Source organism: Anabrus simplex, chromosome 6 (genome assembly GCF_040414725.1).
Source record: "Anabrus simplex isolate iqAnaSimp1 chromosome 6, ASM4041472v1, whole genome shotgun sequence".
Lineage (NCBI taxonomy): Eukaryota > Metazoa > Arthropoda > Insecta > Orthoptera > Tettigoniidae > Anabrus > Anabrus simplex.
Window position 1 is genome coordinate 47235731 of NC_090270.1, and position 144179 is coordinate 47379909.

A 144179-nucleotide genomic window follows, 5' to 3' on the forward strand; every position below is an offset into this window, starting at 1 on the left:
CCCTAGCAAAAAAGAAAATTAGCCACACACACAAAAAAAAACAATATTTTTTCTTAAACGACCGTAAATCGTTTAAAGGGTACGCCTACCTCCATGTTCTCCCTGAAAAAATCCCTGGTATGCAATATTAAAGAAACATTTTATCATCATCATCATCATCATCATCATCATTTCCCTTTATCCAGCTGTAGCCGGGTAGGGGCAAATATGGTTCCTCTCCACTTTCTTCGGTCTTTCCACCACTCCTCCTCCAACACTGTGTCCCAGTCCAGGTTTCTTTCTATAATGCTATATAATTCTATAATACATTTTATATGCCATAATACTGTGTAGTCATATATATTGATCTTTCATTTTAGATTGTGTTAGCCCAGCTAACATTGCAAACATAGTCTTACTGTGCCTGCTCCACTCACATATTTTCCATGTATTATACTTATGTTTTCTTGATCCTGATTGGCAAATTAGATCCATATATATTGCCACAAATATGGAGAGTGGAAGTAAGTCTTGAGGTCTTGGTTCTAACTCTCTGCTTCTGCAATCCTGAACAACATTATTAAGCAGACTGTATGCTCAGTTCAGGGAGTCAACATATCTGAGAGGGTCAACTCAAGTTTACTCGTGTAAGCTCAATACTTTCAAATAGTGTATACCATAGTGACGCCATTAGAACATGGCAATGTTATTGTGATATACAAAATGCTGAAGATATGCCTTGTTGGGGTAGCCCAAAGTCAACATGGACGTTTAAATTAGGGACCAAGTGGAGAATGTTATGGAACTGCACAATGCTGTCCTAGAGGCAACTGGGAGGGCTGTTTCAACCCAGACTGTAAGAAAATGCCTCAAGACGTCCAACATGATTACCCCTTTCAGACCTGAAAGAAAACTGGAGGTGTGAATTTTTGTTTGTATGTCAAAAACTGACTAAAATGCTCCTCAATACACATACTGATAGTTTATTTTACAAAATAAAAACTATCATCCAAGAAAAAGGACCCACATATTTGTGCGTGTCAGGACTTAATTCACTCATTACACACACAAAAAAATCAGCTCAGTACATGTTCAAATGTTCTATTTCATAATGTGGAACAACTTAAAACAGTTAAAATCCTTGTTCAAACACAAGTATACATTACACTTCGTACATCATGTACGAGTTCGGCTCTTGCAGTCCTTCTGGCGGCAGTACCTTACCGAATTTAATTCATCAACTACAAGCCAGTGGTCATAGCCATTGAGTCTTTTGTCCAGAGCAGGGATTTTCGCGACTCCAGTTCTCGATGCGTCAGTGCTGGAGCAGTCATCTTCTGTTGAATGTCTACGCTTTTTGGATGGTGCAGCAATTAGGGCTTCTGAGACAGCTGTTCGAAACACAAGCAAGTCCAAATTATCCTTGGCTGGAATATGAGCCTTTCTGCAATCCTCCCGACGTTCCATCCATGCATTTACCAAGGCGAGGTCCAAAATATGCCGGGATACCTTGAGGGTCCATTTCTTGGTTTTTATCCATGTGTGATAGCACTCCATTTGCTGGTTACAAATATCAACACTACCCATACATGGATTGTAGCAGCGTACAACAAAGGGACATGGTACCTCGTTATATTTTCCCTCTTTCTTAGACCATCTTTTCACATTTGCCACTCATTCTGCTCCACTACATGTTGACAGAATGGTAACACACTTGCTATTTTGCCATTTCACAGCTACCATCTTCCCATCGTTTCTATAAAATTCTTCACAGTCACCCTGTCTAAGCACTGAATCATGACTGAAATTTACCCCTTTCAACCTATCAACCATGATGGTGCCTGTACCCTTCAGATTAAGTTCTATCAACTTATCCATCAGTGCTACAGTGGTGAAGAAGCAATCAAAATATACATAACTACCAGGTGGAAGAGTCTGTATTAGTCGCAGAACTACTGAAGGCCCTAGTCCCATTTGCCTCTCTGGTAATAGTGTGATTGTGCCCTGGTAAATTTTGAAGTCTACTACTAATCCAAATGAGGTAGTAATAACAAAATTCTTTAGTCCTACTGGGCTTGGTTTATTCTTCACATAATGTCTGAGCTTACACCGCCCAGTAACTGATATCATTTGTTCATCAACCGAGTAGGACTTGGATTCACGTGAGATGGCAAGACATTTCTTACGAACAGTGCTAATAATTGGTTGCACCTTCCACAGTCTGTTAGTTGAAACTTTTTCAGAATTCACCGCAACAGTTCCACAAAATGTAAACACTGTCGAAGATCAAAAATACCTGTCCCTAGCTATTGCAGATGCCACAAGGTCCAATCATATATCATCACACCAATACATTCTCATTCACGGATATGGAATATTCCTCATAACTATATTTACTCCAAATAATTTTTTAATTTTGGATACACTAGTTTTCAATTCTTTTCCATTCTTAGACAATGAATAATTGTTGGTGTAGTAGGCAGTAGTTTCAAAAAAATCATCGGGGAAGTATTCTGAGAAATATTCCAATGGCCTCTTGACTGTGTGGGCCTGAAAAAATGAAAAAAAACATCTGAGGCCATTGAATAATTTCTGTTAATCTACAAAATACAATTGAAAATACAACTAGTGCTTTCTATTGTGTCCACATAATTAATTGAGGATGGTAGAGGTTACAAGTAACTAATCTCATTTTGTTCCATATTGAAGATACAATAAGTAAAACTCTTTCAAGATTAAAATTATTGAAAAGGTGGACACAATAATTTTAATCTTGAAAGAGTTTTATTTGATGGTAGAGGTATTGATAAAAAAGGCTCCCATCTCCTGAGGAAAGGTCTACAATTTGGAGTGGATGCTGGTAATTTTGGCGAACCTGCATCAGGTTCATTTCCTTCACTATCACTTTCAGAGTTATATAGAACTTCTGGACTTTCAAAAAGACCAGCAGAATCATCATCATCATCATCATCCTAATCATCATCCAAAGACCTTCAATTTCAGAGTCACTTCTTTCTAACCATTCCAAAATTTTTCCTTTGTCATTTTCCAGTGAATCTAACTCTGAAATATAAAATAAATGAGGCATGTAAATGAGTACCTTTGGCCTAGTTCTGTTTGCTCGTATAAGCAATATCATGACATACAGGATTTATTATGAAAAATTACATTATATTAAAGCCATATAGCAAGAACTCAAGTGTGACAACACAGCACTCCATTATGCACTGTCTGTGAGGAGACCTAGCCCGCACAATTGTGCGTATCAACATTCAAAACCTTGTGGTATTACATACGATGATGTATCTTCAAAATTTACGTTCACTAACCAATTTACATACTTCACTGATTACATTCTGATATTCAGTAAAGCTTCTAGATTAATATCAATGAAATAAATACTTTCTTTTGGCACTACTGCTTCCCGCTGTCTCGCCGATCAACTGAGTTTTTAAACTCTTCTTCCTTCACCCTGGCGGTCAGGCGCTAACTAAAAACAATTGAAATATACGCCACGTGTCCCGCACAATCAATGCAGTCCGGTCTAGCGCCAAGAAAACATCAAATCGGTCAGGCATAAATAAAATATGAACCCGCACAATTGTGCATACAACAGTCTGAAAGTGTTACCAGTGCTAAGATCAAAACATCATTGCATCAGAAACAGATGTGCAAGAGATCACTTGGAATAGAACCTTCATGACTGCATCAATGGCTTAAAGTCCTCCTTACCAACAAGAGCAGGATTTGTCTATTTGTCTGATGCCAAAAATGATCAGAGAAGTGGAGGAAACAGGTAACAATATACGACTCAGGAACACAACCCATCGGGGAGGTGGAACAGACAACATATACAAATGATGGATGGTACTCATCGTCATCGAGGGCGATATTTGAGGGTTGTGTGTACCAGGAAAGTATCCTCCAGCCAATTGTAAGCCCTACCACCAACATGTAGGCAATGGCTTTCTCATGCAAGATTACAATTCGTGATCAACTATCTCATCAGCACCTTCCTCCAGAAAGCTGAAATTTACAGAATGGAATGACCTGTAATGTCTCCAAACTCAAACCGTTTTATGCATGTTTGGGATCTTGATATGAGTTCTTAAAAACTTATCTTTAAACTGACCATTTTTATCTACTTCTACAATAAAAATAGTCTGCACGTGTATTTTCATTTCCTGGTATAACATACCACTTCCTCTTCCACATAACCAAGCACTCTATAAAATGTCTTCATAATTTAGGTCAATTATTTGGCCACGTACTGATGTACCAGTTCATTGACTGATTGTAATTATTTGGCCACGAGCTGATGTACCAGTTCACTGACTGACTGTTACACACAGTACTGCTTTTTTTTTTTTTTTTTGCTAGTGGTTTAATGTCGCACCATCACATTGAAAGTTTTTGACGATGCAAGGATAGAAAAGGGTAACGATTGGAAAGGAAGCATCCATGGTCTTATTATTAATTAAAGTACAGTCTCAGCATTTGTCCGATGTGAAAATAGAAAATCCCAGAAAATCATCTTCAGGGCTGTTGATGGTGGGATTCAAACTCATCATCTCCTGAATGGAAGCTCAGAGCTACGTGACTCTAACCACATGGCTTTGCTGATTGCTACAAACCATGAAACTGTAGTCACTCAGAATGCTACAAAATGTAACTACTCCACACCATGTCCACACTGATGCAAATGCCAATAAGATGAACATTACAAAAAATGAACTTCATAATGAATCCGTATTGTCAACCTTGAGCAGGTTTAAGAATGTTTGAGTAAACTCCACCTTTCTTCTTCTTCTTCTTCTTCTTCTTCTTTTATGACCACATAGGATCACTTTAGTCAGTCCGTCGTTCAGGTCTCTTTGAAGGGATTGTTCGGGCTTTGCGGTCCTCCCAGTACTTCTTCAGACGCTCCGATCTTCGTGCCCTTTCCTCAGTTGAAAATGTGCGTGTTGTTGGTTTGTTTTGTGTAAGGGTAAAGCGGAGGTTTGTATTCTTGAGTTTTGTATTCAATTTTATCTTATTTTTGGTGTCTTCTGTTGTAAGGCCTATTTCCTTCAGATCCTCTCTTACTTCTCTGATCCATTTACATCCTGTTGTGGTATTTTTTGAGACGAGATTGTGTTGTACTAGTTGTTTCAGAAGTCTCGAGTCCTGCATCCTCATGATATGTCCAAAGAATCCCAGTCTCCTCTTAGGCATAGTATCTGTAATGGGTTCTAGCTCTTTGTACACGACTTTGTTAGGTATTAACCGCCACTGTCCATCTTTCTGATATTTTTTGTTGATACAGGTTCTTCCAATCCTCCTTTCAATTTTCTGAAGTCTGTCAGTCTTTGATTGTTTATTCAGGTAAAAGAGTGTTTCTGCTGCATATGTAGCTTCCGGTTTTATAACTGTGTTGTAGTGTTTTATTTTTGTATTTATTGATAGACATTTCTTTTTGTAGATATCCCATGTTAATTTTTGTGCTTTAGCTAATCTATTTGTTCTTACTTGGATTGAGATTTTTTCATTTAAGTTATGTGTTATTACTTCTCCAAGATATTTAAACTGAGTTACTATTTTGATTTTATTACCATTTATGGTGACTTCTTTTAGCTGTGTTGGTTTTTGGGGCATAATTTCTGTTTTTTCAAATGATATTTTGAGGCCAATTTTATTTGCAATGTTTTGAAGTTCTGATATCTGGGTTTTTGCTTCTTTTATGTCCACTGCTAGTAATGCTAAATCGTCAGCAAAACCCAGGCAATTTGTTTTGATTTTTCGGCCAATCTTTATTTTGGGGGGACATTTTCTAAACCATTCCCTCATTACCATTTCTAGAGCACAGTTAAATAATAGTGGTGAGAGCCCATCTCCCTGCCGTAGTCCAGTTTTAATTTCAAATGTCTCTGATGTTTCCCCCCTAAACTTCACTTTTGACTTGGTATTGGTGAGAGTCAATTTTATCATGTTTATTAATTTGGGGTGTAGTCCAAGGTGCCTTAAAATTTTAAACAGAGATTCTCTATGGATGCAATCATAAGCTTTCTTGAAATCTACAAATGTTATCACCATATCTCTGTTTCTTCTCCTGTTATAGTCCATTATCAACTTAAGACTCATGATCTGATCAGGACAGCTCCTCCAGGGTCTGAAACCTCCTTGATATTCTCCTAGTTCTTTCTCAAGTTGTAAACTTATCCTATTAAGGATGATTATTGAAAATATTTTGTATGTTATGTCTAGGAGAGAGATTCCCCTGTAGTTATTAGGGTCGGTTTTGTCCCCTTTTTTGTGCAGAGGATGAATGAGGGCTGTTGTCCAGTGTTCTGGTAGTTCTTCTTTAATCCAGATAGAGACAAATTGTTGATGGAGGGCAACTTTTGCTGAGGTTCCTGCATATTTCCAGATTTCCGCAAAGGTCTGATCTTCTCCTGGCGCTTTGTAGTTTTTTAATTTGTTCAGAGCTTGGTAGACTTCCTTTATTGTGGGGGGATTGATGTTTTCTGGTGATGTTTTTATCGGGGTGTTGGTGTCCAAATGAAGGAGTTCTGTAGGTTCCTCACAATTTAAAAGCTTGTTGAAATGTTTAGCCAGAATTTCTGCATTGTCTTTATTGTTATGGGCCAGCTTACCATCTTCATCCTTCATCAGTAGGGTCGGGGGTTCATATTTTTGGAGCTGCTTTCTGAAGGTTTTGTAGTAGTCCCTTGATTTAGTTTTACTGAACTGTTCTTCAATTAACTGCAGGGTGTCCTTATGATGTTGTCTTTTTATTCTTCTTAAGACTTGGGTAGTTTCTTTTCTCTGTTTTACTAGCTTTTGATAGGATATTTCTGTCTTTTGGGACTGATGTAATAGCCATGCCTGATGTCTTTTCTCCACTGTTTCATCACATTCACTGTTCCACCATTGGTGTTTTTTACGTGGTTTAATTGGAGCTAGGTCTTCTGCAATTTGTTTAAGGTTGTGTACTAAGTCTTCAAGTTTGTCTGTGATTTTTATTTTTTCAGTTGCTTTCTGGTAATTTTTGTTGTTGATTAGCTGGGTAGGATCTATTTTTCTTTTAGTTTTAAGGGCTTGCTTTTGTTGTCTCCTCTGGGGAGTGAGTTTAATTTTAATTTTAACTACGTAGTGATCTGAACCTGTGTCTATTCCTCGGAGGACTTTGACGTTATAGATCTCTTTGTGGTGGTATTTGTCCATGCAGACGTGGTCCAGTTGCCATTCTCCTTTAGTGTAGTCAGGGTGTTTCCATGTTTTGAGTTTTTGAGGTTTCCTCTTAAAACATGTAGATTTTGAGATTAAATTATGGTTTCTACACAGGTCAACTAGTCTCTCTCCATTTTTAATTGTTTTCTTGTGTGCTGGCCATTTTCCGATGATGTCACGGTATTTTCTTTCTCTGCCTAGTTGAGCGTTGAAGTCGCCTATTAATAATTTTATATGGTGTTTGGGGATGTTATCTATGGTCTGGTCCAATAGGTCCCAAAATTCTCCTGTTTCCTCCTGGTCTTTTGAGGAGTTGTTTTTATCATTAGTGGGAGCATGGGCATTTATTATAGTATAGATTTTATTAGATGCCTTTAAGGTGAGCGTTGAGAGTCGTGGAGACTGTGATCTGAATTCTTGAACTGAGTTTATTATTTTAAGGCTGACCAAAAATCCTGTTCCAAATTGTGGGACATTCTTCATCACTCTCTTCCCGGGTATACCTTTATAAAGTCTGTACCCTTGAGATTCCAAGGCATCCTGGTCAGTGTTTCTAATTTCCTGTAATCCCATGATAAGAATTTTGTGTTGGTCCATTATGTCGGTGATCACTTTTAGTTTACCGGTTTGCATGAGTGAGTTTATGTTGTGTGTAGAGAAGTATGTTATCTGCTTTGGTTTGATTCTTGATTTTGTCTCATTCGTGTATGTAGTACTGGGGTATTTCCGCGCCTCCGACTTCACGGTATCTTTCAGGTGGCAGCCCACCGTATCCGAATGCTGCCTTCTCTGAACTCTTGGTTCAGCCGGTGGAGTATTCCTTAAAAGACCTTCCATGGTTGACTGTCAAGGTGTCACCTGTGTGGGACTAGGTCCCGAATTACAACTCTGGATGTGATCCAGTGAGGTGATAATGAGGCCGCTCCTCTGGAGTACAGACGCCTTGTGCAGCCGCCCCTAACCTGGAGAACAGACGCTGCATAATGGATTCCAGTGGCATTTCCTCCACTGTGGGGACCATCACCCCACCCAAAGGGGCTCATTCGCCCGAAGCCGTTGGCCCCCTTAGGGAGTCAGGTTATTTCCCGCCGCCCAACACTCGGCGTTGGCAATTTTACAGCTGGGTGCCAGACCAGCAAACCCTCCTCCTTTCTCATTCCGGACTTGGGACCGGACAATACTTTACAATACTTAAAAAACTCTTTATAACTTTTTTTAGGAAAGGGACATGTTTCATCTCTGTTTAAGAGATATCTTCAGCCTAATGACAAAAGTTTGTGAAATTAATAACTGGTTCGATAGAAGGCAATTCAGTTTTAGGAAAGGTTATTCCACTGAAGCTCAACTTGTAAGATTCCAGCAAGATATAGCAGATATCTTGGATTCTGGAGGTCAAATGGACTGTATCACGATTGACCTGTCTAAAGCATTTGATAGGGTGGATCATGGGAGACTACTGGCAAAAATGAGTGCAATTGGACTAGACAAAAGAGTGACTGAATGGGTTGCTATATTTCTAGAAAATAGATCTCAGAGAATTAGAGTAGGTGAAGCTTTACCTGACCCTGTAATAATTAAGAGGGGAATTCCTCAAGGCAGTATTATCGGACCTTTATGTTTTCTTATATATATAAATGATATGAGTAAAGGAGTGGAATCGGAGGTAAGGCTTTTTGCGGATGATGTTATTCTCTATAGGGTGATAAATAAGTTACAAGATTGTGAGCAACTGCAACGTGACCTCGAAAATGTTGTGAGATGGACAGCAGGCAATGGTATGTTGATAAACGGGGTTAAAAGTCAGGTTGTGAGTTTCACAAATAGGAAAAGTCCTCTCAGTTTTAATTACTGCGTTGATGGGGTGAAAGTTCCTTTTGGGATCATTGTAAGTATCTAGGTGTTAATATAAGGAAAGATCTTCATTAGGGTAATCACATAAATGCGATTGTAAATAAAGGGTACAGATCTCTGCACATGGTTATGAGGGTGTTTAGGGGTTGTAGTAAGGATGTAAAGGAGAGTGCATATAAGTCTCTGGTAAGACCCCAACTAGAGTATGGTTCCAGTGTATGGGACCCTCACCAGGATTACCTGATTCAAGAACTGGAAAAAATCCAAAGAAAAGCAGCTCGATTTGTTGCAGTGTTTGGGTTGGGAAGAATTGAGAGAAAGAAGAAGAGCTGCTCGACTAAGTGGTATGTTCTGAGCTGTCAGCGGAGAGATGGCATGGAATGACATTAGTAGACGGATAAGTTTGAATGACGTTTGTAAAGGTAGGAAAGATCACAATATGAAGATAAAGTTGGAATTCAAGAGGACAGACTGGGGCAAATATTCATTTATAGGAAGGGGAGTTAGGGATTGGAATAACTTACCAGGGGAGATGTTCAATAAGTTTCCAATTTCTTTGAAATCATTTAGGAAAAGGCTAGGAAAGCAACAGATAGGGAATCTGCCACCTGGGCAACTGCCCTAAATGCAGATCAGTATTGATTGATTGATTGATTGATTGATTGATTGATTGATTGATTGATTGATTGATTGATTGATTGATTGATTGATTGATTGATTGATTGATTGATTGATTGATTGATTGATTGATTGATTGATTGATTGATTGAAGTATGGTAAGATTCATGGTATTCCTAAAGAACTGCTACAACAAATAACACATCCAAAATGTCTAGAGGTATACATAACTCTGTCAAATGCACATTAAAAAATACCCATAAAAAGACCTACTTATGTTTTTATAGAAAAGCATATTTGTGGTTAAAATATCATGTCTTCAGAGATGGTATGGTGTTAAAATTTAAGGATTTTTAATAGACCCTGTAAATGTCCAGTAAAAAAACCTTTTATGATAGTCCTAAACTTAGCTTAGTGAATGTTATAATGGACTAATATTTGACTTAAATTAATGATCTTCAATTCGGGTGAAACTTCCTCAAGATGCAGGTTGAGTTGCCTGATGGGTTCTATGACTCCGTGTATTATGAAGAAAATTTAGAGTAAGAAGTGCCTTCGCCTGTCCCTCTCTCTCTCTCTCTCTCTCTCTCTCTCTCTAGCTCGGCTGACCTGCATGCTGCCTTCTGTTAGACTACAAGTAAATAATTTTTTAAGTATTGTAAAGGTGGAGTTTGCTCAAACACTCTTCAACCTTGCTCAAGATGAACATTGGCTTTAGACCTCATTAAGCCAGAAAGTTATTATAAACTAGGGAAGTCTGAGAGGGATAAGTGAGGAAAAGTCTAGGTAATTCTTCTACCATGATCACACAAGGTTGGTTAAAGGCTGAGTTCTGATATATTGTAGAAATTCTTGGTGGAAATCAATGTTGGAATGAATTGGGTGGGAATAATAAATGATTTACATTTGTGATATTTATTGTTAATGAAATATGGTAGAGTTGGTCATACTAGTAATAACTTGTAATAACTTTTATTAAATAATATGATCTTGATGGAGAAATCATTCTGGATGTGAAAAATTTCTAAAATCATTCAGTAAACCCAGACTCAGAATGAACAATAGGTGTAGTGCTGTTTAAGAGATATCTTCAGCCTAATGACAAAAGTATGGTAAGATTCATGGCATTCCTAATGAACTGCTACAACAAATAACACATCCAAAATGTCTAGAGGTATAGGCCTACATAACTCTGTCAAATGCACATTAAAAAATACCCTTAAAAAGACCTACTTATGTTTTTATAGAAAAGCGTATTTGTGGTTAAAATATCATGTCTTCAGAGATGGTATGGTGTTAAAATTTAAGGATTTTTAATAGACCCTGTAAATGTCCAACAAAAAAAACCTTGATTGATAGTCCAAAAGTTGACTGAGTCAATGTTATAATGGACTAAACTACAACCTGTTCATGTATAGACTTATGCTGAGACTGTGAGGATGCACCAGTAGGTAGTCAGGTGAAATCCTCCTGAGAATTCCTAATATGAAGGTCTTGTTAGATGGCTTCTACTATTACTAGCAATACACCTAATCCTAACTCTACACTTTGAGATAAGTAAAGCTGGTAATTTTTTCCATTTTCTTGTCATTAATTTTGATACCCATGTGTATCTGTAAAAGATATTTGCTAACTACTGATAAATTTGTTTCCTTCACATTTATCTTCAGCTGTGGGCCAGTTAGAGTACAGTATAATACTTAGGGAATTTTTAATAATTTCTTTCTCTGAGACTTCGGTCATTATCACATTGAATGCATTTTATTGAGCTTAATTCACATTCTGCATGACTTAAAAATATAACTTTAAGGTTTTCAGTCTGTCAAAACTTGAAATATAACCTTTAGAATACTAGTACTTTACTATGACTGTGATTGTGAATGTGTGAAATTATGTACAAGTGTGACAAATTATAGGAATGTAGAAGTCCATTATTGACACTTAAGTAAATTTATAATGCTATTAATGTTACTGATTTTTAAGTTCTACTACTACCAACTACGTTTACAGTTTTTGGAGATGCTAAGTTGCTGGGATTTTGTCCTGCAGGATTTATTTTACATGCCAGTTAGTCTACAACATGATGTTGCAATCCACCTTCACATCAGTTGCTCCATGGTGTTTAAGAGGAGGTTTTGTCACAGGCCTCTTTGATATATGTCCTTCATCGTGCAGCTGATTTTGCACGTTCAATGATGCATTCACTCTAGTGTCCTCCAAAGATCCTGGTAGAACAAGGTGACAGTAACAATGTACATACGATGTGCTGAAAGCAACAAATACCAATCCTCTCTGCAAGTTTCCCTGCATGAGCGTTCCTTTTGTTGTCAATTAGCAACTGTTTGTGTTTCCCTTTGAAACATCACTCTGACTCTCTCCAAAACAAGAAGTGACATTCACTTGCTGCCATCCTTCTTGCAGCAATGTCACAATTTGAATCTGTCAGTATCAGAAATGGGTACTCTTGCCATCCGAGCTACTCAGCCTGGCCTTAAGTAAATTTCAAGAAGTTTTCTGGACTTATCTTAAAATTCAGCTCTGGCTTTATGTCCATTATCCCCATCTGCAGCACACCATAGTCTCTTCAACAAATACACTAAATAGTTATGGTAATAATGAGTAGCTCTGCATTACACCCTTCCTTATTTTTGCTGGACTGGATTGCTGCTTCATATAACCTCTTTGTAGCCTGTGCCAGATTATCAGCCTTCAGTCTTTCCAATGCAATCAAACATCATTATAAGTTCAGAAAAACTTTTCTGTGTTTATATTAAATACCCTTCTAAAAAGTAACATTGGTGTTACCTCCAGTATCCTTTCTAAAATTGAGTTCAGTTGCAAAACTCATCACATTATTATTTAATGTCAGAGCATTGACGAGTTTCAACACACAGTCAATGATCACACAGTATCTGTCCAGGAGTGAGGAACATCAATTCCCTGTTCAGTGACTTGAGTAAGGTCATGTTGTGCACAGTTGGCAGAACAGAGCCAATACTTATGCTTTACACCCTTCCTTATTTTTGCTGGACTCAGCAAGGCCTGCTACACCCCTTTATATAACATACGGCTGAAGTTTACTAGATCAGAGACATTACAGTCAACCAACCAGAGGATCCATTGCTCGGCATGACCCAATCGGTCGTGCACTCCGAGATCCAATCAGGCGACAGACTGCTCTGAGCGACCCAGTCAGAATCCATGCCCTCATATATTCAACCTGGTGACATACTGCACGGTGCGAAGCAATCAGAGGTCGTGGGCTCAGAGACCCAACCAAACATTAGGCTGCTCGGTACGACCCAATCGGAGGTCGTGCCTTCAGATAGTCAATCAGATGTTGGATTGCACGGTGCGAACCAATTGGAGGCCGCACTCTTACATATAAATACAGTGCTTCCCAAAGAACTTTCGCAGTTGCCAGCGGGATACAGTAGAGTGTATCTACACGACGCCACAGAAGATGACTACTGCAGCAGTAGTCAAAACATCTGGAAGAAGTGAGAGGAATGGACCACGGCATAATAGCCCGGAAGATTTTTATTATATTGACACCAGCCGTGAAAGCCTTCATACTTGAATGACCCACCTCTATGGGAAGGATATTTATCGTTTAAGTCGTCAATTTGAAATGCTCCGCAAGAAGAAATCCCATCTACTGTGCTCTCTTACATTCTTACTCCGCTGCCGCGACACCTGTGTTATTCCACAATTTCTACGACAGAAGAGACTTTTTTCAACCCCTTCGGTGCACAGAATTTATAACAGGATGGAACAAGCTCTTCTTAGGGAACGTATTCATTTTACTCGTAAAGAACTAGCCCTTAATGACGAACGGCTTTTATCACTACATTTGACGACAGGCAACTCGATGCACTGGAGTGACTGGGACCGATTTGACAGGATTACTTACAACACCATGGAACATCAGGAGAAGAAGGATACGCTGCAGCAGAAGAAAAAGTACGAACATGTAACTGGCAATATGAGGACAAGGAATCCGATCAACAGAGTGGATCCTGCCCGGACTGTCGTTAATTTATCTAACCATTGTTTAACAGAAGATGAAACTACTGTGCTTGCAAAAGGAGGCAATTTTGCTGTTACACTGGTGACCATCCCAATAGAAGATATAATTTCCAACATAGAATCAGGAATACGTCAGCTGCCACCAGAGGTTTCCAAGGAAATATGTCACGTCTGTTCCAAGATACTCTGCAAGGCCAAGTTACCAAAACGTAATCTTAGCAAGAAGGAGGGGCTTGTGCTAAGGAATTTAAAAGCCAATGAAATTATTATCATATTAGCAACTGACAAAGGTAATGCTACTGTTATCTTGAACACCGTGGATTATGAACGTAAGATCAAAGAACTTCTTGATCCTGCGATCTACAAGAAACTTCCCGCGATCCGACTATGAGTATCCTGTGTAAGATCAATACTCTGATTAAGAAATGTTCTTTTTCAGCAGAAGAACAGAAGAAGCTGAAGAAATCAGAAGCCTTATGTCCAAGACTATACAGTCTTCCTAAGATCCATAAGTCAGACGTTCCTCTTCATCCCACCATTAGTATCATTGGCTCTCCTACTTATGAAGTCACAAAATATTTAAGCAATTTACTGCAACCTTATGTAGGGACTAAGGACACACACATCAGAGACTCGGCCCATTTCATAAACAGATTGCGACACTTGCGAGTACAACCGGGGGATATACTCGTTAGTTTTGACATCGTCTCGCTGTTCACTCTGGTACCAATCAAGGATACTCTAGAACATATTCAACATCTCTTTTCAGAGTAAACAATAGTTTTATTTGAACATGTACTTACGATGACATTTTTCCAATGGAAACATGAATTTTATGAACAGACAGACGGTGTTGCCATGGGAAGCCCACTTAGCCCTGTTATTGATAATTTTTATATGGAGTTCTTTGAAGAGGAAGCCCTGCAGACTGCTGTAAATAAACCCAGCTGTTGGTTCCGCTATGTGGATGACACTTTTGTGATATGGGGACATGGAGAGGAGGCACTTGACGGCTTTCTTACACATCTGAACATTATTTATCCTCGTATACAATTCACTGTGGAGAAGGAAAAGGATGGGGAATTAGCTTTCCTGGACATGCTGGTGAAGAGGAAGAATGATGGATCCCTAGGGCATCAAGTATACCAAAAACCAACACACACAGGCTGATACTTAAACAAAAATTCCAATCACCATCCTGGCCAGAAGCGCGCCATGATGAAGACCTTGGTGGATCCTGCCCTTCATGTCTGGGAACCAGAGTACATCGAGAAGGAACTGCAGCATCTTGATCTAGCCTTACAAACCAATGGCTACACGGTACAAGAGGTCAGGAGAGCACTCCACCCCAGAAGACAGCCAGCGAATAGTAAGTGAGAAGAACCCAGGAAGAAAGGCATCGCTTATTTGCCGTATATACAGGACGTCACGGATCGTATTGGAAGGATCCTTGACCGTCACGATGTTAAGACTATTTTTCAGCCGATCCAACAGCTATGAAACATGTTACGTTCTGCCAAAGATCCACGTGACCCACTAACATCTACTGGGGTCTATAGGATACCGTGCAGCTGTGGAGCTGTTTATATTGGCACGACTGCCAGAAGTGTCAATACTTGCTTGACGGAGCACAAAAGGAACTGTCGCTTGGGGCAATACGATGAATCAGCAGTAGCGGAGCATGCACTGCTTGACCAAAAGCATGAGATCCGTTACGAGGATACCGACATACTGGCCACAACATCCCACTTTCATGCCCGTCTCTACAGGGAAGCAATCAAAATACATAAACATCCGGATAAATTTAATAGAAAGGAGGAAGGACTGAAACTCAGCAAGGCTTTTTTTCCTTTTTTCTATTGAGATCAAGTATATGGGAGCCCCAGGGCAAAAAAATATGCCCCTCTTACTCATCTGTTTCCGTGATTACCTGATGAGTCAGAAAAAGTCGCGTGTTACCTACACTGGCGGGGGAAAAATCACTCGTTCCTACCGGAGAAGGTAGGTCAGAATTGAAACCCCCTCATCGCTGGGCCATAACATGATTTCAACTAGGAAGTGGGTCAGTCTTATAGAAACAGAATTTTGTACCTTTTAGTGATTAACCTGAAATGTTGTCAAATTTGGAAGAGCCCAAAACTACAATTTAGAATACAGGAGCCAAGGGCCACGTATTCGGTAACGTGTTGTTGGCTTCTTGGTCCTGATGACCCATTTAAGGAAGGAAATACCCTCATCATTCAATTGCACCAGGGTGATCCGAGATCTTGTTATCCCAACCTTTTTGAAAATCTGCTGCTGAACAGTGGGGATTTGAAGATTCTGACGAATCTTTAAATTGGTTGTGTACCATGGTGAACCGGTCATACACCGCAGCACCTTGTTCTGGAACATCTGGAGTCGCCGAATGTGTGTCTTGGCAATGTAGCACCAGGCCTCACAGCCGTAAAGAAAGATGGGTCGAATGCACGCAAGGTACAAAGACCTCTTGATGCGTTCGCCGAGATGCCTATTCAGTAGCAGAGGGCGCAATGCTACTGTTCTGGTGGTGGCTCGCTGTAATGCCTGGTCCACATTCCATCTCCAGGTTAGTGCTTTGTCCAGGATCATACCAAGGTACCTGACACGGATCAACCATGGAAGCTCGGTGCGTTGGATTTTAAGATGACAAAACCTCGGTCGCCGCTTTGAAAAGAGGATCGCCTGGGTTTTGTCCAAGTTAATTTTGACCTTATTCTTGGTACACCAGGATAGAAATTGGTTAATCCAGGCTTGCATTTTTGCTGTGGCATCACAAAATCTTCACTGTGTAGTATAAACTGCTATGTCATCAGCATATTGCTGAACTTCTATTCCTGCTACCTTGGGGAGATCATTCACATATAGGGCGTACAAGGTGGGCGATAATGCTCCTCCCTGAGGCACTCCTGCCAATAAGCGCCGAGAGGTGGAGTTCTCACCATTGCCGGTGACAAAAAACTGTCGATCTCGAAGTTAGGACTGAATAATTTTGACAAGGTAGAGGGGTACTTTGTATAATTCCCCCAGTTTCACGATTAGATTTTTGTGCCAGATGGTATCGAAAGCTTTATCGACATCAGAAAAGACCGCTGGCATGCTACGCCGTAATGCGAACGATCTCATAGCATATTGGATCAGGCGCAATACCGCCAATGGAGCTGAGCATTTGGCCCAGAAACCAAACTGCTCCGGTCTCAATATCCTGCTGGATACAAGGCAACAACTGAGGCGTTTGAGAATAAGTCTCTCGAAAATTTTTGACAAGTGGGAGAGAAGGCTAATGGGGCGGTAATTCTGTGGAAAAAGAGTGTCTTTCCCCAGCTTAGGAATCAGGCAGACCTTTGCCGTCTTCCAGGCCGTTGGGTAGTAACCCAGGGAAAGGCAGGCTGTAAAGAGGGCAGCTAGGAATACCACAGCCCTGTAGGGGAGGGACTTGATTTCCTTAACGATGACCCTATCAGCCCCAGGAGACTTATTCTCACGAAGTCCTTTGATACACCTGCGGAAGTCCGCAGGTGTTATGTCAGTCACTGTGTCCCTTGCAGTCCTACTACGCCTGAAAGCTGAAGCTTTTGGTTCTATCTGTCGGTCTGTATGGTCGTCATTGTGGCGGGTGTAATGTACTACACACTGACTCTCAATTGAGTCAGCAAAAGCTTCAGCTTTCTCCAGAGAGGGAGAACACGAAACCCCGTTGGCCGTAAAGTGCACAACGGGGTTCTCGTGTTCGAGTCAGACTACGAGTAACCCTCCAAAACTCGTGGTCTGAGTCGTTTTCTGTGAGAGTGCGACAGAGTTCTTCCCATTTTTCAATCTTGTGTTCCAGCAACCGTTGGCGACGACGCAGGCAAGTTCCTGGTATTCTGCCTTGTCATCTGGGTCGTGGTAGAGTTGCCATCTCTTCTGATGTTGATTTTTAAGCTTGATCAAATCCTTGAGGAGATTTGAAAGACCCTCCTCAACTTGTGGACCGCGGGCCGAATGAGAATTTCGAGCAACTTCCTGGATGTGTTTCCTTGCATTGAGAATCTTACGAGTAAGATGCTCAACTGTCCGGTCAACATCATCCTGGGTGCGTATTTCAAAAGTTTTAAAATTTCTATCCACATGTTTCCTGAACTTGTGTTAGTCCAAGTTGACGTGAGGGATTGAACGAGTTGGCCCCTCCAGGCGCCCCCAGAGAAGATTGAAAACGATGGGATTGTGATCAGAGTTCAACTCATGGGGAACAACAAAATCGATTGTTCGGTGATAATACTTAGATACTGTCACATCAATGATGTCAGGTAACCCATTAACCGAGTATATTGTGGGCTCCATGGCAGCACACACCTTGACGTCACTGTCTCTCATGTAAGCACTTAATATTCTCCCCCTAGGATAGGCCATCCTAGAGTTCCAGTCTTGATGCTTGCAATTGAGGTCACCAGCCACTATGGTGGATACATGGGCAGGGTTTTCCAAAAGAGCATTTAGTTCCACCAAATTAAAGGGTGCATTAGGTGACAGATATGCTGTAAAAATACAATAATGGTAGTCCCGATGTCGGATTTCAATCCCGAGGGATTCCAGTACGGAGGGGGGAGGCGGTTGAGGACGTGATGGGTAAGGCTGGACTTAACCAGCACGGCAACACCACCACCCTTCATCCCGACTCTGTCTTTCCGGTAGACTACCATATTTTTAATTTTGAAAGGCATATGCTCCTTCAGAAACATCTCACCCAGTAGCATGATGTCTAGGTTATGGTCAGAGATAAAAGCCTCAAGCTCACGCCTCTCACCGATAACACTTTGACAATTCCAAGCACCAACCTTTAAGTCCATAGTCCGTGGTGTAAGTCGCGTCATCTAAGGGGCTGAGAAATACCGCATAGCAGCATCAATCAGCACCATGATTTTGTCGAATGTGCTAGTGCACGTGCTCAAGTTAGTCAGAGTCTCCCGCAGGAGAGGGATGAGTCTAGAGAAGATGATTTGCCGTAGCAAAGCAACGATGTCTGCTAAACCACCGAGGTCGGGGAAGGAGCTTCTGGTACTATTAGGGGAGGAAGTGGGAGATGATGAAGGGGCAGCTGCGCCTCCGAAGAGGCTCGCAAACGAGACCCCTTCAGTCACAGGTTTCGAGGGTGGCAGTGCACTCTTCTTCTGGGCTTTGAGTTGCACTGCGGTTTTCTGTTTAATAACAGCCTCTCGAAAGAGTTGGCACCCTCTCCACAAAGCTGGGTGTTCCCCCTTACAGTTAACGCACTTCGCGGGAGCCTCCGGTGTGAGCGGGCAGGCCGCAGCCAAGTTGTTTTCTCTGCACTTAACACATCTTAATGGCATCTTGCAGTAATTGGCAGTGTGCCCAGTCTCTGGCACTTGAAACATTGAAAAGGTCCTTCCCTGCCTTGGTATGCCTCAATTTTTACTTTGGTCCCACACAAGTAGTGGACAGAGTAAATTGTTTTAGAAAATTCCTCATTAGGGAGCGTGATACTGATTACGCTAAGAGGGATAACCTTTTGGGTGGTGCCATCCCTCCTGGTGTATTGATGGATGTCCTTAAGTTGGTATCCTAGTGCAATCAGCTCTTCCCCGACCCAATCGATATCAACTGTTGAGACGATATTTCGAATTTTAACCTTCAACAGCCGCTTGGAAGGCAGCTGGTGGGTGTAAAAGTTAGCATTAGTGGAGTCGAAATATTGGGTCAACAGTTGGTAGTCCTGTTTGTTGTCGAGATGATACTTTAGGGCTTCCCTTGTGTTGATGACCCTAAGGTCACCAGTGCACCGCTGTTGCAAATACCTAAAATGCTGCTGGTAGTTGGTCTTGTCGAAGACAACCACCGGCGCCAGCGACTTTTTCTTTGCAGGTGGGGGTGTGTGCGTGGTATCCATATGCTCGACCTCCCCACCAGGAGCGGGGGGCTTGGCAGTCCCATTCCTGTCACGCACAGACGGTGGTGTCGCCGAACGGGAGGTGCTGGTCGAGGGGGCAGCCTCAGTCACCGTCCGGGGAGTAGGCGAATGGGCAGGCACTAGTGCCTCTGGCCCGGTGCTACCACTGGTGGGTGGAGCCGAAAGAGGGTCATAACTATTGAGATCCTTATTGTAAACTGAAACAATACCAGTAGTGGGGCAGCGCTTTTTAAGAATGTATCTAGGTTTGGATTTTCCTTTCACCTTCCGAGCTGTTTTCCAAGGTTCATCAACTTTGGCAGCCTTGGTAGCCGCAAAAGAAGCAAGTAGTCACACCTGTTCGTCTATAGAGGTGCCTTCCGGCAAAAGAGTGATCGTAGAGGAGCTGGGTGTTGGCCAAGAGCCTCCGTAAACTTTACCGAATTGCAGTCCGTGTCCATTGCCAAGGTCGTCTTAGAAGCTTGGGTCCGTTTCTTCTTGGTGTCCCCGCCTGGTGGCGGGGGACCAGCCGTGGCCAAGGTTGAGTCGCTCTTGTCGGGCAGTCAGCTAATAGCAGCACGGAGTAACACACAGGCAACCTGCAACACACCGCTCTCACCTGTCACGATATACTACCAGTCAAGCTCGCACCAACTCACACAGTGGATCCACTCACAATAGAAGCAAGATCTCAAATCCCTCAGCAAGTCCTGGTACACCCCTTTATATAACATACGGCCGAAGTTTACTAAGATCAGGGACATTACAGTCAACCAACCAGAGGATCCATTGCTCGGCATGACCCAATCGGAGGTCATGCATTCTGAGATCCAATCAGATGACAGACTGCTCGGAGCGACCCAGTCAGAATCCATGCCCTCATATATTCAACCTGGTGACATACTGCACGGCACGAACCAATCAGAGGTCGTGGGCTCAGAGACCCAACCAAACGTCAGGCTGCTCGGCATGACCCAATCGGAGGTCGTGCTTTTAGATAGTCAATCAGATGTTGGATTGCACGGCGCAAACCAATTGGAGGCCGCACACCTACATATAAGTACAGCTGCTTCCCAAACAACTTTCGCAGTCGCCAGCGGGATACAGGAGAGCGTATCTACACGACGCCACAGAAGATGACTACCGCAGCAGTAGTCGAAACATCTGGAAGAAGCGAGAGTAGTGGACCACGGCATAATAGCCCAGAAGATTTTTATTATATTGACACCGGCCGTGAAATCCTTCATACTTTAATACTCATACATTTGTATGGAAGTGGGAATTAACAAACCAAATTATTTCATCAATCCACTCATTTATATGAAAAAAGAATTTAACACGTGTTCATACTTTAATACTCATACATTTGTATGGAAGTGGGAATTAACAAACCAAATTATTTCATCAATCCACTCATTTATATGAAAAAAGAATTTAACACGTGTAATAAAATACAATAAGTCATTAATGATATTCTGTTTCAATCAACAAGCTATACAATGATTACGAATCACTATTTCTCTTCTTTTCTAAGAGCAATTCTTCTTCTGCTTCTTCTTCTTTTCAGACCACATTGGATCACTTTAATCAACCCTTTGGTTTGTCAATTTCCTCGTAGGAACTACCCGAGCCTTGCTGTCCTCCCAGTACTTCTTCAAAACACCCCTCCCCCATGGCACTACAGCCCTTGAAGGGCCTTGGCCTACCAAGCAACCGCTGCTCAGCCCGAAGGCCTGCAGATTGCGAGGTGTCGTGTGGTCAGCACGACGATTCCTCTCGCTGTTATTCTTGGCTTTCGAGACTGGGGCCGCTATCTCCTCAATTGTAATCACGTAGGCTGAGTGGACCTCGAACCAGCCCTCAGGTCCAGGTAAAAATCCCTGTCCTGGCCAGGAATCGAACCCGGGGCCTCCGGGTAAGAGACAGGCATGCTACCCCTACACCATAGGGCCTGCTAGTACTTCTTCATAAGTGTTGATATTCTTGCCCTTTCTTGTGTAGAGAATATTCAAGCTGGAATTTTCTTCTTTGTGAGTGTAAAGTGGAAAGTCATATATTTAAGCATTGTGTTTACTTTCTTCTTATCCATAGTGTCAACTGGTGTAAGGCCAATTTCTTTCAAATCCTCCCTAATTTCTTTTATCTATAAGCATCCAGTTTTAGTATTTTCTGAAGCAAGACTGTACTGCACTAGCTTTTTTCAGAAGTCACGAACCTAACATTCTCAGGATGTGGCAAAAGTACCCGAGTCTTTTCTTGTGCATGGTATCAGTAATGGGTTTTAATTACTGATATACAATGTTGTTAGGTACTATTTGCCATTGCCCATCTTTTTGATAGCTTTTATTAGTACAAGTTCTTCCAATTCATCATTCAATCTTCTGAAATCTTCCAGTTTTGGATTGTTCATTTAGATGGAATGGATGCAAGAAGTCCTCTCCAAATTTTCGATGTGTAATTTTTGTTACAACACGAAGTACATCATGTCTGTTTTTTGTCACACACAATAACTTCAAAGCCTTTTCATGTAAATCAAATGCTTCTTGCTGTACGAGTCTCAGAAGTTCCAGGTCACTTGAATTCAACTCATCATTGGTGAGTTCTCCTTCCTGACGACGTTCCACACTCTTAGTGTTCATCACAAATCTCAATATCCAACTAATCATTCTTAATATCTTTGTATACGAAGAAAAATAAATCATAATATCAATGTGGTGACCTTGAATCTTTGCTGCCAACAGTTGCTGCTAAAGTCCGCCTCATTTCCCTTTTAATTTCATCTTCATCAATATTTACTTCCATAGCTGGCAAATCATTGCACTTGTTTTCGAGCTATGCTGGGTCCTCCCACCATTGTGATTCTTTTAGTTTTGCAACTGAACAGCCTCTGGGGTGTAAATCGGCTGGATTCATCTGCCCTGGAACATGATGCCATTCAGTTGAATTAGTGGTACTTAGTATTTCCTTAACTTGATCCATGACAATGCTGTAAATGAATCGGACCAATAATATTCAGACACATCTTTCATTCCCAAGCCTTCTCTAACTAGAACTACGGGTCGGATCCCTATGAGACAGGCGAGGAGTTCTAACCATGGAATAGTAGTGGATTTCAATGGCGCTATTCTTGGTTTTGCTTGAAGTAATTCTACTAAAACTTAATTTTTTTCTTAACTTCTCAAGTACACCACTGCAGCATACATTTATTTACTTGCATCACAAAAGATGCATAAACTGATTGGCTTGTTTGTCGACAGACACACATATCTTGGTATTCTTACATTAGACAACAGAGGTAAGTCTGCTATCCACTTCTTGAAACTGGTTTCTTGATCACCTGTTAACATTTGCATTCCAACTCAATTTCTTCCTCCAACTTTCTTGTAGTAAGGGCTTAGGAATAAGAGTTAAAGGACAAGTAAATCCAACAGGATCAAATACTTGTTGAGCTACTGCAAGAATATTGCGCTTTGCTAATTTTTCTCTGGGTGTTGATAAATTGTCTACTTTGCAGTAAACATATCTTCAGATTTGTCCCAAAGCAGTCATCTCTGTAGGTTGTGCCTCCAATCGGAATAATAATATTATAATATGACACCGAGGTGATGGAATACAGGAGTTCTTTTATGTGCCAGTAAATCTACCGACACGAGGCTGACGTATTTGAGCACCTTCAAATACCTACCGGACTGAGCCAAGTTGGTGTCAGAAGGCCAGCGCCTCAACCATAAAATCGACTAAGCCAGTCTGCCTCCAATAGCAAAGATGAGCTTTCCCATCTTCTTATTAGAAATTTTGCCTCTTGCATTAGTTGTGCGGTTTCTGAAATGACCTGCTTTAATTCCTCTTCGGAGTTGAAGTGACACAATGATCTGTTTCATTGGTAACTTCATACCAAAGAAATCTGGTTAAATCATGATTAGCTGGATCCAAAACAAGTTGCAGAAAGGCCTCAAAGATGTTGCCTAAAATGCCGTATTTGTGAGTTCAGAAGTGAAGTAATACTTCTAGTATCTTGAGAAGTAAATTATATTGGGCTTCTAAGTAATCATTGAAAGTTAGTTGTCCTGGTGTGGGTTCATCAAATTCTGTCTGCCATTTGAGTGTATCATGGTTGTGGAGGTAAAATATAGGTTTTATGTCATCTTTGAGGTGAACAACTTCATTGTTCTTTAATCACATAATCTAGCATTTTGTCACAGTACATTTGTCTGGATTGTGAATATTTTGCTATCTTGTGTTGCAAAATTTCAAAGCATTTCTGTACATTGTCATGATTACTTCTTATTAAAATTTCTTAGGTAGCATCGCAACACTTCTTCAAGCTACAGTGAAGTAAGAAATATGGAACTCTCTAAGAAAGGCTTCATATTAGCATTGAATGATTGCACTTTCATTTCAGTGTCTGTGATGCCAATGGTTTCAGGGTTCCAGAAATTACAAATATCCGTGTTTAAAGTATCAGGGGCCTAGCAAGTAACAATTGCTAATAACCTGCGGTTTATTAACCTCCAGGTGCTCGTGATGCGGCATTTGGACCGCATATTGTAAATTTTTTATACTGCTAGTTCACGGCAGTAGGCCGACAAATGAGATCCACTGCTAATCCTCAACTATGATTTGCACCATCTGATCATGGAATCAGTGAATCTGTCTTTACAGCGTTCAGTGTGAAAATTAGTGATCTCACCGGTGGACGCTAAGTGCGGTCCAGAAGCCACAGCGCGAGTGCCAATTGTTCTACAAGCCACAGTGCAAGCGACAATATAATTATAAAAATTTTACTTTCTACTTATTTTTCCTGTGTGGTTTTTGTTCTTATCAGTTCACTGCTTAGATGAAAAATACAATGGTGGTAGGACATATAGGGGAAAAGGTTTAAAAATAGCATTGTTCCATCTTTACAGGGAACGATTATCAGATCCTGATGAAATTTTACAGACTCTCCAAGAGTTGTCAGATGAAGGGAAGGATGTGGAAATATTGGTTGATCCTCTTGACATGATTTTGATTTCTGTCAACAAAGGAAACCGTGCTAATAGCCTAGAATATTTAGTCTCTGATGGGACTGGTATGATGATTCTTTGTGCTAATTTCAGCAATGTGACCATGGATAACTACTTCAGCAGCTATCTTTTGGCTCAACAACTGTTGAAAAATGGGCTGACTTCCTTGTGAACCTTGAAGAAAAATTTAAAAAAGAAATACCGAATTCCTCCAGGACAAATCGTGTTGAGTCGAGTATATTCGGCTTCCTGTTTAGTGTCTTTCATCACCAAGAAGAAGAAGAAGAAGTCTGTGCTTTTATTGTCTGCAGTGCATGATGCCAATGAGCTGGACCATGAAACAAGCAATTCTCTGCAGATCATTGACTATAATTCAACAAAGGGGGCTGTTGACACTGTTAACTTGCTTTGTTTAAAATATAACGCCTCTAGAAAAACAAAAAGATGGCCAGTGTTTTCCATAAACTTGATATTGCAGCCGTCAATTTCTACAAAATTTTCCTTTCAAATTGCTCAGAGGAATTTTTCTGGAGAAGGCAATACCTCTAAAAATTAGCTATGAGCCTGATAGAGGAAAACTAGAACAATAGCACAAAAATATCTAGTCTTACTAAGGAAATATTTGCTTCCCTATCAAAATACAAGGAAGAGTCAAATCCTTGAATACAAAACATTTTGTTACCTATGTGGAAGCTAGTAAGACAGTAAGACTGCTGTCACATGGGGTACATGCCTAAAACCAGGGGCGGTTTCTCCATAAGGTTGCAGGTTTGCGCTACCCCCATTAAATGTTTACGTTTATTTAAGGTAAAGTTTTATAATATGGATTACTCAACTACTGTATTTTCATTCAACAAGACAAACCTTTCAAGAGCTTGAAAGAGCAAACATTGACTACAGGAGACTTTACAAGCCGGTACTCTTAGATGTTCACTGCAAGAGTCAAAAAGTTTGCAGCGGGAATTCAACCTGTGATAGGATGAAACCTGGGCTGCTCGAGGGGTGCATGGGGCTGCTAGAAGTGTGCTTTTGGGCTGTTAGAGGGGAGCGTGAGGAGAGGAAAAGATAGGCGTGGCTTCTTATACATTGCTTAAATGGAGGTTTATCAACCTGGCTCCTCCTACCACGGCCGACTAGATCCCTCACTGCGCTAAGGAGTTAGCTAGAGCGAAGCTTCAAATCGGCCGTGCTCCTACGTAACCAACTACTAGCAAAGTCGCTAGGGACCGTTGTTGTTCAATGTGAGATTCTGTTATAGAACAGGAGTGTCATCTAGCGACACCGGATGGAAGTCCATCTGCTGGACCACGGCCGATTGGATCCCTCGCTGCGTAAGGAGCTAGCTAGAGCAGGATATGATCCTTGGCTAGAGCGACGCATCAAGTCGGTCGTGGCTGGATATGTAACTAATGGCTCTAAATTTTAAAATAAAGACCGCCATTTCTTTCAGTATAGTCGTGAGCTTTGTTATGTGCGTACAAGCTAAGTAGCTTATTGATTTCATTGTGTAAACATTCGTGTCAGCATGTGTGTTTTTATTATTGTGCGTTTTTATCAGTTAGTGGTATTTTGCGAGATCATGAATTCGGTGCAGTCTTTAATATCTAGGCCCTTTCCGCAACGGACTGCCGAGGAAAAATCCGAGGTGAAACGAATGGGTAGACCCACGCGACGTTTAATTTCGAAACCAGACACATTACAAAAGGATACTTTTTTCAATACCGGAATTAGGCTACCTCAAAGTGTTTCATTTCAATATGGTAAAAGAGTTTTTAGATGAAAAAATGTTAATGCGTTGTAGTAATATTCCTGAAAATAGAAATATAAAATGTTTGTTTTATTTTTAATAATAAAAAAGTATTGTTGATGTATCTGGATTTGAAAATTAGCCTGTAATCATATTAAATCATTGGTAAAAATTGTGCACCACTGAACTTTTAAACCACCAGCTGCCACTGCCTAAAACACGTGTGTAGGAATCACAGCCAACATCGAGTTACCTGTTAGAATTGTGACAGTAATACCGAGGAAGAATCTAAGTTCTTGTTTCTTCTATGACATTGTACTTTTCCATTGTTTAAATTCAGGAATGAGATGTTTGAATGCAGTGTTGAGATTAATTTGTTGCAAATTGTTTATAATTTGAGAGGTTCTTTGTGAAGCTATGTCAAGTTTATATTTTTCTTGTTTGATTTACTTATTCTGGTTCTATTATTCTGTTGTTATTTTACTATTTCTAGTTCAATAATTAATTAAACATATTCTTATATCTGTCTAGTATGTTTCTCTTTTCATTTGTCTACTTTTCACTGTAAAAAATATTTTAACACAGAAAAATTGCCAAATTTTCTTGTGCGATCCAATTGCTGCAGCGAGAGTGCTTTCAGGACTTTTAAAGGCGTGAGCGCCTTGAGGTTGATGATGACATTGCTCCTGTTGCCACTCAAAATCAATCCAAATATTGAAGAAATCAAGACAATATGAGGAGAAAGTTGAGTTGTTTGGTTATCCTCCATTATTTTCCAGTAGTGATCTGCTCCTATTAAAACTTGTATTGACAAGTCTTTATATGGGTTGAGAGGATCAGCCATCATCAAGTATGAATTAAGAGGTAGTGAGGTTGTGTCTTGAGGAACTGTGGAATGTTGTGAGTATGCACTGTCGCTTTCTAAAGCAGCTGCATTTATTTATTCATTTGTCTGAGTCTCTTTTATATTGATCTTCACAAGATGGTAAGACCTTAGTGCAGAACACATTTCAAATGGGGTGATAATTACTTTTCTTTCCTCAGTAATTTTTAGATTAACACATGAGAGGTCACACCCGCGGCAATTTGCCGCACTTGTTAAATATTTGAGGCGTATAGTTTCAAACATGGCCAAGTCCGTTGAGCTGTTTTTTCAGGAGAAGCAAAAATCTTGTTTAGGGTATTAATTCATATATATTCAGACACTTTAATCTTTATGTTGCTTAGCAGAGGCTTCTGATTCATTACCATACAATTTTTACAGTCTAAATATATTACATGTATTGAAAAATGTATTTAAAATTTGGACTTGACCATGTTTGAAACTAACTGTGGGACTTGGCCGATTTTGAAACTTACGTAAGAGGACTTGGGCATCTTTGGAACTTAGATTAGAAAATTTGGCCTAATACCTAAAGAAAAGGGAAATCTAGATTAGGCCTATTTTCCAACTGTGTTCATCTTGACTGTATTTAGAACAAATATGATTAAAAATGATATAAGATTTAGTGAAAATCTTTATAAAGATTCTTATTTTAAACATTATGCTTGTGTAAAATTACCCAACATTGTAACCAATGTAGAGGCTAATTAACATTTAAATAGTGTATATTTTGCAAATATGTGGATTCATGTAGCTACTTCAATGTATATTCTTCATATTATACCTATTCAATACCATCGCGCCTTCGAAACACTTCACCGAGCCTTGATTAAATCACCACTAACAACACGTTGTTAATTGTACTCATCTCAGCTGTCTTTCCCTCATGCGCTTCCAGGTGGAAAGATCACGTTGCCGCTTTGTGATATGTTGTTTATTAATTTCCTCCATTTTATTGCACAGCAAATATGTATACTATTAAAAACGACCAATTAATTACGTATATATTTATAATTTATAAAATATTTATTAAAATACACGCAAACAAAACCACCACATGTGACTCGAACAAACGTCAGGCCGTCATATTACCGGAAGAAAACACGTGACTGGATAGCGCAGGATTATTGGCCCGTGCGGGTTAACAGGGACTTGGCCGACTTTGATATGAAACCTCATTTTTGGCTGCAATTTTAAATGTGATCGGGTCAGATTTGAAACCCACTTTCATTCCTGTTGTATTCATCTTGTAAAGAGGAATCCATGGAAGTCAAAATATCAGAACGTGAAAAAGATGGACTTGGTCGTGTTTGAAACTATACGCCTCATTTCTTAATAATTTTGTTGCTAGCCGCTGTAGGGCTTAGGGCGCTCGTTTCATCCCTCTCCTCCCTCTCTCCCACCTGACGTTGATTATTGTCAGTGTATTGCCTGCTGTGTTCCAGAGTAGTTTAAGGTTTCTTTCACTCTAGCATCTGCTGCGGCAAATTGCCTTCGAGCTACCTCTCGCGTTGTGTATTCTTACATGACTGCATTTTCAAGAAAGTTTCTTAAGTAAAGTTCATGAGTTTTATGGTGGCTTTAAGTGAAGTGTGGTGCTGTAGTTTTATCTTGAATTGTGACCAAATCATTCAGTGAAATATACAAATGCAAATGTTGAGGCAATTTGCTCACGCGCGACCTCTTGTGTTCTTTAAAAACTCACATAACTTTACCAGATTTTGCAAAAATATTTCATTAATTTTTAACATTGAGAAAATATTGTTACTCGTTAATTATGTAAGTACTAGTTGAAAGGCAGTTAAACAGGGTACATATTTATATTTTTATCAGAGTATTCACTGCAAAAGGAAAATACAGTAGCAGCTCTTTAGAATATTAAGCATGAGCAATTTGCCTTTGTGCGATCTCTTGCGGTTTAAAACGGGTGCGACCTCTCGCGTGTTAAGTTGGTCAATGAGTAATGTACTGATGAAACTTGATTGACTGCCTGGGTCCAAGATACAGCGTTTGAGTTTAGCAATTATAGATGGACCTTGGAGACACACTTGAGCTGTCTGCAAGTGTGTATCATGCAAGGAATTAGTAACAGTCTTGTCAACAGAGGTAGATGTCTCTGGATTGCCTTGCAAATTGAGTAATGGTGAGCTTGGTTGCATTTCAGATTGGAAAATTTACCTTTTCTCTATAAGTTTTAATCTCATGGCCTTGATTGAACACACAAGGCATCAAGATGCTGCCTTTAACTTTTCAATATGATCACTGACATTAATGATGCGTACAGTCCTGTACCCAGTGACTGTCATTTCCGCAGAGAACACAATAGGAAGAAGGTTTCCCTTGCAGTAATTTGGTAGGCTTGTGAGCTTTGGCACTGATTAGCAGTATTTGGAGTAAAAAGGTTAGGCTGTGTAACACCCTACTTAACATGTTGACTGCCAGGACACATACCAAGAAATGTCCAGATGGCCAAAGATTTTTTTCTGTTGTGTATATAGTAAATCAAATGTAAAACAATATTCGAAGTGATATTTCACTTAGGTGTTCCAAAATATGTGCTAAACACAATAAAAGTTCCCAGCACTCCCAAGGTACCACTGTGACCCCACACAAACGTTCACTGTACGGTTTTGGCTACATGGCCAGTGCTGTACAATCTAGCAGTACTAGAAGCTTGTGTTGCTTGTTAATACTCATTGTAGTCAACAGACCATGCCAAAATTTGTTCACTAGCACTTAAGACTACAATCCCAATGCACATAGTTCTGCAGTAGGGTATGTGAAATACTTGCAAGATATTTCTATATTATTATACCTGTTATTGGAGAGGTTTTTAATAAAAAATGGAGCCATTTTCTTCACAGACTCTGAGGATAATAATGCTTGTCCTTCAGTCTGAGATGCAGAAATTTTATGAATAAATCAATGTTTTTCATGAACACGTATTCCTAATCATATTTATTGTCAATAAATGTTGTCAATTTTGAAAATTCAAATATATGCTCATGTTTATACTGAATTTATTGGGTTAAGCATCATGTATTAGCTAAGAGAAATAGGCATGGGTGCAAGGATTTGGAAGGAATTGGTATGCCCTATTGATAAGGTAAGAACAGGCATGGTGGGAACATGGAAACCATAGAAGACCATTACCGGGTTCCGCAACAATAGGACTCAAACCCACTATCTCTCAAATCCCAAGCTTGCGAGTTAGCTAACTCAGCATACCAAAGCACATGGCTAAACTGGTTAGACAAAGACTCACATACTGCTAATAAAAGGAGGTACGACTAATAAAAATGTATAAACTATAATTTGGAAATCAAACACACCAGGATTTGCTGCAAGGCCATAGCAGTACGCTAGCATAGTGAAGTCAACAGCTCAGTGGTCCAGCACGGAAAGTCATATAACAACACCTGTCACGTGGTACTTTGTACCCTCGTGGCCTCATGAGAAATTCAGTCAGCGGGATAATATACCGCTCCAGCAGTCAATGCGTTAATCCTTTGGATTCTTTCAACCACATCACTTTGTAATATCTGCCTCAAAGATGTTTTTCCTTTTTGCATAAACAATCCACTGACAACACAACTCATTAGGAAATGCACAGAGGATCTGAGGTGTAAGCAGGCAACTATAACTGTCGATATTTTCACCTAGGACACAGAGGGCCTGAGTTCGGCAGTTGCATTCAACATAGGCATTGTTGAGAGAAATTTCAAGAGGGGATGCTACGGGAGCTAACATTGCCAGTTTTCTGCTCTCAAATTTTCATGAGTTCTGCATTCCATTAAAAAACTGCCTAGCTCTTGGTGCAGATAATGCTCCAATAATGGTAGGATTAAAAAATGTTGTAGCAGGATGTTTGAAGCAGGATAATAGTAACATAATCATCGTTGACTGCTCTTGTTACCTAATTAATCTTGCTGCAGAGAAGGGTATAGCATGATTGCCTGTAAATGTAGATAAAAGTATAGTTGATGTACTTTATTATCTGGAAAGGAGTGCAAAGAGGAAAGAAAAGGTCAGAGAATTTCAGAATTTACACAACACACAGATCAGGAAAATTCTGAAGCATGTGCCTACTCAATGGTTACCATTAAGAAGGTGTTTAGATATGATTTTTCTGCAGTGGAATGCTTTGGTTACTTTATTCAGGAATGAAACTGTGAGTAAGGATTCTCAGATGGAAACTTTGAAGACTTACAAAATTCCTAAGCACTATCTAAGTGATATATGTCCTGTTTGTCTGAAAAGGTAAAATATTGTCATAATATTTCACCACACTCCTCAGTTAAAAGGAAAACTCAGTTATCAGTTTCACCCAAAAAATGAAAATAAAATGAAACTACTCACGTTCCTTCATCAAATTTACGCGGTAAAAGGTACCTTTAATTTGCACGCAATTTCTTCGGCTTTCTCCTTCACAATAGTCCTGCTCAAAGGTATGTTTAAACCTCACTGCTGTTTAAAACATATTAACAGAACATGTTCTACTTCATCGTACTTTCCAGACTTAACTTTCTTGCAATTTGCTGAAGTAATCCCTGCAGAAGCCAACATCTCTTCTTTCTTCGCTATAATGCCATTCAAAGTAGATGGCGGCATCTCTAGCTCCTTTACCAAAGCAACATGGGAAAGTGTAAATTACTCCACTTTCCTTATAATCTCCACTTTGTCTTTAATTGTTAGTGCCTTTCACTTGATTATATTCCGCTGAGTTCCGCTCATTTTCACTTAAAACATTTGTACGTTGATATTACAAGTAGAACTAACCTCACTGACTCCTATTCACACTAATTACGATGATACACTACGCTTGGCAATCTGTAGCTTAGGCTTACAAGTTGAAAAGTCAAGACGTGTACTACAGTTCCTTAGCATGTGCTTTCTATCTTCCTCACACCCCCCGACACCTGCTTCAAGTCAACAGCAGCAAATAGGAAATCTGGCAACTTATTCTTAGAGATTCTTAGAACCTATTCATAGGCCTATATTGTCCTTGCATTCCTACTGGTTGTCACAGTAACGGGCATAGTTTCTGGCTGTTTCACGAGTACCACATGACAAGCCGGTATCAAGATTATTTTCCAACTTTAATCCTCTTCATGCTATAGGTAATAAAGAAAAGAAACGTAGGTTTGAAGATGCAGAAATGAGTGCATGGGAAAGTATTGGGGTATTACGTGTGAGTGATAAAGGCACAATGGCAACACTAGGACATCTAAACGTAAACAGTTTCTTTCCCTGCGAGAATTTTATTTCATGTCTCCTCATCCTTGTGCCACGTTCTAATTATTTATTTACATACTTTACGCCCACATTGGAGCACTTAAATCAATACATTTGAGTTAATTTCTTCTTTTTCTTCTCCCTGAACTTTCTCATCCTCTCCGGCCTGGAAGCCCTTTGTGTGTGCGATATAGTATATTGTTTCCGTTCAACTGTTTGTAGTTTGAGTCTTATGCTTTTGTTCTTCAAAATCCTCTTCTCTTTTCTGTCTTTGATTTGTTGCCGAGTTATACCCAATTCTTCCAAATCACCCTGAACTTCTTTAAACCAATTATAATTTTTAAAGTAATCAAATAATTGTTTCAATATCCTGGTGTCTGGTAATCTTGATATGTGACAGAAAAAGGAAATTCTTCTTTTACGCATTGTAGATATTATTGATTCACATTCATGATAGACAGTGTTGTTAGGCAACAGTCTCCACTGTCCATCAACTTGGTGTTTTTTATTAATAATTTTCTAAGAATTCTTCTATCAGTTTTCTGTAATTTGTCTGTTGTAGATTTTACATTTAATTTGAATAAAGTTTCACTAGCATATGTTGGTTGCCTCTGGTTTAACTATGGAATTATAGTGTTTTAGCTTAGCGTTTATCGAAAGAGATTTTTTATTTATAGGTTGGCCAAGCAAGTCTTTGTGCTTGTTTAGATTTAGTTGTTCTGTGTTCTATTGCTTCTTTTTCATTTGTGTTCTATGTTATTATTTCCCCAAGATATTTGAATTTCTGAACAATTTTAATCTCTTTATTACAGTTCAGTTGAATAACTGGTAAATCAACTTTAAAAGTTGGCATCATTTCTGTTTTTTCAAATGAAATTTGTAATCCCATTTTTTTGCTATAATTTCTAGTTGTTCAATTTGAAATTTAGCCTCTTCTATTATATTTGTATTTGTAAATCGTCTGCAAAAGCAAGGCAGTTGAGTTTAATACTTCTACCGATCATGATAGTTAGTTGGCATTTCTTGTTCCATTCACGCATAACCTTCTCCAATGCACAATTAAATAACAATGGTGAAAGTCCATCTCCTTGTAGAAGTCCAGTTCTTATAGTGAATAATTCTGATAATTCACCTCTAAATTTAACTTTTGCCTTTGTATTTTTAAAAGTCTACAAACGTGATGACTAGACCCTTACTTCGAACTCTTTGGTGTTTCATTATCCATTTTAAACTAATGATTTGATCTGGACAGCTTCTACTTGGTCAAAATCCTCCCTGATATTCTCCAAGTTCTTGGTCGAGTTGTTCTTGGATTTTTGTCTATATAATCTTGTATAAAATCTTGTACGTAATATCAGGCAAGGATATACCCCGATAATTATTTGGATCGGAGCGATCACCTTTCTTATGCAGCTGGTGGATTATCGCTGTATTCCATTCCTCGGGAAGCTTCTCTGTGTTCCAAATATGAATGATGTGTTTATGTAGATTTTGAATAGTCTGATCATTAGCATTCTTCCATATTTCTGCCACTATTTGATTCTCTCCTGCTGCTTTGTAGTTTTTAAGTGCATTAATTGCTGTTTTCACTTCATTGTAAACTGGTGGTATAATCGTTTGTAATGGAGTTTTATTTTTTGGGTTAGGGTCAAGTTCTAAATGTTCCACAGGATCCTCACAATTAAGTAACTCTTTAAAGTATTCTGCAAGGATGTTAGCATTATCTTGATTATTGTGTGCCATTTTTCCATTTTTATTTCTTAATATAAGTGTGGGAGGGGTAAACTTAGATTGATATTGCTTGAATGTTTTGTAATAGTCTCTTGTTTTATGCTAATTGAATGATTCCTCTATAGTGCTAAGCATTTCCTTTTGATAATTTCTTTTAATTGTCCTAATTTCCTTAGCTGTTTGTCTTCGGGCATTAATTAGTTCTTCTCGACATTTTTCTGTTTTTCTCTGTTGATCATTTAACCATGTCTTGTGTCTTGCTTGAATTGCTTTGTCACATTCCCCGTTCCACCAAGCATGTTTCTTTCTCCTTTTAATTGGAGCGATTTCTTCAGCTATGGTTTTAAGTTTGTTGATCATCGTCTCTAATTTGTCATTTAAAGGTGTTTTGGATCTCTCTAAATAAATTTTATTATTTATTAACTGGGATCATAATTTCTCCTTACATTGAGATGATTACGTTTGTGTTTCCTTTTTGGTGTTAACTTGATTTTTATTTTTGAGATATAATGATCCGAGTCAATGTCTACCCCACGGAGGACTCTGACATTACAGATTTCTTTATGATAATCTTTATCCATAGCAACATGATCAATCTGAAACTCTCCCAATTTTACGTTAGGGTATTTCCATGTCATAAGTTTATGTGGTCACCTCATGAATCTGGCGGTTTCCAAAATGAGTCCATGATTTGCACAAAGTTCAATTAATCTTTGGCCATTTTTGTTTGTTAATTTATGAGCTGGCCATTTTCCTACAACTGTGCGATATTTCTTTTCTCTGCCTATTTTAGCATTGAAATCTCCAAGTAATATTTTTATATGCTCATCAGGGATCTTTGATAATATGTAATCAAGTTCTTCCCAAAAGTTTTCAACTCCTTCTCTATCTCTGTTGTTTTTGTCATTTGTTGGTGCATGGACATTTATTAAAGTATAAGTTTTATTCCCTACTTTAACTGTTAGAAATGCCATCCTCGAAGAGTTTGAAGAAAAATCTTCAATTGAGTCTATTATGCTACTATGAACAAGAAAACCTACACCAAACTGGGAGACATTCTTCATTACTCTTTTTCCTGGAGGTCCTTTGTAGAGATGATAACCTCCTGATTCAATTGGGTCCTGGTCTGTGTTCCTAAGTTCTTGTAAAGCCATTATTAAAATCCTATATTGGTCCATCACATCAGTTAAATGTTTCAACTTGCCCACCTTACTGAGTGAATTAATGTTTAACCCAGGAGAACTCGCACTGATATTTTTTTGCCAGAACTCGCGCATGGTCTTATCGACCGCACAGAATCCATGGGCCATTATTTAATGCACAAATTATTTTTTCGAACACAATACACCGAAACGTCATACCATAGCTTTATTACACAAATGTATGTCTAATCAGCTGAGAAAATATTCTACAAGACACAAAATAAAGACATATTCATTTCAGTTGACTACTTTGAACATATGTCCATCAGAACTTATGGCTACCGATGTTTAAAAATTGAACTCTGGAAATGTAAAATGCAAACAATAATAAACATTAAAGAATGAAAACCCACTCAAGTCCCAATGCACCAGTCATTAGTAATTTTCATCACCTATGGCTGCTTCAAAACAAATCTCGGAACTAAACACTGAGTGCAATACAGGAAAACCATGCAGAACTTGCCAGATCTCACAAATGCTGAAGAATTTAGTCATCATCCCCCTCCTCCTGTACGATTTCAACACTTTTCTCCGCGCACTGGACACATGATGGCCATGTGTGCTCTTTACATATGAAACGTGAACATGAAACGCATTTAGTTTTGGTTTTCCGATTCTTCTTTCTGTCACAATAAGCACAGCGACCATTGTCTGTCTGATTTACAGTTTGGTGACGTTGGTCCTCTTTTTCAATACCCAAAAATCCTACGCAAACGTATCTTTACGGAACACAAACAAAAGAACAACGCCAAACACAAGCCCTCGTGCGCGGTGGTAAAGACCGCAACTTCCGTCGAGGTCAGAGTTTCGTCCTCCCGGTAACAATGGACAACAAATTTAGATTAACTGTTACTGCACTAGCGTTGTCAACTCTCCAGCGAAGGATAAGAGAAGCAAGAGCAAGACGAGATGTAAGTTCATGGTAGATTACAAGTGAATAAATGAATGTGCGGTCGAAAAGACCGCGCGGCGAGTCCTCGCGGGTTAATGTTGCAAAATATGAAAATGATCCTGTTTTGTTGAACTTAAGTCTCTTCTTACATTGTTGGGTTTGTCCACTGTCTGTCAGCTGTCTGCCGATTGTCTGTTGGGCTTCCAGGTGCTCCGACTCGCAATTGCCCCTCTTCGAGATTTTTTAATTTCCTTGCACTTTCACGTCTTACATAACTAGTACATGCCCAATTCTTATTTAATATGTCCCTTATCTGTTAGTGTGCTTGTCAAATTACGACTTCACACGCAAACTGCCATGAGCACTATTAAACGTCACACTATATGTTTCACCAATTACATAAAGCACCATCTCAGATACCTAAGAAATCACTGCTGATTCAATGATGCATTAATTAAAATCCACATCCTGTTTCCAGTCATATGACCAGGTCAGGAATGGAATGAATAAAGCCCCCTTCTAGCGGCGAGGTTGGGAATTGTGCTGGCTCCCGAAGCCTGTTCCTCTCCTCTGGGGCAATGATTAATGAATAATTAATGAAATGATAATGAAGAGTGTTGCTGGAATGAAAGATGACAGGGAGAACCCGGAGTACATGGAGGGAAACCTGTCCTGCCTCCACTTTGTCCAGCACAAATCTCACATGGAGTGCCTGGGATTTGAAACACAGAATCCAGTGGTGAGAGGCCAGTGTGCTGCCCCCCTGAGCCACGGAGGTTCTACCAAAGAACATGAATGTGGAGATTATTTGATTCATATTGTTGCTAAATTTCAACAAAGGGTTTCATATTTTATTTATCTTAATTTTTTATGCTGATGGGGTGACAGCACCTCATAGGGATCACTGTAAATACTAAGTTGTTAATATAAGGAAAGATATTCATTGGAGTAATCACATGAAATAAATAAATAAGTAAATAAATAAAGGAAAGAAATAAAGTTTACAAGAACATTTAGGAGTTGTAGTAAGGATGTAAAAGCGTCTCTGGTAAGACCCCAACTGCAGTACAGTTCCAGAGTATTGGACCCACACCAGGACTAATTGATACAAGAACTGCAAAAGACCCTAAGTTGTAACGTTGGGACAACTAATACATTAATAAAATTGAACAGCAGTGGACGTCAAACATGAAAACACAGCAAAACAAGGTAATGTGAAAAGAGCTCCCATAACTTACCCAAAGTCTATAAGATCGTTGCGTGATTGCCAACTTGTTGGTCAATCTACATAATGATAACTCAGAAATAAATAATCACAAGGCTTTAATAAGGTAAATACAAATACAGGAATTATAGAGATACTCAGAATCAATCTTGCGAACCCCCACTTGATATACCCCAATGGCCATTGGTTGCGATTGATTCATTATCTATATATATATAAAATAGCTTGTCCTGACTGACTGACTGATTCATCATCGCCGAGCCAAAACTACTGGACATAATGAAATGAAATTTTGGGAATGGATTCATATTAAGATGTAGGTGCTCGCTAAGAGAGGATTTTTGGATATTCCGCTGCTAAGGGGGTGAAAAGAGGGGGTAAACTTTTAAAATGAGTGCACCTATATCTCAAAACTTTAAAAGTTTACAAATGTAAAAATTGGTATTTAGAATCTTCTTTGAAAATAAGGAAACACGTATTTTTTTGTTTTCAGAAAATCCCAATAGGAGGGGTGAAAAAGGGTGAAAATGGGGGAAAATGTTTTGAATGCCTTTAATCAGGATACCGGTACTTATATCTCAGAAACTGAAGATATTACAGACCTGAAAATTGGTACTTTTGATCTCTTTTAAAAATAAAGAAATACGTATTTTTTTGTTTTTGGAAAATCTAATTAATGGGAGGGTGAAAAGGGGTGGAATTTTTAAAATTAGTGAATGTATATCTCCAAACTTTTAAAGTTTGCAGATGTAAAAATTGGTATTTAGAATCTTCATTAAAAATAAAGAAACACGTATTTTTTTGTTTTCGGAAAATCGCAATAGGAGGTGTGAAAAGGGGTGAAAAATGGGTTGAATGCCTTTAATGAGGCTACTTATATCTCAGAACCTGAAGATATTACAGACCTGAAAATTGGTGTTTGGGATCTCCTTTAAAAATAAATAAACACGTATTTTTTGTTTGTGGAAAATACAATTAATGGGGGGAGGGGTGAAAAGGGGGTGATTTTTTAAAATGAGTGTATCTATATCTCAAAACTTTTTAAGTTTATGGATGTAAAAATTGGTATTTAGAATCTCCTTTAAAAATAAAGAAACACATATTCTTTTGTTTTCGGAAAATCCCAATAGGAAGGGTGTAAAAGGGTGAATAATGGGTTGAATGCCTTTCATGAGGATACTTATATTTCAGAACCTGAAGATATTACAGACCTGAAAATTGGTATTTTGGATCTACTTTAAAAGTAAAGAAACAGGTGTTTTTTCGTTTTTGGAAAATCCAAATATTGGGGGGTGAAACCGGGGGTGAATTTTTTAAAATGAGTGTGTCTACATCTTAAAACTTTAAAATTTACACATGTAAAAATTGGTGGTTAGAATCTCCTCTAAAAATAAAGGAACACGTATTTTTTTGTTTCCAGTAAGTCCTAATAGGAGTGGTGTAAAAGGGTGAAAAATGGGTTGAATGCCTTTAATGAGGATACACATATCTCAGAAACGAAATATATTACAGAACCGATAATTCGCATATGGGATCTCCTTTAAAAATAAAGAAACACGTATTTTTTAGTTTTTGGAAAAGCCAATTAATGGCGGTTAAACAGGAGTGACAAATTGGGGTGAATTTTTTGAAAGACTATATCGACAGAATATCTTGGAATCGTAAAATGTTACAGACGTAAAAAGTGGGTGTAAATCTCCTGTAAATGTAAAGAAATATAGGTTATTTGTTTTTGGAAACTCTACTTAAGGGGAACGCAAAAGGGGTGAAATTTTAAAATGAGAATTTTTACGGATATCTAAAAAACTTAACATGTTACAGAAGTGAAAAATGGTATTTTCTTATCTCTATTAAACATAAAGAAAAGTGTATTTTTAGTTTGCGAAAATACCACTTGGGTGGAGGGCGGGGGGGGGGGGTAAAAGTGACTGAAAATGGTGATGAATTCTTTTAATTAGGCTACTGATATCTCAAAAATGAAGATGTTACAGACGTGAAATTTGATATTTGCAATCTGCTTTAAAAGTAAAGAAACACGTATTCTCGGAAAATCCAATGAGGGGGGGGGGGGTGTGAAAGAATTGAAACATTAGTTGACTTAATTGTATGAGAATACATACATCTAATACTAAAGTTGTTACAGACGTGAAAATTCGTATTTGGATCTCCTTTAAAAACAAAGAAAAAGGCGTTTTGGTGGGGAAACCATCTTGGAGGGCGGGAGTGTAAAGGAGTTGAATTCCTTTCATGAGGACACATAAATCAAAAACTGAAGAAGTTAGAGTCGTGATAATTGGTATTTAGAAGATCCTTTACTATTAAAAAAACAAGTATTTTTTTTGCAGGAAAATTCATTTAGGGGGAGGAGAGATTATTGTGAAATGAAGTGAAAAAAAGTAAATTATTTTTATGTGGATACTTATATCTCAAAACTGAAGGTAATAGACGTGAACATTGGTGTTTGGAATCTCCCTTAAACATAAAGAAAGAAGCATCCTTTTAATTCTTTTTCGGGGGGGGGGGGGGTGGCTGTAAATAAACTTAACGGCGGTGGGGTGTAGAAGGAGGTGAGACCAATTAATTTTACTGTTATTAATGTACTTATAAGGATCCTCCATTGCTCAGGCGGCAGCGCGCCGGCCTCTCACAGCTGGGTTCCGTGGTTCAAATCCCGGTCACTCCATGTGGCATTCGTGCTGGACAAAACGTAGGCGGGACAGGTTTTTCTCCGGATACTCCGGTTTCCCTGTCATCAGCCATTCCAGCAACACATAATAGCAATAATAATAATAATAATAATAATAATAATAATAATATTCCGGACCGTCGTCAAATTGCGGACCGCGATGGAAACGGCTCCTAGACGGGTAATGACTAAGAATGCAGTCCGGTCGCGGGTTCAGTGCCGCCAAGGCACCCAGTATGACAGCACGCCGGATCTCCTGAAGGATTATATCCGTATTAAAAATATTATAGGAAAAGATGGCAAAGATTTACGGACCCAACTGACCTGGAGGAATACCTGAGCCTAACCCGGGAAGTACGAAGTCGATTGCTGGAAAGGAAGATTTAAAAATGGGAGGAAACTTGCCGTAAAATAATAGATTGGGAAATTTGGTGGATTCTCGCAGAGAACGAGTCAGATCGCGAATTTCGGCGGATTATATATCTAAAACAATAAGCATTCAATTATAAATTTCAGTATAATACCGTAGCGAAGCACGGGTATCTTGCTAGTTATTAATATAAACACCCGAAGATGGTTATATGAAGGAATTAAGTTTTTTTAAATACCAAAAATGGCTAGTATGGCCAAAACCAAAATTAAGTTATGACATTAAAAATGCAACAGGTACTTAATTAATTGAATTCATTTACCAAAGATATTTAAATTAGATCAGTGCCCTAGGTTACAAACCAAAACCAGGAAAGTAATAAGATTATCAGAAGATAGAATATAGTAATAAATTTAAATTGTACAGAATTACTAGGAAGACTTGAACTGAAATGAAGTAAGGTTACACTTAATTAAATATCAAAAACACCACATCGAAAGAAAATAAGTGCCGAATATTGAAGAAAGTATCAGATACATACATTGCATGGACTCAAAAGGGTCAATCTGGGGCAAAAGCCCCAATATATAAATAATATCCTATATGATATGTCTGTAAAGGGGACCGTCTCAAACCATACTCTCTCTCAATGGCTGCCAACACTTGGCACAGCCCCACACAGGTGTGCCCAGTGAATCAAATACTCACCTCAAGGCTATGTATCAGAAGGGAAGAACAAAACGGTTCAGATTCGGAGGCTAGGGACACACTAGAATGGAAAGCAAGGCAGGAAATAAATAATAATAATAATAATAATAATAATAATAATAATAATAATAATAATAATAATAATAATAATAATAATAATAATAATAATAATAATAAATAAGTAAATAAATAATTAATCTACAATAAGAAATCCCTTTCCATCCAAGCCAAGCTGCGTCACTACCATACAGTAGTTCTTCCTGAAGCACTCTACGCGATTGAAACATCAACACTGACCATCAATATCAATGGCATCGAGAAAATGGAACGGCAAATACTTAGGAAAATATTTGGACCAAAGTTCCAAGATGGAATATGTATGCGAAAAAGCTCGGAAGAACTCTACTCGCTGACCGAAAGATTCACTTCAATTGCCCGGAAAAGACGTATGCAATTCTACGGACATCTAGCACAAATGGATGACTCCCAACTGACCAAGAAAATCTTCCTCATTATCAGCGGAACCCGACAAAATAAAGTACGGTGGCTTGCTGACACCCAAAAAGATCTTGCAGAAGTCGGCGTTGACCCACTGACAACTACACGGGCTACATTTAGACACAAAATTAACTTGCACAGCTTTGAAGCCAGACAATGTACAAGAAACTTGAAACTCCAGGAGGCATGGACTCAAGAAAGACGACAGACTCACAGTGCGAGGATGAAGAAGTTTTGGGAGAATAAGAGAAACAAGAAGAAAAATGTGAACTAATGGTTCTACATGCTCCTTAGAGGGCCTAACGCATATATATATATATATATCGATGAACTACAAACTCTAATAAATGATCTTGTCTCAGCCTGTCAAAAAGTGGGACTATCCATGAACCTTTCTAAAACCAAAGTAATGCTTAACAAATGGGCCCCAGCAGGAAAGCTGCATGTGGGAAACACCACATTACAACAGGTCAATGAATTTGTCTATCTTGGGCAACTTGTAAACATGAAAGGGGACTTAAGACCGGAAATCTTCCGACGTATCAAACTAGGATGGCAAGCCTACGGAAGAAATTCTTCAGTCTTCAAATCCAACATGCCACCCCACCTAAAGAAGATAGTCTTTGACCAGAGTGTTCTCCCCGTACTGACTTACGGTTGTGAAACCTGGACATTAAGCGAGTTTGTTAAGCAAAAACTCAGAACAACCCAAAGAGCTATGGAACGGTTCATGCTAGGCTTGACGAAGAAAGACAGGAAGAGAGCAGATTACATCAGGTCAGTCACAAAGGTCAGTGACATTTTAGAAAGGGTATTTACCCTAAAATGGCAGTGGGCAGGCCATGTTGCTCGGAGAACTGATGGTAGGTGGACAAAGCTTGTGCTTGAGTGGTGTCCGAAAGATCATCTCAGACCAAGGGGAAGACCACCGGACAGATGGGATAAAGACATCCGAAAGATTACTGGGATCAATTGGCAGAACATCGCTCAAGACCGTCCCAGATGGAGAGACCTCATGGAAACCTACCTTGCTTTGGACTTAAAGAGGCCACATCGTAAAAATGATTGAATATGGCTGATAGTGATAGTGATAGTGATAGTGATATATGATAGGTAATAGGTAAGCAATGTATATCCAATTATGTCCAGGAAAGGAAAACAGACGGAGATTAGGTGGGGATATGTGGAATTCCATAGATGTACAAGAGAGCTCAAAGGTTAATCCACACCAAACCTACTACAATTATTACCAATCCAAGAAATAAGGATGAAAAACAACCTATTACTTAAATAAAATACCACAGACTGGCAAGGTTAAGAAAATACAGTTAACTAATAAACCCACAGAGAAACAGGGCAAGGAGAAACTAAGGAAGGGTTATAAATCAAAGGTTCAGGTAGAAAATGAACGAAATGGGTAGGTGGACATCCTCCTAGCTTAAATAAATGAATAACTAAATGACTACATTTAAAATCAGGTGATCCGATACAATTTGGAAAAGAACATAATGTTCCATATCAGATTACACCAAATTCAAAATGACGTCGGAGCCAGTGCATACCCAAGAAACGACAAATGCCTTAAGAGGGCCTCAGGAAAAAAAACAACTTTGACTAATAATAAAGTGAATTACCTCACATACGAGACGTCCCATACCGTCCATAATATCCTTGCCTAACATGGTCTGCTACAACTGTGACGTGCCGTTAAGGGCAAGTTAAAATACATCAACATAATGACAGTAACGTGCAGCACATAACGGACACAATTAAGTATAGTCAAAAATAATGGCATGGTCGTACTCAAGACTCAATAACGGACTGAATGACAGACTCAAATCAAGTAGAAGTGAAGATCGCAGTGCACAGAGATCATTCAAGCCCCAGTTAACACACACTCTGCGAACACGCTGAGGCCCTCAGAAAAATCAAACAATAAATAATCTCACAGAGTCACCACACCAAAAGCATTTAACCAATAAAAGAAATTCATTAATACAAGTAAAAGGCAAGCCAACTTACCTCAAAGAACCCAAATGTGGAGAGAATGCCTTAATAGTGGATCATTGCAATCATGATCATGTTTATAAAATTAATATAGTAGACTTTAGACATTAGTACACAACCTTTATCATGAAAGGATAAGGCTTAGATTTTTAGAAATAGTTGAATTTAATAACAACAAAAATGAGCTTTACAATTGATCAGGGAATGATTTTGGATTAATAGCCCAAGGAAGATGGGGCAAGTTATTAATCAATTAAATAAATTCACAAGCTCTAAAGCAGAGAAACAAAACCAATTCCTTTAGTACAGTGTTAACACAGAACAGGGTACATTAATCAAGCAAATATCCACAAAATTTTAATTCATATGGGAACCCACCATAAAAGGGACAGAACTGGGTCAGTACCAAATTAATTAACATGGGGAACTTAAAACCAATAGGGTAAAAGACAGAGGGCAACATTAGATAAAATTCCCACCAAGGTAAGTAATGAATTATCACAAATGTTTTAAGATCACTTCAAGTCTACCAGAAGGAACTGCTTAATTCAATAATTTACAAACTAAATCGCAGAAGAATAAGTCATGAATGACACCACAAATCCAACGAAGTGGTGAAGTAAGGTAAAATAGTAAATAATGTGAAATCAATAAATATCACCATCAACTCTTAAGAGCACTTCAAGTCAACCAGAAGTAACTGGTTAATTCAATAATTTAAGAATTAAATTGCAGGGGAATAAGAGCGGATCACAAAATAAATAATCCGATAAAGTGGTGAAATCGAAGTAATATTAATAACCACCACCAAATTCGCCAGACCAACCTCATGTCAAATCAATTCCCAACGTTCACTAGATCTCAGTTCAATCCAACTCTCTAGTCATCTTCCCAAAAAACAATTATGGAATAATAAATGTCACCAAGACGACGACCAAATAAAAATTAATATCAGACAGTCAACGTGTGACAAAACACCGTTGAATGGATTGGTTTTGTTTTTCTCTGGTATTTGACAATTAAATAACAATTTACCACCCATGGTGGTTTATGATAAAAAGTTAACCTACAGAATGGTTAGGCATATTTAACCCTCACGGAGTCGCTTACTCATTTGAAACATTAGTAGTCGCGCGGAGTGTTGACAACACCCCAACTATCATTTCACAGTACAACCTATATAAAGATTTTTTTTTTTTTTTGGAAAAATGTATTTTATTATGTCTAATATAGATTTACAAATGAGACTAGCACATAAAAAATCATAAAATGCGTGATATTCATCTATAAAAATCCAAGCATACGAAAATATTGAAATTATTACTCAATTTCTGCATCTCAGTACAAAACAAATTAATTCAAGAATAATTTTTAATTACACTCAATGTTTCTGTTTTCAGATTGAAGTAAAGACTTGTAAGAATACATTCAACACAACACAAGGTCACAAACTTAGTCTGTATCACTTTGTGGTTCATCTGAACCTTGATAACATTTTTCACACACATTCCTCATATGTTTCAGACACATTACTCTACAACAGCGATCACAGTTTGATTTAATCTTTACATCATTGTTTCTAGGGCACACTGTGCACCGTGATTGCTTCGGAGCTCATTCTTGGACGTTTGTCGTCTTACTGAGGTCATCAGCACCAGTTAGTTTTGCCGCTTTTTCACGAATGGTCTTGGGCAGCCTTTTGGTACAGACTCTTTTACGCATTATGGGATTCACTAATTCCCTTCCAAGTTCACGCAGGAACATTTGGCGTACAAGTTTCTTCCCAGGGTTGTTTGAAGAAAATATGATCTGAGTGTTAATTCCAGCAATGTCAAGAATTCTGAAGAATACTGTTAATGGCCAGCGTCTGCATTTCCGTGATGTCGAATATGTGCCAGACATTTCATCCACTGTGTCCACTCCTGTTTTAGTCATATTGTACATTGTTGCAATTGCAGGTTTCTTTTCATCTCCTGTACTAGTATCAATTTCATCATCAAAATGCATTGACGAAAGAAGAACTACACATTTGTTCTCCTATGAGACATAAGAGACAATAGTCATGTCTTCCCAGAACCCAAACAGGCTACTTTTTTACACCTCTGTTCTTCGCATATGTGAACTCCACTGGTAACTCCCTGTTATTCTTATGAAGTGTACCAACTAGAGTCAGTTTCTTTTCACGAAGTTCTCTTGCAAGAGGAATGCTGCAAAACCAATTGTCAGTTGTTATGTTACGCCCAGTCCCTTCAATAGGTCGAACTAACCTCTTTACAACTTCTGTCGGTGAGTTATTTACTACGTATGGCCCTTCTGGTTGTTTGCCAAGGTAAATTTCCATTGACGGAGTGTACCACGTCTTAGCATCAGACATTGTCATAATTTTCAAACCATATTTAGCTGGTTTGCTTCGGATGTACACTCGAAAACTACATCTACCTCTAAAAGGAACAAGTTGCTCGTCAACAGTTGCGTATTCGGAAATTGTGTAATTATTCTCGCAGTTGGAGAGAAAAAGTTCGAAAATCTCCCTAATTGGGGCTAATTTATCAAGTTCTCTCCTCTGCCATCGGTCCCTGATGTCATCAAACCGAAGAGCATGCAACAAGAACAGGAATCTGTGTAGACTCATTGTTGCAGGAAATATATCTACTCCGAAACCAGTCTGATCCCATAAGTCTTTGAGATTTTGATGTCCAGAGCGATAAACACCTGCCAGTATAAGAATACCAATCACACACTTTATTTCAGATTCATCGGTATGCTTTGCATCACGATCTCTCGAATAATTTCCGGCAATAGAGTCTATGTAAATGTTTGTGCAATTAGTAATAGTTCTGATCATTACATCATCCACGAACAGCGAAAAACACTCGAGCACTGACTTAGCACTTTTAGCACGGACCTTGACACCAGGGAGATGTAATACTATGTTTTGTTGACGCGTCCTAACGTTCCTTGGAGGGGGATCTTTCTTCCACTCAGTCTGTTTATTTTTGCCCAAGTAATGATTTCCTCCTTCATGATAAACTGCATCATTATCACTCTGTCCGTCATTATCTACTTCACTATCAGCCTTTGTATCACTGTCTTGCATAAGTTCCTCACAATTGTCGCTTTCTGCTGGATCTGACTCATCGAAATCTTCTTCACAACTTTCATCTTCTTCTAAAAGTAGCCTCCTGTAGTTCATAGCTACACACGTTCACAGAAAATGAGACTTTCACCACTCCGTGCTAAAAGTGCTAAGTCAGTGCTCGAGTGTTTTTCGCTGTTCGTGGATGATGTAATGATCAGAACTATTACTAATTGCACAAACATTTACATAGACTCTATTGCCAGAAATTATTCGAGAGATCGTGATGCAAAGCATACCGATGAATCTGAAATAAAGTGTGTGATTGTCTGATCATTACATCATCCACGAACAGTGAAAAACACTCGAGCACTGACTTAGCACTTTTAGCACGGACCTTGACACCAGGGAGATGTAATACTATGTTTTGTTGACGCGTCTTAACGTTCCTTGGAGGGGGATCTTCCTTCCAGTCAGTCTGTTTATCTTTGTCCAAGTAATGATTTCCTCCTTCCTGATAAACTGCATCATTATCACTCTGTCCGTCAGTACTAACGAAAATGCCAGATTGGAAAGGAGAATCCAGATTGGAGATTATAATAGCACAAGCTCAAATTTACGTTATCAAATACAACAAAAGGTAGAAGTAAATTTAAAAAAACTAAACTTACAAAGTTTCCCACCCAAAAGGGATGAGAACCAGGGTAAACCCTGAAAAAATATAGCAGCCTACATGGCACATCTGTCTGCTACAAAGACAGGAGTAAAACTGACAAGATGGCTACCCCAACACAAGTCAAGGCCAACCAGTCTTTCCATTAGTAATAGGAAGCGAGGGGAGGGGGGGAAAGATACACAATTGAGTGCAGTATAATACAGAATTAAACAGACAATGATCTGCATAGCTCTGCTAACATCTTTAGGAGGACATGGTTTAAGGAAATACTAACTTAACGTATCATCCTTACAACTCTCCCCTCCCCAAAACACCCCCACCGGGGATTAAAAAGAGAAATTACAATCATCATCGTTATAATACTTTAACATGTGTAGCAAATCGCAGTTAATACAAGTGGTAGTCATTTGTTAATGAAAATAGAGTCCAAAGGCTTTTCAAAGCAGTACACAATGTGGCGAATGTTTCAATCGTGGATAGCCATATGGATGAAGAAACAAGGAAGATGTTGACTTCCACCAGAGCTCAGGTATGGTGTACCATGGTCAAAGTCTCTTAGTGCAGCAAACGTAGAGCTTCAGATCAAACTCTGAAACAAAGTGGGAAGGCCACAGCACCACCAGAACAACCATAATGCAACAAAAACACAGTTATTTTGAAAGACAATATCTCATTACAGGAGGTATCATGTTACAAAATATTTGCAAGAGTAAATTTAGAAGGAGCAAGAAATAGATTTACATAAAATAGTACATGCCTACCAATGAAAGAAAATTGATCACCCTTCAGAGCTTAAACAAAGATTACAAGCTTGAGACAGTAATCCCTTACATTTAACAAGAACCTCCTCCTGAGACTGAGTTATTAAAATGAAATGTTCCAAGGGATGAAAACAAATAATAACTAAGGTGATATCCTTGATCATTACCATAAGACTTCTTAAGTAATACAAGGAAACATAAACCCACATGAACTTCATCTCCTTGGACAGAAGAGTCTCAAAATAAAATATATAATAACTTTTTCATAGGTTTTCATAAATAAAGGACAGTAAATTAAACAGTACATTCCCCTTAGAAGGTGCATTCTATAATAAGATTAACCTAGGGAAACCCGTGGATGAAATAATTTTAATCGGTTCCACGACAGCATGGAGTAGGTTGCTGGCAAAAATACCAAGCCAACAAATGCCCAAAACATTTAGTCATTAATCAACAACTTCACATGTCTGTGTCTTCATGACATAGCTTATCCACAAGCTCAATATATTTTAAAAATACTACACATGCAACCACACACTGTATGGATCTCCCTCAGTGCCTGTTTCGAACAAGGGTCGACTGAAGAGCCCCACAAGTATACGGAGATCAGTCCAAAACACACTCCAGATGGAAAGTAGAATATGTGGGAAGGAAATGGGACAAGATTATAAAAGTGATGACCAAAGGAGGCATGTACTCATACTAAAACACATGACATAACACAATCCAAGCTCCAAAATGGCACATAATTTTAAGAGAACATCAAAAATCCTACAATAACAAACAAATTTTTCCAAATCAAGGTTCAAATCCACATCATGAACACAATCTTTACTCCAAGAACCCCAAACAGATCAGAGATGGTAAACCACACCATTCCACATATAACATACTTAAGAACATATCACTTCATAAGTATCTACCATGCCTTACCCTAAAAAAATGATCAGTCAGTAGAGACGTACCACTCTTTTTAAAGGACATCAAATCCTCAGCACAACTCCCCATAAAAACATAAAATACCAACTAGGTTAAGGAATCTCCCAAATCACCAATCACATCCAAGGAACACAAGAAATAAGTAAGGAACATATGGTTGGGGCAACAGAGAACCAATTAGGGTAATCATGAGATCCGTGACATCCAAGGAAACATACAATGAAAAATTTGAAGAATAGTATTCAATAACACATGCCATATAATCCCAGATTGAACGTGAACAGCAGACGATTAAAAAAAAAAAATCAGCTAATAAACTTCATCAGAACATGCCAGATCGCAAAGTAAGATTAAAATACCAAATGCATAATTTAAGCAACAATACCAAGATGCCAAAATAATTAAAGGTTACCGATAATAATATCCAAGAGAAAATAATTTGCGATTGCTAGGCTGACAGAGCCAGATCAGGAGTACAGAGTGAATGAGATATTTCTTAACTATTGACATGAGTACAACCTTTGTTACCATGGTACATTCTCACAGATAATTGAAACTGGTACACACAAATGGTGGTTAGAAAGGGTGCAAGAAGAAGGAAGAACATTAACAACAGCAAAATTGGTTGAAGAAACAAGAAAGAAATAATATTAAGTTCATAGGTAAGCAATGTACATCCAGTTATGTTCAGGAAGGAAAACAGAAGGAGATTAGGTGGGAATGTTTGGAATTCCATAGATGTACAAGAGAGCTCAAAGGTTAATCCACACGAAACCTACTACAACTATCACCATTCCAAGAAATAAAGATGGAAAACAGCCCATCACTTGAATAAAATACCACAGACAGGCCAGGTTAAGGAAATTAACCCAGAGAGAAACAGGACAAGGAGAAACAGAGAGGTTATAAATCAAAGGTTCAGACAGAAAATGAATGAAATGGTTAGGTTGATATCCTCCTAGCCAAATTAAATAAACAAAGTGACTACATTAAAAATCAGGTGATCCAATACAATTAAAATGGTATTTCCGTTAATAAAGTATTATTATTAAAGAACATAATGTTCCATACCAGAATACATCAAATTCAAAATCATGTTGGAGGCCAGTGCATACCCAAGAAACGAGAAATGCCCTAAGAGGGCCTCAGGGGAAAAAAACCTGGACTAATTATAAAGTGAATTACCTCATGTACGAGACGTCCCATACCGTCCGTAATAACCTTGCCTAACAATAGGCATCACAAGGTTAGATAAAATATACCAGCTGTGACATGGATAAATGATGAAAAGAGGCAATTGGTAAGACAAGGAAAAATATCAGAGTCAGTGATGAAGATCCCATAATCGACAAGAAAAATTTCCAAAGATATTAATTTCCTTAAAGAATGTGTTAAACTAGATTTAGTACCTAAATTTTTGAAACCACTACAAAGGAAAACTGATTTTTTAACGAGTGCCTCAATTATTCTTCGGAACGCCACTGCTGGACTCTGCCAAAATACCCAGTGATTTTACACATTAGTGCTGACTACTATACTATAAACCTATATTGTTTAACTGCATCACCTATGAACAAAAATTTTTCTTGTTGCTTAATTTTTCTGATTGTAATGTATCTTAATATTTATAATTTAATTACTAATCAATACCTGATTCTTGCCTTGAGGAGGTAATTTGACTGATGACGCCTTCAATGAAGGGCAAAACATGTCTCAAACGGAATTAATAATAAATTCCTAATGTTTAAAATTTATATGTATTGAATAGGTGACACATTAAACCCTTTAGCATCCTACGTTAAGACTAACATCAACCGAACCCTCCCCGCTGCCAAGGTGCACACTAGATAAGTTCAAACTTATCCGAGAAATACATCTTGTACCACAATATTAAATTAAATAAAAATAACCCAACACAAGGTTGGCTACATTTCAGAGTATGAGTCCAGAACAGAAAAACTAGGCAGGTAGAACGCATTTCTGAGCACCAGAACATTAAGAGAAGAAAATTTAGAACACAATAAGCAATAGTAACTACTACCCACCAGAACCATAGAAGTAAGGATCCACCAGAAGGTACATAATAAGATGTTAGACAATGGAGATAGTGAGAATGAGGTAGAATTTAGTATGGGTAATAAATTCAAGGCACCAGAGTTACTCAGAAAAAACAGATATATGGCTAGCTGAATTAATTTTCTACACCAAAACATTTAGCAAGAACATCAGGTAAAAATTCAAAGGAATGCCAGAACTCGCTAATATGTTCAGACAGAGACATCAAGCAAAGCAAATGCTAAGTCACCTCCATACAGGCCATGAAGGCCCTAGGAGGAGTGGAAGGTAAAGGCTTCCACCATTGTTAACCTCGGCACATGATGGGGTAGAGTGGTTAGCTCTACGCCCGGCCGCCTTTGCCCCCAGAAATTAAGCTGGTACTCATTTTTGGTGTAGGCTGAGTGAACCTCAGGGTCATATGCACCTCCGGAAGTGGAAATCTCGTTTCTTAAATTTTACGACTTCCCAACAGGGATTCGAACCCACGTCCTTCCGGGCGAAACAAGAATGTCTTTACCGCCTCGGCCAGGCAGCCCCTAGACAGAGACATCACTAAATTTAATACTGATTGAGGCTAGGGCTTACACCCATAACTATCCATCAAAATACCAGTAACACATAACCAAATAAATGTCTGAAACAATATTAGTGTAACCACCCAAGATAAAATCAGAGACAGTCAAGTGAGAAAGGCAAGACCAAGTTTTTCCCCAAGAACAAAACCATACAATAGTAAATGAAATAGGTAGCAAGAATTATTTCAAGTCACTACAAGATTACACACACACACACACACACATGCAATCAACCAGGTCCCTTACCAATATGACACAAGTGGTAATTAAAAAAAAAAAATTATGTAACCCACCAGAGTGTCTTATGCATCATCCACATAATTCCAATAACCACAAATAACAAACAGTAACATCAGAAACATGTACCAAACCAAGCACAGCCAAAAGGAATAAGCATTCTCAGTACATTCCCCTAATAGACCTAAATCAAGATTTCCAAACATATGGATGTAGAAGATAAGGGTACATTAAAAACACACACACATACAACTCAAGATGTAATACGTAGGACATTGAAAATGGGGTATCTGGCATAACACATAATGTTTCAAGGACAATATTTAAGAGGAAATAATTTGAAATTTACCAAAACAGAATAAGCTGGGATCATATAGCTGAAATAAATGACAGTGTTAATAAATTAAATTAGTTAAGGCATCTCATCCTAAATTCAGGCAGCTGCTAAAGAAACATAATATGGGTTTAGTCCTAGATAATGAAAACATTAGAATATACATCAATAAGAGGCATATCTTCAAGATGTTCACTTAACTGCATAGATGACACTACACATCAAGCAGGGTAAATAAAGGCATATTATGGTTTAGAACCATATGGTGTTTCAGTGAAATAAAATCACCTCAAAGGGTAGTTAAGAGAACAACCAGGTCATAATCAAATTAGATACTCAATACCATAAATAAATTCAAAATAAAGACCACAGACTTACTTGCTGTTGCTCCAGGAGGACAGTAAGAATCAAATTAAATAGCAAACCATTTATATAGATTGACATCCATAAAACAAACTCCAGCATTATCAAATCAAAAGGGTAGGTCCAACAGATAATATCCACTCTCCATGCAAATATTTAAGATAGGGAGAAGCCCGAAACTCAAGATGAAAATAAGAAAACAATAGGATTAGTAGAATGTACCAACAAGGTTAACAAATAACCCTCATATATCATTATATTAATCTGACCAAACAAGAGGCAAACACGCATATCTGCTAACACTGTAACATTGGGACAACTAATACATTAATAAAATTGAACAGCAGTGGACGTCAAACATGAAAACACAGCAAAACAAGGTGATGTGGAAAGAGCTCCCTATGATGTTGGTATCATATCAAATTAATTTCATTTTGGTCCATATTAAAGGATGAGAAGATTCACCTATTCAGTACTGTATATAATATGTTGTCTGCCTCTGTGGTTAGAGTGATTAGCTGCCACCCCCAGAGTGATACGAGGGCTGGAACGGGGTCCACTCAGCCTTGGGAGGTCAACTGAGTAGAGGGGAGTTTGATTCCCTCCTCTGCTATCCTTAAAGTGAATTTCCATGGTTTCTCACTTCTCCCCCAGCCAACTGCCAGGATCGTACCTAACCTAAGGTCACAGCCACATCCTTCTCTCTTCCTTGCCTATCCCTTCCAATCTTCCCATCCTCCACAAGGCCCCTGTTCAGTATAGCAAGTGAGGCCGCACGGGTGAGGGACTGTTCCTCCTTTCCAGTTGTATCCCCAGACCCAAAGTCTCATGCTCCAGAACACTGGCCTTGAGGTGGTAGACATGGGTCCCTCACTGAGTCCAAGGGAAAAACCAACCCTGGACGATAAATATATTATGATGATTGTAATTTCTCTTTTCATTCCCCAGTGGGGGTGTTTTGGGGAGGGGAGAGTTGTAAGGATGATACATTATGTGCAGGTACCAGGGTGATAGGAGTGCTAGGCTTCAGTCAGTCAGATTGCCACTGCTAACGTATCAACCATTCGTTACTCATAGTATATACTTCCTCGCCTCATACTTCTGACGCAATTATACAGATGACGGAGTGCTGGTATTTCATTCCCATGTTCTTCTACGTCCTTGTATGAAGACACTGCAGGGCTGATGTTATGGAAGCAATATAGATTTCATTTTATTGGTAGATCTGTTAAAATTGTTCAATGGAAGAACTCTTAGAGATATAGGAATGGGTTACATCACTCTTCCATAAAATGATAAGTTTTCAGCAAGGACTAAACCCATATTATGTTTCTTTAGCAGCTGCGTGAATTTAGGATGAAGATAACATTCATCTCCACAGATATTTTGACCGCAAGTGTAGACAGAAGAAAACTCATTATGAATGAATCATTTATTGCAGCCAATGGCCATTAAGAATAAAGAATTACACACAATATTACAATTCCCATACAGCACAGAAATAAAACAATATTAAATTACAATTGATGCTTCTGGAAAATATGCCCAACATTTATAAGGAATAAATTAGGCCTACCTGGTGGCCATGATCGTTAAGGCATTGAAGTCTAAATGGTCTGACACTGAGATTAGACGGTTCGAGTCCCGTTGGTCAAAGAAATTTGCACCATCAGAATGTTGGCCGGTAGGGTAGGGGCTGGTGGTATACAATTTCTAATCACTAGATTGAGTGCCAAAAGCCTGGATTAAATTCCAAACCTCTCCGCAGTGCTCATATGGAGTGAGGGCATATGACGCTGTTGATAGTGATTTGCCCATCGGATGGAGATGTTAAGCCTTGAGCAGACCCCTTGGTGCTATTCAACAGGAGTAGGCTATGTGCGGGTACTGAGTTTCACCCTCTACCCTCCTAGTGTCATATATATCATGTCATTCATTTCATCTCATTAACTCCTCTGATGAGGTTGACATCAGGAAGTGCATCCTGTCATAAAAACCCACCATTACAGATTCATCTCATCTCACCTCATACCCGACCCATAGAGAAATGGGACAAGGGTTGGACAAATAAATAAACAAGCAAACAAACAAATAAACATTTGTAAGGAATAAATCCCTCAGAATATGTTTTGTTTGTTGGTCAAACGAGAAGAGCTGCTATCCTGACTGATAATGATCTGAAACTCGTTATAATTACATCAAAATGTTGACTTCTGTGGAGCTTTATACTGAACAGGTATACCCTTGACCTTGAAAGCTCTGAAGCTCTGAACTGCACAAAAACATGCATAACGTGAACAAAAACAGTGATCTGAGTAATTTTAGTTATATATATTGCATGGTGACAATTGTTTTAAGAGGAAGAACATCTAGGAAACCATCCTGTATTAATACTAATCAGAAGGAAAAATGAAGGTATCGGCCAAAAAATGACAAAGGCCACGAAAGGTGATAAATGAAAGACTCTCTAAGATACGCACCCTGATACAGTTGGTGTCGGAAAAGAACAAAAGGTGACCAAAGCAGGTCGGATAGCATAGATGGAAGTGAGGGGCCTGGCACAAGTATATGGAAGCAATGCCAGGTCTCAGCTATGGGCCTCTTGGTCGCCAAACCATGCTTCCAAGTTAAGAGCCCTTGAAGCCCCTTTTAGTTGCCACTAATGAAAGGCAGGGAATAGCATGGGTCTTATTCCACTGTCCCCACCCACAAGGGAATGCAGAGAAAACTCGTGCCTTTTTGTAGTGTGCAGACCACTAGTTGTAAAGACTAAAGGGTCTGAAATTCGTAACAGTAAATTGACTTATAATTTATTCTGTCAAGGTGTTTTCCAGTGTGTAATTAAGTCCACTACTGCTGGTAATGATAGCTGGCACTTAGTGTGGAGCCCAAAGTAGGATGATCTACTCTCAGCCAATAATTTAAGGGAGATTTTGTCTAGACAAATACTGATATTTTTATACGTGTGTTATTATTATAGAAAATGTTCATGTAATGAATAATACTGTACAACTAATTTACAGTCATGTAATATACAGATTACAACACAGAATACAAATGTAAAAACTGGCATATTTCATAGCACTGACCTACATGTATTTGTTGAGTGAGTAAGCATTTTTTAATCTTCTTGTGCAAATTTCAACACTTTTTACTCATGTAATGGTAATTAATTGCTACCATTAAGTTCTATGTAACATTGATTTTTTGATCAGTCTAATTCTCACTCATCAATGAAGAAGACCCTTTCACAATGGGTATTTGAGCCTGCAATACCTGAAACAAAGCCTAAAAACATTTTAAGGTTTGGCATACCAATAAAAACTGATGGCGTGATCCAGTTCAAATACCTAGGGTTGTGCATCACCTCAGACTGCAGTATGATTCCCGATGTCAAGATAAGTGTCAGTACCGCATGGATGAAATAGCGCCGAGTTACTGGAGTCCTGTCTTCATCATCATATGCAGTTTCCACCTGTTGACCTGGTCTGCTTGGAACATAAACCTCTTGATCTCCTTGATCTCCTCTTGTCTTCCCAACATTTCTCCCTCTTCATTCATGCCTAGTCCTCTCTTCTTCTTTGCACACCCTTCCACTCCTTTTATCCACCTGTCCTTTGGACATCTTCCTGTTATCTCCATCTCGTGCACCCTCCTGGGTATCATTTCCTCTGTCATTCTCCTCATGTGTCCATATCATCGTAAGTGTAGATGTCTCCATCCTGTTCCGTAGTGCTTTTCTTTTACTGTATCCCTAATTTTCTCAATTTGCATTGTATTCATTCTTGTCACTCCCATTCTGCTTCTCAGAAATTTCATTTTATGTATCCTAGTCTCTGCCTCATTACTCAAGTTTATGCCGAACAGGTACATAGTACGTACTATAATATAGTATATATCACTCTTTTGCTTCTGGTGGTGGTGGTGATTTTTGTTTTAAGAGGAAGTACAAACAAATTAAACAGAAAATAAATTTAAAATAAAACAAAATTATTTATTCACTGAAGGAATTTAGAAACAAATAAAAAAAAAATTAAAAAGTATTGTATTAAGACAAAAAAGTCACTAACAAATCAAAAGGGAATGTGAGTTCCCTGAGTAACAGAACACTTGCAATTTAGATACACTTGATTACTCCACTGTTGCACATAAAGCAGATGACGAGATCAGCAGCAGTTGTGTCATCGCCTAGTAATTATTGTAGATGAATGAGGTAATCCACCTAATCAATATATAAAATTAGTACTTCAATTTATATTAATCATGGTACTTATTATTATTATTATTTATTTATCGTATGATGTGCACAGATAGATTATATAAATAAGTATACAATATATACACAATATATACAAGCAGAAGCCTATAGTTCCAAATCAAGTCCACTGATCCATTTTAAGGCCTCATCAGTTGCGTTGTGTATGTCCTCCAAAGGACCTTGAAATGCTCTCTGTGGACACTTGGCAATTACGTGGTGGATGGTCTGTGAGGTAGCTCCACAATCACACCCAGAAGACTTCTGCCAGCCCCATTTATAAAGAGTATAGCCGCATCTTCCTTGATTGACTCTTATCCTGTTTCGAGTCCTCCATTGAGGTCTGGGTAGATGGAATCCGGGAGGTTGAACATGAGGTAGAGTCACAAGATGTTGATTAGGAACAGAAGACTACTGCCATTGGTGTAACCAGGCGTTCATGATGGAGAACCCAGATTCTTCCAGTGTAAGTGCAGTGTGCCAGGGTGGAGATCTAGACTTAAGTCGTGGAGGGGCAGGTTGAGTAATATCCTGGTGAACGGGGAGGTTTGAGTCCTGGCTGATCTTCTTCCACAGTTTTAGAAGAACTTCAGACCTTCTTAAGCAAGGCGGTGGAATATTACTGAGTGTAGGCAGCCAGGCCACGTTTGTAGAGCGAATACAACCAGTTATAATGCGCATTGCTTGATTTAGTTGAGCATCAATCTTTGCAGTATGAGCACTATTCAGCCAAGTTGAAGCGCAGTATTCAGCAACTGAATAGCAAAGAGCTAGAGCAGTAGATCTCAACACTTGGTTGTTTGCTCCCCAGGATGTGCCGGCTAATTTTTGAAGAATATTATTTCGACTTTTAATCTTGGCGGCTGTGTTGTTAATATGATGTTTATATGTTAGGGATCTGTCTAATGTGACACCTAAATATTTTGGGAAGGGACAGTGTCGTAAGGATTGATTTCTGAATGTTATTGTAGGCTTGTAGTTGGCAAATTTATTTCTGAGATGAAACACAGATGCAACAGTCTTTTGGAGATTTGGACGGAGACACCACTTTTGGAAGTTTGTATCTAGCTTTTTTAGATCTGCTGTAAGAGTTTGTTCAGCTTCTGGAAAACTTGGTGTTTGGCTAACCAGTAGTATATCATCTGCGTAAATAAATTTCCTGGACTTAGTTGTTGGTAAGTCAGCAGTATAGAGGTTGAAAAGTAAGGGTGCCAGAACAGATCCTTGTGGAAGTCCTTCATTCAGTTTTTAGGTTTTGCTTACAGCATCATCTGAGAAGATCTGAAAGTTTCTGTTGCTAATCATATTGCCAATGAGATTTGTAAGCTTGACACAGGGGATGGCAGAGATAAGTTTTAGCAGGAGCCCTTCTCGCCAAACAATATCATAGGCTGCTGACAAGTCTAAGAAGACAGCCATACTAATCTTCCGATTCTCAAATCCATTTTCAATATGAGAGGTCAATGCAAAAATTTGGTCAGCGCAATTTCTTCCAGGTCTGAAGCCAGCTTGTTCTGTGGGAAGGAGATTATTGATGGTTTCTGAGATCCTATTGTATATTAGTCTCTCCAGGAGCTTTAGAGTAACACTTAGCAGTGCAATGGGTCTGTAGCTTTCCACTCTCAGAGGGTCCTTGTTGGGTTTCAAGATCAATATTACTTTGGTCTTCTTGAATAGTGAAGGAAGGTTACCTGTCTCCAAAATATTGGAGAAGAATTTGGTGAGCCAAGTGATTGTTGCAGGTCCAAGATGTTGCAGGAATTCAGGATAGATGCCGTCTATACCTGCTGCTTTCCCGGATTTTATGTTCTTGATGCCTTCTAGGGTTTCCTCTCTTGTGAAAGGTCAAGAGAATTGGGATGATTGTTGTTTTGCTAATTGCTTTTTATGTTTCAGTGCTGACCGGATTTCCCTTACAACTTGATTATCTCTATTGATCTTTGAGATAGAGATCATGTGTTTGGCTAGATCATTAATGTTAACACTCAGTTTCTGTCTACCAGCTGGTTTTGATGAGTCAAGTTTTCTGATGAGAGACCAGGCCTTTCTACTTGAGTGTGTAAAATCAAGAGATGACACAGTGTCGTTCCAAATTTGTTTTCTATTGTCATTCAGTGAATGAATAAGTTTTGTGGCTGTTTCATTGTTGCCTTTTTCCTCAAATTCCTTAAGAAGGCTCTCACTCTCTGCAGTCCATCCAGGAATATATTCTTTACGGCATCCTCTTGGAATGCAGCGCCGAGCAGCATCTTATATTTATATCAGTTTGTTTTTTAAATTTTTTCCAATTAGCTTTTTTAAAGTTCCATCTAGGATTCGGATAAGATCGAATGACAGGAATATACATGCCAATTTGGAGTATGACAGGCCGGTGTTGACTATGAGGGAAACTGTTGAGAACTGAGCGAAGTATCTGGTTTGGAGAGTTTGGGGACTGGGTTATGAAGGAATGATCTGGAGTGTATTCCTTACCCCATCGGGCGGAGAAGAAGGTTCCTTTTTCTTTAGCATCACAGATTAGTTTAAGATTTTCCATGTCCATCCAGTCGACAATTGCCTCCCCATTTAGATCATTTTGTTGATAGCCCCAACATGTGTGATGACTGTTGAAGTCCCCTATGATTACGGTTGGGTGTTGTAAGGATGGTAGAGGAGGAGTGGGCCACGTTGTGTTTGGTGGCTTATAGACGTTCATTATTGTTAGATTATTGATTTTAATTGTGATGGAGAAAATGTCATCACTTGAGCTACAGTCGACTACTGCATAGTTAGTAATATTGTTTCTCACATAGGTAGCTAAGCCATACATCTCGTGATTATTGTGAGCCACTAATTTGAAGCCTGGGATCTTGCCTCTTGTTCTTAGTTGCATATCATTGGCTGTATGAGTTTCTTGTAGCGCAATGACATCAATCTGTTGACCTTTCAGAATTTTAGCTAGACACTCGCATTTTGCTCTGCTGATGCCTTCTATGGCAAATTCGAAATGAAGGTCCGATTTTTCGGCTATAGGCTTCCGGGTCCTGATAAGGACTGATTTCTTCATTACTCTGTGCATTATGACCGAGAGGTCTTTTCAGACAGTTCAATCGCATCTCTTCGCCGTTGCTTTCTTAGCACCACCCGGGGGACACGTGTAGGGTAATTTAAGGTTTCACCTACAGATGTGAAGCAACGCTCGTCCCCCATCCTGGTACTAGCTTTAGCATATTGATATGAATCTACTGCACCAGTGGGTGTTGCGAGAAAGAGGTGTCAATAGAGTGCAGAGAACTTAACGAGTCGGTACACGTAGGAAAATGATTTTTTTGTCACCAAGTGCAAACTGAAGAGCTTCTAAGATGGCGTAAAGCTCCACAGTGTACAAGTGAGATCTTCATGCTTATATTATCGGTGACAAAAGAGCAACCCATATTTTCTAAATCTTAGAACCATCTGTGAAGACATGTTTCGTGGCCAGATACTGGTGAACAAAGTCTTGGAAATGCCTCTGATGAACAGAGACATCCCGTTCACCTTCACAGAGGTACCTTGCTAGAAGTCCACTCAAAACAACCACCGATCTCCACATCTAACTCACGACATAAGCTGTCAATTCGAATCCCAACCAGTGGTGTGGCATTTGGTTGGTCTTGGTACCTCTGGTGGTACTGGGACATCCTTGCTCCAAACCAGGCTTCTGACAATTTTCAGGAACACTCCTGCTTGTCATCCATGCTCAATTATTTCCTTATCATTTCTTCCACTTTCCTCTATGATACTTCCCAGGTACTTGAAACTAACTTCCTAAGCTGTTGCCCTCCATGCATTATCCCTCTCATAGGCCTTTCCTTCTTTCTAGTTGTGATCACAATATTGATCTTTTTAACATTAAATTTCATTAAATTTTGTTCCACCTCATCTTCCTATGCATCTAACTCTTCCTGGATATCCTCTTCCTTTTCTCCCCAAATTAACAAGTCATCTTCAAACATCATCATTTTAATTTTTCCTTCCCCATTTTCCTTGTCACTTTGTCATTAACTCGCCCATTACTACAATAAAGAGCAAAGGTGAAAGAGCACTTCCTTGTCTCAATCAACTTTTTTGCTTAAACCCATCTGTTCTCTCTCCTCCTACTTTCACACAACTGACACTCCCATGGTACTCTCCCTCTCTCTTTCAATTGTCTTCTTCCCAACACTATTTTTCTGTAAAGCTTTCCATACCTTGTTTCTGCACACATGATCATATGCTTTCCCAAAGTGCAAGAAAGCCATTAGTAGATCTTTACCCCACTCATAATGATCCTCTTGCAGTTGTCTTACTACAAATGTAAGGTCTACTGTGGACCTTCCTGATCTGAAGCCATATTGTTCTTCTCTTAACTTTTCTTCCATCCTCTTTCTGATTCTATTCTCCAGAATATTCTCAAACACCTTTGGTGGTGTTGATTATTGTTTCAAGAGGAAAGGCAACTACTCAATCATCTTCTATTAACACTAATCTGAGGGAAAATGTGGAAGGGATCTGACACTTTGAAAAATTAAGTTATCAGCTAAAGAAAAACAAGGGCCATGAAAGGCATAAAAATTAAAAACTCCCTGGGCCTCAAATTCTTTAATACCATTCAGGTCAGAAAAGAACAAGAGTTCACCAAGGGAGGTTGGAGAGGATAGAAAAAAGTGACGAACCTGGCACAAGTAAGTGGAAGCAATGCCAGGACTCAAATATGGGCCTTTTATGGTCTCCAACCCATGCTCCTTAGTTAAGAACTGCTAGGGCCTCTTATAGTCAACTCTTATGACAGGTAGGGGGTACCATGGGTGCTACTCTACCTCCTCCACCCTCTCGAATACCTTTGCACAGTGACATATCAAAGCGACTCCCCTATAGTTTTTAAAAAATTTTCTATTCACCCTCTTGAATGTGGATTTGATTATCTCCTTCTTCCTATAGTCCTGTGCGATAAGAAAATTCCATTGCATATAAAATCTAAAGTCTACCGCACAGTGATCAAACCCGGTGGCCCTTTAGGGATCTGAATGCTGGCCTACAACATCTAAACTTGAACAGGCACTTCATGCAGTCGAAATGAAGATACTGCAGTGGACCAATGGCTTGACTCGACTAGATTGTATCCAAAATGATGCTGTGCAGAAGAAGTTCAACGTTGCCTCAACCACAGAGAAGAATCACACCTGCGATGGTATGGACATATACTCCACAGCAGCAAAACCTCAGCTGCAAAGACTGCCTTTCAACTGGAGGGTTGCCTGCCTCGAGGGCGAACTCAAACCTGCTGGTTGGACATGGAGCTCACCAAACTCAGCACTTGGGATGCTATGGACTGATCGAAGTGGAGGAAACACTGCAAGAAGGCAGACCTCACATAAATGAGAAAATGCAAAGAAGATAATATCAATTTGTTTCTTAAATCTCAGAATCTACAGTATGCAGAGACCTGGCATTTTTAAGATAGGTGGATGAATGGGGGTCCAAATGCACCTCAAAGCTAAATTTTTAACTTTTGTGTTCATTAGTAAAAAAACATCTGAAAACATGTGTGGGGATATGACAATCCAACATTCTGCCACCAGGATAAAGGCACAGATTCACTGTTGCTAGGCAACGCACATAAGATAGGTTATACAAGTCAAGGAGCCATTTTAAATTCATGGCATAGGAAGTCATTTTCGCTCCCCAAAACAATGAGCCATATTCAATGGGTGATGTCTGGAAGTGTTCATCTGTTTTAACGTGTGTGATGCCCAGCCAAATCTATGGCATGCAGAGATCAGAAATTTATAACATAAGCATATTCTTAGAGGAATCTTTATTCAGGTAAAGACCTGCTTTCATTTATTACTTACATTACTTTTGTTTTAATTATCTATTTACTTATTTATTTACCTTTAATTATTTAAGTTATTTATTTCATATCTACCCGATATTCATTTCATTCACTTAAAATTTTAGGGAATGCAAGGACTTTATGTAAAAGTTTCAAACAAATTTATTATAAATCACCATTCCAATATTCTAAAATCCTTATATTTAGGATACAATAGAGATTTATAACATGTAATGTGAGAAATTTGCTATACCAGCAGTAAAACAAGAACCGTATTTTCTTTCAGCTTTATTTAGAGGAAACATATAGTACATAAGATAGATCATAATGAACGAGGAATGCATACATCAGTCAAGGTACCCTTTTATATCCATGCCATAGGAAGCCATTTCATTTCAGTCCATGATACCCAGAAGTGTTTGCCTGTGTATATGTGTGTGATACCCAGCCAAATCTATGGGACACAGAGATTTGAATTTTTTAAACAAATGTAGGCATAGTATTTCACCGATCATGCATGACTGTGTCAAAAAGCAATTCTTGTTTCAAGAAATGAAGCTGTCAACATCATCATAAAGCAATTTTTATGAGAATTACCCAGTGCTCTACAAATTTAGAAGCCTATCGACACGACATGTAATACAGATGAGTCTGTCAACTACACGACAGAGCTGTTGAGCTATTCTCAAACATTTTGGATTGGACAATTGTAGCACTGATGATTCTTCTCAGAAATATGAATCCTCCTTCCCTCTGCAATGGAACATGATTCACAGTCAAGAAACTGATGCCAAATATTATTGTAGCCAACATCATGACTGGACATGATGCGGACGGAGTAGTATTCATTCCTCAGAATCAAATCATCTCTTTGGGTATACCATTTTAATATAGACATCTGCAGTTAGCCATTTGTTCGAGTTTCGCTATGTGCATCAACAAGGCTCAGGGACAATCAGTTAAATTTGTAGGACTCAATCTTCGGAAACCATGCTTCTCTGATTGTCAACTGTACGTGAGTTGTCCAAGTGTTATGCCCGTTTTCTGGAATGGTGAGATATCTTTCCGATAGCTATTGCTTTGTTACAGCTGCCTACTCGATAAATCTTTGCTGCATTGCACAACGGAACAGCAGCTAACTTATCAAACTGTCAACTATTGGCTCGTTGATCAAGTTTCATAAATACACACTAGATGCCACCCCTCGTACTGCTTAGCTTTTGTGCATTAGGTGTGTTCCCTACATTGTCAGGTGCATGCACACAAGTAATGCATCACATTTGAGCTTTCTGTCCAACTCCTATCATCCCCTCTTTGCCATGCAGCAAGAAATGGGTATTCGACTAGTTCTTGCAGACGTAGGTGTCATTTTGGTGGTGTTTAAGGGATTGTTTGGGGATTTCTAATGAAATATGCACACTAGTGGCATATGTCATGTGCAATCCAGTTTGCACTGAGCCTTATAAGTATAGCATATCTCTTCTCTGTTATTACAGAATATGGACATTGTTTGATCACAGTATAATGATATATATTGGGTAATTAACATAATAATATAACTTGTTAGTTCCATGTAAAGTAATATCATTAATTAAAAACAATCCCATGATAAAAGTATATGCCCACTGCCAATGCAAGTAGGCCTACAGTAGGCGTACTACGATAAATGTGTAATTATCTGTTGAACTCAGTTACTGGTACCAGTGCTTTTATGGACATGAATGCAGACACCGATACAAATATGGTAAGACTCAGTAGTACTGAATCTTAAAGTGTATCATAATTAATCATTGATCAACAGGGGACAATGGAAAATTATTCATCACAGGACGCAAATTGTCGCCTGTAACCTCTACCAAACCTATGACAGTACTGTAATTTGTTTAGCCTCAATCTGTCTTTGAATTCATTTTCACTACTGTATACTTCATTAGAATATTAGGCTGACAATGAATGCTCTAGAATGTTGACCATTTCTACAATTTCTTCGTCAGAAGAAGATGAGAAAGCCATAGAAAATTTTAACAAACTCAATGTTAGCTGCTGATACTGAAATACTGCGTATGCACCCATCAAGTTAACAAATAGATATCTCCTGCTCAGGGCCCTCTAAGTTAGCAAGCGATTTGTCGAACCGATAGGTGTATCTTACGTTCGTGCAATGCCAAAACACATGTTAACCATTCGATACCACTGTAGGTTCGATATCTATTGTTCCAGAAACCGGGCATTAGAAAGGCAAGCACTCTATATATCTTAGCTCCAAATGGAAGGACACTTATAGTTTATCTGGAAGCTCTATAAGGAAAAATATTAATTTGTTTCTTTTACATAAAATGGTATTTTATTTTGTTTTAATATTATTTGTACCATCCACCAACCTGATATCTTAAGTATTGAAAGTAACAATATAATTAAAAATAAAATAATATATTTCATGCAATTTGTGTAAAAATCATGTGTGTTAATAAATACATGTTTTTAATTTTGTTTTTAAATAAATGGTTTACAAACACCTAACGGTTAAATTAATAAATGTGAGCATAGCCACGGGCACAAGCTAGTCATAAATAAAATAAATAAATGTGCAAGTTAATATCTGGGACCTCCCATTTTATGTAGAATTTGAACACTAGGGACACGATATTCAACAACAAGAATCTCTAAAATGTGGCCACCATTGGGGGTTGCCAGTACTGATGCTGGTAATCTATCTTGCTGTCTCCCTGATAATTATAGTTACAACAAAAACCCCTATTTTATATTCCTGGAATTTACATTTTTCTTCCATTTATACCATTTTTCCTAATTCCATTCCATTTTCCTATACGGAAAATGTAGTTTTTTACTCACTATTTACGAACATGTTATTTCAAATTTACCGCAGATTACAACATTTGTAAGAACTGGTATGTGTGAAATGGCTTCTGGACCATAAAAATCTAATCATTATCATTTAACACTGATCTACATTTAGGGCTGTCATCCAGGTGGCAGATTCCCTATCAACTGTTTACCTAATCATTTTGTAAATGATTTCAAAGAAATCCAATATCTCCTTTGGTAAATTATTCCAATCTCTAATTCTATTTCTTATAAACAAGTATCTCCCCTGTGAGCCATCTGACCTTGCACAGTGGGGAGGCTTGCATGTCCCAATGTAGCAGATAGCCGAGCCGCAGGTGCAACCACATTGGATGGGTATCTGTCGAGAGACCAGACTAACGAATGGTTCATCAAAAGGGGAGTAGCAGCCTTTCAAAAGTTGCAAGTGCAGTAGTCTAGATGATTGACTGATATGGCCTTGTATTAATACTCAACATGGCTTAGCAGTGTTGATACTGCTGCACGGCAGAAAGCAACAGGAAACTCCAGCCGTAACTAACTTCCGAGGACATGCAGCTCTCTCTATGTGAATGATGTACATGTACTGATGATGGCTTTCTCCTGGGTAAAATATTCTGGAGGTAAAGTAGTCCCCCATTCGGATCTCCAGGTGGGGACTACACGAGAGGGGGCTATCATCAGCATGATGGATACTGACATTCTGCAAATCGGAGCGTGGAATGTTAGAAGTTTAAATTTTTGTAGTAGGTCAGAGAATCCGAAAAGTTAGATGTAGTTGGTTTAAGTAAAGTACGTTGGCAGGAAGAGTAAGATTTTTGGTCAGGCAACTACAGAATTATCAGCACAAAATTAAACAGGGAAAATGCAGGAGTTGGTTTAATAATGAATAAGAAAATAGGGCAGCGTGTTATCTACTACGACCTGCATAGTGAAATAGTTATTGTTGTCAGGATAGACCACGATGGACCACAATAGTGCAGGCATATATGCCTACTAGTTCAGTGGATGATGAAGAAATCAAAAGAATAAATGAAGAGAGAGAAGATTTAATACAATATGTAAAAGGTGACGAGAATCTAATTGTGATGGGAGACTGGAATGCAGTGGTAGGCCAAAGAAGACAAGGTGATACAGTAGGAGAATATGGATTGGGACAAAGGAATGAAAGAGGAAGTTGGCTGGTTGAATTCTACACTGATCATAATTTAAACCTTGCTAATACTTGGTTCAAACACCACAAACAATGACTGTATACATGGACGAGACCTGGTGACACTGGAAGGTATCAAATATATTTCATTATGATTAGGCAGAGGCTCAGAAACCAAATGCTGGATTGAAAAGCTTTCCCAGGAGCAGACGTGGAATTTGACCATGACCTGTTGGCCATGAAATGCCATCTGAAGTTGAAGAAATTGAAGAAAGGAGGGAAAGTAAGGAGACAGAATGCAGACAAGTTGAATGAAAAGAGTGTGAGGGAATGTTTCAAGGAACATGTTGCACAAGGACTAAATGAAAAGACTGAAGGAAATGCAACAGAGGAATAATGGACACTTTACAATGGAAATTTAATATGTCCTCCTATTCAATACATAGACATCTCCATCATTAAATGGAGTAATAATAGTCTATTATTACTACCATTACTAATAATAGTAATTATAGTATAATAGTAATTATTATTACTATTACACGCATACTGCTCGCCAGGCCGCGGACCCACTGGCTTATATAGAAAACCAGCGGGTGCGTGTACAGGTGGAAATAGCACTGGCGAGAGCTGTGGTAGCTGAAGAAGAGAGCATTGAATAGGAGGACATATTAAATTTTATTTGTAAAGTGAAAACCGTCAATACGGAATGATCATATATTTTGTAAATAAATGGACAGTCGTGAGAAATAATGTCAGTAGGGCTGCTGAAGAAATGCTAGAAAGGAAGGAAAGATAATCAATGGATAACTCAGGAGATTCTAGACCTGACTAATGAACAATGAAAATACAACAATGCAAGAATTGAAGACGGCAGAAAAAAATATGATGATTAAAGAATGAAGTGGATAGAAAGTGCAAAAGAGCTAAGGAAGAATGGCTGAAGAAGAAGTGCAAGGATGTTGATGGTTGTATGGTCCTAGGAAAGGTAGATGCTGCGTACAGGAAAATCAAGGAAACCTTTGGAGAAAGGAAAACTAGGTGTATAAATATTAAGAGCTCAGATGGAAAACTACTTCTAGGGAAAGAAGAAAAGGCAGAAAGATGGCAGGAAGATATCCAGCAGTTGTATCAACATGGATGATGTGGCTCTGGAACTAGAAGAAACTGTAGATGCTGATGAAATTCGAGACCCAATTGAGGTCAGAATTTGACAGAGCTTTGAGAGATGTAAATAGGAACAAGGAACCTGGAATTGATGACACTCCTTCAGAATTACTGACTGCCTTATGAGAAACCAGCACAGCGTGGTTATTCTATTTAGTGTGTAAGATGTATGAGACAGGAGAAGTGCCATCTGACTTCTGGCAGAATATTGTTATACCCATTCCCAAGAAAGCCAGTGCTGACAAGTGTGAAAACTATGTCCCTGTTAGTTTAGTATATCATGGCTGCAAAATTTTAACATGTATTATTTACAAAAGAATGCAACAACAAGTTGAAATTGGGTTGGGAGGAGATCAGTTTGGTTTCAGAAGAAATGTAGAAACACATGAAAGCTCTGCTGACTTTATGGCTGATCTCAGAGGATTGAATTAAGAAGGACTAGCCCACATATATGGTGTTTGTGGATCTAGAAAAGGCATTTGATAATGTTGGTTGTCATAGTAAATAAATGTCATATTATTCCATATCGAAGAGCAATATAATGTAAAATAAAAGCTAAAGGTTTCAACCTCTTTAATACTATTTATTGTAACCTTAAAAAGTTACATATATTTGAAGAAACTAGTTTTGGTCTTGCTAGAGCCCATCATCAGTCAAAATCAATAAAGTTAAGGCAGGATGAATTATAGGTAAAATTATGAAGCAAGTGTGTGTTGTTGATATTCAGTGCAAGGTAAGTAAAGATTTGGATGTTAAACACTCATCATGATCACACGTCTTGTGTAAGTACTCAGTTTTTTCCAATTTGAAGAAAGCACTTCACAGAAGACCAGGTGAAACACTTAAAATACTAGCACTTGAAGAATCTGCTTGAATTCAGTTCAGCCGCAGTAAGTGTGAACACCAAGCTCGATAGCTGCAGTTGCTTAAGTGCGGCCAGTATCCAGCATTCGGGAGATAGTGGGTTCGAACCCCACTGTCGGCAAGCCTGAAGATAGTTTTACTTGGTTTCCATTTTTTTGCTATTTGCTTTACGTCACACCAACACAGATAGGTCTTAAGGGGACGATGCAACAGGAAAGGCCTAGGAATGAGAAGGAAGCGGCCGTGGCCTTTATTAAGGTACAGCCCCAGCATTTACCTGGTGTGAAAGTGGGAAACCACAGAAAACCATCTTCAGGGCTGCCGACAGTGGGGTTTGAATCCACTATCTCCCGGATGCGAGCTCACAGCTGCACGACCTTAACCGCACGGCCAACTCACTCGGTGTTTCCCATTTTTACACCAGGCAAACGCTGGGGCTGTACCTTAATTAAGGCCAGGGCCACTTCCTTCCCACTCCTAGCCCATTCCTGTCCCATCATCGCCATAAGACCTGTCTGTGTCGGTGTGGCGTAAAGTAACTTGTAAAATAAAAACAAATGTGAACAGAATAATGTTGATGGGAAGTGGTGACATGTTCATTTGTTTCCAATATGAATCATTGAAAAAGTTGAAAGAGCAAAAGCAAAGAAGTAGAATAGAGCTGAGTTGTAGATGGGAGGTATAGTGTAGCTTAAGGTGGGGCTGAGGGATGTGGAATGGTGGTTGATTGCTGGAGGGAATTTGGAGAAAAATATAGAAGGGGCCTTAGAGTACTTAAGTGTTTTCATTGAAAATAGGAATTCATTGATCAAATAGAGGATTTCTTTTCTCTACTGTAATATCTCATTAAGGTTGAAATTGGGATTAAAGAATTGATCCAGACTGATGAAACAATTTTGAAATATATTGAACAGTGATCACTTATTAACCATTTTTAAGATTTTTAGATCTTGATCAATATTTGTGAATTTATGGCTTGAGTCCATCATTTCCCATAGCTGTTATATTTACATAAATTTACATGTTGTAAGTACCTCGTGTCAAAGTTTCTGCCTCTCTGGCCTATATAGGTAGACGGACAGCTACTGCATTTAAGCATATTAACACCTGATATACAGTATGTATTATTATTAACTGAGTTTGTGTAGCATAGAATTGATGCATTATTATTGTCTGTTTTAAAATATATTTTTATATCATGTTTTCGAAAATGTTAGAAATCTAGTGTATCTGTGGATTGTTAAAAGTGGAATGTCAAGTTTTTTTAGTTTTTCTTCTTTAGTGAGGGTAGTGGAAAGTTGATGTCTGACTTTATTTATTATTCCTTCAATGCAATGTTTATTATATCCATTGGCCTTGGCTATGTTTCTTATGGTGTTTAATGCATGCATAAGATCTTTTTATAATACTGGGATATTGAATGCACAATGAACCATGCTGTAGTATGCAGCACCTTTGTGGACTTGTGAATGTATAGAGTCTTGACGAATGGTGTTTATGTTTTGTGTGGGTTTTCTATAAATTTTTTAGCTAAGGGAATTATGGTATTTTGATATTTTTAAGTCTAAAAAATTGTTTTTATATTCAGTTTCTGATTTGGTGTAAGGATCAAGTGTGTTTAAGTTTGAAAGTTCTCATCCATTATAACTATAGTATGATCAATGTAACTGGCCCAAAATTGAACGTTGTTGAAAATATTACTGCTAAAATTCAGGTATGTTCTAAATTATCAAGGTAGATTTCAGCTAAGATTATTGAGGCTGGTGAACCCTTCTGTTAGACCTTTTTGTTGGTATATAGTGTTGTTAAAGCTAAAATAATTGTTGTTCAAGAATTTCAAGTTTACTTAATTTTCCAGTGGTATTTCACAATCGTTGGCAGGGGTGTTGATCGTAGCACAGCTGGTCGTTCTCTTGAGTACGTGGTGCATTCAGTCATCAGGTGTCGAGCAGTCTGTGGAGATTTTTCTGGGCAGCTGCAGAGTGGTGAATCCATTATGTTCATTTAATGGAGATAGGATTTAAAGCGACTATGGTTTGTAATAAACTGGGTGGTTACGAAGTTGGATCAGACAGATGAGGACAGTCTGTGTGGTATATTAGGAATGAATAATTTTGTATGGAAGGAATCTTCGGAACTGGTATATATGCACGGGTGGCCCAGATTTGTTGAGCAGTAGATGTTAGTTTTCCCTCGTCCTGCTCGTGACGTCATCACAGGAGCACCGTGACTGTGTAGCATACAACCGCACGTGTATCTCATTTCGTTGTTTATATATGCCTGTCTTATAAAGAAAGGATTTCTACGTAATAACTATACGTAATTTCTTTCCGCATATTGCTGTTGGTTTATATAGTGGCCTACTGTATTTTGCGTAGTGTGTGTGTCGTAGTTCGTTTCTGTGAGATCTCTGCTAAGTTGCTGTGTTTCGTGCAGTGAGGTACAATTATTTTCTTTTCGTTAGTTGCGTGAACAGTGTAATAGTAGCTGGAGTGAAATTTATGTGTTCATTGTACAGTATCATTGCGATAGAAAACTGTGCCGTTAATGATTCACCGACAGAGCTCGATAGCTGCAGCCGCTTAAGTGCGGCCAGTATCCAGTATTCGGGAGATAGTGGGTTCGAACCCCACTGTCGGCAGCCCTGAAGATGGTTTTCCGTGGTTTCCCATTTTCACACCAGGCAAATGCTGGGGCTGTACCTTAATTAAGGCCACGAACGCTTCCTTTCCATTCCTAGGCCTTTCCTGCCCAATCGTCGCCATAAAACCTATCTGTGTTGGTGCGACGTAAAGCTAATAACAAAACAAAAAAAAGATTCACCGTAATCTACAGCGACACCTGATAGTTCAGCAGAGAGATTTCGGTACCTCGCCGGCTACATCGCCGACCGTGAAAGAAAATATGACAGGTCATTGCGAAGTCCCACTGGGGAAATGCTTTCCATTTCTTCTGGTACAGCCCCTGTAGGATGGATAGAAATGTTATCTCGGGGAGGTCTACTCGTTCCATCGTTAGAACGGTAAACCAAATAAAGGAATATGAGTTAATTTTCAGGGACACTCACGGACTTGCTGAACTGTGACGCATAGGCCTACCTAATATTATACGCAAAGTGTGTCAAATAATTAGCAGTAAATTCCCCGCTGTACCACCAGAAATATTAAAAATGTATGTTAGAACGAGAATATTTATACGCATACGACAAATGAACATTCGGACAAGAACTGAAAAATCCATAGCAGCTCATCGGCGAAAGGCACGACTGTGGATTTCATCTTCGAAAGCAACCACTTCATGACAGCTAATCTCACAGGTAGGACTGTGTTCTAATGAAGTGTTTTTTCTGTTCTTTCTTATTGTTTAAATTTTAAAAAGTAGACTATCTATGCGTAGCCTCCGTGGCTCAGACGGCAGCGCGTCGGCTTCTCACCACTGGATACCGTGCTTCAAACCCCGGTCACTCCATGTGAGATTTGTGCTGGTCAAAGCGGAGGCGGGACAGGGTTTTCTCCGGGTACTCCGGTTTTCCCTGTCATCTTCCATTCCAGCAACACTCTCCATTATCATTTCATAACATTTATCAGTCATTAATAAATCACTTTGGGAGTGGCGACCCCATTGTAATAATAGCCTATATGTGGTTCATTTATTACATCCCTGACCCGGTCAAAGACTGGAAAACAGGTTGTAGGTTTTCCAGGACTATCTATGCATGGTTTCAAATATGAACTTATTTTTGCTGCTGTTATATGTGTTAAGCTTTAAACTCGATACCTGCGGAAGTGAGTCAGTATATCGTATGTTAACATACGGTAGTTCCATCACGGAATTTCTGCTGTAAAGATTTAATATGACAAAGATTTCATATCTCTAAATATTTATGCTTACAGATTTGAAAGCGCGTAACCTTCCTCAAACTAAATAGAGGAACTTGGAAAAGTTAATAAATTTCAAGCGTTGGTCAGTGTGCCGTCACGTTATATTTACGCCTTATTCGTAATGGAAATAATGAAAAGTTACTATGCTGTACTCTTTTTCAATCTTATAACAGCAGTAATCTTTATGTCTGGTCTGCAATTAGTTCTGAGAAACTGTAATGTTTGCTGATATTATGATATTCCTACTGATTCACGCGCTCTGGGCTAGCTGCTTTGCTCCTATTGTGACGTCATTTCGTTAACCAATAGCAGCTCGGCTCGCGTTGGGCCCAACCTTTAGGAGTGTTTAAGAACCTTGGTATATATGGAGTTCCAAATTGTTGTATAGCATTCAGTTAATACTTGTTTGGCATAATTTAGAGGTGGTGATTATTTTGGATCCTTTAAGGAAGTCATCTCTCTTATCCCAGTGAAAGCACAGTCCAGATATATTTTATTTAACCTGACAATGAATGCTCTGACTCTTGTTCAAAATACATGACTAATTGTTATGTGCATAATATGTGACAACCTCGTACCATTTCGCAAATTTCTTGGCAGAGCCGAAAATCGAACCCGGGCCTCCGGGAGTGGCAGCTAATCACACTAACTACTACAGCACAGGGGCCTACTACTACTACTAATAATAGTAATAATAACGTAATGTCTGTACATTCGTTTTGTTGCATAATTTTGAAATGATTGTCATATACCAGGTGGCCCGCCAGGGCCGTACTTTCTACTTACAAGCATCCCGCATGCGCCAGTGATGAATGGGATGCCTTATAACGGATTTTCACAGGGGTATTACGGCCTGCAGGTAAGTTATGTCAGAATATGAAGAGGTAACAACCGGACGGGCGCTCACTGCATGTTTCTCAGCGTTAGCAAGCCTCGTTTCAGAGCACATAGTAGTAGGCTAGTATTTGGTAGAGTAACACTACAGTTACTGCAATATATTGACACTGGCTGGTGTGTTCAGCAGCGACGAATACAGAGGCGTAGATTAAAATTTATGGAGAATCTTGTCGGAATGAAGCCGAAGCTCACAGACGGTATGCACAGGAGTTTCCAAATAGCCGCCTGCCTTCTGTATACGTATTTCACCGAACAGAGTTGCAATTAAGAGCTAGTGAATCGTTTAAGGCACATATGTCTACATCCAAATTTTTGATAGAATGAAATGTCTGTACATGGATAATGAGTGAGTAAACATTATTCTCTGCATCTTTGGCGTACAAATAAACGAACCCCGTTAGGAAACATGTATGGTAAAATGACTGCTATTTGTTTCACATACGAAATATAGCACGTTGTAAACCAGCGGTAAGGCACCTCATTCATCACTTTATGAGCAGAAAGCACGGTGCTGGTTCAGGTTATGCAGAAGATATTCTTCTTTTTTTTTCTATCATTTGGTTTGCACCAGGGATTCACTTGGATACTGTGAAGTACCGAATTCGCCTACTGTTTCTGCATTTTCCAATAAATTGACAGAGGTAAGATGTTCTCAGTTTTATTTATCGAGATCAGTTAGAAGCGAAACTTATATCTACATATAACATTACCCGTAAGGCAACAGAGAAACCATAAAACTTGGCAGCATATATTAGAAAACGAGGATTCAAATTTTATGGACACGTTCAAAGACTCCCAACAACAAGGCTTACACACAAGATCATGACATACAGCTACTACTACTACTACTAAACGTTTTCATTCCTCCCCTGAAGGGGGAGGCGGGCCTCTTAGACGGTGACGCCGTCGCTCAGGCCGGGAGATTTGTTGCGGTGAAGGAGATGTGTGGAGAAGGTGAGGGGGTGGGCGGCCGTGCCCTATACTACTAACTGTCCCGGTATTCGCCTTAGTGCAGGAGAATAGAAAACCACGGAAAACCATTCTCAGGACAGCCGACAGGTGGGACCAGGCGTGTAGTCCGGCACTGTGTCCCGGACCCGTCTCCCAAATGCAGAGGCGTAGAGCCACGGTAGATCCGTGGCCAACTTTCCTCTGCTCGGTTGGCCGGTCAGAGTACAGAGCATATGGGACAACAACCCACTCTGCATCTACCGGCGGACATACAGCAGAAAACTGAGCAGTTCTTCAATATAGAACGGTTGCCTTGTGAACTCATAGGTTAGTCTCGAAGGAGCTCTTTTACTAGGCAAAATTTTTTTTAAGATGCATGGCCTTCACTCTTCCTAGTGTAGCAAGTTTATATTTCGATAGGTGCTCCCAGGTAATGTCTAAGGCGTATGTCATGATGGGGTCTGTTTGTATGTAGGCTTTTTTCTCTTAGCAGCATGTAAATTATTAGGACGCTCTGCCATCTGTTGAATGTACTTGGAAGCTGGGAAAGGTTAGAGAATCGAAGAGGATCTAGTAGGGAATAGTATTCTTCCGCATCAGAGGATGTGTATACTCTCTGGCTTGACAGGTAGTAATCAACCACGGCTGCATGCTATGACATTACTAAGGATGAAAATCATTTAGATCAGAATATTGATGAAAATGTCAGTCGCTTAGCAACCCGCTAAGTACAGAACGGATTGTGGGTTAGGGTAAGCCTTCGCCTGCAACTATGAAAGAACTCAAAGTTGGCTGAACTTAGAGACGTCTCATGATTCACCGGAAGGTAATACCGGAGAGAATGAAATAGAAATGAAGTAAATCGGTCCAGTAGAACGGACGGACGGATTTACCAAAACTGTTTTTAGTAAACTCCTTTAATATAATATAATATAATATAATATAATATAATATAATATAATATAATATAATATAATATAATATAATATAATATGAAGATCGTATTCATTTAATGCAATCCAAATCGTTTATATTTTCGACACGTACATTTGGTTTTCTTTACTAGATTTTGCTTCTCTATTACTACATTTAACATTACAATTAAGCCTACGAAATATGTACACCCATTATCCAAATGATTACTTTTTGCCCTACATGTTAAACATTCCTATATATTCTAGGGCAATATGTATCCTACCCTTCATTAATTTAATTAGTGCTTACTTTATATATTTATTTACGGAATCAACGACTTCCCGCAAATACGGGTTGCCACAATGGACAATGTAAAGCATATCAGGACACATAATATTTTATCATACACCAATGTAGCGGTAATAAAGATTTAAATTACAGAGGTCCGAACAAAGAGTTCTCAGGATGTGTACAGATCCACGTATGGTGGTGGTAACTATTCTTTCAATGCTGTTCATAGGCACGTTGAACTTCTTCCAGAATTCTATGAAGCACCAACCATTAGGCCGATAATCTCTACTTTACTCAGCTGGTATTTATTTTTGTATGTATCTGTATGTATTTTTGGAAGGCACGTAAATGTTCTACTTTTCGAGGTGGACTTCAGTAGGCTGGCTGAATCGGATCGTCGAATAGATAATGAAGCCTTTCTTGTCGTTATCTTTAAAGGCAATTTTGTCAGTTCGTCTTGTACTGCCTGTCATAGAGAAACCATGGACTTCTTCATGTATACTGCGGAGTTCTTCTGCAATCAGTGATCCTATCCTGTGCTGACGTGATTTTCTCAGTACTTCACCGTAGGGGCAAGAACCCAGAACGTGAGCCAGTGTTTCTTTCTCTCTGACGCATTTGTGACAGAGGTTTCCGTCCTGAGTTCTGCACGGAATAGTAGTTCGTACTGCAGAAACATTTGATGTCGTCTTGATTGCCTCTCGCCATTCGCTACAAGAAAGTCCTTTATTTACTTTTTGGCGCATATTTCTTGATAAACAAAAGAAAAATTCTGTCCTACTCGGTGCAATCCATTCTTTCTTTAATGAACTTACTACCGGGCGAGTTGGCCGTGCGCGTAGAGGCGCGCGGCTGTGAGCTTGCATCCGGGAGATAGTAGGTTCGAATCCCACTAACGGCAGCCCTGAAGATGGTTTTCCGTGGTTTCCCATTTTCACACCAGGCAAATGCTGGGGCTGTACCTTAATTAAGGTCACGGCCGCTTCCTTCCAACTCCTAGGCCTTTCCTATCCCATCGTCGCCATAAGACCTATCTGTGTCGGTGCGACGTAAAGCCCCTAGAAAAAAAAAAAAGAACTTACTGCTTTATGAAATTCTTTCTCTCTTTATATTTTTTCTTTGCAATCACTACCCAGGTATTTGACCGTAAATGAGTCTCTCTTCTTATGTACTCTTAACAAATGTGCTTCTTCTATTTTCTCCATATAACAAGTAACGATTATTTTAAAGTTTCTCTCTTTGACACTTATTCTTATAAATAGCTGCCTCTGTGGATCAGCGGTAGAGTGTCGGCCTCCGGATCCCAAGATAGCGGGTTCAAACCCGGCAGAGGTAGTCGGATTTTTGAAGGGCGGAAAAAAGTCCATTCGACACTCCATGTCGTACGATGTCGGCATGTAAAAGATCTCTGGTGACACATTTGGTGTTTACCCGACAAAATTAATTAAATCTCAGCCATAGACGCCCAAGAGAGTTTCGGTTTACTCGGCCTGCCATCTAGTGGGGGCCTACAGTAAAGCGGAACGTCGAAATTGACGAGCAGACAGCCAGATGGCGTCAAATTGAAATGTCTGCACACGGTAGCTGAGGCCATACGATTATTATTATTATTATTATTATTATTATTCTTATAAATACTCTTTAACTCCCACACCATAACTCTTATTTCTCTGTTCGTAGAGCTTTATTTCCTTATTGAAAACTTTTTGCTAATTTCACCGAATTCCAGTGATGTTCTTTTGGTCCTACATTCTGTTTTCATTCCTCTTTGAAGGGGGAGGCGGGCCTCCTAGGTGGTGACGCCGTCTCTCAGGCCAGTATATCTGTACAGGGGAAAGAGATGTGCGGTGAAAGTGAGAGGGTTGGCGGCCGTGGTCTATACTAGGAGCTGTCCCGGCATTCCCCGTAGTGCAGGAGAGTGGAAAGCCATTCTCAGGACAGCCGACAGTGGGGACCACCCCTCTCCGTCTCCCGGATACAGAAGAGTAGAACCACGGCCACCCCTCCTCTGCTCGACTGGCCGGTCGGAATTCAGACCTGTTGGACCACGGACCACCCGTGAGCCGAGACCCATTCTCCATCCACCAACCTTGTACAGCCCTGGTTATCCGTATGTGTCACCTATCTCCATGGGTATGTGGGAGGTACGGATGCCGGTGCGCTCCTCTGTCGGTCGTGTGTATGTGTTTTTTCTTTTGAGATTTATTAAATTTGTGATTAATTTAATATTTTGATAGTCATTTTATGTGTACAAGGCATTTAAGGTGTGTTTGTTCGTGTGTGTGTCTTTTGTGTGACCAGGGTCGCTGGGTACTTGCAGTGGTTGACTACTACTACTAAAACGTTTTCATTCCCCCCTGAAGGGGAAGGCGGGCCTCCTAGATGGTGACGCCGTCTCTCAGGCCAGGCGATTTGTTACGGTGAAGGAGATCTGCGGAGAAGTTGAGAGGGTTTGCGGCAGTGGCCTATACTATGAACTGTCCCGGCATTCGCCTTAGTGCAGGAGAATGGAAAACTACGGAAAACCATTCCCAGGACAGCCGACGGTGCGGACGAGCCCCTCTCTAACTCTTGAATGCAGAGGCGTAGAGACACGGCAGAGCCGCGGCCACTCCTCCTCTGCTCGGTTGGTCGGTCGGAGTGCAGAGCTGTCGGACCAGCCGAAGCCCACTCTGCATCCGCCGACGTTGCAGTGGTTCGCCCTGGTTATCTGTATGTTCCACGTATCTCCGGAGAGAAAGGTGGTTTGTGAGGTACCGATACCGGTGCGCCTTATCGCGCTCCTCTGTCGGTCTGTAGTGAATTTTAAATATATGAATTACGGTATTAGAATTATTAAGAATAATTAATTTCCTTGGCGTGTAACTTTTGTGTGGATAATATAATTTGTGTGCTGCATGTGTGTAGGTGTCCAGGGAACCAATGCTACCGAGGTAGGCTGACAAAATAGTTACGTGTGTGTTGGTACTGTGGTAGTACTGGGTGGTCACCCATCCATGCACTGACCACGGCCAATGTTGCTTAACCGTTAGCAAATGGGATTGTAAGCGTTAGTGCGCAGTGACTGTTACCTTAGTAGACTAATGCGTTTACTTTAGCGTGGGTGTGCGGATGTTAATTTAGAATAAGCCCAGCATCGTTAATGGGCAGCATTAAGTGTTGTGCACCGCCTCGTCTCCAAGAACCATTGCTTCATCTTTTAGTGCGAAGAAGGCCTTAGGATGTTTTGAAATTAAGGTAGTGAGAACTTTTGTGTTGGAGAGAGGGAGGGTATTCTTGGCTTCTCCGTATGTGCCACCGATCTCCGAGGAGATAGATGGTTCGGGGTTACCGATATCGGTGCGCTTTAGCGCTCCTCTGTCGGTCATTATTTGTTTAGTTGTATGTTTGCGATTTAAAGGAAATAAATATTTAGTTAGTTTATGATCTGAATAATAGTTAAGGTGGAGGTGGTAAATTTTGAAATATTCGTAATAGTTTTGTTAAATTTAACCAGGGGCTTGAGTGCCTCTTCCCATGACGGGGCCGGCACGGTGATTTTATACGGAATACGGCATATGGCTAGATTTAGCCTTGCCAGATATTGCTTTTGGCTCTGGTTCTGGGTGGGGTTGGGATAAAAGCACTGGAAAAGGTCAAACTCCTAGGAGGACCTGGGGTTCGTTGTTGGTGCTACTTGGTGGGCAATCGTCGGGCCAGGTATAGTTTGCGGATCTCGCCGTGACAAGACCCGAACGGTCACTTCACCAAGAGCCTGACAAATTGCTTTCTTCCTTCTGGTGAGCGCAGCGTAACTGCCTCGATTCTTGGTGGCAGTTGGCGATTGTTGCGTTTTGAATTGGTGTTCTGTGGTTTGAATAGGCTGTGTTGCAGTTGGCCTATTCTTGGTGAACTACTGGTGTTCTGTGGTGAACTAGGGGTTCGCTGTTCGCTGTTTACAGCTTTGAGAGCTTGTAACCTTCTTTAAACTAAATAGAGGAACTTGGAAATGTTAATAAATTTCAAGCGTTGGTCAGTGTGTCGTCACGTTACATTTACGCCTTATTCGTAATAGAAATAATGAAAAGTTACTATGCTGTACTCTTTTGTCAATCTTATAACAGCAGTAATCTTTATGTCTGGTCTGCAATTAGTTCTGAGAAACTGTAATGTTTGGTGATATGAGATTCCTACTGATTTGCGCGCTCTGGGCTCGGCTGCTTTGCTCCTACTGTGACGTCATTTCGTTAACCAATAGCAGCTCGTCTCGCGTTGGGTCCAACCTTTAGTAGTGTTAAAAAATCCTTGGCTGGTACCTGGGTACTGGAGCTTGGCCGGTACTGATGTACCGAAGGTCTCGCAGGTAACGGCATAGGCTAGCGTTCTGGGAGCTAGTGTGCTGGTTGCCGGTGCTTGGCTCTGGTAGGTCTGCTCAGCAAGAGCGCTTGGCTGCGAATGGATATTCTTGACTTGAACCTTCTTATCCCAGTAGTATCCATTTCACGTAAGTTACACAGTAGACTAATCATAGTGTAATGTTTCATCTGATGTTCCTATCCTAAATTCAAATATGACTGTCTTAATTTCTAGTAGAATGGGATATTTATCTAAAAACTGAGATAAAAATGCGTATGAAAATGGAATTCCACAGTTTGTTTCCAGTTTCAAGTGGGTCATGAATGGAATTAGTAAAGCCCCCATCTAGCGGCGAGGACAGGAACTGTGCTGGCTGACAGATGGAATGAAACGATATCGAGCAGTGTTGCTGGAAAGAAAGATGACGGGGAAAGCCAAAGTACCCGCCTCCGCTTTGTCCATCACAAGTCTCACATGCAGTGACTGGAATTTGAACCATGGAATTCAGCAGTGAGAGGTCGGCACGGAGGCACTCAGAAAAATTCATATATAAATCTTAATTACCCACCTATATTTTAGATTTGTGTAGGCAGAGCTGAAGAATATGCCACAAACTTCTTCGTGCATTTCAGCACACCACCCAGTAAACAGCTGGAGCTTTCAGGTACACACTACTTGAACATACCCGGTAGGAAAAGGGTTAAATTTACGGCCATATCGACCAGACAGTGTTCACAAATTACCTCATAAATTGAAAGAAGGTATGAGATTTGCTTTTAGACGGGTTACAAAAGCAGTGGTGGGAAGAATGTCTCACAGAACCTGGCAACGTACTATTTCAGTCAATCCAAATTGATCTGCATTTACGGCAGTCGCCCAGGTGGCAGATTCTCTACCTGTTGTTTTCCAAGCCTTTTCTTAAATGAGTGCAAAGAATCTGGAAATTTATTAAACATCAACCTTGGTAAATTATTCCAATCCCTTTCTCCCCTACCTACAAACGAATATTTGCCCCAATTTGTTCTCTTGAATTCCAACTTTATCTTCATATTTTGATCCTTCCTACTTTAAAAAACACCACTCAGGCTTATTCGTAAACTAATTTCATTCAACGCCATCTCTGCACCGACAGATCGGAACATGCCACTTAGTCGATCAGCCCGTCTCCTTTCTCCCAAGTCTTCCCAGCTGAAATTTTTCGTCATTTTCGTAACACTTTTGTCGGAAATCTTCTAGAACAATTCGAGCTGCTTTTCTTTGGATTTTTTCCAGTTTGCGAATCAAGTCATCCTGGCGAGAGTCGTATACACTGGAATCATACTCTAGTTGGGGTCTTACCAGAGACATATTTGCCCCTCCTTTTCTGAACACGATGGATTTCACACCGATCTTTACGACATATTGTATAGACATTAAGGCTTGCATCAACAGATGTCCATTAGACATCGAAACTTGAATCTATAGTATGAATTTACAGCTGTTATAGTCAAAGTTCGCATATTTTGAATTTTTCAAATACTTTGCGGTTTGAGAGGAGTGTGGCGGGGGCGGGGGTGTTGTGTGACGGAACTTTGTACATCAACTGTTCAAGCAGCACAAGTGCACAGTAATTTTATCAATTACCATAACACACACATTCATTCGATGGAAAGGAACATTTTAAAACTAATATTTCTTTTTTACAATTTGTTTTCCATCACACAGACACAGATAAGTCTTATGGTGACGATGGAATGGGAAAGGCCCAGGAGCGGGAAGGAAGTGGCTGTGGCCTTAATTAAGGTGTGGTGTGAAAATGGGAAATTACGGAATACCATCCTCAGGGCTGCCGACACTACGGTTCGAACCCACTATCTCCAGAAAGCTCTTCACGGTTACAAACACATTCAGTATTTAAGCCTTATAATATAATTTGTCTGATGTATGCAGCCTATCATTATAGAAAGTACAAAGAAATAAGAAAATGTGTATTATACGGTGTTATATATCATAATAACATGTTTTGTTTTGACATACGTGCTCAGGGCCATGACGTACAATTTAGTAGGTCATGTTTTGTCTACCTAGCGGAGAAAAATAGTTACTTAGGTCACAAGGGCCGAAAATGAGGGTTGACGTATGAGTTGACAGGTTTACGGCCGAGTTATGAAGGCATTGATGTAATGTAGTAGGTCATGAAGTGTGCGGTAAAGTTACTTTATTTCACAGTGTCCAGAGTAGACTTAGTTCTTGTTGTAGTAGTACGATGAAATATGTAAAATATTTCAAGGTCAACCTCTTGTGACTTTGAATTTACTTCCTTTCCGGTAATCTAATGCCAGAACTTCGCTGATGTTTACTCCATGAATATCATATTAGGTCACGTGTTGTAGAACATTTCTCTCTCAGCATGAGATCCAATTTTGGGGTCCAAGACAGTAAGATTGAAACTTATCCGATAAGTTTGATTTCTACGTTTGTGCCCACACCGTTCCTAGCCTTGCAGGCGTCTTCTTGTAGGTCTAATGTTCCTGTTTGTTTGCTTTCCAGCGCCGTTTGTCAGAATCAGGAGAGTTTTATGATCACCCCGAGGAACTTTTTCTTTTACTTCATCCACTTTCCTTTTCCTTTCTCAGGACAATCAGATTTTGGAAGGGAATACTCTCTCTGAAATATCTCTTTTAAATTACCTCTCGGAAATAACTTCTCAGAAATTTGTTTCATGCTGTAATTTTCCAATTGAAATGATAAGAGCCTGGAAATCAGTTTCTATCATTAATTCATAGGCAGAAGTAGGATAGTGAATTGCTACTTTTGTTCTAGGGTTTATTATTATTATTATTATTATTATTATTATTATTATTATTATTATTATTTAGAATTTATTGCAGCCAGATGGCCATATAATGGGATACGACATAGGTTACAAGGTTACAAAGTGAGCATGAAATATTGTCACACAACATACTGCGATTTACGGATGCTCGAGGCGGTTTAGTCTTTGTTATGCTCTTTTCCCTGTTACTACACAGTGTTATGTGGTATTTATCGCATGGCTTCTCACACAGAGAACATGTACATTCTTTGTTCGGTTCATGATGTTATATGTTTTTGCAAATTTTTTGATGGAAACTGTGTACGGCGAGTCTTATGACTATGTTTCTTAGTTTCTGATTTTCCTGTGTGAAAGCATGATTCCTTAAGAGAGCACTGGGCGTGGCAAGAACGTCCCGTTCAGAGTAATCTATCAATTAGCAAAGGAACCTTTCTATATCGAAGACCTCCGATTCAAACTATACCTGCCATCTACCCTGCAAATGGAGAAGGTACTTGAGCAGATGCATCTGAAGCAACAGGACATACCACTGGATTTCTTGTTCTAGGGTTTAGTAATTATATTCCCAGGCTTTGAAGTTTCCGTGTCTCAGGCGGCAGATGGCCGACCTCTCACATCTGTGTTCCGTGGTTCAAATCCCGATCACTCCATGTGAGATTTGTGCTGGGCAAAGTGGAGGCGGGACAGGATTTTTTCGGCGGGTGTTCATGTTTTTCCTGTTCATTCCAGCCATTCTGTCCGATATCATTTCATTTCATCTGTCAAACATTAATTCGTCGCTGTTCGGGCAACAGGTCATAACTCCCAATGCTCTTCGTATCCATTATTTTCTTTAAGACTGGTCACGCCTCCCAGCCACATATGGATATTTAGTCCACCAAAACAATAATCGTTGTGTTCATTTTCCCCATGCCTACGTATAAAGGAAAATGAACCTTACGTACCGCACTCTAGGAATGTATGTTTCCATGACTTCTTTACGCACTCCTACAGTATAATGTACTTAAGGATCATTTTTCTTTACACATTAGTATACGTAAATGACCACAACAAAAATTGTTCTGATGGACTGCATATCCATATGTGGCTGGGAGGCGTGACCAGTCTTAAGGAAAATGATGGATAGGAAGTGTATTGTGAGATATGACCTTTTGCCCGAGCAGCGACGAATTATTGCCCAAAAGGAGTGCGTCAGGCTTCGGTAGCCGATACATTTCATATCCTCGCCGCTAGATGGGCTTCATTTATTCCATTCCTGACCAGGCTGAAACTGGAATCAGGCTGTGGATTTTCATTTCCATTCCCAGGCTCTCTACTTCTTCTTCTTTGTCGTTTAGGCCTACTGAGGACCACGGGGCTCGTATCTACTCTTGGGTAAAGTTGTTGCTTTCTTCTTCTTCCAATACTCCTTCATTTGCTGACTATGAGCCAGCTTTCTCTCCTCGGTCCACTTAGTTCCTGTAGTCTTCTTACTTGTAAGGGACGTTGGGAAAACTCCGTGTCGGATGGCTTGACGGAACAGTAGTCGGTCATGAGTTTGTCCCGGTGGGATATCTAGTTGTTCCATATCTGACTTAACTGACGTGATCCATTTGTTCTTAGAAGCCTTGCCTCTTCCTGTTACTGTGAATATCCTTTTGGTGAGTCTTTTGGAATCCAGACGGGCCAAGTGTCCATAAAAGGTCAGGCGCCTTTTCCTTATAGACGTGACGATGTCCTCCTGGTGTTCATACAGTTCATTATTATGGCGGATTCTGTAAGTGCTTCCTTCCTCTCTGATTGGTCCTAATATCCTCCTCAGGATCTTCCTCTCTTTTAACTCCAGCTTTCTGAGTGGGCCCTTCCTAGCCATTACACGGCACTCAGAAGCATACAGAACAGATGGTTTGACTACCGAGTTGTAGTGTCTGAGCTTGAGATTCTTGGAGAGGCACTTAGATGAATAGATACTACGACACGAGTGATAAGCCCTTTCAAACTTGGTACATCTGGCATCTATGGCTGGGTTCTCGCTCTGATTCGCAGAGATCCATTCTCCCAAGTACTTAACCGCAGGTACTTTTCGTATGGTAGCGTCTGTGATTATTATAAGACGCAGGATATCTGATCAAATCCATTTCCAAGGATTCAATTGCGGCGAAGTTTTCATTTTCTTGACGGAAAAATACAAAGATATGTCCCTACAGACCATGAAGGCCCATAGAGGAATGAAGGAAAAATTCTTCCACTATCCGTAACCTCCGATTTTGACTGAAAATGATATTATTATGTAGATTCAGAAATTTGTCCCCATGTCCCTATTTTATAACGAAATGAGCACACGTCTCCATCATTAAATGGTTAACGTGCTAGCCTTAGGTCTATATGGTCCTGAGTCTGATTCCCGGCTGGGTCGGGGATTTTAACAATCAGTGGTTAATTCCTACGGTTCGGGGGCTGGGTGTATGCGTGTGCCCTCTTCAACAGTGGAATTCATCATCGGCAGGGCCCCATTCTCACAGATGCGCAGGTCGCCTGTCAGGAGTCAACTCGAGAGACCTACACTAGGCCTCTAGGGTGGCAACATGCTGTTATTAACGAAATGAGCCAAAACTCCCTTTAGTTGGCAACACTGTAGTATTGTCTCCATGTGGTTACTGCAAGTACTGACTCTGCATGCATGAAGGCTGTGTGCTGATCCTCTGTCCCTTGGAGCGGGTAAAGCTAGTAGTGCCTGCTGCCTAGAGAAATTGGTTCATGACCAATAATTGATGTATTGGGAAAGAAAGTAACATAATTTATTTTTCACTTCGTCCAGTCTCACGTTTGATGAGGATAAGGATCATGATGAGGCATGCTTATTTTCATTAAATCAGCATTATGCAATGTTTTGACACTGAAGATTGGGTGGTTGTGGTATCCACTCCTCCAGCCACTAGCAAGAAAAAAAAAGGCATTAAATGAGTCTGGGTGGCTCTGAAGATCACGGAAACGGTTAAGATAATCTGGAGAACGTTAAATGTTTAAAGGCGGTAAGGAATGGTGAGAAACTTGTCCGAGTGTTGCTATTGAGCACGTATGAAGGAATATTCTGATGATCTTTCGTCGAGAACTGATTGGCAAAGTTCCAGTTAACTTCTCACAGAAAATATTTTTTTTATTAATAACACCGATAAAAATAATGTACCGCAGAATAAGATATTGTTTCCCACCATTATCAGACTATGTCACGCGGTGTTTCTCTGTTCTTTTTTTTTAGTATGTGCTTTACATCGCACCGACACAGATAGGTCTTATGGCGACGATGGGATAAGAAAGGCCTAGGAATGGGAAGGAAGCGGCCGTGGACTTAATTAAAGTACAGCCCCAGCATTTGCGTGGTGTGAAAATGGGAAATCACGGAAAACCATCTTCAGGGCTGCCGACAGTGGGATTCGAACCCACTATCTCCCGAATGCAAGCTTATAGCTGCACGCCCCTAACGGCACGGCCAACTCGCCCGGTACAATCTCTGTGCTTGTCCGGCCTCTTGTTTCCTCTATCATAAAAACAAAACTGATAAAGATTTATTTAAATCGAAGTAGCATATATATGTCGTCCTCCTAGCAAGTACTATATTACGCCATGTTTTTTAAGAAAGCAGTTTTTACCGGAGGTCGCAGATGGTAGCAGTGTGCGGCGTACCGATAGGCACATTACGTACTCTAGCCATCATCTTAACAGATTGTATAACTATGTACTTTTTAAGTATTTTATTCCATAAATGACACCTTAGCCGTGATTCATACAGGTGAAACATGTTTCAAATACAGGGTGTAATAATCAGGTACGACCGAACTTTCAGGACACATATATTGTGTGGACATGGATCTGGAAACGCTCTATTTCTATGTTCGAACTCTGCATATTGCATTAATCATGGGTAACATACACGAACAGAACGTACCGTCATACGACGTGAATATTTTGTTAAATGAAATGTTCAAAATATTGTCCGTTTGCATTGCTACATGCGTCAACCAGTCGCGTCCTGCGGGTGAGGAATGTGTCCTGAATTTTTGGTAGAAACATTATTGTTACACCTTTTATACAAGTAGCAGAATTAACTTAACACATATATTTTCAGATCATGTTAAATAGAAGTTTTACAAAGAAATAATGTGGGAAGTACAGTATGTTAAAAGTATTACACAGGTGCAATATATTTTACGTTTACAAGTAGCTGAGTTACAGTAAGTAAACAACAATTTTCATAGTGCCAATCAATCAATCAATCAATCAATCAATCAATCAATCAATCAATCAATCAATCAATCAATCAATCAATCAATCAATCAATCAATCAATCAATCAATCAATCAATCAATCAATCAATCAATCAATCAATCAATCAATCAATCAATCAATCAATCAATCAATCAATCAATCAATCAATCAATCAATCAATCAATCAATCAATCAATCAATCAATCAATCAATCCTGATCTGCATTTAGGGCAGTCTCCCAGGTGGCAGATTCCCTGTCTGTTGTTTTCCTAGCCTTTTCTTAAATGATTTCAAAGAAATTGGACATTTATTGAACATCTCCATTGGCACGTTATTCCAATCCCTAACACCCCTTCCTATAAATGAATATTTTCCCCAATTTGTCCTCTTGAATTTCAACTTTATCTTCATATTGTGATCTTTCCTACTTTTAAAGAAGCCACTCAAACTTATTCGTCTACTAATGTCATTCCACGCCACCTCTCCGCTGACAGCTCGGAACATACCACTTAGTCGAGCAGCTCGTCTTCTTTCTGATTTACCTTTGAATGATTTGACTTCTTACGATCTAAGTGCGTGTCGTAATTGATTATATGGTCGGATGCTATTTTTTTTGCTAGCTGCTTTACGTCGCATAGACACAGATAGGTCTTACGGCGACAATGGGATAGGAAAGGCCTAGGAGTTGGAAGAAAGCGGCCGTGACCTTAATTAAGGTACAACCCCAGCATTTGCCTGGTGTGAAAATGGGAAACCACGGGAAACCATCTTCAGGGCTACCGACAGTGGGATTCGAACTCGCTATCTCCCGGATGCAACCTCACAGCCGCGTGCCTCTAACCGCACGGCCAACTCGCCCGGTGAATTTTTTAATACGCCTAAAGTGGGCTACAACAGTAAACATACATAGAACAAACAACAGCAAGAAACATTTTATCTTTAGCTGATTTTTCCAAGGAAACCAGCTGACGTTTTAATAATTGTTTTTAAGTGTTATATAAGATAACAAACATTATAAAGAAATATTTATTGTGTGTGTATGTGGCAAAAATAATGTGTTATGTATAGCTGAATGGTGTTAGATCTTAAGATATGGGAAAATGTGGTAGAAATCGCTGATGAAGGGAGGTGGGCTCCCAAAACGTGTACGAGTGAATTAATTGTACATAATTGGGAAATTGATAATATATTGACAGGGCGGACCAAAATATCATCCATAGTATATTTATAAGTTATACCTTAGTCAAACGGGATCTGAATTTTGACTTGGCAGGGCCTAATTCATTCGTGAAAACAGTTGCTCACACAAATACTAACAGCAAATTTAGGCAAGATTTTAGCTGCAGATAATCTTTAATTGCATGTGCTGAGCAGTTGAAAAATATCTAAATACAGTACATGTACACCAACTTTACTTTGACGTATATGGTTAAAAATCTATCAATTTGCATTGGAGCCACTGCTCGTCTATTACTGTCATTCAGATTACGTACGAAAAAGTGAAAAATGAATGAACACTGAACTACTTCACGGCCATCTCTTGTACTTTGTGCGAAGGTCCAGAACCAATTGTGGTTGTTGAATCAGTAAATATCCATGCATGGCTTATGATTTTCATTAACAAGAAGAACCCTGTTCGACAGCAGGTAATACCACTTGTCTTCTATAACTGTATTACTATGACTAAGTACGTTGCCGCAGTTCCAGCGAAAGTACAGAGTAACCGAAGTTCAAGCTTAAACATACCACAAGCATTGAAACTTAGCTGTGAATGTGTCAACTGATGTGAAAATGCTGTCAGTTCTTCTGATATTGACGTCTTTGGGGGATACTGAAGATTTAGTTTGGTAACGATTCTTGCTGTTTCTTTACCTCTAGAACCAGCCATTTGGCAGAAAATTGATATAGTTATAAGCTGAAATAAATGAATCGCCAACCAAGCAATGAAAGCAGTAATCTGACTGTTGTCATCTGTTGAAAATCTTTTGCAAAAATGTATAATCTGATTTAAATCGAAGAGGTTGCATACGAAAAAATAAGTGATTTGTAAGAGCATCTGAGGTCCAAATATTGAATTAATAGTATCTCCTGACTCAACCAAACTTAGGTGAATTTTCCTTAATGATCTCAAAAGTTTCAAATCATCATTAGACTTTTGCCTTTTATTCAAATTGGTTAAGGCGTGGGTGGGTATTGGTAGAACGTTATTTGAAGTACTGATAAGCGATTCTTTAGATGCAGTACCAATAAAATTCTGTGATGTTAGACCTGATTCTGAAGTCGTTTTAAATTCATTCGAGTCAGAATGTACTTCAGGACAGTAAAAGTGTGTTGTGAGTGCCTGATTAAGGGCATGAAATCTTCGGGAGATTTGGTATACTATGTTAACAAATGTCATGTGATTTAAGGAGTTTGCCAGATGAGCAAATGCTATTGTAAGGTAATAGTACTTGGCTCCGGAAATTTCCCAAACGTATGCGCTGTAAATATGCAGGAATAATAAATAGCTCGCTGCCAAAATTAGCTGTATTTTTAAACTCAGGTTTAAATTCTTATAATATAAATGACTTTGTCCATAGAGTACATTGTCGATCTGGTAAATCTTGTTGTAGAGGTCTGAATACGTAGATACTTTTATGAACATATTCGTTATAATAGAGATAATATGTGGGGTATAGACTAGAATCATGACAAATTTACTTAAAATCGTAGACGACAAAGTAAATGTCGTGTACAGAGGATAATATGTATCCCAAACTAAATTGAAGATTATTGCAAAAGTTGTTAATGAGAATATGAAAATGGAATACAGAACTCCTTTCGATGTTCTGAAAATTCTTCCGGGTTCATTCGGAGAGTTGAAGTTCTGGACGTAGCTGAATGGTGCCTGGCCGAAGACCTTGAGCACGTAGATCAAGGGAAGTAACGATATGCCCAGGTCACTGGTTGAAGACTGGAACTGTTTAACTTTCGAACCTCGATTTCTCAAGTTGTCCATCATAGTTACCTGAAACTTTCAAATAAGTGAATATAATCATATCTTCAGTATATACAGTATCAGATAGTAAACGTACGGAAACTCTGAGGTACAAATATCTTATTAAACCATTCAGTTTATAATTACCCCGTTGTCCCGTTGTTGACTTTGAATTAGATTTTATTTCCCCAGCAGTGAGTGCAGAGTATTTATTATTATTATTATTATTATTATTATTATTTAATCAGTTTACTGCCCAGGATTGACTTTCAGCCTCAGCGAGAGACCACACCCCTATCGCCTAAGGGCAGTGTCCTGGAGCGTGAGGGATACAACTGGGGAGGAGGATCAGTACCTCGTTGCCGGGCTGAGTGACTCAGACAGTCGAGGCACTGGCTTCTGAACCCAACTTGGCAGTTTCGATCCTTGCTCAGTTCGGTGGTATTTGAAGGTGCTCAAATACGTCAGCCTCGTGTAGGTGGATTTACTGACACGTAAAAGAACTCCTGGGGGGTTAAATTCCGGCACTTCGGCGTCTCCGAAAACCGTAGAAATAGTAGTTAGTGAAACGTAAAGCAAATAACATTTTTATTATTCAGTACCTCGTCCAGGTGGCCTCGCTGCTATGCTGAACAGTGGCTTTGTGGGAGATGGGATGTTTGGAATGGATAGATGAGGAAGAGGGAAGGAAGCGGCCGTGGCGTGAAGTTAGGTACCATCCCGACATTTGCCTGGAGAAGTAGTGGAAAACCACTTCGAGGATGGCTGAGGTGGGAATCGAGCCCTTGCTTCTCAGTTGACCTCCCGAGGTTGAATGGACCCCGTTCCAGTCCTCGTATCACTTTTCGAATTTCGTGGCAGAGCTGGAAATCGAACCCGCACCTCCGGGGGGGGGGGGGGTGGCAGCTAATCACGCATCACAGAGGCGGACGCTTAGAGTATTTCCGGTACAAAATGGAAAGTAAATTTTGCACAGTATTGTACTTTTGATATTTGATCAAACATAGGGCAATATTCAGCAGGCTGCAGAACTGTGCCCTTTTACGGTGTTCATTTCATTAAACATAAGAAAGAACATGAAGTATGTAACTCTACTGTTATTAGTCAAGGCGTGGTGTGAAATTTTCTTTTTAATCACTGTAAATTTATTTTACATTCCTTCCTTTATTATAATAAAGTTTTTTTTTTTTCTTTCAGATTATCCGACCTTGTGTGACTAGCACAAATGAGAGATTCTACCGTACAACCAAGCAACAGTCCTCTCTTTTCACCGATCAGAAGAGCAAAGGTAACGTCGAAAGGAAAGGGAAGAACGACAAAGGACGTGAACGTGAAAGATTCCCTTCTTCTTTGTGCTATCTTCATCGAAGGTTGCAATCATCATAGCAGTTCTTATTTTCGTATTTACAACGCGATTAATTGCACCCGTACCAATCCATTAGGTTCATTATCCAGGAAGTGTCCTGCTTCTTGGCTGAATGGTCAGCGAATTCGCCTTCGGTTCAGAGGGCCCTCAGTTTGATAGGAGGAGGCCCGGGGATTCACAACAATCCTAGAACTCACCCAGCACTCAGTTTCCTATACATGACAGATGATGCCAATCCTCGTCGGATGATCTCCCTCACAAGGCTGCACCAGTCTAGTAATAGCCATACGAAATAATAATAATAATAATAATAATAATAATAATAATAATAATAATAATAATAATAATAATAATAATAGTACCGGAGATACACCTACTCCGTACTTTCAAACTGAACGCCTTTTAGAAGGCCATCTGTTATATGAAGCTTGTACTGTCTCTCATAAGAAGTTTCGATCTTTATCTGAAGGTGTCTCTACTGTCGACTTATGTGCCTCTTCTCGTGGGAAGATGGCAATTAATCTTCAAAGAAATTTGTAGTGTCTAGGTTCACAATACTGTAATTTTTGTAGTTTCTGTTTAGTGTTCTTCGGTTACTAGTACTGTTACCCCATCCTTCTTCATGAAGATTATTAACCAATCATAAATTTTGGATATTTATTAAATTAGCCAGTCAGAACGGAGGGTGGATCTTGGAAAGCTGACTTGAGGGGAAGGTTTCAAATTTCTTTCTTAATGTAAATCTCAATCTTTTCAAGCAAGTCTAAGGACTTTATTCTAGCTTAGGGAATAAAAAGTGTTAACCCTCTTTTACTTCCCATTCAACTTGTTATTGGAGTGACTATGATTTTGTAAAATTTAAAATTTATCTCTCTTACGGAGCTTTATTTTCCTCCAGATAGTCACCGTTGTAGTATAGACTTAGACTCTGTAACTTCGGGCCGTAAGCCCATATAAGGTTTTAAGTGTTTCCAAGTGTATTTTCAAGAGAGTGCAAGTGTTCGTCTCCTGGCATTTTGGTCCAATTTATGTACAATCAATGAGATTTTTCGAGGGACAATAGACTTCGATAATATTAGGGATCTGTGGAGGGAAGCCAAAAGTAACCTTAAGGCTGAGAAAGTGAAGGAGAGATATGATCGTAAACGGAGACCCACCAATTTAAAGGTTGGAGACCAAGTCATGATTACAGATTAAGTTACTCCGAAATCCTAGTCAGTACTTTTATTAGTCCACGTTTGCTATTACGTAACCTATAGTTTTGTATAAGATGTTAAACTCTTCAATCTTTGTTAGCAGAATGAATGAGGATTAGGCGTGTTATTTTAGTTATATCTAATATATTTGATGAATTATGAAAGATTCTATCAAGTCAATGATCACTGATCTGCATTTAGGACTGCGCTGAGAGGGCGGCGCGCTGCCACCTGAGTTACAGAGGTTCTCAGAGAAATTAACCAACGAAGGTTAAAATTTTAGACCCAGCCCGATATCGTACCCGCAACCTATTAGGCCAACATGCTAACCAATACCCACGGAGTCATAATATAAACTTGATAACTGTTGGAACTGTATTCTAAAAGTATCTACCGGTAATGGATTTAATTGATTTAAGTATCCACTGAACTACAATAGAAGTTTCATTTGCTGCCTTTGGATCCGACCACTTAGGGACTTGTACTGCCGAGATTACCTCTCATAAAATTAAGGCCCTTGTGCTGTTCCGGCAGTTCGAAGGACATTATAGGGCAAGTGATAGACTTTCCTTACGATGTAGACAATATGGTGAAGCAGTTACTGAAACAATTAGATGTTTGATGACCATGCCATAAATATAAACATCAAGAATAATTATGCACGCAAGTCTTCAAAACTATAGTGATGGCTTTATTACAGCAGAACTTGGCTGAATAATCACATATAAAGGAGGTTGTTAGTCATAATAGTAGAGTTATACGGTCAGTTTGCTTTCCGGAAGGAAATGAACCACCGACTCTGCCAGTTGAACTGTAGGATTATATAACAGACAAGAGACATTCAAAGGCAGTGGAAAATCCAATTTCATTAATTTCTGAATAAATTTGTTCCGTTGATGATATTCCTCACATCGGATAAAAAATATGGTTGGTCGTAGTTCATCACACTCACAGATATTCGATTCAATCACCTATATTCTAAATAAATGTTCAGGAGTACAGGCACGATTGAATCTTAATCTTATTATCATCGTTGTGTCGTCTTGTGCTCGAAGAATTACATTTACCTACCTACTGCGCTACGCGGCGGCAAACTCACAGACGTTTTCCGAAGTACTCCGATTATTTTCCTACAGCGTTATGCGGCGAAACACGAAACTATTGCTCCCTGAGGAGCTAGACTCATGTTTATTACCGTAGTATTATATCGATACGCCTGTCCCCAGACTTACAGATCGTAGGCCAGTTCAGCTCAAGAGACCTGCATGAGGTCTCTCAGGATGTCACACTCCATTACATTGTTATTCATTTTAATATTTTAATTTCATTTCCGCTGGTCTGTTTTAACACTCAGTTTGTACGTTATTTTCATTACAAGATCATTGAAGAAATGCGCAGTGGTATTTATTTAACAATCTTGGTTGATGAATGTGCTCATTGTTATCTGCTTCCCTGTGAGAAATTTGATGTTTTGAATTGGAAATATGAGTAACTTAATTGTTAAATGCTAATTGTATCAAGAACTATGAATGTACAGTTGCTATAAGTAATGTTTACGAGTGTGGTATTACAATGAAATAACCTCCATTTCAGTCGTTTTTGTTGTATGTTAGGGTACAGTATTGTGACCAAAGCATTGAAGCACTACTGCGGGCCTGTCAAAACTAGCAACAAAACAAAAACATTGGTAAGGTGAGATTCGATCTGTGGATCAAGAGCTTGTGAAGCGGAAGGCTTTCACGTTGCGCTGCGCGTTCGTTAGCGGAATATGCTGCTTGTTGCTCTGTGAAGCACTGTCAAAGGGAAGTCTCCAAAAATTTGGGGAATGGATTTTTGGTAATGGTGATATTTTTTAAATACTGTGACGTAGTTTACATAAACCCTATGCTTGCCACTTCTCAACAAACTTCAAAAGAGGCCATAACGCATGTGTTAGATTTATCCTCGATGTACCACTGTTTTATCATATCTCCCCATCGTTCATCGAACGTCTAAAACAGGGCCTCTCAAACGCCCAAACTCTCACGCGTGCAGAGCGAGGTGCATAGGCTCTGTGCACTGTGCATCGGTACGCTTCGCCTCAACTCGGCTTGACTCGGATGGTGTAGTGTTCTGAGAGCGACGAAGCGTTTGATGGTAGACGACGTGTTTATCAGTGAAATAGATAAGCGCACGACTACAACATAATAATGGAGCAACCTGTTTCGAAGAAAGCAAAAACTTCCGAAAGTCCATTTCAATCGAACTGGAAACTTTCGTATTTTTTTTGTTTGTTTGTCGTGACGATAACGCCAAATGCTTAATCTGTGGGACGATAATTACGTGCGTAAGAAAATCGTCTATTGAAAGACACTACAACAGACTACATTCGAAAAATTATTGTGAAATCATAGGAGACGTCAGAGAGAAAGAATTAAAGAAGTTGAAACAGCTTGAAGAAGAGCATTCTATATCCACAAATGAGGTATGTTCCAGTACTGTAGCATTTTCATTTTGGTTACAGGTTCTGCATTTTTAAAAAATTATGTTTACATTCCTCTCAAACATGTATGTGTATTTCTAATTCACTTTTTTAATTTTTTTAATAACACTGGTAACCTTGTCCCATACAACTGTGCGTCTCCGCTCACCACACGTAAACATTTCGCAGTGGGGGAGAAACAGCAGTGAAGGTGAGGAACGCGGAGACAGGCCGAACGGGGAGACAGGTGTAGGGAGAGAGGAGTGGGGGGTCTGCACTCTGGTCAACCAAGCGAAGTCGTCTATTGCACCGTGCACAGTGCATGCACCACGCGCATGCACCCTGAGAGGCCCTGGTCTAAAAGAGCGACTGAATCTTTAGTTTGTCACCAACTTACATCACATACTGAACCTATACACTGCACCATCCTCTGCATCTCAGTTTCATTACTTATCTACTTCTACATGCCTACAAATTAGACACTCTGTGCTAAGTATACATTAATAATAATTAATTAATTAATATAGCTGCCATCCCAGGAGGCCCGGGTTCGAATCCCGGCTCTGCCACGAAATTTGAAAAGTAGTACGAGGGCTGGAACGGGGTCCACTCAGCCTCGGGAGGTCAACTGAGTAGAGGTGGGTTCAATTCCCAACTCAGCCATCATGGAAGGGGTTTTCCGAAGTTTCTCACTTCTCCTCCAGGCAAATGTCGGGATGGTACCTAACTTAAGGCCACGGACGCTTCCTTCCCTCTTCCTTGTCTATCCCTTCCAATCTTCCCATCCCCCCGCAAAGGCCCCTGTTCAGCATAGCAGGTAAGGCCGCCTGGGCGAAGTACTGGTTATCCTCTGCAGTTGTATCCCCCGACCTAGAGTCTGAAGCTCCAGGACACTGCCCATGAGGCAGTAGAGGTGGGATCCGTCGCTGAGTCTGAGGGAAAAACCAACCCTTCAGGGTTGCTTTTAAGAAAGAAGAAAGAATCAAATAATAATTTTCTTTCTTAATCTGTTACCCTTCAGGGTTGACATTTCCCCTCGGAATCAGCGAGGGATCCCACATCTACCGCCTCAAGGTTAGTGTCCTGAAGCGTCAGAAATCGGGTTGGGGGATACAATTGGGAAGGAGGACCAGTACCGCGCCCAGGTGGCCTCACCTGCTATGTTGAACAGGGGCCTTGCGGGGGATGGGAAGATTGGAAGGGATAGACCAGGAAGAGGGAAGGAAGTGGCCGTGGCCTTAAGTCAGGAACCATCCCAACATTTGCCTAACGGAGTAGTGGGAAACCATGGAAAACCACTTCCAGGATGGCTGAGGTGGGAATCGAGCCCACCTATACTCATTTGACCTCCTGAGGCTGAGTGGACCCCGTTCCAGCCCTCGTACCACTTTTCAAATTTCGTGGCAGAGCCGGGAATCGAACCCGGGCCTCCGAGGGTGGCAGCTAATCACACTGAATACTAGACCACAGAGACGGACAGTTAATAATAATTAATTAATAATTAATTATAATGACGTGTGGCGTCCGAAGAGTCCTGTTGCAGTTCTTTCGAGTTGACGCCGTATAGGCGACCTGCTCGACTATGAGGATGGGTCCCTACCTACGATGATTCTAATGATGAAGACGTCACACATACCCAGCCCCCGAGCCATCGGAATTAACCAATTAAAGTTAAAATCCCCGATCCAACCCGGGACCCCTGGGACCAAAGGCCAGTACGCTAACCATTTAGCCAAGGATCCGGACACCTACTCATTGAACAGCGGGTTATAGTAAATCTTCGTTGTCTCCGCAAGACGCGCCTAGAATTCCCTACCTGCTGAAATTAGGAGTATGACAAAGTATTGCACTTTAAGAGCCAATGTAGGAAATATATGTTAATATATACATATAAAGTACAAATCTTGCAGTGGAATAAATACATATACAGCGTGTCTGAAATTTAGTTCCGAAAAGTGTAAGAGGATATATCGTTCTGAACCAAAAATCGATCTCTAGCGTATTATTTCCTTGTGGTGAAAACTCACCAGAAAATCAACAATGAAATGTAAGTTCAATCGTGAGCAACTTCTGTGTCAGCCTATGTAGCGTGTGACCTGCCAGGCTCTCTTGATTGATAACCTTGGGCTGTGCGCTACCGTAGCACACTGATGTGTCGCTCGCTCACATACATTCTTGCTAGTAATGGCGGCGTATTACAGAGCAGTAGCTGATCATCATGCCCGGATAACGTAGCGTATTTATTCTGATTATCATGCGCTAAGGAAGCGACTCTTGTACAAAACTTATATCATAGTAGTAAAACTCCTCCTGGTTTTCGGTGAGCACCACGCATTTGTGATGATTCCAGTTCTTTACACGTATCATTTATACAGTAAGAAAATATAAAACTCCAATAATACTGCATTGCAGAAACCGCTGTTAATCACTATAGGAGCAAATAATGCTTAACCACCCATTCAATTATTGCTCTTTAGTTTAGTCCAATCCAAACCAAACCAAACCCAACGCCATGGCATAAGAGTCCCGAAGGGCCTTGGCCTACCAAGCGACCGCTGCTCAGCCCGAAGGCCTGTAGATTATGAGGTGTTGTGTGGTCAGCACAACGAACCCTCTCGACTGCTATTCTTAGTTTTTCCTAGATCAGGACCACCATTTCACCGTAAGATGGCTCCTTAGCTGTAACCACATTGGCTGATTGGACCTCGAACGAGCCCTCAGATCTAGGTAAAAATCCCTGACCTGATCGGGAATCGAACTCGGAGTCTCCGAATAAGAGGCAAGCACGCCACCCCTACACCACGGGGCCTGCAGCTCAATCCAATAGAGCTTATTTTCGTCAGCACTCTCGTATGATGTATCCAATCAAAAGCCTTGGATAGGTGAATAGCGATAGAGTCCATTTTACCTCCTGAATCTAAAATATCATTAATCACAAGAAAAACGGAATGGGTCAGACACTTGGAAGAATGAAGTTATCGCCAAAGAAACTGGAGGGCCACGAAGGGCTTGAAAGTGAGATTCCTCACAATTCTGAAACCGTCAGGGTTGGAAAAGAACAACGGTTGACCAAGAGACATCAGATAGGAAAGCTAAAAGTGAGGACATTTGCAGAAGCAAGAGGAAACATTAGCAGACTCAGCTACGAGCCCCCTCATCGTCAACGACGCTCCCAAGTTGAGAGTCCCTGGATCCCTTTATAGTCGCCTCTTGCGACAAGCAGGGGGTACGTGGATGTATTCTAACGCCCTCTCTCACAGGGGTTTTGTATCTGAAAGTATCTTGATCAACACATACCAATTCCTAAAATAAAACAAATTGTAATACTATACTTACTACACGTTGTATATCCGCTGCCACTAGAATTAGGTGACTTTCTATGCTCAAACAAGAAATGCCGGTGGTGTGATGTGGTAAGGTGGTTAACATGGCACTGCTGATGCGTATTGAACAAATGGAATCCATCACTTAGTGAAATTGATGTGGAGTTTGGTAAATAATTCCAATGGACAAACCTGTCACACTAGGGATAAACATTTTAGCATGAATTAGATGCGCATTGTTAAGAAATATTGTGGAAGTCCCTTGTGTTATTTCAAACCATATCGTTGATTGTTGAGCCAATGACGTATTGGTTATATTTTCCTTGTTCTTTTAATTAGTGGCAGGAACTAGATTTGATAACTGTATCTTTGAGCCCAGGCGCTATCTGGCTGGGGCGGTAATGACGTGCTCAATTTTCCCGGAAGGACGTGGGTTCGAGTCACCGTCATAGAGTCAAACAATTTAAGAAACGACACTTCCACTTCCGGAGGTGCATATGATCCTGAAGTTCACTCAGCCTACACCAAAATTGAGTACCAGGTTAATTCCTATGGCAAAGGCCCCATCAAGTGCCGAGTTTACGGATAGTGAAGTCTTTACCTTCACCCCTCCAAGGGTTATTCAGGGCCTGTACGATGACTTTGATTTTTATCATTGGGACCACCATGGGCCAAGAACACCATATTCATACCATACGCGTCTGTCGCGGCAGCTTGTAGGTACGGCATCAGTAACAAATAATAAACTTATTACAAACATTAGTCGTAACAGAAGGAACAGGTCGATTTCATTGTTCAACTGTTAATTATGCAGTACTTATAATTACAGTACATATGTAACATAACAGCCTCCGTGGTTCATACGGTAGCACGCCGGCCTCTCACCGCTGGATACCGTGGTTCAAATCCCGGTTACTCCATGTGAGATTTATGCTGGACAAAGCGGAGGCAGGACAGGTTTTTCTCCGGGTCCTCCGATTTTCCCTGTCATCTTTCAGTCCAGTAACACTTCCCAGTATCATTTCATTTCATCTGCCAGTCATTAATCATTGCCCCAGTCAGTGGAGTGCGACAGGCCACATCAGCCGGCACAATTCCTATACTCGCCGCAAATTGGAGGCTTCATTCATCTCATCCCTGACCCGGTCATTGACTGGAAAACAGGTCGAAGGTTTTCATCTTCATGGAAATAAAGACCAGTTGCACTGAAACTTCACAACAGCAGCTTAGTTCGCAAGAGTCACCCCGGACAGAACAAATGTTTATTGTCAGGCCTTGAGACTTAAGGAAGGCGCACGCTCGGTAGCAATGCTTAACCCTCGCACCCGTTACCGCGCAGTCACAAGACGACCATAGTATAGTACGCGCACTCTTTAGTGATAGATTTTTGTACTCGGTTGAGGAGTAAGAAGGGAGCACTGCCGATTCCGGTAGTACTGCCAATTGGATGGAAATGAAATCTGAATTGAATCGATGAAATGAAATGTCGTAAGGCTTTTAGTGCCGGGATATCCCAGGAAGGGTTCGGCTCGCCAGGTGCAGGTCTTTCTATTTGACTCCCGTGGGCGACATGCGCGTCGTGATGAGGATGAAATGATGATGAAGACAATACATAGACCCAGCCCCTGTGCCGTAGGAATTAACCATTTAAGGTTAAAATTCCCGACCCGGCCAGGAATCGAACCCGGGACCCTCAGAACCGAAGGCCAGTACGCTGACCGTTCAGCCAACGAGTCGGACATTGAATCGATAATATGATCGATCGATGTGAATTTTTCTAAACCTTTATTATCTTACGCCAACAACTGTGTCACACACACTATATATAATAATATATAACATTTCCCGACGCGAAACGTGTTCCTAGCATGAATTCTATACTTTGGCTTTGGTGTATAAACAACAACAGTACGAGTACTTAAAGTGTACGCCAGATGTCGCACAGCGATAATAAGCGATTCTTAGTTTGTGTTTCAAAGGTTGCCAATACGAATCTTGAAGATAACCGAAGTCGACCGATTCAGCACTAGGGTGTAAATCTATCGCTAGAAAGTGCGCAGATAATAGGTGTACAAACTGATCTACAGACTAGCGCGTAAACCTAAACTGAAGCCAACTTATGCACATTTATTGTTTCTTAAGGTGTGTGTGCGTTTTGAAAACCGAACATCTAAAGAGCTCTCAATAAGTGAGGGACTCAGAATCATTGTGGCCCAAGTTCATGTGACAATATCTGTCGAAATGAAGCTCGGAAGTTTTAATGCATAATTAATTCCACTGAAGTGGTAATGCAAATGTAAATATGGTAATATACAGTGCATGTCTATGATAACAGAATTCATGTTGCTTAGTCCGTATCAACGCCAAGCATCGCTAACATGAAAATATTGTTCTATCGTGTTAACTAGCGATGGTGGTGGGTTGTTTAGTGATTGTCTTAAGGTAAGAAAAACGCGTGGTAATCCGCCTATATTGACAAGGAAAATCGTGAAAATGATTATCGAAATTAGAAAAAAATCCTAAAGGAACGCTCGCTTGAAGAATAAGACGAGATGGAGTTAAGAAAGGAGGAAGAAGGATTCGTTGTACATTAGATAGCTTAATATCACAGAAGAAAATTAAATGTTAAGGCCTAATCAACTGATCAACAGTAATATTATATTGACTACGGTATGCTTGTTGTGATGTGCTTTGTCTATTCTGCTGCCCCTCATATACGATGGATGGGATTACTGCTGCGTCCCGTGAAAAACAGTCGGCCTGAATATTGGCGGGAAGTAGCTGCGGAGTTAGCTAACTTCTTTTTTAGCATGCCATTTCTCTCGTTCGAACATTTTCTCATAACTACTTATACGTGATCCAGTAGTTCATCATAATATTCCAGCTATTGGATCCCTGCTCTAACAAGCTGATAAGAAAGAGGAATAGGCACACTTAATGGAAAACGGCCGAACAGTATTCACCGCTGTTCATGGCCGGGTAATTCCAGCTCTGTACCTCGGCATTATTAAAACGCCAGCGTAGTACTGTTCGTGAAAAGCGAGAAACTGTGCCATTTTTCATTTGATCGAGCATGTATTTCATCTAATAGCATTGCTTACAACCTCGACATTACAGTTGGTTAATATTGTATTCTGGTGAGAATACTGACATTGTGATTTTCTATGTCGAGTTCAGGTTATGTTAAAACATTACGAGAAAATGGATGGGTGGATTTGAATGAAATTTGGTATCTCAGTTTAGAATAAGGTCCAGTAAAATCTTAGTTATTAGTTGTCCAAAAATTTTGCCGGCATGGAAAGCTTCAAAAGGGAGCTAAAACATAAAACTCGATGTACTTATCTCTCTTACAGTTTGTTTTACACAAAAGTAGCTCATGGTGACTTTTTTCCTACATGTTATTCCAATGGCGTGAAAAATAAGAGAAACATCAGTGGAAGTCATGTAAACGTTCGAAGTCCAAGAGCAGGTATAGACCGTAAAAAGAGGGTTGCTATGGAGATCCCGGCAACTTTTTAAAGACTTTGTACACCCGTCTGTATGTTTTGATATTAACCCGATATTAGGCTCTTTTTGGACCGGAAGGAAGAGATCAAATAAAGATCAGCAATAATGCAAAAAGAAGAAGAAACTGTAAAGGGTCATAGAGAATAAGGATGCGAGTAGGGCCTACGTCATAACAATCCGCTGACATGGAAAGATATGCTCAACTTATGTGCCTCAGCATCTGGGAAACAATGTGAGCGGAGAATAAGAATAAGAGATAAATTATATAAATAAATTATTATATATAATATTAATATCAATATAATATATTAATATAATAATATAATATATATAATATTAATATTATTTATTATTAAGTGTGCCTATATAATAAATTATATTTTGGTCATTTTGGCAAATACTTCTTTATGACTGACATTGAAAGGATTCAGTTTCTTCTTTCTTTTCACGGAGTTATTCTGTTGAATTCAAACAATTTATCACTTTAATAATGCTTTGTTTGTCAGGCTGCACACAGCAGGAATGGACTTTCCCACCAATTATAATTTTACCTATTTTTCCCATTTTTACTCCTTAATAATCTGCCAACTGTAACAAAATTTGTATTGTATATGTATCACAGCTATATTTGGAAACCCGTCTATGGAATTTTTGATTGCAGAATATTTTCAAGCAAGATGGATCTTTAAATCCTTATATAAATTATGTGCAGAAAAATTAATAAACGGTGCATTTTAATGAAGTACAATATTATATAGCTAATTCCCAATTTTTCATTTATTTCATGGAAAAATGGAATTACATTTTTCAAGAAATATTTTCAAAAAAACAAACATTTGTTTGGAAAAGCTATTAATTGTATATGCAATAAATTTTTCTGATATCCCTACTGTTATTTAAGTGACATTACCACAAAGTTTCGTGAAAATCCATCCACTAGGTTAAAATATCAGTTTTTATCCAGACTGTCCTCTTTAGTGGTTGTGCCGTCAACGGCGGGTACTACAGCTGGTCAAAATGTAAGAGTGGAATTTTTTTTACAATTGGCTTCACTTCGCACCGACACAGAGAGGCTTTATCGCGACGATGGGATGGGATCATTCCTTGTTGAGAAAACAATTTTGGTCTTACGGAGCTACAAGGAGTGAACACACCCCCTCTTAGACACCAATAATTCATAAAGATTAAGGAATACTATAATGTGCTTTATATTGTATTATTAAAGAAAGAAAAAAGCTGAGAGATGCTTTTGCCCGTCAGTTATTAAAATAACTACCTAACATTCTCTATGTATTTCATTAATAAATTTGCAGGGAGGAAGCACAAAAATGAGAAGAGCCATCTCTTTGTTGCCTTCCTTCATTTCCCCTTTGAGTCGCTATGGTAAATGTAACGCGTAGTGCGTTACGCCGTGAATCGCCTACAGCTTGTCACTGTTGAAGAGAAGTCATCTATTTATTTGTGTGTTTTTCCTAATATTCTCGTACTCTACAGCTGTTGTTACTGAAGATTTTGAGGCTGTGCAGCAATTTTTATTAATAATCTTGACCATGATGGTCGGGATTGGATCCGTATTGACTTAGTAACAGTAAATATGTTGGAAGATAGTCCGCCTAGTCAATACAATTCATTTATTTACCTTTCACGTTAACATCTAGTACATGTTTCGAGAATATTATGCATTCTCTTCCTCAGCTAGTGGATTAAAATTCAGTATACAATAAGACCTGGCTAAAATACGGGGGCCCCCATTAAAATTCAAAACAATGAGTATGACAATGTGACACTTAAAATTTTTTTTTGGATGGGATTTGGATGGGATTTTAATTCTATGTTTGTACTATCCAAAATTTTTAAGTGTCACATTGTCATACTCATTGTTATGAATTTTAATGGGGGCCCCCGTATTTTAGCCAGGTCTTATTGTATACTGAATTTTAATCCACTAGCTGAGGAAGAGAATGCATAATATTCTCGAAACATGTACTAGATGTTAAGGTGAAAGGTAAATAAATGAATTGTATTGATTAGGCGGACTATCTTCCAAGATATTTACTGCTGTGCAGCAATACATTATGGCATGACTTGTACAAATACAGACATTCGCTATGATTTTATCTCTGCTTGGTTTTGCTACTTAGCTGTTGTTTCTCAAGTGCGTTTCATTTCTGCCATCTTTTTACTACTTTTTACACAAGCGCATTTAATTTTTACCATTCTTTTTGTGGGGCGGTACTACGGAACAGTAAAACTTGGCGTTGACTGGGCAAATTTATTAAATGCAGTTAAATGCTCCCCCCATACTTGAGCTTATAAAAAATATCTTTTGTCTATTTTCTTCCCCAATTTGACATGAACTTCAATACTGCGGTTTTGTATTTAATCATGTTATTGTTTCTTACGTCAAAATACCTACTTCTGAAGGTTTTCGGAGAGAGCGAGGTGCCGGAATATTGTCCCGCAGGAGTAACTTTACGTGTCAGAAAAAACTACGAACAAGAGACTGTCATATTTGAGCACCTTCAAATACCACCGGACTAAGCGAGGATCGAACCTACCGAGTTGGGGTCAGAAGGCCAGCGACTCAACCGTCTGAGCCACTCAGCCCGGCAGGTTTTTATTTGCAGTAGTTTGCCCTTGTTGCTGTAAAAACCTAAGTTGGCCTCTTCTAAAAACCCCGTTCACTTCACTTCACTTCCCAAATATAATTTTCAACTTAGTTTCTTCCCCCCTTTCATCTTGAAATTAAGTGCTGAGTTTCACCAATATATGTACTACTGTTTTCCCCTGATGCTGTTGGCCGTTCGATACAGAAACATTTTTTTCATAAGAGCAATATTGTTTTCTTAATATGGAATGACCTATAGGAGTGGGAAGGAAGCGGCCGTGGCCTTAAGTAATTTAGTTACATCCCCAGCATTTGCCTGGTGTGAAAATGCGAAATCACGGAAAACCATCTTCGGGGCTGCCGATAGTGGGGTCCGAACCCACTATCTCCCGAATGCAAGCTGACAACTGCGCACCCTTAACCTCAAGGCCAACTAGTTTGCTTGGAACTTGTTTATCTATGGCTATGAACTATATGCAGAGTAGAAGGTTTAATTCCCCGTCAGGAAGTGGAGAAATTTAAGAAACGAGATTTCCACCTCCAGAGGTGCACATGGCCGTGAGGTTCACTCAGCCTACACCAAAAATGAGTACCAGGTTGATTCCTGGGGGCAAAGGTGGCCGGGCGTAGAGCCAACCACTCTACCCCATGAAGTGCCGAGGTTACGGGCAGTGAAACTCCTCCAAGGGCCTTCATGGCCTGTAGGGAGATGACTTCTCTTTTTTTCTTTTAGTAGGTTTAATGAATCCAGTGGTGTGAATTGTGGTGTCTTTAATGAATTAGAGTGAAGAAACAACGTTTAAAAGTAATAGGGGTTGATGGATTGACTCGCGGCTTTTTTAATACAAGCAAAATAGCCGGTAGATCAGTCATCTCGCAATTATTTAAGTTTGTGACGAAGACGAGATTTGAATGCAGGCCAGTCTAGCAGTAAGGTACTAATGTGAACTATGCGAACACTTTCACAGCGTTGATGCACGTATAAAATAGAGGGCCTTGACAGGCCAGAGATGGAAAAATGAGACAGTTTTGCCTGCGATGAATTCCAGACCTTGACATTTGTGTGATTGAACCTCAAAGTTTTAGTTTCCTCCATACTTTTCACTGTCTCTTCACCTTCTTGATATCAAAGTTTGTCCTCAAACTTTCTTGCTGCAAGTCAAGTCCACTTGGAAGTAGGAACAAAACTAGGATAAGAAACTTAGCGCCAACCAACGAAACTTCACTGTCCTCAAACTACACAAGTTCGAAGTTGAACTGAACGAAGTTGTTTTCCGTTGGACGAGGCATACTTTCTATAGCAGAACGTGTGACACACAAGCGGATATTCTTCTGCTTAAAATAACTGTTTTACCATAATCTCACTTCGTCCGCAACAGAGATTCGGTGTAATTACTTCTTCGCAACGTCTGAAGATTCTTCGTCAATTTATATTCGAGTTTGAACGCGTAAAACAACACAACACAACACAACACAACACAACACAACACAACACAACACAACACAAACACAACACAACACAACACAACACAACACAACACAACACAACACAACACAACACAACACAACACAACACAACACAACACAACACAACACAACACAACACAATACATAACCGATTGAAACACAATTCATATTTCTGGTGAAACAATATCACTATTATTCTACTTTTCGATTTGGCCACCGCGATGTGATTCAACTTGACCGTTCTTTACTCGACTTCCAATAGTTCTTCATCGTTTCACTTTGCTCCCCCCCCTCACTTGTGTTCAGATGTTATTGCCTTTCCTCTTCCCCTTGAATTTTGTATCTTGGATCCGAGAGATAGTAGGTTCGAATCCCACTGTCGGCAGCCCTGAAGATGGTTTTCCGTGGTTTCCGATTTTCACATCAGGCAAATGCTGAGGCTGTACCTTAATTAACGCCACGGCCGCTTCCTTCCAACTCCTAAGCCTGTCCTATCCATCCGTCGCCATAAGACCTATCTGAATCCGTGCAACGTAAAGTCAATAGAAAAAAAAGTAATCTTGTATCAATCTTCTGAACGTTGCTCCGTCTTGTATTATATCATCTGTTATTCCAATCTCTGTCATACCGTTTTTACTCCTTGGGTCCCCAGGCTTGGCCGCGCGGTGTAGGGGTAGCGTATCTGCCTCGTACCTTGAGGTCCTGAGTTCGATTCCCGGCGAGGCCAGTGATCTTTACCTGGATCTGAGGGATGGTTCGAGGTCCACTCAGCCTACGTGATTACAAATGAAGAGCTGTCTGACGGTGAAATGGCGGATCTGGTCTAGGAAACTAAGAGTAATGACCGAGAGGATTCGTCGTGCTGATTTCACGACGCCTCATAACCTGCAGGCCTTCGAGCTGAGCAGCGGTCGCTTGGTAAGCCATGGCCCCTCGGGGCTGTTGCGCCATGGGTTTTGGTTTGGATTTTGGATTCACACATTCTCATTTTTGCTCTTGCAAACATGGCTAAACACTCATTTTGTCAATCAGCTGTTATCCATCCTCATTACCCTACCAAAAGAAGTAATTCTCCTCTTTCTGATCGTGTCTGCATCCTTTCATTTTCTTCATAAATATTACTGTATAAATACAAAAATGCAATCATTTTCACACCAGACAAATGCTGGGAATGTGTCCGATTCCTTGGCAGAGGCCTTAGGTTCAAAGGGTCTCGGGTCCGAACTCCGGCCGAGTCGATTATTTAATTGCACCTAATTAATTCTTCTGGGCCGGGGAATGGATGTTTCTGTTTGTCCCAACATTTTCTCTTCATATTCAGAAAACACACTACACTACCAACCATCACAGAAACACGCAATAGTGATAAAATCCCTTCATATGTACCTTCATGTAGGGCTGGCGTCAGGAAGGGCATCCGTCCGTTATACTGTGTCCAAATTCACATATGCTACACAGTTCGCACTCATGGCCCTACAGACGTGGGAAAAGCGGTAGATGAAACAGAAGAAGGAGAAGAAGTGTTGGAGACATACCTTAATAAATTAAGGTCACGGTCGCTTCCTTCCACACTACTAGCCCTTTCCTATCCCATTGTCTCCATAAGGCGTAAAGCAAACTGTAGATATATAAGGTTATAATTATGCCGTGAGGAAATTATTTACCATGTTACGAAGTGGGGGTCATTATGGTTAACAAAGTACTAGCCAGATGCCCGTTCTCCGTTACGGTTTTAATCTGGAAGTTATTATTCAAAGTTATGCATTTTTGAGAGTCCACTGTCAGCTGAGCCTGTAAAATACGCCCTCAGTTTGTACGTAAAACCATTTTGGGGGAATAATTACATATTTTCTGATCTAACACTCTTTTGAACACCATATGGAAGAATTTGAATGTTTTAAACCCTATCTTATTTAACTTTCAGGATGTAAAAGCGACCAACCTATGAAATATTGGTTTTTTACATCGAACAGTAATGGAAGAATGAATACTTAATTAGTTGGTGAATGTTTCTTAATATTTATTAACATCTAGGGTATAGAAGACCACCCTTGATGAAAGAAAAAGTAAGTTCGTGCCTGAAATGGTTTCGGAAGAATGGGTGTTGTGTTTTTGAGTGTCAACCACAACCTAAACCCCTTAGAGGAGAAATATTTTGAAGTATACGATAATTTACACCTACGACATTAAAGAAGATTTCTCTCGTAAAATTGCAACTTTGTATGTCAAACTGTTTTTTAAGGATGAATAATTTTGTCTACGGAGCTAACTTCATTTAACACTTTAGGAATGGAATGTTACAAAATATTTCCTATTTCACACCTAGGATTCAAAATATATACCGTACCGCTATTTGGAATTTTGTCTTCATACGTTGAACCGTTTTGGAGAATGGAATGAATACATGTGTTTTCGGATCGTAACCCCCATTGAACTCTCCGAGCGGTTAAATTTGTTTCAAACCTTCTGTTATTTAACATCTAGGATAACATTTACAATTTTAACTTCATAATTCAAACGGTTTCATATAAATACATACTTTTGTCATCATTCCTCAACCCACCCCCAGGCAAAACCCCCTTATGGGTCTATTGTTTTAAGTTTACTTCTTATTTGTATCCTCAAACAAAGAATTCAACACATTAAGTGGATTTTCATTTACGCCCCTCCCATTAACTGGATTTTCCGAAAAGAAAAAGAATACGTGTTTATTTTTAAGAGGGATTCCAAATACAAAATTTCATGTCTGTAACATCTTCAGTATTTGAAAGATAAGTATCCTCATAAAAAAGCCTCTTCTTCAGCCCTTTTTACAACCCCCATTTAAGTGCTTTTTCCGAAACAAAAAATACGCGTTGCATTATTTTAAAAGATATTAAAAGTACGAATTTTTACGTCAATAATGTGTTACGTTTTTGAGATATACCTACTGTAGATACGCTCATTTTAAAAATTCACCCCTTTTAACAGTTCCCCTTGAGTCGATTTTCAGAAAACAAATTATGCGTGTTCCGTTACTTTTACAGGAGATTTCAAATACCAATTTTCACGTGTGTAACATCTTCAGTATTTGATATATAAGTATACTCATAAAAATAATTCAATACTTTATTTCATTTCACCCACCCCATCCCCTTAAATGGATTTTCCGAAAGCAAAAAATTAGTACGTGTTTTTTTTAGAGAAGATTCCAAATACAAATCTTCATGTGTGTAACATCTTCAGTTTTTTATATATCCTCATAAAATTAATTCAACCCCTTTTCCAGTCCTTTTTACGACCTCCTTAAGTGAATTTTCCGAAAACAAACGTTATGTGTTTCTTTATTTCTAAAGAAGATTCCAAACACAAATTTTCATGTCTGCGACATTTTCAGTTTTTGAGATATGAGTATCCTCATAAAATAATTCCAACCACTTATTCAGTCCTTTTTACAACCCCCTTAAGTGAATTTCCCGAAAACAAAAAATACATGTTTCTTTACTTTGCACGTAACAACTTTCACGTCTGAAATATCTTCAGTTTTGGAGATACCAGTGTCCTAATAAAAATAATTCAACACCCTTTCTCAGTCCTTTAACACCCTTAATTGTTTTTCGGTAAACAAAAAATACGTGTTACTTTATCTTTAAAAGAAATTAAAAGTAACAATTTTCGCGTCTGCAATATGTTAAGTTTTAGAGATATACTGTAGATATGCTCATTTTAAAAATTCACCCCCTTTAACACTCTCCCTTAAGTGGATTTTCAGAAAATAAATAATGCATGTTCCTTTAACAAGAGATTCCAAATGTCAATTTTCACGTCTGTAACTTCTTCAGTGTTAGGTATACAAGTATCCTCATAAAAATAATTCAATACCTTCCTCATTTAATTTCACCCACCCGATCCCTTAAGTGGATTTTACGAAAACAAAAATATACGTGTTTCTTTTTTAAAGAAGAATCTAAATACAAATGTTCAGGTCTGTAACATCTTCTTCTTCTTCCTCTTCTTCGTTTAGGCCTACGATGGACCACGTGGTTCTTAACTCTGGTGAGCTCTTTTCTTCCTCTTAGCCCAGTATTCCTTCATTCTAGCGCTATGGATGTCTTTGCTTTCTTGAGTCCATTTCACTCATGTTCCTAGACGCAGTGATTTAGCTGTTAGTGACTGGAGAGAGTCTGAACTTATCCCGGTTGTAAATGTCAATGTGATCAATATTTAGGTAATGTAGGTCTTTCCGCACTAAATTCGTCCATTTGGCATTGGTTACTTTCCCTCTAGACACAGTGTTGAAGATCCTTGAAGTGAGTCTCTAGCTGTCCATCCTGACTACGTGACCATAGAACATTAGTCTTCTCTTCCTCATAGCTGTTGTAATGCTCTCTATTTTACTGTACAGTTCCTTGTTGTGCCTGATTCTGTAGCCATCTCATTCTTTAATGGGACCCATAATCCTTCTGAGGATCTTTCGCTCTTTCAATTCCAGTTTTCTGAGTTGTCCTTTCCGGGTCATGTTTAGGAATCCTGAGGCGTACAGTACAGATGGTCTTATTACGGTGTTGTAGTGTCTAAGTTTAAGATTCAAGGAGAGGGATTTAGACTTGTATATGTTCTTAGAAAGATGATAAGCTCCTTCTAATTTAGTGCATCTACTCTTCATTGCAAGGTCCTCATTGACATTTGGGGTTATCCATTCTCCAATATATTTGAATGAGTTGGCCTTGTGTATTATTTTTCCCCCCAAGGAAATGAAGTTGGGTGCTTCTCTGATGTTGGTCAGAAATTCTGTTTTATTGACAGCGATCTTTAACCCTACTTTAGCTGCTATGCGTTCTAGGGAGAATAGCTGGTACGTACCTTCTTCCATACTTGAAGCTAAGAAAGTGAGGTCATCTGCGAAGGCTAAGCAAGTAACTGTTCGTTAGAGTAGCCCTCACAAGATTCAAAGTCTTCTTATCCAGTCCCATTTCAGTCAACGTATCAAAGAGGGACTGTCTGTCTACCGAGTCGTAAGCCTTCTGGAAGTCAACGAAAATATTGCTACATAGGGTGAGGTGCTGAGGTTTTTTGTAGGTAAAGATAGTTTTGAGGTTCAGAATCTGCTCTGTGCATGATCTTGACTTCCTAAATCCAGTTTGGTACTCTCCTATGCAGGAATCTAATTGTGCCTCCACTCTTTTAAGCAATGCTTTGGAGAAGATTTTGTAAGTCTCTGATAGGAGAGAGACCCCTCTATAGTTGTTAGGGTCTAACTTGTCTCCTTTCTTGTGCAGCGGGTGGATGATAGCTGAAGTCCAATCCCTCGGTAGTGTTTCTGTTGTCCAGATGTCAGTTATGATTCTGTGGATGACTCTTCATCTGCATGTTTCCAAAATTCTGCAATGATGGCATCTTCGCCTGCTGCTCTCTTAGATTTCAGTTCAGAGATGATCTGTTTGATTTCTTCTTTGGTGGGAGGAAGGGAGTCAGGGTTAATAACATTCTTAGGTTGAAATTGTAGTTTTATCCTCTGGTTCTTCTGCATTGAGGAGGCCATCAAAATATTTTGCAAAGGCTGTAGTACAATCTTCATTGTTCATTTTCAGTTCTCCGTCTGGTCCTCGAAGGTGGAGTGTAGGGGCTGAGTAAGCGTTTGTCTGAGATTTTAGAGTTTTGTACAAGTTACTGAAAGTATTTCTCTGCCTGATTTATGATGTCGTTGTTATATTGCCTCTTAGCATTTCTAATGGTCTTGGCCGTGTTCTTTCTGACTGTTATGAAGGCTGTATGATTTTCCGTGTTTCTGTTGGAGTTCCATTTCACCCATGCCTTTCTTCTCTCCTATATTGCCTTATCACATGTTGGTGTCCACCATGGGTGTTTACTCCTTCTGGTTGCAAGGATGGTTTCTGTTGCTGCATCTATCAGTGCCTTCTGTAGGTTAGGCCAATCCGTTTTATTCTCATTATTGCCTAGGACCTTAGTAAATATGTTGTTCTCTTTCTACTGGGATGGATTAAATTTTAGGATTCTGGAACTGGTGTAATTATTACCTCTGCACTTCGTGAGTGGAATGAAATTTGCTTTGACCAAAGATAGGTAGTGGTCTGAATCAATATTGGCATCTCTCAATACCTGGACGTTCATTATTTCCTTACTATTCCTTCTACTGATGGCAACGTGATCTAACTGGTACTCTCCTAGCAAGGGATTGGGATATCTCCAAGTCTTGGCTTTTCGGGGCAGGTGTCTGAATGCTGTAGATTTAAGAACAAGGTTCTGATTTTTACACAGATTGATCAGCCTCTCACCATTACAATTGGTTCTCTTGTGGGCCGAGTATTCTCCGACTATGTTCTTAAACCTGCGCTCCTTACCAATCTGGGCATTAAAGTCCCCCATCAAGATGATCACGTGATGTTCTGGAATCTTATCGATTGTCTCTTCCAGTTCTTCCCAAAAGTATTCAACACTTTCAATATCACTCTTATTAGTATCATTGGTAGGTGCATGGAAGTTAACAATCGTGTAGACTTTGTTGAGACTTCTGAAGGCTATAGTGGACGTTCTCCCATTTCGTGATGAGGAGATAATAGAGTTGATCATTTTGCTGTTGACTATGAAGCCTGTACCCAGGTGAGGCATATTCTTCATCACTCTCTGACCTGGCTGTCCCTTGTAGATCCTGAAGCCTTGTGACTCAAAAGGTTCTTCGACCGTAAATCTTGTCTCCTGTAAAGCCGTTATAAGGATGTTGTGCTTTGTTAGGACGTCCAATGTATGTTTAAGTTTTCCCGTTTGTAGGAGGGAATTAATGTTTATTGTTGCCAGATAGTTAGTTGATGTGTTCCTTCCTCTTACATGAAGATGCAGGCTCCCCAGAATCCGATGGCCTGCTTGCCCCACTGTGAGTGGGGGTGGATTTGTTACCACCTGGGGTAGATTTCCAATTAGTCGTTTGCTCCATGTTTCCAGAGTTACGAAAAAGTTTAGTGGGGTTACCTGAAGGTAACGTGGTGTTTAACTGTCAAGGTTGTAAGCCTTGAAGTCCCCAGTACTGATCGGTTCACTGACCCAGCTTCTCGCTGGGATTGGTTACCCAACCTTCCACTGGGTTGTTCAGCTTAAGGGGAGACCCAGCTTAACAAAGGAAAAAATAGGTTAATATTCATTCGATTGTTAAATATGCTACAATTGTTGTTGACAATTGCTGCACATATCCCAGTATTGGCATGCTTCCTGGCAACCAGAAGAAACTTCAATAATGTCAGAATTTTAATAAGTTTAATATTTTAAAATAAAATATTCAAAATTTTCAGCCTTTTTATCAGTGTATCACTGTTTCCCTTATAAATTCCAAGTTTATAAGAGTTTTCGTACTTTTCCTTTTTAAAGTGTGTATCAAAACTCCAGCTACAAAATGAACCTCAATCATTAACATAGACTGTGATTTGGATTTTTTGTCGTGTTTTTATTCCGAGCACCAGAAAATATTAATAGCTCTTAAAATAAAAATGTTATATAAAATCGAATATAAATCCTATTGATCTGAATGAGGTACAGATTGTAGTACAGCATTATGGGAGGAAACCCTGAAAAAATCACAATTATCCGTGAATCAGTAAGAGAGTTATGAAGGAAACCGTGATATATTGTTAAAAAGGCGGGAAATTTTGAACATTTTATTTTAAAATGTTATAATTAGAATTTTGAAATGATTGAAGTAGCTTCTGATTGCTCTTAAGCACGCCAATCCTGGGATATGTGCAGCATTTGTCAACAACGTTTGTAGCATATATAACAATCGAATGAATATTGGCCGGTTTTCCGCGTGTTGAGCTAGGTCACCCTCCTTAAGAGGGGGCACCTCGTGTAGGTTACGTGCTCGAGTTGTAGTGAAAGAGGCTAGTTGGGTTCTCTTGCTGAACCCAGTATATTATTGTTGCAGGACTGTAACATTTTTGGTTTTTAAAGAATTCAACCCCTTTTTCAACCCGTCTTACAATCGCCTTATGTGAAATTTCCGAAAACAAAAAAAAGTGTTTCTTTATTTTTAAAGAAGATTCCAAATACAAATGTTCATATCTGTAACATTTTCAGTTTTTGAGATATAAGTATCCTCATAAAAAGAATTCAACCCCTTATTCATTCCTTTTTACAACCCACTTAATTGAATTTCCCGAAAGCAAAAAAATACGTGTTTCTTTATTTTTAAAGGAGATTCCAAATGTCAATTTTCATGACTGTAACATCTTCAGTTTTTGAGATTTAAGTATCTCATAAAAGGTATTCAACCCTTTTTTAACCTTTTTCATCCCCCTTAATGGGATTTTACAAAATTACGTGTTTTTTTTTATTTTTAAAGGAGATTCCAAGTGCCAATTTTTACGTCTGTACACTTTTAAGTTTTAGAGATATAGATACACTCATTTAAAAATTCACCCCCCCTTTTCACCCCCTTCGCGACGGTATATCCAAAAATCATCCCTTAGTGAGCACCTACACTCTACATAAATGTTTCCGCAAAATTTTTTTTTTTTTGCCCAATAGTTTTGGCTTGGGGATGATGAATCAGTCAGTCAGGACATGCTATTTTATGTATATATATTATAGATGAAGATGAAATTCCTCAGCCTGTTTCCAGTCATCCGACCGGGTCAGGAATTAGTGAAGCCCCATCTAGCGGCGAGGATGGGAATTGTGCCGGCTGCCGAAGCCTGTCGCACTCATCTGGGGCTATGATTAATGGATGATTAATGAAATGAAATGATATTGGAGAGTGTTGCTGGAATGAAAGATGACAGGGAAAACCGGAATACCCGGAGAAAAACCTGTCCCGCCTCCGCTTTGACCAGCACAAATATCACATGGATTGACCGGGATTTGAACCACCGAACACAGCGGTGAGAGGCAGGCGTGCTGCCGCCTGAGTCACGGAGGCTCCTTATATGTATATAGATATTTACCGTAATTTCAAAGGGAATGTTACGATATATTTATTTATCGTTCAGCAGAGATGCAGTTTATACTAATCTTAATAATTTACTTAATTTCGTATTTAAACCAACAAATTAATCTAAAAGAAAAAACGAAATTTTGTTGCCAAGTCTCTCGATCAATGCAATGCTCTTCGTGTGGTAGTGTAGACGTCACTAGGATTTCCCTGAGAGTTCCTCAGCTTAAAGTATCTCCCTGTGTGAAATATAGTTCGGATTTTGGGACCACAGTCGCACAGGGGTGAGGAAACTTGTTTTCTTACTCGAGTGATTCTGAGAGGACATCGAGATCCTAAAAGCACGTGATTATCATAGAGAATTTCAGGTTGGGGTTGAGTCTGTGTCTATGATTCTCCCTCAGAAGAACAATGGGAGTGCAATATGGCTTGAAGCTAGATAGAAGCCACTAGAGGTGTAGATTTGATGCATCCACTTATGGTTCTCAAAACGAAAAATCCTCTCCCCATGCCATTACGGCCAAGATAAACCTAGGCCTTCCGGGGGTTCGCTGCTCAGCCCGAAGGCTTGCAGATTTCTAGGTGAAGTGTGGCTAGCGCGTTCAAGAATCTTGACCGTCATTCTAGGATTTCTAGATTGGGTCCGATATTTCACTATCAAATAATTCCTCAGCAAATCTCCTGTAAGATGAGTTGACCGCCAAACAGACCTCACATTCAGATAAAAGTCCCTTAACTGGTCGGGAATTGAACCCGGGGCCTGCAGGTAAGAGGGAGGCTCGCTACCCATAGATCATGGGACCGGTGACACTCGTAAGAAAAGTTATGAAATATTATGTGAGAACAACAGCTACATAAATTATACCATTGAAGGTATGAATAAATTATGAATGTCACGCCCATTATTGATAAGCAAACATATTGCTGCCGAAAAATCCCCACAACGTCTTACGTTACCTATACGTTTCAGGAATAAATTTTCCTACCGAGATCTTGAAAATATTTTAGAAAAATACTACAACGTTGTCTTCAAAATAAGACACTGGGCTTTACTAAATTACGTGTTACATGACTTCTGCACTGCTCAACGAACTTAATGAGACGATTTTCTATAGGAATACAGCAGTAACCCTTTTCATACGTCGTAAACTTACAAATAATCAATATATATACAGTATATACTAGCTGATGTACCCGTGCTTCGCTACGGGATTCTCAGAAAGACTGACTTTGTGGTTTTCGTAACTGAAATCAACATAGGTCATTACAAAAACGTAAGTATGAATGTAGCGATTAAAAGCAATGCTATCATATAAAATACTCGATCACATGGAAAGTCGCACGTTTTATCACTTTTAACGAACAGTGCTTCGGTTAGATTGCGGTGCCAATCTAATAGTCCAAAGTTACAGAGCTGGGATGACCAGGCCGCAGATTGCCATGAACACTCATCTGTCATTATTCCGCTAAATATGCACACTGTTCATTTCAATCAGTGCCTCAGAGTAGGGACTGAATAGCCCGAATGCTATGATGATCCAATGTGTTACGTACCAGTAGTATCAGAAAATGTATAAACCAGGGGAATGGCATGCTAAGAAGAAAGTTATCTAACTCCCCAGCTACTTCCCATCAATATTCAGGCAGGCTGTTACGCTCTGTACGACTGGGCGAGTTGACCGTGTGGTTAGCGGTGCGCAGCTGTGAGCTTGCATCCGAGAGATAGTGGATTCGAACCCCATTGTCGGCAGCGCTGAAGATGGTATTCCGTGGTTTCCCACGTTCACACCAGTCACATGCTGGGCCTGTACCTTAATTAAGGCCTAATGCACTCCTAGCCCTTTCCTATCCCATCGTCGCCATAAAACCTATCTATGTCGGTAAATCAAATAAAAAATACTCTGTACGCAGCAGTAATCCTATCTACCGGAGATGAGGGGCAACAGAAGACACAAAGCACATCACGACAAACAATGGTCAATGTAATGTTATTGTTGATCAATGTTACGAGCTTTCTATATTGTAGGCCTACACATTTAGTTTTCTTTCGACTCTGTGATTTGTAAAATATTTTATACCCTAAACTGTAGTTTCTTATTCTCCGACTTTACATACCTATTTTCATTAAATACTGTTTACCCACTTTCTCGTTACTCTGCGCTGATATGGACTTAGTAACAAAAATCCAAATTCATGAATATCTTTGTGATCATAGCCAGTACGGTAACAATGTAGAAGACGTGAATAATAGGAAATTTAATACTATATAACCTTAGTTATGTAGCATTCATCGGTTACACCTCTAATAAGAAATATTTGAGATTTACATTTTAGGCCTTCCCCTAAACTACCACTTTACTCAGCGTGAATAAAATAAGTTATAGCCTAGACTATAGCGACTTATTTCCTCACTTTGCATACCGATTTTCATCAAGATAGGACTACTAATAACAATATTTAAGAATTAAATTTTAGGCCTTCCCCTAAACTACCATTTTTCTCAGAGTGAATACAATGATTGATAGCCTAGATTGTAGCAATTTATTCCCCAACTTCGCATACCCACTTTCTTTAAAATACGACCACTAATAACATAAATAGTTGAGAATTCAATTTTAGGCCTTCCCCTAAACTACCATTTCACTCAGCGTGAGTAAAATGATTTATAGCCTAGATTGTAGCGGTTCATCCCCCGACTTCACATACCGATTTTCATTAGAGCACTAATAACATAAATAGTTGAGAATTCAATTTTTGGCCTTCCCCTGAACTACCATTTCACTCAGCGTGAGTAAAATGATTTATAGCCTAGATTGTAGCGGCTCATCCCCCGACTTCACATACCGATTTTCATTAGAGCACTAATAACATAAATAGTTGAGAATTCAATTTTAGGCCTTCCCCTAAACTACCATTTCACTCAGCGTGAGTAAAATGATTTATAGCCTAGATTGTAGAGCGGAGTGAAGTCTTAAAATGAGTATATCCATATCTCAAATACTGAACAGTTTAAAGACGTGAAGATTGATATTTGGAATCTCCTTTAAAAATAAAGACGTATTTTTTTCGTTTTCTGGAAATCCACTTAAAGGGGCAAAAATAAGCGAAAGGGGGTTGAACCCTTTTTGCGAGGATATTTATATCTCAAAAACTGAAGATGTTACAGACGTGAAAATTGGTATTTAGAATCTCCTTTAAAAATAAAAATTACATATTTTTTGTTTTTGGAAAATCCACTTAAAGGTGGCTGAACAGGAATGACAAATGGGGTGAATTTTTAAGATCAATATATATCTACAGTATATCTAAAAAACGTAACATGTTACAGACGGAAAAATTGGTATTTGAAATCTTCTGTAAAATTAAAGGAACAGGCATAATTTGTTTTCGGAAAAACACTTGAGTGGGGGTAAGGGCTGAAAAGCTGCTTGAATTCTTTTTATTAGGATACTGATATCTCAAAAACTGAATATGTTACGTCAAAAATGGTATCTGGGACCTCCTTTAAAAATAAAGAAACACGTATTGTTTTGTTTTCGGAAAATCAACTTCAGGGTTTTTTAAAAGGGAATAAAAAGAGGTTGAATTCTTTTTTGAGGATACTTATTTCTCAAAAACTAAAGGTGTTACAGACATGAAAATTTGTATTTCGAATGTTTTTAATAATAAAGAAACATGTATTTTTTGTTTTCGGAATATTCACTTAAGGCGGTGGTGTGAAAAGAAGCGAAGAAAGAGTTGAATTCTTTTTAAAGGATTCTCATATATCAAACACTGGAGAAGTTACAGATTTGATCATTGGAATTTGGAATCTCCTTTAAAAATAAAGAAACACGTATTTCTTTGTTTTCTGAAGATCCATTGAAGGGGGGCAAAAATAAGTGAAAAGTGGGTTGATCACTTTTACGAGGATACTTATAACTACAAAACTGAAGATGTTACAGACGTGAAAATCAGTATTTGGAATCTCCTTTAAAAATAAAGAAACGCGTATTTGTTGTTTGTGGAAAATACACTTAAGGGGGTTGAGGGTGAGTGACAAATGGGATGAATTTTAAAATGAAAGTATTTACAGTATATCTCAAAAACTGAATATGTTACAGACGTCAGAAATGGTATCTGGAACCTCATTTAAAAATTAAGAAACACTGTTTTGTTTTAGGAAAATCCACTTAAAAGGCTTTTAAAAGGGACTGAAGAATGGGTCGAATTTTTTAAAGAATAATTATATCTTAAAAACTGAAGATGTTGCAGACATGAAAATTTGTATTTGGAATTTCTTTAAAAATAAAGAAACATGTATTTTTTTGTTTTCGTAATATTCACTTAAACGGGGTGGGGGTGAAGAGAAGTGAAGAAAGAGTTGAGTTCTTTTTATGAGTATAGTATACTTATACATCAAATACTAAGGATGTTAATGACTTGATAATTGGCATTTTGAATCTCCTTTAAAATTAAAGAAACACGTATTTTGTTATTTTCTAAAAATCCACTTAATTGGGGCAAGAAGAAGTGAAAAGGAGGTTGAATCCTTTTTACGAGGATACTTAGGCAAATACTGAAGGTATTTCAGACGTGAAAATTGGTACTGGAATCACCTTTTTAAAGTAAAGAAACACGTATAGTTTTGTTTTCGGAATATCTACTTAAGAGGGGTGGTATGAGAAGGAAATGAAGAAGGAGTGAGGAATGAGAAAATTATGCTTTTATATGAAACCGTTTGTATTACGAAGTTAAAATTTCAAATGATATACTAGGTGTTAAATGGCAGAAGGTTTGAAACGAATTTAATCCCTCAGAGAGTTAAATGGGGGTTAAGATCCTAAAACAAATATATTCATTCCTTCCTCCGAAACGGTTTAACGTGCGCAGACAAAATTCCAATTAACTTACTTACTTAACTTAATTCCTGTTGTTCCTTGTGGAACATAGGGCATCAACAAAGCATCTCCATCTGATCCTGTTGTCAGCCAACCTCTTCACCTCTCTCCAGGTCTTGCCTTCTTCCATTGCCTCCATGTGTACAGATCTTCGCCACGTTTGTTTGGGCCTTCCTCTCCTCCTTTTACCCTGCGGGTTCCAATCCAGTGCCTCTCTCTCGATGGCTTCATTTCCTTTCCTCAACGTATGCCCTATCCATTTCCATTTCCGCCGCTTTATCTGTATGGCCATCTCGGTTTCACCCGTCCTTCTCTATAGTTCATGATTGGAGATTACTTCCGGCCAGTAGATGTTTAAAATCTTCCTTAAACAGCGGTTGACAAAGGTCTGCAACTTGGAGGTAATCACTTTAGTCACCTTCCAGGTCTCGGACCCATACAGTAGAACAGCCTTGACATTACTTCGGAAAATGCGAAGTTTGGTCCTGATAGATATTTTGTTGTTCTTCCATACCGGATAGAGCCGAACAAAGGCACCGTTCGCTTTTTGTATACGTTGAGAAACATCCTGTACTGCTCCTCCATCTTTGGAAACTACACTGCCCAAGTAGGTGAAACTATCCACATCCTCTATCGGTTCATCGCTGAAGACAAATGGGTCTAGTTTGTTGGTGTTCATCCTTAGGGCCTTGGTCTTCTTTGAGTTAATCGTTAGTCCCACCTTTTTTCCTTATTTTACCAAGTCTTCAATCTTTGATTGCATTTCACCATGTGCCTCAGACAGGAGACACACATCGTCAGCGAAGTCTAGGTCTTCTAACCTATTTGCCAATCCCCACTGGATACCACGTTTCACATTTCGCGTTACATTTCGCATTACCGCATCAATCACCACCAGGAACAAGGTTGGCGAGAGGATACAACCTTGACGTACTCCTGAACGTACAGATATAGGTTCAGATACACGGCCCTCATGTATGACTCTGCATGTATAATCACGGTATGTTTCCTGAATGAGGTTGGTAATTTGTGATGGCACACCATACCGCTTCACTTCCTTCCACATAGCTTCTCTGTTGATCGAATCAAAAGCTTTTTCGAAATCGATGAACACTGCATAGAGGCGAGATGACCATTCAGCACACTGCTCCAGAATTATCCTCAAGGTGTTTATTTGGTCTACACACGAGCGGTTTGATCGAAAGCCTGCCTGTTCCCGTCGGAGCCTCAAGTTGATATACTCCTTAATTCTGTTTAACAAAACCCTGGTGAAGACTTTGCCAGGGATTGAAAGAAGCGTAATGCCCCTCCAGTTGTTACAATTTGACGTATCGCCCTTCTTTGGCAACTTCACCAGCAACCCACATTTCCAATCTGTCGGCATTTCTCCATTAAGCCATATCTTCTCAAATAGCGGCTGCAACATATTGGCAGTGGTATCCATATCAACCTTCATGACTTCTGCTGGAATATTGTCAACACCTGCTGCCTTACCAATATGTAACTCTCTCAATGCCCGCTTGATTTCCTCCACTGTTGGAATGCAGACTTTAATCCTTGGGTCAGGCTGGGTTTCTTCCTCTTCTTCGCCTTCTCCTGCATCTACTTGCTCCTCCAAGGAGTGGTTTAACACTGCAGAGAAATGTTCCTGCCATCGCTTCAGTTGATCCTCGGAGTTTGTTAGGAGGACACCATCTTTGTTTCTGACTGGACGGTTTTCCTGCATCTGCTTCCTTGCCAGAACTCTGGTGATGGTATAGAGTTCTCTAAGATTTCCCTTTCTGGCTGCCTCCTCTGCTTGTTGAGATAGGTCATCTATCCATTTCCTTTGATCTCTCCTCACACTTCTCTTTACTTCCTTATCCTTCGCAGCATATTTGGATTGCAGTTCTGCCTTCCTTGCTCGTGTCTTACATGCATTCATTACTTCCTTTATCTCTTTCCTTTGTCTGATAATTCCCCATGTCTGGTCAGTCATCCAGTCTTTTTTCCTCCTGTCCTTAAAACCCAGGATATTTTCACTTACTTCAGTAAATACAGATCTAGTCTTCACCCATTTTTCCTCAATAGTTTCATCCTCCACCTCAGTGAGTGCTTGGAATCGATTCTTTAGTTCTATCCTGAAGGCTTCTTTCACATTTCTGTCATCCCTTAGCTTTCCAACATCATATCGCTTCCTTATTTGCTCTATCCTTCTCTTCTGTGCCTGTATTTTCATTCTAAAGGTAGCCACAACAAGATGGTGATCACTACCAATGTCTGCACCTCTCTTATTCCTCACATCCAACAATGAACTCCTCCACCTTCGTTCAATAGCCACATGATCTATCTGGTTTTCTGTCCTATGATCCGGTGATACCCATGTCACCTTATGGCAGTCTTTATGTGGAAATATAGTACCACCAATAACCAAATCGTGGCTTGCACAGAAGTCCACAAATAGCTGTCCATTCTCATTTCGTTCCCCTAAACCATGCCGTCCCATAATATGTTCAAGTCCTTCGTTGTCCTGTCCCACTTTTGCATTCAAATCTCCTCCAACTAGGATGATATCCTTCCTTTTCTGTTTCTTAACCGTTCTATTGAGATGTCCATAGAACGTCTGTTTGTCTTCCTCCTCCGCTGACTCCGTAGGTGCATAGCATATTATCAACACAATGTTTCTAATATTGGTCTTAAAACGTGCCACTATTATCCTTTCCGTCACTGGGTACCACTCCATAAGGCTCCTCTTGGCCTCCTTATCCATTAATATACCCACACCTCCATAACTTGCTCCGTCGCCCTCGGGTCTTCCAGAGTATATAAATGTAGCTCCATCATGGGTTGCCAGTTCCCCAAACTCACTCCATCTTACCTCACTCAAACCTAGGATGTTCAGGCCATAACTCCTCATACATGCCACTGCCTGTCGTAGCCTTCCACTTTCCCGCAGAGTCCTCACATTCCATAGCCCAATTTTCGTTAGCCTTTTCAAGCCAAAGGTCGTCATCTTCGGATCCGTCCGGTTTCTCATTGTTGATGTTTCTGTAATAAGGTAATTTAAGGTTGTGCGAGTTATTGGCCCACAGCACCCGAGCTTGGTGGTGGGGCTGCCACCTACGCCTCCAAGCCTGCTGTTTTCTGTTGGGGTAGTCTCCCTTAGCCTTTGAAGATCCCTCTTCACCACAAGGCAGTGGTTTTCCTCTTTATTTTACCCCAAGAGGAAGGGTTACCTCCTCCGCCAACTTTGCCGTACCAAAGGTCTCCTTCTCCGCCTCAGTTGCCGTTAAGGACTTCACCAGAGCCCCGTTAGCCGTTACTTTTCAGGGTTCCTGTAAGGCCTTCACAGCTACCGTAGCGGTCCTGGGGCACACAAGGTCCCCGCTGTACTTCACCCTTACAGGCTATCCCCTACTTCGTACCGTTGCCCGTCCCCCACGACGTGGACGAGGGGTTGGACTTATGGGGGATAAAATTCCAATTAGTGGTATATATTTTAATCCTGGGAGTGAAATGGGAAATATTTTTAAAGGTTCCTCCCCTTAACTGTTAAATGGTTTAAGATCCGGTAACGAAATTATTCATCCCTCCGAAACAGTTTGGTGTACAAAGTTGTAATTTTACTTATTTTTATGCCATAGGTGTAAACTATTGTATACTTCAAAATATTTCTCCCCTAAGCGGTTTGGATGGTGATTGTCTCTCAAACACTCAATACCTATTCTTCCAAGACCGTTCAGGCAAGAACTTACATTCCCACTTCTCCTCCAGGCAAATGCCGGGGTGATATCTCACTTAAGGCCACGGCCGCTTCCTTCCCTCTTCCTTGTCTATCCCTTCCAATCTTCCCATCCCCCCACAAGGCCCCTGTTCAGCATAGCAGGTGAGGCCGCCTGGGTGAGGTACTGGTCATTCTCCCCAGTTGTATACCAGAGTCTGCCCTCGAGGCGGTAGAGGTGGGATCCCTCGCTGAGTCCAATGGAAAAACCAACCCTGGAGGATAAGCAGATTAAGAAGAAGAAGAAGAAGAAGAAGGAGGAGGAGGAGAAGAAGAAGAAGAAGAAGAAGAAATTATCGATGTTCGAGTTGATTGTCACTCATAAGAACGTGTAACAAGAGGAGGGCGAAGAACAGAAACCTAGGGTAAGACTATTCGCAGAAAACCGATGGTTTAAAATTTCAACTGTGATAATTAGGAGTCCTTTCGATGGATTCAGCAGGTTAAAGCAGACTAAAAAAAGGAGAAGAAATCTATATAAATAAAATTGTTTCTGTTTGTCTGTTTGTCTGTCTGTTTGTCTGTTCCACCATCACGTCGAAACGGCTGGATAGATCTCAACCAAACTTCATATTTAGAGTATACTGACCCCGGGGAAGGTTTCGATATGCATATCATTTTAAAATCTTTGAAAAGACGGGGGTTTTATAGGAAAAACGGTTTTCCTCGATTTTCTCTTATACTATTATAGGCAAAATATCGAATTTGTCGTATAAGGACGAGACAAAGCTCAATTTAATCCTCTTGACGCAAAGAACAAAACTCGGTAAGCCCTACGGGCCCGAAAACCATGTTTTAAGGCCCTAAAACCAACCGTTACGGAGATATTGGCACCACACTACCCCTGCTCTAGGAATCGGATAAAGAAATGAACTGCCGTAACCATGGCAACGTCAGCTCCAGGATTCTAGAGCAGTGAGATTATGCATGTACGTTTGGGCATAGCTGTCAACCAAAATAGGTACAAATAAGACTTAATATCTGGGAAAAAAATATACTGTTGTGTAAGGCACTCATAGGACTCCTTTGGGCGGGGATGGAAAGGGGGTGAAGAACGAGTGTAAAAATCTATATAAATAAAATTGTTTCTGTTTGTCTGTCTGTTTGTCTGTTCCACCATCACGTCGAAACGGCTGGATAGATCTCAACCAAATTTCATATTTAGGGTATACTCATCCCGGAGAAGGTTTTGATATGCATATCATTTTAAAATCCTTGAATAGACAGGGGGTTTATAGGAAAACCAGAATGGTTTTTCCACCATCACGTCGAAACGGCTGGATAGATCTCAACCAAACTTCATATTTAGAGGATACTCATCGCGGGGAAGTTTTCCATATGCATATCATTTTAAAATATTTGAATATATGGGGGGTTTATAGGAAAATCAGAATGGTTTTTCCACCATCACGTCGAAACGGCTGGATGGATCTCAACCAAACATTGTATTTAGAGTATACTAATCCCGGGGAAGGTTTAGATATGCATATCATTTTAAAATCCTTGAATAGACGGGGGGTTTATAGGAAAACCAGAGTGGTTTTCCCACCATCACGTCGAAACGGCTGGATAGATCTCAACCAAACTTCATATTTAGAGGATACTCATCGCGGGGAAGTTTTCCATATGCATATCATTTTAAAATATTTGAATATATGGGGGGTTTATAGGAAAATCAGAATGGTTTTTCCACCATCACGTCGAAACGGCTGGATGGATCTCAACCAAACATTGTATTTAGAGTATACTAATCCCGGGGAAGGTTTAGATATGCATATCATTTTAAAATCCTTGAATAGACGGGGGGTTTATAGGAAAACCAGAGTGGTTTTCCCACCATCACGTCGAAACGGCTGGATAGATCTCAGCCAAACTTCATATTTAGAGTATACTCATCCCAGGAAAGGTTCCGATATGCATATAATTTTAAAATCTTTGAATAGACGGGGTGTTTATAGGAAAACCACAGTGGTTTTCCTCTATTTTCTCTTATACTATTGATTTTCTGTAAACTTCGTTTACCGTACGTGAAACGTCTCTTCATTATAAACAACTTTCGTTATGTTCATAATTTACTTTACTCTTCACATGACGGAGAAATTTACAATTTTCTTCTGGTATCATGCTCTGCATTTAGTGACCGACAGACCGACAACGAACCTACAGGTTACCATGGCAACGTCTCTGACTGCATGCCAGTAGGGAAGTAACGTATTGCCATTTTCCTCATCATGCTTTTAAATTCGTGGTTGTTCCTTGGGTAGATGGCAAGAGAGGCATCAATCGGCTCATCTGCGGGATATTGGCGGAATATCGTTGGAGGTTATAACCGCCCTCGAATAGATTAAGTAATAACACCATTAGTCATCTTCATATTTGTTTACCTAAGAATCACTGAACCTAAATTTCTCCTCTGTTAGCGCTTTATTATATCCATAACTCACGGCATTTATTTATTTGTCGTTATCCGGCTGTCCTCAGTTATAATCCATTTTCTATTAGTTTCAACATTCTTAACTGTATTATTTTCTTCCTTAATTACGCCGTATGTACGTGAATGCTAGAAACTACTGGATGCATTTCCACCAAGATTCGTATTTAGAATACACCTGTCCTTGATAGGTTTCAGGGCAAATATTGTTTCTAAATCCCTGAACTAACTGGGGGTTTATACGAAACCGAAACAGTGATTTTGCACTTCCAAAAAATATACACAACAAAAGTTTATGGAAGTCTACCTACCTTGGTAGAAATTAATGTCTAAACCTTTTTTTCTCATGTGCATCATTTCGATACGAGGATCAATAAGGGAGATATCATTAAAGGACCGTTTTTCTGTACAAGTCCCATCGGACTTAACTCACGAGCGGGTGCGTGTAAAGCGTATTCCTTACAACTTGGAAACTACTGAAGACATTCGAAACAAAATTTATATTTAGCATCCACCTGTCCAAAGGTAGGTTTTAAACGTAAATAACATTTCATGTTCCGGAATGGACTGGCGGTTTATAAGGAACCGAAATGGTGATTTTACTCTTCCACAATATATACAGAACAAGACCAACCTGACTGGAAATCGACCAAACCTGATGGAATTCCACCTCTAAACCTTTTTTTTCATGTGCATTTTTTCGTCAGGAGGATTAATAAGGGAGATATCATGAATGGTCACTTTTGCAGGTTAAGTCCAGCGGACATAGCCCAAAAGGTGTTTTACATGGAGCAGATTCCTTATCTATATAAATCAAATCGTAACGACTGTGTACCTCTACACTGACTATTTTGGCGAAATTTTCGTACAGCTTTCCGTTTAAGGGGTAATAATAACAATCTCCATAATTTTTGATTTCCTGAAAGTCCTAATTTTTACCCGCCTCGCCCAAAATCCACATTGTGGCATAATCTGCCAGAAGAATAAGAAGATAATTGAAATTTGACAAAATTATACGTTTTAGCCTGTAACGAATGAAAAATCCTATATCATTAAATTTTTCATTTTTTATCCCCGAAGAATATCGAAATATGCAGGCAATTTTAATGATGGTGCAGACCTTCGGAAATTCCTATCACGTAACGGATTGCACAATCTCCGTTCAATTTGGAATGATCTACAACCTTGGTCTTATGACTTTATGCCGTATCTGTATCCCTTTTACGTTTGATTTTTCTCTATTAATCGATGTTAAGTCAATTTGGAATTTTCACATGCATTATTCATACTTTCAATAACTTATATGAAATACAGAATCATCAAACTCTTCACGAAAATTGGCCCACTCAGTAGCCATATGTGAGCCAAATGCTACGTATGTAGCTGTCACATTATTATCCGAAAAGTAATGTAATGTGAGATGATCTTACAAAACCTTTACCCTGTTCCACGTTTCTAAATCTGACCCAAGAATAGATGACATATCATTGGACCAGCCATTTAGGCCACTAAATCCGGCGTGTCTTATGGTATAATCCTTTGTCGATATGACGTACGTTTAGTAGCAGTTAATCTGTAAATGAAGGTCTTCAATATTGTAAACACGCATATACTTTCGTATGTCGATCTATATATATTCACTGATGTCGATTTAGCGATCGAGAAAGGGTCGGTCTGCTATTGTAATCAGTACTCCCCACACCGACTTTGACTGGCAGTAGGAAAGGGTTCCTTCTCCAACTCCTGTGTAACTGTCATTAGTAAGGAAGGCCTACAATTGTAATGAATAGTTCCCTTCTCGATTTGACTTGCAGAAGGTAAGTGAGCATGCAGTTTTGTTTAAAACTCCCCTACCCGATTGTGTTTGGCAGTAGGCAAGGGTGCCCGCCATTATAAAGAAATGTACTCATCTAAAATGTGACTGGCATTAGGCATAGTGGCCTGCTATTTTGATGGAAACTCACCAACTTGGTGTGACTGGCAGTACGCTGGCTGGCAGTAGGAAAAGGGGCCTGTCATTATAATGATAACTGCACAACTCAATTTCGAGTGATAGTAGGGTAATTGCCTGCCATTATAATAAAAACTGTAATCTGTCTGGAGGTAGGAAAGGGGGGCTGCCATTTTAACGAAAACTCCCCAAATCGATTCTGTCCGCATAGTAGGCAATGGGGCCTGCAATTATAATGTAAACTTCCCAACCTGATTGTGAATGCCAGTAGGCAAGTGAGCCTGCCGTTATATCACAAATCCGTAACAAACACTTTACATTGGAAACGTACGGGGACCTCCCCATGCTCTTTCTCGGATAACGCTAAGAGACATGCAATTTTAAAACTATCTTATTTACTGCATGTACACTATTTACTTCGATATTCGAATACAATGTAGAATACCGTAGCGAAGCACGGGTACATTCGCTAGTAATAAATAATAAGCTATCGACAACTGTGTCGTTTACATTTATACACATTAACATTTTTAAATTTCGTCTGAATGCTTGTTAGAATGACGCACTCACACCTCGAAATATTGAATTTCCGGTTGGCCTTCAAGGGTTGTACATAAAATGCAAATATCTTGGCACTAACGGAATATTCCTGAACTTGGTCTTATTAAGCACAGCCTTCTGATGTGACTTTTCATCTCTTTGAAAGTGGTGAAGAAGACTACTTTCAGATATAATTTTTATAAGGCTTGGCTGGAGACCTTAATAATTGAGCTGGTCTGTTTAAATATATCGAAGAAGACTTTCATTTCAGTCATGAATATTTTCAGCTTTCAGTTGAGTTTCTTGAGAATACACTGCCTGAACAAAAAATTGGAGCACCCAGAAGAACTGGTCGGATGTCACCTTCACGTTCACGCCGTCGGCAGGTATGCAAAAGATTGGAGTTGCAATTCTCTGTGACAGTTAGAACAGGCACGAGAGTGCATTAGTGTTACCAGGCCGCTGAGGGTATGTAAGGGGCGTGAACAGCGTCAGAGCCGGCCCCACGGTGTAGTGGTAGCGTGCCTGCTTCTTATCTGGAGGCTCCGGGTTCGATTCCTAGCCATTTTATGATTTCTTTACCGGGATCTGAGGGCTAGTTTTAGGTCCAATCAGATTACATGATTACAAATGAGGAGCTATCTGATGTTGAGATAGCGGCCCCGGTATAGAAACCAAGGGTAACGGCCGTGAGTGTTCGTCGTGCTGACCCCATGGCACTTCGTAATCTGCAGGTCTTCGGGCTGAGCAGCGGTCGCTTGGTAGGCCATAGCCCTTCGGGTCTGTAGCGCCCTGATGTTTGGTTTAGTTTGGTTTTGGGAACAGCGTGAGTTGCTGAGGGATCACTATGAAGGATATGGAGAAGCCGCGTACTCTTACGAGACGTTATCAGCACGTGATAGTGTTTGAAAGCGGTCTCACTATGGGTCCTCATTTGACCAGCTAGCCGAATCATGCAATCTCCAGGTTTGTGGGGTATTCGGAAGTGACAGTATTCAGATGTCGAACTGCATTGGAACGTGAAGGTAGGCATATTCGTTGCCAAGGTTCTGGTCTCCCACCTCAGAACCCATTCACATCTGCGCCTGCAGTCAGAGACAAGTAATGGACTCCCTCCAACATTCAGTATCATCCCGCACCATTAGTTGGTGCCTAGCAGCAGCCGGACTAGGAAATTACCGTCCCATGCGTAGGTTACAATTAACACCACACCACAAATGGCTGCGCCTGGAGTGCTGCCGTGTCCCTGAAGAATGGACTACTGATGAATAGCGTCGCATTGTGCTCAGTGATGATTTGCGATTCTGCACTACTCCGGATGACAATTGTCTGCGAATATGACGGCGACCTGGAGAGAGGTCCCATTCTTCCAATGTTTTGGAGAGACACAGCGATGTTACTCCTGTCGTCATGATGTGGAGTGCCATCGGTTACGTCTTCAGGACATGGCTGGTAGTGACTGAGGGAACTCTGACTCCCTGCAACATTTTGTATCATCCCGCACCATTGGTCGGAGCCTAGCAGCAGCCGGACTAGGAAATTACCGACCAATGCGTAGGTTACAATTAACACCACACCACAAATGGCTGCGTCTGGAGTGCTGCCGTGCCCATGAAGAATGGACTACTGATGAATAGCGTCGCATTGTGTTCAGTGAAGAATTGCAATTCTGCACTACTCCGGATGAGAATCGTCTGCGAATATGACGGCGACCTGGAGAGTGTTCCCATTCTTCCAAAGTTTAGGAGAGACAAAGCGATGTCACTCCTGTCGTCATGATGTGGAGTGCATCGGTTACGTCTTCAGGACATGGCTGGTAGTGACTGAGGGAACTCTGACGGACATCCTGCGTCCTCATGTGTTTCCCCTCATGCGACAATATCGTGGTGCCATTTTGCAACAAGACAATGCTCGTCCACACACGGCACATGTCTGTGAACTCTGGATGATGTTGAGGTGCTCCCGTAATCATAAAGCTCCCCGTATCTTTGCCGGTTGTACATGCGTGGGACCAGATCAGACGTCAACTCCGTCCCAGCGCCAGTATCCAGGATATCAAGAACCAGTAACGAATGTTGTGGGCCAGCTTGCCTCAGGAGAGAATACAGCGGCTTTATGAAACTTTTCCAACCGAAACAGTGCATATATCCAGGCCAGAGGGGTTAAGCGTAATATTGATAAGTGGGCTCGTATTGCCACATTCTTTGTAAATTTGATCCGATATTGTAATCCCTGAAATGACATCACATACCCAATCAACAGGTGGAGTTTCATTTAATTTTCCTCCTCCCCTTTTGGGTGCTTCAAGTTTTTTTGTACGGCAGTGTAATACTTACATCGGAGGCAGTGCTTATATAGAGAAAACTCGCTGTCTTACCTGGCTTTACTCGGTCTAACGATCACAAAAGCTCCAAATTTTCTGGTGTCCCTCGCCTTATAAAAGAACGCACACCTTGTAGAATTATATTGCACAGTCTTCAAAATGATATGTCACACGATCAAATGGAAATACTTGATGTAGGAATAATCTACGGAGAGAAGAAGATCAAAACGGACTGAGACAATGAACTAGGACAACCCAGGATAAACCCTTCGGTCCTTTTCACAATCATTATGGTGCTAAAAGTATGGAAATGCGGACCCAGTAACTATAAATATCTCGGCAGATTGAGTTCAATGTAAACGGAATTTCTTGTGAATAGCAAATGTAACACTTTGGTGCTATTCACAATCATTATCGTGATATCGTGATGTGGATCCAGTAACCGAAGTATCTTGACAGATTAACGCTGGTTAGAAATCGGCCTTGTAAGTAGAGAAAGCATTTCGGTGCTATTCGCAATAATTATGCTGCTAAGAATACGTAAATATGGTTGCAGAAACAATAAGTATATCGGAAGATTAAGGCTAGCTACGAGTTTAAAATGATTAAACAAAATCTGTCCTTGGCATTGCCTGCACTCGCGCCTACTTCCAACACCAGTTGTAGACTCCTTAAGCTGACCTTGCCATGGTTACGGCCGGTCATTTATTCATTTGATTCTTACAGCGGGGATAGTGTGTTGCCAATATCTAAGAAACAGTTAGTTTTAGGGATTTAAAACGTGGTTTTCAGTAGTTTTGCTCTTCACGTCGTGAGGCCAAATGAAACATTTCATCCTGGAGGTGTGCAAGGTCGGGTTCAATCCTGAGGTGCGTATGTGATGTTTTGAGGGTGTTTTTCGTATCATGGATTGGGCCCGTCACTGAGGTGACCTCTAACATGTTTATGTAAACATTCTGGATGATCTAGTGTTGCCTTCGAGTCAACACCTGCACGATGAGTATGTTATTGATACTGCGATTTTTGAAGATGACAACAGCAAAGTTCATCGAGCTGGACGCGTATGTGACAGGTTTTATAAACTCTCCCCCACCTTTTTCCATCTCGGTTTGCGTGAAAAATCACATGAACTGAGCCCCATTGAAAATCTGTGGGACATGTTGTAACAGTGAGTAAAGCGCCGACATCAGTATCCCTGTAATTTGGTGGAATTGCGCGATCAAATCTTCGGCGAGTGGCTTAACCTGGATGTGAGTACCTGCACAACCTTGTGGACTCACTTTTTAACCGAATTCAGGCGGTTATCAAGTCCAAGGGGGCAGTTACACTGTATTAAATGCTGCTAGTAAAGATTTCTTCAGGGGTGACTAACTTTTTGCCCGGTGAGCTTATTTATTCCACTCGTTTCTGTATTTGTGCTGAGTATTCCCTTTATTCACTTTTCTCACTTTTCTTGGGTTTTCCTCCATTCAGTTCTACCTCTACACCCAGTAATTCCAATTATATCTCTCTACCTAGTATACAGTATTTTATTAAATTATTGCCAGAGTTGAGAAGTAATAGAACAACTTGTACCGTTACTTTTTACAAAACGTAATTTTTACTAATGTACTTTTTGGAAAAAATGTAATCGTTACATTCTAGTGAACGACATACATCTCACGTGAACAGAAGCGAGGGAAAATGTGATGATGGTCATGAAGATAACGTTTTATATTGTATTCAGCACAATCAGTAGCTTCTTTACTCGTTTTCTTTTTTATTCAAATCCTAGCCAAATTAAATTACTGAAATAACTCTTTCTGTAATTTGCTCCTTGCTTCAATACCCTCAGTTGTTTTTTGATTTTTGAAAAATGTCCAAATCTAAGGGCTTAAATGAAACTCTGCATTGTCTCACATTAGCGCTCGTAGTGGTGCTTAAGTGAAACTCAGCATTGACTCACATTAGCGCTCGTAGTGGTAGAAAAAATGGCAAACTGCTAACCCAATCGACCGCATATGATTGAGTCTACGGCGTGTCACCATCACCATCCCTAGAATGTTTTCAACATTGAGTTACTTGCTTGAAGGTCTAGAACTGGAGCTTTTCAGAAAATGCAAAGATGTACTTTCCCCGAAGAGGCTGAGGCTTCGCGATGCAAATTTCAAGAACCAATTACTTTGTAAAATAAGTGGCAAATTATCTGATATACTAAAAGTCATTAACTGTATTATGAATTATGGGGAAAATTAATTTTGAATCTTCCGATATATCACATTTAATCTCACATAAGGGAACACAAAATAAAGTAACATCTTTCTCCTTGCAAACTTTGCTATCATTCTAGCACCAAGCAAACAATGTCAGTGAATTACAATACTTAAGCATGGCATTCTAAAAAGTAATAGTAATTATTGTACTTGTTATCTTAATGCTTTCTTGTTGAGAAAGTTATTTATAATTGTAAATGAATAAAACACTTCACAGGTAACTGTAATTTCATTTTTCTTGTACTTTTTCCATCACTGCTTCTCTCCCTCTGCCTAATTTCTTACACTCATTTTCCATTTCTCGTGCGGATTTTTTCCCACACTGTGCGCAGTATCTCTTCTACACCCTTCCGGCTATGGGCCCAGTATTTCCTAGAGTTTGATCCATCCTTGTGTCCAGTATTTCTTCCACTTACTTGTATCTCTCTGAATAGCATTTCTGAATAGCATTTTATCCATACACTTCTATAACTTTACCCACTGTTTCTTCCACTTCATTTTATTCTGTGATCAGTATTTCTTCCACTTACTTGTATCTCTCTGAATAGCATTTTATCCATATACTTCTATATCTTACCCACTGTTTCTTCCACTTCATTTTTATTCTTTGATCAGTATTTCTTCCACTTACTTGTATCTCTCTGAATAGTATTTATCCATGTACTTCTATATCTGTACCCACTGTTTCTTCCACTTCATTTTTATTCTGTGATCCGTATTTCTTCTACATGCTTCTATCATTGGGTCCACCAGGCGAGTTGGCCATGCGTTTACAACCACACAGCTGTGAGCTTGCATCCGGGATATAGCGGGTTCGAACCCCACTGTTGGCAGCCCTGAAGATGGTTTCCCATTTTCACACCAGGCACTTGCTGGGACTGTACCTTAATAAAGGCCACGGCCACTTCCTTCCTACTCCTAGGCCTTTCCTATCCCATCGTCGCCATAAGACCTATCTGTGTCGGTGCGACGTAAAGCAAGTTGGAAATACTGGGCTCGATATTTCTTCCATTAATAATGTTATTAGCTTTCTGTTCCACTAACTACTTTGACGGTTTTCAGAGACAATTCCATGTAATACTTTATGACATTTCTGTTACCATAGACAATTAATACCTTACTGTACATCATAAGCTTTTTGACGTGATTCAAAATATAGCAGTTAATTATGATACGTTATGCCAAAGAATACTTACTATAACAAATTAAAGCTTGAAATATCAACAATAAATTCTAACATATTACACAATTACAACCTTACTACTTGTTCTTCATATTTCTTCCCATACAGTTCATGTTTTCTTATGGTAATATATGATATGTATGCAACATGTGAGGTGTAAGCTTTTTCGCACCCGTGTAATATGAACAATCGGCTAAAGTTTCGTACTTAAATCTTTCCAGTCACCCATGAGTGGAATAAATAACTGTTTACTGGACTTTCAGTGAAATATTTAGGAAACGTGAAATACATAGCTACATTCAGATATAGAGAGATGCGATGAGTAGAAGAGACATGGACGCCTTTTCTCAATGTTATCGGACAATTACGGATTAGAGTGTAAGAAGATATTCATGGCCGAGGAGTAATTGGCTGCATATTGAATTTCCACTTCATCTTCAGGTGCTTGAGATGTGTGAGCCTTAATTAAGTTCCTCGCAGAGAATCTGCTTTTGGATGGGAAATGCAATTTATGTGCGAGCTAGTCTGTTGCGGGAGGAAGGGGATTGTACAAACAGATAGAGCTCACTGGAGCAAGAAAACTTCCCAAATCATCATGCATTGCGGTTCTATATTCCTATCGTACAGAAATTGAACGTGCTATGCGTCCGGAAGAACAGATTTATCTTTCTGTGGCGGGGACAGTAGAATACATACAAGAGTTTTTCCTCCCTGTGGTAAGGAACAATTGAAAGGACAAATCCAGAACTTCGCATTGTGCGAGCATGGGTCAGCAAATACGGGAAACCTAACTGAGTGTGGCATTCCGTTTATTTACTTGTGCCAGACCCTTCACAATCATCTCCTCTACTCGACGTTCCTTGGTCAACACTAGTTTCCTTCCAGCCCTCTTAGGTTGGCGAGGCTTAGGGTGCCTTCAATTATCACACCCTTTGCGCCCCATTCCTTTCTTTATCTGAGATCCTCATTTTTCAGAGGATTGGACCTCTTCCATCCTTTTTTAACATAAATATGTCTGCCGGATGAGAGTCATCCAAAAATTTGTGTAACGTGACGCGACAAGGTGTGTGACGGAAGTGTAACCATAGCAACCGTGCAGGCAAGGTAGGGATGGATGATCAGATAATGTTACCTAGCAACCGTGCAGGCTATGTCTTGTGGCTGGTTGCCATCTGGAATTATCACCCGTTGCTGAATGGCCATGAGCGAGAGACATTTGATTTTCGCAAAGGCAAAGCAGTTTCTTTGTCCTCCGATCGGTGTTAAGAAAGGATGGTCGTCCAGTTTTATTTCTTCTTCATACATTGACCACCATCGCCTCCACCATCACTATCACCACCACCAAAAACAGACTTTCAGATAAATTACATCAACACCAACGAGCCATTACATTATTACCTCCTACTTAATATGATGTAGGGCCACATTTTGCCCGCAGAATCGCAGCCACTGGGCGTGAAAAAGATTCAACCAGGTGGTTGACCTGGGGTATCTGGTACTACAAGCGTAAAATTGGGTCCTCCATTTAGCGTACACAGGATGACAAGCCTTGGTGGTGTAGCAAGAATCCGATTCTCCAAGTCGAACCACAAATGTTCAATGGTGTTCACAGCTGGGATAATTAAGAGGCTAGGAATTAAAGAAATTTCATCATCATGTTTCTTGAACCAGTCCTTCACAATCCTGGCAGTGTGGCTTGGTGCATTGTCCTGATGGCCGTCACCACCAGGAAACACTGTTGGTATGTGCTAGTCTTGGCTCCCCTCCAGATACCGGATAGTATTTCGGGATGGTGTGTCGGAATAATGGTCCCCAGTGTGTCCCATGGAAACATCGCCCAGATCATCACACCTCCTCCACCAGCCTGTCACCAATCCACCGTGAAACCACGTGCCGTAGCCTCCCATTGAAATCGACGTACACACTGCCGTCAACGTGATGAATTATAAATCTGGATTCATAGGACCAGGTGAATCATCCACAGTCCAGTGGCGATTATTTTGCATCCATCTTATTCGCTACTTTTGATGGAGTGCCGTCAGCATTAGGGAACGACTGGGTCGTTGACTTCGCAGTTTCATGTGCAGCAGTATTTGATGAACAGCATGCTGGAAAACTTTGGCCTGGTCATCACCAACGTACCTGTTGGCAATTTCTCGAACAGTGGCCTCACGGTCACTCCGAACAATGCGCAACAGCCTCCACTGGTCTGTGGCATCAATGAACTGCAGTCAACAAGCCGCACTGTTTCAGATATACTGGTAGCAAGGCACCGTACCATCACAACAATTTGCCCTCTATCAAACGCGGAGAGATCGGACACTTTTCCCATTCTGACACCGGAGACTACTAATAGAAAGCCTGTACAACTGCTCTGCTAGCAGCTTGTGTGTTACTCTCCTTGCTCCAGGCGTGAATAGCATTCTCGTGTTGGGTTGGTCATAATATAATGGATAAAATAAACCAAACCCATGGCGCTAAGGTCCTGAAGGACCATGACCTAAAAAACGACCGTTGCTCAGCTCGAATGCCTGCAGATTATGAGATGTCGTGTGGTCAGCATGACGAATACTTTCGGCCGTTATTCTTAGCTTTATAGACAGATGTAATTGATCATCGGTATAAATTCATAGATGAAACTTGTTTTATGGTATCCAAGTGGAATAGCCACTGTATTCTCACCAAGGTGATCACATTTCAGAGGATCTGTATCAGGTATAACAACTTGTGTTTCCCTGACTGTTCCTACTCAACAGTTACGTAAAACTACAAGCTGACTTTTAAGATACAGTCACAAAAATTGCAATCTAAGGTAATGTCCGATGATTCGGGAATCCATTTGTGATAGAAGGTCTTGCACCATACCTGTAATTGTGCTTCATAATATAGAGTAAATTAATTAGTTTTTAATAATAATACCAAGTGAAATATAATTTCCTATTTATTCAACAAATCATCAAAGAAGAAATGAGCCTTCCTCCCTCTTTATCACATAGAACTCCTTAAGAGGAGATTATTCTTTTACAATACTGGCTTTACGTCGCACCAACACAGGCGACGATGGGAAAGGAAAGGGCTAGGAGTGGGAAAGACGCGACCGTGGCCTTAATTAGGTCACAACTCCAGCGTTCGCATGGTGTGAAAAGGGGCAACTACGGAGAACAATTTCCAGGGCTACCGACAGTAGGGTTCAAATCCACTATGTCCCCCCGAATGCAAGCTGATAACTACGTTACTCAATTCATGCAGTCACTTGCTCCGTATAAATAGGATATGATGACAGACAATTCTGAATAAGTACATTTATACACGAAAGGTTTATGTTTCGGTAACATATTCTCAAAGTGTCATGCCTGAATTAAAACTAATAATGCGTTAATTTTTTTCAAATGCTAGGTATTCCAGGAGCTACGCCCACTGTCGTGTGAAACTTATTTCCTACAGTTGGTTTTCAAAAAAAAATGATAAGCGATCTGCTGTGTAACAGATTGAAAATGTCTGCAGTATTTACTTATTAGATCGGCCTTTTTCAATCCTCGTATTGGAAGGTATTGGCTGTTTGTTCGTGCCTGGTGTTCAGTACGTTTGTTGGTCATTTCTTGTGAACATAGTGACACAATTTCAATAAAATTAAGTTTTAGTTCAGGATGACAAGCCCTGGTTCAAAAAGTAAAGCAAAACTGTGGGGTTCAGGATAGTAAATTTGTCGTCGGTGTGCCAGTCCAAAGTTCGTGGAGAGTTGATTTTGAATACCCACCTAATGTATTTTCCCCTTCTTCATGATTCTCCACATTTACCTTTTACGTTCTTATTTCCTGCATTTTCATGTTTTACAATTTTCATAACACAGGTACATTTCTTCGAGAACTAATCACAACATTTTAGTTAAACTGGGCATCTATTTTTTTGTACTGTATTAACTAAGGTAAATTTATCTAAAAGCTTTTTTTCATATGTCTATTATATTATAATATGGAGTCTTTTAACGTGGCAAGCAATGAACAATATTTTAAATCTTAAAAATAAGTCGTCTAATAAAAATATAAAGAATCTTCTCCTGCTAATGAAGGTTCTGATGTCATAAACCAGGTGCCATATTTTTGTAAAAATATACCTGTTTGCGTGATTAGTGAAAGGAGTGAAAATTGACTGGAAGGTTAGCGTCCACAAAACGAGTAAAAGACCTTCATCTTCTGTGCTTAACCTATTGTGAATGAGTCTACAGAAATTCGGTGGTCTATCTCACACATTACAAGAGCTACGACAATGCCAACGTTTTGCGGTTATTTGCCTATCTTCTCCTCTTATAAAGCCTTGGCCTGCTAAAAGTGCTCTTACTTCCCTCAATATCGATCTACCCGTCCAACCAACTGCGTAATTTTACACGTAAAAGAACCCTACTGTCGTTTTCAGCGACCGTATTTGAGCTTTCCTACTAATTTTTATGCTGTTCGGAGCAATCGAACACAAATATTTCTCTCGTCGCCACCGTGTGTAGATATTTTGGTTAGACGCCATTTGCGGCCGTGGTGTTAAGTTAGGTACAATTCCGGCATTTGCCTGGAGGAGAAGTGGGAAATCACGGAAAACCACTTCCAGGATGGTTGAGGAGGGAACTGAACCCTTTCTATTCAGTTGACCGAGCCCGATAGCTGCAGTCGCTTACGTGCTGTCAGTATCCAGTAATCGGGAGATAGCGGGTTCGAGCCCAACTGTCGGCAGCCCTGAAATGGTTTTCCGTGGTTTCCCATTTTCACACACGGCAAATGCCGGGGCTGTACCTTAATTAAGGCCACGCCCGCTTCCTTCGAATTCCTATGTCTTTCCTATCCCATCGTCGCCATAAGACCTATCTGTGTCAGTGTGACGTAAAGCAAATAGCAATAAAAAAATAACTACTCAGTTGACCTCCCGAGGCTGAGTTGACCCCGTTCCAACCCTCGTACCACTTTTCAAATTTTGTGGCAGAGCCGGGAATTGAACCCGGGCCTACGGGGGTGCTAGCTAATCACACTAACCACTACACCACAGAGGCTGACTCTCTTAATTTTAAGAAGCGAAATATATGAAGGATTCAAATTTGTTATACTAAAAGTTATTTCTTTTTTCTTAATCTGTTTACTCTCCAGGGTTGGTTTTTCCCTCAGACTCAGCGAGGGACACCACCTCTACCGCCTCAAGGGCAGTGTAATGGAGCTTCAGACTTTGGGCCGGAGGATCCAACTGAGGAGGATGACCAGTACCTCGCCCAGGCGGCCTCACCTGCTATGCTGAATAGGGGCCTTGCGGGGGGATGGGAAGATTGGAAGGGATAGACAAGGAAGAGGGAAGGAAGCGGCCGTGGCCTTAAGTTAATTACAGCCCTCGCATCACTTTTCAAATTTCGTGGCATAGCCGGGAATCGAACCTGGGCCTCCGGGGGTGGCAGGTAATCACGCTAACCACTACACCATGGAGGCGGACCATACTAAAAGTTGCTCTGAGTAATCCCCTGTCCATCCATTCAACCCAAGCGCTTTCTATTCCTCTGTGAACCACGGACACACCGGAACAATTATTATTATTGTCCGCTTCTGTGGTGTAGTGGTTAGCGTGATTAACTGCCATCCCCCGGAGGTCGGGGTTCGATTCCCGGTTCTGCCACGAAATTTGAAAAGTGGTACGAGGGCTGGAACGGGGTCCACTCAGCCTCGGGAGGTCAACTGAGTGGAGGTGGGTTCGATTCCCACCTCAGCCATCCTGGAAGTGATTTTCCGTGGTTTCCCACTTCTCCTCCAGGCAAAATGCCGGGATGGTACCTCACTTAAGGCCACGGCCGTTTCCTTCCCTCTTCCTTGCCTGTCCCATCCAATCTTCCTATCCTTCCACAAGGCCCCTGCTCAGCATAGCAGGTGAGGCCGCCTAGGCGAGGCACTGGTCATTCTCCCCAGTTGTATCCCCCGACCCAAAGTATGAAGCTCCAGGACACTGCCCTTGATGCGGTAGAGGTGGGATCCCTCGCTGAGCCCGAGGGAAAAGCCAACCCTGGAGGGTAAACAGCTTAAGATAAGAATATTATTATTATTATTATTATTATTATTATTATTATTATTATTATTATTATTATTATTATTATTATTATTATTATTATTTCCTTCTTCGTCATGCCCATTCTAAGAGCGCGTTTGGACTTGTTCATTGGCCTGATGGGTTTCGTCTTCTTATCCTCCCAAAATATCTTCATGAATACACTTCGACCAGTTTTCTTTTAAGGTTTCTCCACAAATTCGTTTTCTTTAGCTGCTATTGTACTAAAGGCTCCACGATCTTCTATGATGTCGTCCGTGATATTCATTTCTTTGAGAAGCTGCCTCTGCGGATCAGTGGTAGAGAGTTGGCCTCCTGATCCCAAGATAGAGGGTTTAAACCCGACAGAGGTAGTCGGATTTTTGAAGGGCGGAAAAAAGTTCATTCGATACTCCATGTCGTACGATGTCTGCATGTAAAAGATCTCTGGTGACACATTTGGTGTTTACCCGTCAAAATTCATTAAATCTAAGCCATACACGCCCAAGAGAGTTTCTCGCTGTGCCATCTAGTGGGCCTAGAGTAAAACAGAACGTCGAAATTGACGAGCAGACAGCCAGATGGCGTCAAATTTCAAATTGAAATGTCTGCACACGGTAGCTGAGGCAATACGATTATTATTACTTGGAGGTTCACCTTAGTTTCTTATATGCAGTTTATTTTGTCCTTCTTAGAGTTGATTACTTTAAATAATATTTTGGTGAGTCTATCGCTGTCCATACTATAGATCAGCCATAGAATTCCAGGCGTCTCTTGCGTACGGCATCAGTGAACCTGTCAGTTAATGAGCTGTGGTCCGCTGTTCTCCTCTTAATCCACATACCATTTTATCTCGTGGGACCATACATTTTCCGGAGAATTTTCCTGTCTTGTGTTTCACTTTCCATAATTTCAGAGTGAACTCAAGAGATATGGTTTCTGAGGCGTATAAAACTTCCGGCAAAACAAACTGTCTTGTAGTGTCGTAATTTCGCATTACGCGATATGACTCTTTTGTTGTAATTCAATGATAGTATGTATGTCTTATGGAGTTTGTTGGCTGTCTCTATTTTGCCTACTGTCTAGTCCTGATGGTAGTATGATTTCTATAAGGTACTTGAAGGAGCATATCTGTGAAATTGTGCGTTTTTCATCTCTGGCTGAGTTTTCTTTGCTATGTAGATGTAGATTTTGCATGAATTATGTTTATTATTATTATTATTTTGAGGTGAAAACATCTTCCTTTTCATTCCGGCACTGGGCGAGAACTGGCGCTGAAACGCCGTTCAAGAAGCGTGACGCTATTTTGCAACGATGATATCTCCGTATATATTTATGATATCGCCATCGTTGGAAAGAAAAACTCTTTAACTACAATTTGACATCAAGAAAAAGGTTTTGTGACGTCACATGTCAAGACAATATGGCTACCAATTATGACCTCATTTTGCCGGTACCACGCTTGAAGGCAATCGTTATAACATCGGAACCGTCAGTCCGACTAGGCCCCTGGGGCTCTTAACAAGGTAGCGTGGGTTGGCGATCACGGGGCCACTGGTATTGCTTCTACTTACTTGTACCAGGTTCCTCACTTTCAGTTATCCTACCCTACTTCGCTTGGTCAACTCTTGTTCGACGCTATTAGGTTGCGGAGCCTAGGGAGTCTTTCATTTTCAAGCCTTTCGTGCCCCTAGACTTTCTCTGGCCGATGCCTTCATTTCTCGAAGCGTTAGATTCCTTCCATTTCTCTCTCTGATTAATGTTATATATAGGATGGTTGGCTAGTTGTACTTCCTCTCAAAACAATAATCACCACCACAACCACCATCACTTTGAAAATATGGTTTGTGAAATTTTCGAAAAATGTTCATAATATCTGACTTTAGACCAAAAGGAAGCAAGCCCAAACGTTCGATTACTCCATGTTATCTAGGTAGGTTAAGCTTGCACTCATGGGTATCGAGCTTCCAGTCTCCATGGTTGACGACCTTGTAGGGTTGAGCCTGAGAAAGAGGTCAAACCCAGTGCCAGTAAGTTTACAACTGCACACGTTAGGTTATAACGTCATGCAAAGTTAAGCATGTACTCTTAGAAAGCAGTCCGCATTTCAATTTTCCCGCGCTGTGAGGTCACAGCTCTATCAGGAGCAGGCTTGCTTGATAGGTTGTGACGTGACGTAAAGATAAGCATGCACTCTTAGCCAACAGTCTGAATTTTAAATTGCCCTCGCTGTTCAGGGCCTGTAAGGTTACACCTGCACACGTTAGGTTATAACGTCATAGCAGTCCGCATTTCAAAATCGTCCGCGCTGTGTCGTCACAGCTCTATCAGGAGCAGGCTTGCTTGATAGGTTGTGACGTGACGTAAAGATAAGCATGCACTCTTAGCCAACAGTCTGAATTTTAAATTGCCCTCGCTGTTCAGGGCCTGTAAGGTTACACCTGCACACGTTAGGTTATAACGTCGTAGCAGTCCGCATTTCAAAATCGTCCGCGCTGTGTCGTCACAGCTCTGTCAGAAGCAGGCCTGCACGTTAGGTTATAACCTTCTGTGAAGATAAGCATGCACGCTTAGCCAACTGTCTGAATTTTAATCGCCTGCGCCGTGACGTCACAGCTCCGTCACTCCAAGATGAGACGGTAAAGAACCTATGTAAGGTCAGGTTAGAGTTCATGCACAACAAATTGTGCTCCTCCACCTCACCATTTTGGCTCCTCCAAGGGGAGCCCGTAAAGAGTCTGTGAGTATAGGTTAGCGTCACTCGTAACGCGTACCATTACGTCACAACCTCAAATACAAGTCACCTGACCAATTGGACTTCTCCAAGGGGAGGCGGTAAAGAGTCTGTGTGAAGTTAGGTTAGCGTTCGGGCGCAAGTTTAGTTTAACAGGTCATAATAACATCTTACCCCATCTGCAGGTCACCTGACAAATTCGGCTCCCCCAAGGGGACCCGATTGATCCGGCCCCTCCAATGTGGCCCGCGACCTAACCGATTCGGTTCCTCCAAAACAGCCCAACCGGTTAAGTTCCACCAAAAGGGCCCGTGACCTGTCTGATTCGGCTCTTCCGGAGGGGCCTGTGAGGTTAGGATTGCTCTCGTACATAAGGTTATGACGTCATTCCACGTCTAACCTCGCCTAGAGGTCATCGAATCCAGCCCGGAGCCCTCATAGGCATACTACTAGGTCAATGATCCAGAATCCTAATTCCCTACTACTAGAAATAAATGCTCACGCGGCGTAGGGAAAATGCTGACGCAGCACCCATTGTCTTAGAACATAATTTGTCCTTCTATTAACTGCTCTGCAGGACCAAAATCGAGTGCGCAGTGATCACAAGATTATCGTCAACGCAGGAAGAATGTTCCACAACTAGATTAGTAATTCTTTATAATTTTTACCTTCTACTCGTTCCTCGTACTATATTCTCAATGCATGGAGAGGGATTTGAAGATCAGTTAAAATTTAAAACAAAATTACGAAATTAGAATATTTTATTTTAGACATTTTCACGACTTTAAACTGAAAGGGACTTCCATCTACTTTTCTTTTTACAAAAGCAGTGAAAATGATCGACTTATTAACTCTTTGCTCCAGTACCACTACCGAGTCCACTGAACTCTACAAAATTCATCTTCTTAATTTCTAGAATGATAAATCGCAGTAATTAGAAGGCGATGGATTAACATACGACGTTTAGACGCGGGGTGCGAAGACAGAATATGTAGTTAATGATGTGCTTACT